This window comes from Rhinolophus ferrumequinum, chromosome X, assembly GCF_004115265.2.
Source record: "Rhinolophus ferrumequinum isolate MPI-CBG mRhiFer1 chromosome X, mRhiFer1_v1.p, whole genome shotgun sequence".
Classification (NCBI taxonomy): domain Eukaryota; kingdom Metazoa; phylum Chordata; class Mammalia; order Chiroptera; family Rhinolophidae; genus Rhinolophus; species Rhinolophus ferrumequinum.
The window spans coordinates 104083850-104228028 of record NC_046284.1 but is presented as its reverse complement, the minus strand read 5'-3'; positions in this window follow the sequence as shown (position 1 = coordinate 104228028).

Here is a 144179-nt window from a genome sequence, read left to right as displayed (position 1 = left end):
ATGCCGTGGTCAGATCCCTAAAGAAACAGATTAAAAGAAGGGCTGAGAAGGCAGCTGAGAGCAAACATGCAGATATCTGGCACGGAGGCAAAGTATGAGGAAGAATATTGTTTCAAATCACTGCAGAGTCAGAATGCAGCTTGTTAAACACTCTTTCTATCGTAATATAAATCCTCTCTAGAATCCACAAGGAAAAAAGCAGTGGAAGCTGATTGGAGTAACTCCAGTGATAGTAATTTACATAGCAATTAATTTAGTAATTTTAGCACTCTCTTTCTAATGGAGGCTCAGATTGTTTTACTAGTGCTAAAATCATAAAAATCATACAACTAATCTGATTATTTCTGCCAATGCTTAAAGGAGCCAATTATAGTAACATGATAAACAGATGGGGTGGTGGGGGAGGGGGAGAGATAGAGAGACAGAGAGACAGAGAGAGAGAGACGTTAAGAATCATGAGTTAACATTTTACTCAGTTCATGGTACATTCATTTGTGCCATGCGAGGACCTAGTTTTGTCTATATTAATTGATTGAGTACTTCAATAATACCCCCTTTCCTCTATATCCTACTCTCACTTTTTGCTTGTTGCCAAGTGATCACCTTTGATCACTTGCCTTTAAATTGTATCTTCACATATGTTCTTGCAAAATGTATATTGTTTTGCGTGCGCACACTTTTAATGCATGTAAAAGCAGTAAGTTTTAGTTCTCATTCTGTTTATTCATTTTTGTCACTGAACTCCATCAATGCTTTTAAGATCTACAAGAGTTGCTCTTTGTACATCTAATCTGGTGCTTCTAACTGCTCATAATATCTCATGCTGCATCTACCATATTTACCTGAACACTCTCTCAGAGACAGACTTGAAGGCGGGCATCCTGCACTTCCCAGGCATACGATCAACACTTCAGGAAACATCCTGTACATGTATCCTTATGCACCTTTATGAAAATTTCCCTGAAATATAAATGCAGTCACAAAATTGCTAAAGCTGAGGTATGGATATATTTAATTTTACTATGTAGTACAGATTGCTCACCTGAATAGCTCCACTGGTTTACAGTTTCAAAAGCAATGATGAAGATTTCTATGTCCCCAAGTCTCCAACTGCACTCAACACAATCCAGCTTTCTAATGATTGCCAGTCTAATAGGTGTAGAGTGATCTTGTTTCCTTTCCATTTCTGTTTTTCTAATTAATATAATTTAGAGCATCTTATCAGATGCTTGACACCTTTTTGGGTTTTTTCTTCAGTAAATTGCTTGTTTAAATCTGGCCCTTTTTTTGTAAACGGAGTTATCTTTTCATTCTTTATTTGCAAGAGATTTTATAGAAAAGATACAACCTTTTTCGATTTTAGATATTACAAATACATTTTTCTATTTTGTTGGCTGTGAATTAAATTTGTCCAGTGTTCTTTGTTGAATAGAAATCCTTAACTTTTATGTAATCAAATTCATACAACTTTTGCCTTACAGTTGGTATTTTTGAAGTTTTAAGGTGTCCTTATCATGAATCATGCCCTTCTACCATTTTTGTCTATTCACATTATTGTTGTACCATTCAAATTTTGATCTTTAATCGAGTTATAATCCACCTTCCAGGTGGCACTAGAAAATAATCTTGTTTTTTTTTACTCCATATACTGATCTGGTTTTCCCAACACCATCTATTAAGCAATCCATTTTTTCCATTGATGTGTGTGTCACACTTGTATCAAGTTTCTGTCTACGTCTGTCTCTGCACGCACTTTGGTGTTTCATTTGCTAAGTTTTTCTTGCTTTGACGGCACACTTTATTTCTGTGCCTTTGTTTTATGCCTTAATAGCTGGTACAGCCACTCCTCCATCTTTACTTTTATTTTTAACGATTTACCTAGTTATTTCTGGAGTTTCATTTATACACACACTTTTTAGAGTAAAAAGCGAGTTTATCAACTTCCTCAAACATCATACTGTAACTTTGATTGGGATATTATTGAATCGATTTGGGGAGAATGGATATCTTTATAATATTATATCATGGAATATTTCGTGTCCTTTATTAGTTTTAAAGTTTCTTTCTAACTATCTCATTGTTCTTGTTCAAACTAATTCCTAAATTATTAACGGCAAGTTGTTCTTTTCTTATATGTTCTGGTCATTTTTATAGGATGATCTTGTTATAGGCAACGCAGCAGCTGAACATTTTTTAAAAAAATCTTAATTCTGATAGTTTGTCTGGAGTCCATTGGTTTTTCTAGGTAAATCATCACTTTATCCACAAAAAAATGTCAATTTTATTGTACTGTATTCCAACCTTCATATTTCTGGTTTTCTTTCTTTAATATTGGCTGTGACTTCCTGTTCTAGATTAAAATGCAGCCGCGATAGTAGACATCCTTGCCTTGTTCCAAATCATAAGGAAAATGCATTAAAGTTACTCCAATAAGTGTAACATTTGCTATAGAGTGTTAGAATACAGATTTACCAAGATAAGGCTGTTCCTTTATGTTATTGGCTTGATAGGAATTTCAATTTTAAATTGACGAAGAACTATAAAACATTTAGTCTATATTGATTCAGATAATTGTATGAATCCTTCTTTAATCTACTTATGTGGAAAACAATATTGATAGATTTTCTGATGTTGGGACACTCTTGCATGTCTGGGATAACTCTACTTGATTATGTTTTATTATTTTTAATATACTATTAGATTTAATATTTTATTTGGGATATTGGCATCTATATAAAAAGGGGAAATTGTTCTTATCTGATTTTGGAATCAAGATTACACTCTCTTCAAAAAATGACCTGGACATAAGTGCTCCTGTTTTTGTATTCTGCTTCAAGAGTCAAAAGAAGAAAGAATTGATCCTTGAACATTTGGTAGAATTCACATGTAAAACCATCCAATCCTGGAGATTTTTGAGAAGCGAGCTTAATAACGATTTTCATTGCTTTGATTCTTTCTTTTTTTTTTTTTCCTGGTGGGAAGACACTATATTGTTCTTGGGGTCTCTGGAGGCCCCTGGCTGGGCTGGGTCACGGCTTCCCATTGATTCTTATTGGCCTGTTGAAGTTCTCTATTTCTTCTTGCACCAACTTGGACATTGTACTTCTTTTTTAAATTAAAGTTTGTTGGGGTGACAATGGTTAGTAAAGTTACATAAACCTCAGGTGCACAATTCTGTATTACATCATCTATATATGTCACATTGTGTGTTTACCACCCAGAGTCAGTTCTGTTTCCATCACCATATATTTGACATTTTACATTTTTCTGGGAGATGATACACCTCAACCATATTTTCAGCTATGTTAGTGTATATTTGTACATGTAGCTATTTTAGAAGTTATTTACTGCATATAGATTTTTCTTTATTCTCATTCTGCATTTTGTTTTTTTTATATCCTCTTTTTTCCTCTTAACTACATTACTAAAGGCCTGCTTACTTTATTATTTTTTTCAAAGTATAACCTTTGATTACGTTACTCTTCTGTATTATTAGTTACTATTTAATTGATTTCTATCATAATCACTTTCTTCTTTTATTTTTTTAAAGTTTTACCTCTAGCTATTTAACAAATTATTTGAAGTTAAATTTTAGCTAACTTATTTTTAACATTTTTAGTTACCAAAAATGAATTTGAAACTATAAAATTTCCTCTAGACACATTTGTTGCTGTGTCCTATCCAGGTATCATTGTGAACATCATTTAGTTCTAAATGTTCCTTATATTTTATAATTTCATTTCATTCAAAATGCTATTTTAGAATATGTTCTAGTATTTTTTAAAACAACTATATATTTAAGCTAAACTTTGGTTACCAATTTCTATTTTTTGGCACTATAATCAGGGAATGATATTCATTTCAAATACTTTGGATTTCATTAAGGCTTTCTAAACTGGTCTATTTTTTGTAATTTGTACAATATTTACTGGAAGAGTTCTAAAAATGAAACTTCATTCTAAAAATGAAACTTTAGTACTTAAATCTTCAAAATCCCTGAATTTCTATGTTTGATCTATTATTTTTTAAGAAGAACGTGTTAATAATTTTCAGGTACATTTGATAATTTCATTTTTCAACCTATTATTTCTCCATTTCGCTCACATGTTGCTTGCCATATTTTGAGGCAGTAGAGTAAGGTGCATATAGGTTTCTGATGATATGTCTTTTTGTTCTTGTTTCCCCCCTTTTTAAAAATGTAGAATTCATTCTTAGGCTCTCACAATATATTTGGCTTAAATATTATTTTGTCCGTAACTAGAATTATTACTTAAGTTGTTTGATCGACATACATCTTTTCCCATTTCAAAAAATATTGAAACTTTCCATGACTTCTTACATTAAGTGTTTCTTCTGTAGATTTTGCTTTTGAATCAGTAACTTTAAAGGATTTACATTATATTGTATATCTTAGGACATATTTATGTCCCTTACGTCATTTTTTTCTTTGACTTTCTTTGTCCTTTACTTTTACCCAGTTTCCTGCTTTCTGTTGGCTAGATCAAGATTTCTTGGTTTAAAATTTAAACATTGTATTTTGAAGAGTTATATGCACTCCCATGTTTATTGCAGCAGCATTTATAATAGCCAAGATATGGAAACAACCTAAATGCCCACCAATGGATGAATAGATAATAAACAGTGGTGTATATACACAATGGGATATTATTCAGCCATGAGAAAGGACAATGTCCTGCCATTTACCAAAACTTGGATGGACCTTGAGCACATTATGCTGAGTGAGAAAAGTCAGACAGAGAAAGACAAGTACTGCATGATTATCACTTGAATATAGCATCTAAAAAAAAAACATAAGTCAAACACATAAAAAGAAACAGTAAAATGGTGGTTATCTGGGAATGGGGCGGGAGATTAGATTGATGTTATTTAAAGGTACAAACTTGCAATGAGTAGTAAATAAACCATAGTGATCTAATGCACAGTATAACGAAGGTAGACAATATTCCACTATAATTATGTAATATGATTAATATAGCTACAAAGGTAATTCTATTGCAATATATAAATGTATCAAAGTAACACATTATACACCTTAAATTTACACAATGTTATATGTCAAATATATACCATGTTTTCCCGAAAATAAGACCTAGCCAGACAATCAGCTCTAATGCGTCTTTTGGAGCAAAAATTAATATAAGACCTGGTCTTATTTTACTATAAGACCTGGTTTTATATACTGTACTATACTATACTATAATATAATATTATATAAGACCGGGTCTTATATTAATTTTTGCTCTAAAAGACACATTAGAGCTGATTGTCCCGGTAGGTCTTATTTTCGGGGAAACAGGATAGTCAATTAAAAATAAAATTTAAACATTCTATTTCACCGTTACATTGTTTGCCCTTAAACTAAGATGCATCCATATATTTATTTAGGCCTATTGATATTTTAAACCATGTAAGTGCATATATTGTCTCTAGAAAAAAACAAAGTATATTAGCTCACATTTATTTTTCTTTGGTTCCCCACCCTAATGTAACAACGTCTAAAATTTTCTTCTCATTGTTTGAGAATTTTTCTTAGATACAACACATTTTTACCAGATATCGGTTTAGCCATGATTAACATACACTTTTCATTTTCGCCTGAATTTATTCAATCACAAAAAGTATTTAAATACTGGCTTGTGCATTTCTCTCAGAATTACCATAATAATTTGGTCAAAACGGATCTAGAGGGTATTATGAAAAGTGAAATAAGTCAGGCAGAGAAAGACAAATACCATATGGTTTCACTTCTATGTGAAATCTAAATAAATAAAACAAAACAAAAACGACTCATAGAAACAGAGACCAAAGGGATGGTTACCAGAAGGGAGGGGGTGGAAGGACAGGTGAAAAGAGAAAGGGGAATATAGTCAATAATATTGTGATTAAGTTTCATAGTGACAGATGATTACTAGAATTAGTGGGGTGACCATATTGTAATATATTAAAATGTCAAATCACTATATTGTACACCTGAAACTAATATAACCAATATAACACTGTATACCAACTATACTTAAATTAAAAAAAAAAAAACAGTTTTAAAAGAAAATACCCTTTCAAGCGAAAAGCAGTACAGAAAACAAAAAAATAAAACTCTTTTTTTTTTGTTGTTCCTAGAATTTCTTACTGTACAAGGGAAGGATGCATTTTTATGCAGCAAATAAAAAGTTAAACTCTCTTCTGAAAGGCATACATTTCAGGTCTTCCTTGATGAATTCAGAATTTGTTTTTTTTCAAAATTAAAAAAAATTCAGTGAACTTTAGGTTGGTACAAAACCAACTGCAGTTAAAAAGGTAAAAAAAAAATTGCAAAAACCGCTTTTACTTTTGCACCAACCTAATATTCTACTATAGTAGTAGATCTTTCAACCAAATATTGAACTGAAACTCTGACTAACTTCATTTAAACATGTGACATAATTTGATATAATACAGGTTTTGAATTGAAGCAGGCAAATCCAAACAGGTAAAGGCATCAGCCATTACCAGTTCAGGATTCTGAAATAATAGTACAGTACAATAAATACATAAGCTTCCTTTAAATTTCAGAAATATATAGGGATACAGCAAGATCACAAGTGAACTGATATAATTACAAACCTTTAAAAAACAATTTAGAACACATACCAATTTTTATAAGTTTCAGAGACAAAGTTGGCTAATAAAATATGTATCAGTGGGGATGGAAAATATATGAGAACTCTGTACTTTCTGCTCAATTTTGCTGTGAACCTAAAATTGCTTTGAAAAAATAAAGTTTATTAATTTAAAAATAATAAATCAGTGACTGGCCTCATCATACCAAATATCGCTACTAAAACTGGAATTAGAAAGATCTTTAAAATAATGGTGTTATCCACTTTGCAAAGAAAAGCAATAGGGTGAAGTGATTTAATAACTCCTTCATTGATCTCCACATACAAGACCAGTCTTCCTTGGAAAAGGATTATTTTAGTGTAGAAATGAGTCTTCCTTTGTTGGGTATGCCCAGATTAATGAATATATGCTCATTTATAAAATATTCCCTAATAATTACATTAAATTACTCTGGGGGATTCTGAGCAAGCTGCAATGGTCATAAAAGATATTTGCGGATGACGTCATAAAAATGGCAGTGTAAGGTGAGCCTCTTGAAATCTCCCCTTGAATTTACAACAAATTGAACAACTATAACTCCACAAAGGACATGCCCCCACATAGGCGGCACCCTGTGACCCAGGCGACCTGCTCACAGAGGAGAAGCCCGCCTTCCAGGGAATACCCCCATTGTGTGACAAGCCAGAATAGTGCAGAGAAAATATAACACTACTGTGTGGAGAGAATAAAAGGCTGCAGTCAGAGATTAAAAAAAAAAAAAATCATCCTTCCAACACCTACTAGAAAACATAAGAAAGACTTCTTTCTATCAACGTCTTGCAGAACCCACTCCTACAGATGTCTAGGAAGAGAAATAACAAATTACTAATTGCCATGAATAACCAAGGTAACAAGACAGCTCAGGAAGAAAATGAAAAGTCTCCAGAAAATGAACTTAAAGACATTGAAATTTGTGGCTTAAATGACAGAGAATTCAAGATTGCAGTTATGAAAAAACTCAACAAGATGCAAGAAAACACAGAAAGGCAGTTTAAGTAACTCAGAAACACAACCAAAGAACAAAATGGCATTTTACCAAGGAGACTGAAATTTTAAAAAAGAACCAAATAGAATTTCTGGAGATTAAGAACTCAATAAGAGAAATGAAGAATGAAATAGGCAGCTTAGGAAGTACTGTTGACCAGATGGAGGAAAGAATCAGTGGCATCGAACGTAGAAATCTGGAAATTACACAGATGGAAAGAAATAAAAGAGACTTAAAAGAAATAAAAGAACTCTACAAGAACTTTCTGACTCCACCAGAAAGAGAAATATAAGAATAATGGGCATATCAGAAGGAGAAGAAAGAGAGAAGGGAACAGAGAGTCTATTTAAACAAATAGTTGACAAGAACTTCCCAAACTTGTGGAAAGAACAGGATCCTCAAATCCAAGAAACAAACAAAACACCTAATTACCTCAACCCCAAAAGGCCTTCCAAGGCACATTGTATTGAAGCTGTCAAAAATCAACGACAAAGAAAAAATCTTCAAGGGAGCCAGGTAAAAGAAGACGGTAACCTACAAGGGAAAGCCCATTAGATTATGATCAGATTTTTCAACAGAAACTCTACAAGCCAGGAGGGAGTGGAATCAAATATTCAAACTATTGAAAGAGAGAAATTATGATCCAAGAATAATATATCCAGCAAAGATATGCTTTAGATATGAAGGAGGAATAAAGACCTTTCCAGACATACAGAGGCTGAGGGAATTTTCTAACTCCCATGACCTGCACTACAAGAAATATACTGAAGGAGGCTATTCGACCAGCGTAAATAGGGATAATTTGTGACAATCAAAACATAAAAGGGGAGAGAGTAAGGCCAGAACCAGAATATGTGAATGGAGAAAGTAAGCGTGCTGAAGAAAATGGAATACTCTAAATATGAAACTTTCTTTTACAAATACTTAATGGTAACACTCAAAAAAAAAAAAAAACAAAACAAAAAACAAAAAAAAAAAAAAACCCAGAACTGAAATACAATAAAAGAGGAAACAGAGGGAAAAAAATCATAGAATTCCACCACACAGAAATAACAGACAACAACAAAAAGGCAAAGAAACAATGGAGACACAGTCTTACCAGAAAACCAAAGATAGAATGATAGGAAATCCTCACATATCAATAATCACGCTAAATGTATGTGGACTGAACACACCAATAAAAAGGTACAAAGTAGTAGATTGGATCCAAAAACTAAACCCAACCATATGCTGCCTCCAAGAGACACGTCTCAGCTACAACGACAAACACAGACTCAAAGTGAAAGGGTGGAAATTGACACTCCAAGCAAACGGAATCCAGAGAAAATCAGGTGTAGCATACTGATATCAGGCGAAATAGACTTCAGGAAAAAAGGTAACAAGAGACAAAGATGGACATTTCATAATGATAAAGGGGACTATGCAACAAGAAGACATAACAGTCGTCAATATTTATGCCCCCAATCAGGGAGCACTGAAATACACCAAGCAACTACTAACAGAACTAAAGGGAGAAATTGAGCAGAACACACTTATAGCAGGAGAACTAAATACATCATCAATAGCTATGGATAGATCATCCAAACAGAAAATAAATAAAGAAATAGCAGCCCTAAATGACACATTAGGTGAAATGGACATAATTATCATTTATAGAGCACTTCATCCTAGAACACTAGGCTACACATTTTTTTTTTAGTGTACCTGGAACATTCTCAAGGATAGACCATATATTGGGACATAAAATCAGCCTCAGCAAATTTAAGAAGATTGAAATCATACCAAGCATATTCTCTGATCACAAGGCTTTGAAATTGGATATCAACTGCAAAAAGAAAGCAGGAAAAGCCACAAATACCTGGAGATTAAACAACATACTTTTAAAGAATGACAGGGTCAAAGAAGAAATTAGAGGAGAGATCAAAAGATACATAGAAACAAATGACAATGAAAATACATCCTACCAAATTTTGGGCATGCAGCGAAAGCAGTTTCAAGAGGGAAATTTGTATCATTACAAGCCTATCTCAAGAAACAAGAAAAATCCAGGATAAATAATCTCACATTACACCTTAAAGAACTAGAAAAAGAAGAACAAATGAAACCCAAGGTCAGCAGAAAAAAGGAAATAACAAAAATCAGAGCAGAACTAAATGAAATAGAGAACAAAAAGACAGTAGAAAACATTAGTGTGACAAAGAGCTGCTTCTTTGAAAAGATTAACAAAATTGACAAACCCTTGGCTAGCCTCACTAAGATAAAAAGAGAAAAGACACTAATAAAGAAAATAAGAAATGAAAGAGGGGAAGTTTTCACGGATGGCACAGAAATACAAAGGATCATCCAAGAATACTATGAAGGACTACATAACATGAAATTCAATAACCTAGAAGAAAAGAACAAGTTCTTAGAAACATAGCCTTCCTAGACTTAATCACAAAGAACTGGAAAATCTGAATAAACTGATCACCAATAAGGAAATTGAATCAGTCATTCAAAACCTTCCCAAAAGCAAAAGTCCGGGGACCACACAGCTTCACTAGTGAATTCTACCAAACCTTCAAAGAGGATTTAATATCTGTCCTACTCAAATTCTTCCAAGAAATTCGAGAAGAGATAATACTCCCCAACTCATTTTATGAGGCCAACATTACCTTGACACCAAAACCTGGTAAGGATAACACAAAAAAAGAAAACTATAGACCAGTATCTCTGATGAATACAGATGCAAAACTCCTAAACAAAATTCTAGCAAATTGAATACCACAATATATTAAAAAGATTATTCATCACAACCAAGTGGGGTTCATCCCCGGAGCAGAAGAATGGTTCAGCATCCGCAAATCCATCAATGTGATACATCACATAAACAAAATAAAGGACAAAAATCATATGATTATATCTATTGATGCAGAAAAAGCATTTGACAAGATACAACATCCATTTATGATTAAAACACTTAATAAAATAGGTATAGAAGGATAATACCTTAACATAATAAAGGCCATTTATGACAAACCCTCAGTTAATATCATAATTAATGGTTAAAAATTGAAGCTCTTTGCTCTACGTTCAGGAACACGACAGGGCTGTCCCCTATCCCCCCTGTTTTTCAACACAGTGTTGGAGGTCCTCGCCAGAACAATCAGGCAAGAGAAAGAAATAAAAGGCATCCAAATTGGGAATGAAGAAGTTAAATTGTCACTCTTCGCAGATCATATGATGCTATATATAGAAAACCCTAAAGACTCCACCAAAAAGCTATTAGAAACAATCAATGAATATAGTAAAGTTGCGGCTACAAAATCAACGTACAAAAGTCCATTGCATTAATATATACTAACAATGAAATCTCAGAAAAAGAAATAAAAAAAAAATTCCTTTTGCAATTGCAACAAAATGAATAAAATAACTAGGAATAAACTTAACCAGGGATTTGAAAGACCTATATGCTGAAAACCATAAGACACTTTTAAAAGAAATTGAAGATGACACAAAGAAATGGAAAGACATTCCATGCTTATGGATTGGAAGAATCAACATAGTTAAAATGGCCATATTACCCAAAGCAATACACAGATTTAATGCAATGCCCATCAAAATCCCAATGGCATTTTTTAAAGAAATAGAACTAAAAAATCATCAGAATTGTATGGGACTACAAAAGACCCCGAATAGTCGAAGCAATCCTAGGAAAAAAGAACAATGATGGAGGTATCACACTCCCTGACTTTAGCTTGTACTAAAGGGCAACAATAATCAAAACAGCATGGTACTGGCAGAAAAACAGACACACAGACCAATGGAATAGAATTGACAACACAGAAATAAATCCACATTAATATGGACAGATAATTTTTGACAAAGAAGCAAAAAACATACAACGGAGAAAAGACAACCTCTTCAATAGATGGTGCTGGGAATATTGGAAAGCCACATGCCAAAGAATGAAACTAGACTTCTGCCTGTCACCATGTACCAAAATTAATTCAAAATGGATCAAAGACCTAAGCATAAGACTTGAAACAATAATCTGCATAGAAGAAAACATAGGTACTAAACTTATGGACCTTGGGTTCAAAGAGCATTTTATGAATTTGACTCCAAAGGCAAGGGAAGTAAAAGTTAAAATAAATGAATGGGATTATATCAAACTTAAAATCTACTGTACAGCAAAAAAAACCATTGACAAAATAAAGAGGCAACCAACTGAATGGGAGAAGATTTTTGCAAACAGTGCTTCCGATAAGGGGCTAATATCCAAAATATACAAGGAACTCATACAACTCAACAACAAAAAAACAAACAACCCAATTGAAAAATGGGCAGACGACCTAAAGAAACATTTCTCCAAAGAGGACATACAAATGGCAAATAGACATGTGAAAAAATGCTCAACATCACTAATCATCAGAGAAATGCAAATAAAAACCACAATGAGATATCACCTCAGCCCAGTCAGAATGGCTATCATCAACAAGACAAATAGTAACAAGTGTTGGAGAGGCTGTGGAGAAAAAGGAACCCTCATACACTGTTGGTGGGAATGCAGACTGGTGCAGCTGCTATGGAAAGCAGTCTGGAGGTTCCTCAAAAAATTACAAATAGAATTACCATATGACCCAGCAATCCCTCTCCTGGGTATCTACCAAAAAAGTCTAAAAACATTTATCCATAAGACATGTGTGCTCCAATGTTCATTGCAGCTTTATTTACGGTGGCCAAGATATGGAAACAACCAAAATATCCTTCCACAGATGAATGGATAAAGAAGTTGTGGTATATATATACAATGGAATAGCATTTGGTGGTAAGATAGATGAAATAGTACCATTTGTGACAACATAGATGGCTCTTGAGATTATAATGTTAAGCGAAATAAGTCAGAAAAGTGGAGAACCATATGATTTCACTGATATGTGGTATATAAAACTGAAAACAACAAAAGAACAAGACAAACAAATGAAGGAAGAAAAACTCACAGACATAGTTTAGTGGTTACCAGAGGGTAAGAGGTGTGGGGGCAGAGTCCCAGAGAGCAGTTTCCAGGCTCTTGGCCTCGAGTGGGGAGGTGCTGGCTCGGGTGGTGAATGGCCATCAACTGTGATTGGTTGGCCATCAGCTGTAACCAGTTAGCCAATTGGCTACTGATGTAACTTCGGGGCTGCGTTGATTGGTTGGTTGGTTGGCAGGCAGAGAAGTAAATGGCGGACTGCGGATCCTATGGCTACTACTGCGTGTGTCTCCACCGGCCACCAGAGAGAATACAGTGGTATGACATCCCTACCTATGGCTCTGTGGATGTTCCTTTTTGGCCTAGCCACATCCTGCATTCTTATGTGGGGAGCGGAAGCTGAGACCCCGCAGGCCCGCCCCTCACAACAAATGGCGCAGCGAGCAGGGTCTCCCCCACGACAGGGGTGAGGGAGGCTCTAGAAGAGAGTAAACTGGGTCTAATATATGGTGATGGAAAGAAAACTAACTCTGGGTGGTAAACACACAATGTGAGATATAGATGATGTATTACAGAATTGTACACTTGAAAACTATGTAACTTTACTAACAATTGTCACTCCCATAAACTTTAATTAAATAAATAAACAAATAAATAGAGATATTTTCAGTCAGTTAAAGCTGTTGGTAAAAATCTAGTGCAGAAGCACCATTATTAATTCAGGACCATTATTACGTATTTCAGCACTTACCGCTTAAGTAAAACTCTGTTAAATTACTTCTACAGATTCAAGTTGTCTTAGTATACAATAGCTTGAATAATCTCACTAGTAGAACCAAAATCCAATATTATTAATCTAGGCCTAAGCAAGTTTAAGCATATGTGATTATATTTATTTTGTCAGTAACCCCTTGGACTCAATGCCCATTACACTATGCATATTCAATATTATAAAAGAGGCTTATCATTTAGCCTAAGGAGAAAGAAATAATGGATTTAAATTCTGTCTCCATGATCTGGACTCTAGGTTTTCTTTTATCATATGGGAGGTTGTTGGTGTCAGGAGTATGTTGCCTGGAGCCATAGCATTTACTTTCAGTGTTACCCAGGAAAAAGTTACTCACCACTCTGATCTTCAATTTCCTTTTCTGTGAATCGTAGCTGACCCTCAAATTGTTCTTTGTATGTGTCAAGAATTCTCATGTATGTATAATTTGACCTTCACAATAAACCCATTCTTAGATCCTATATTTATCCTCATTTTTAGAATAGTGGATTACTGAAACATTGATACCGTGTTTCCCCAAAAATAAGACCGGGTCTTATATTAATTTTTGCTCCAAAAGATGCATTAGGGCTTATGTTCAGGGGATGTCATCCTGAAAAATCATGCTAGGGCTTCTTTTCTGGTTAGGTCTTATTTTGGCGGAAACACGGTACTAAAGCATTGATACCAAGGCAGTCTGACTTCAGAGTCAACTTAACCTCTTCCACAGGGCTGTTGTGAAGATTAAGTGATATAAACTCTGTAAAACATTCATACCAGTTATAGGCATTCAGTAATCACTGACTGCTAACGAATTAATCAAGTATCATGGTATGTGTGTGCAGGAGATGGGGGTGTTAGGCCTCAAGTTTAGACTTTTGATGTAAATCAAAGTTCATTTATTCCTATAGACATATACATTTTTATCTTTCTGTGCTAAATTATTTGTTATACTTGAGAATTAAATTATACTATGGTTTTTGTAATCATTTTTTGACATTTCTTCATTTTTAAAAATTTCAAGTTACATTAAAAAAATGGAGACCCACACACTGAAATACAATTTGGCAATAAAAAGGACACATGCTACAACATGGATGAACCTCAAAAACATTATGCTAAGGGACAGAAGCTGGACACAAAAGCCACACATTGTATGATTTCACTTATATGAAAAACCCCTAAAAGGAAAATGTGGAGAGACAGAAAGTAGATTAGTGGTTGTCTGGAACTGGAAGGTGTGAATGGGAAGGAATGTAAATGGGCACGAAATTTCTTCTGAGGGTGATGGAAATGTTCTAATATTAGATTGTCGCAATGATTGCACAACTCTGTAAATGTATTAAAATTCATTGAATTGTACACTTAAAATAGGTGAGTTTTATGGTATGTATATTATATTCCAATAAAGCTGTTCAAGAATATGGAAGTCACCTACGTCTTTCTCAGCTTCTGTGAGCACCTGTAATTCAATACTTGGGTGCCCTTATTAATCAATTCTCTTCTTCTGTTTCCTCATGCTTTCTATTAGGTTGGTGCAAAAGTAATTGCGGTTGAAAAGGTTAAACACAATTGTAAAAACCGCAATTACTTTTGCACCAACCTAATAGCAGATGACTTCCTTATCTATCTTCCCTTTTTTTTTTTTTTTTACTTTTAACAGGTTTATTGAGGTATAATTGATATATAAAAAACTGCATATATTTCATTTACACAAGTTGATGAGTTGGTACATATGCATACACCCATGAAACCATCAGCACAATCAAGGTAATAAACATATTCATCCACCTCCAAAATTTTTTCCTTCCCTGTTTTTGTATGTGGTAAGAACACTTAATATGAGATCTACCCTCTTAAATTTTTAAGCGCACAATACGGTATTGTTAACTGTAGATACAATGTTATACAGCAGATCTCTAGAACTATTCAACTTGTATAACTGACACTTTATATCCATTGAACAACTACTCTTCATTTTCTCCTCCCTGGCAACCATCATTTTACTCTCTGTTTCTATGAGTCTGACTATTTTAGATTCCTCGTGTAACTGGAAGCATGCCATATTTGTCCTTCCACTTAGGATAATATCCTCCAGGTTCATCCATGCTGTCACATATATCTAGCAGAACTTCCTTCTTTTTAAAGCCTGAAAATAGTCCATTTTATGTGTATACTGCATGTTCTTTATCCACTGATCTGTCAATTGACATTTATTTCTTCATCTAACAGTCCTACCCTTGATGACTGAGGCTATGTCTGTTTTTGCTTGTTATTGTATCTCCATTAGGCACTCTGCAAACTTCTGTTTTAATAAATGAATGAAAGAGGTTACGTTTCTTATAGACATATACTTAATCGTCTCAATGAACCCTGAGATTTGAGCAATCTATCCTCATTTTACACATGTGAAAACCAAGGCTGGGACAGGTTAACTAACTGGTACTAGATCATGTATTAATAGTAAATATTTGGAGGTAGAATTTAGCCTAAGCGTGATCAACTGTGTCTAGATTGTATCTGAACAAAAGCATTATGTGTACCCTTCTTTCAGCCCAGGATTGAACCCTCTATAGGAAAGACATATATCATTTTAGTCTAAACTTGTGAAGACTATTCAATTTGGCTTTAATTTTCTCTGAAATGCAAAAGCCGCTTCTCTGTTACCAGCAATACTATTTTTATAATACAGCAAGTCTGACAGAGGCTTTATTAAACTATGTCTAATCATGAGCCACAGCCAGCATCCTCTAACATCCAAAGTGAATGAAAAGTGACATAAGTTTTGAAAGAGACAAAAAGTTATAAAGTGTACATGTCCTGAAAATATAAATGATGAACATTTCGTTAGTGATTTATTTATTTTGCTCACTTCAATTTTTTATTAAATTTATTGGGGTGACACTGGTGACAATTATATAGGTTTCAAGTGTACAATAGATACATCATCTATCTATTGCATTGCGTGTTTACCACCCAGAATCAGTTTTCTTTCCATCACCACATATTTGATCCCTTTTACCTTCCTCTACCATCCCCCTCCACCCTCACCCTCTGGTAACCACTAAACTGTTGTCTTTGTCTATGAGTTTTTGTTCTTTGTTTGTCTTGTTCATTTATTGCTTTCAGTTTTATATCCCACATATGAGTGAAATCATATGGTTCTCGACTTTTTTTGTCTGACTTATTTCGCTCAGTATGATAATATCAAGACCTACCCACATTGTCACAAAAGCAGTATTTCATCTTTTCTTATAGCAGAATGTCGAGAGCGCCTATAAGGGCAGTACCACATTTCTGTCTCTTCCAGAAAGTCAAGGGGACATTAGGGCCCTACGTCCCTGCATGATACTCGTGAGGTGAGTAGGGAACAGAGTCCCGGCATACAGGTTCAGATACAGTGAGTCACACAGCTTTATTTGGGAGCCAATGTCCCTCCAGAGGCCAATGCTTTGGTAAGCACAGAAGGTTATACAGAATAGAATTTGATAACGAACCAAGTCCCAGAGTCAGTTGAGGTGGTGAAGGTCCCTGGTCCGGGAGAGGTGACTGGGCCCACGAGGGGTCTGAGGCGAGCTGGTCTTGCAAGAAAGAACTTCAGAAAGTCCCCGAGTATGGCGGCTTGCCACTCGCAGACAACTCTGTCAGATAGTGTCTCCCTCAGAGCCATGCAGAGGGTCTTAGCCGAGCGCCCAGTCGGACCACTCACAGAGTTCTGCTCTGGAGTTCTGCTTTTATCCTCTTTTCCTTGGACTTGTTTACTTTTTAGGTGATAACCAGAAGTGGTTTGCCAGGAGTTGTTTACCTCTTAGGTGATAACCAGAAGTTGTTTCGGTGAACATGTTTATCACTCAATTTTGCTATGCTCAGTGTCACACAAAAACATGTTCTTTATTTCACTCTTATCAGTCTCACACATATGTGACCATAGTCCTGTCCCTACTAGTAAACAACTTGTTTTGCAAACCTCAATCCACATATATATTTTATATGCTCTATGCGCAGAGTAATATTCCATTGTATATATGTACCACATCTTTATCCAATTATCTATCGAAGGACATTTAGACTCAAAGGGAAAAGGTTGAAAATGATTCTCCAAGCAAATGGCATCTAGGGAAAAGTGGGTGTATTCATACTTATATCAGACAAAATAGACTTCAAGATAAAAAAAGGTAACAAGAGACAAAGATGGTCATTTCATAATGATACAGGGAACAATATAACAAAAAGACATAACAGTTACCACTAAGTATGCCCCCAATCAGGGAACACCAAAATATATAAAGCAACTACTAACAGAAGAAAAGGGAGATACTGACAAAAACACAATTATAGTAGGGGACCTAAATATGCCAGTGACACCTATGGACAGATCATCCAAACGAAAACAAAATCAATAAGGAAATAATGCTTATCTTTTTAAACAAATAGTTTGAAATAGTTTAGAAATTTTTATGGAAATTATTCTTGCAATAAATGAGCAAAAATCCTTGACAGCTTTGGTTAACAAATTAAACTTCTGTAGAAGGGTAAGAATAAATGTATAAGATAATATAGATATTTCTACTCTAAGGCATAGATGGTATTAACATCACCTGGAATCAATAAAAACAAAAATCATATCTCTGTACATATATACAATTGGGCTTGCCAAAGAAAAAAAACTACAGAGTTTGGATGTGAAAGAAAGTGAGGATTAATATACAATTTAGAATCTACCATTCTATTAGGGACATCTCCAAAAATGAGAATTGCATCTCTATTTAGAAACCTAGCACCACGTGGATTTCTCCATCTCATTGAGTTCATCTCAACCCCCTTGTAAACACATTTAAAAAGGCTAATACCCAGATTAATAAAAGAGATACTAAGACCAATAACATAAAATGGCACTTCCAAAATTCTAAATAATCAAGTAATTCAAATAAGATGGTGTGGATAAGGATAAGAAACAAATTTTCCCTGTATTTAACCTACTATATGAATAAGAAGAGTAGCCTTTACATGTTTAATTAATACCCAGCAATTGGACAAAACACAAAGGTTACATCCTCTTATTCATTACAGGAAACCAGATTTTTTTTGAGGTTTCTTTTTTTGTTAGTTTCAGGTGCACAGCTTAGTGTGTGGACATTTATATAATTTATGCAGTGATCTCCTTGATTAGTCTAGTATCCACCTGGCACTATACACATTTGTTACAATATTATTGACTATATTCCCTATGCTTTACTTTATATCCCTGTGACTATTTCATAACTACCAATTTGTGCTTCTTAATCCCTTCCCCTTTTTCACCCATTCCCAACCTCCCTCCCCTCTGGCAACCATCAGTTTGTTCTCTGTATCTATGAGTCTGTTTCTGTTTTGTTTGTTGATTAATTTTGTTCTTTAGATTCCACATGTAAGTGAGGTCATATGGTATTTGTCTTTGTCAGTCTGACTTATTTCACTTAGCATAGTACCCTCTAGGTCCATCCATGTTGTTGCACAGATATTTTTATTTTTAATCAAACTCTTCTATGTCTACAAAGAAATAAATGATATACATGATTTCAAATAACTGTACATAATACGTGTTGCCCAATGTTCCAGAATTGGCTGGCATAAGATCATAATGCATAACCAAGAATGATATTTTCCTTCTTGCTGTTTCAAGAGTACATACCTCCTGTATCACTTACCACACTGTGTTTGCAGCCATTCTTTATATTGCTGTCTAGTTTTATTATTCGTTTTTGTACAGTAATTTATCATCCATTGTCATGACTTATGCCCAGTCTAGATTGACACTTCTTATGGAAAGGGACTGGGTATTATATTTCTAAGTGTCCTCTACTGCCTCAAAACCAGGTGCTGTATATATGGCAGGCCATCAATACTATTTGTTGAATGATTGCAGGGAGGTTACTTTGCTGAGCATTCCTGTTCAATTGCCTGAGAGACAGCACACTTATGCTGTGTCCCTTTTATAACATGTAAGAAAGATTCTCCATTTGCAGTTGTATGTTCAATAGAAAAGTACATTCTTCATGTTGTTTTTTTTCTTTTTTCTTTATTCTGATGCTGCTCTTGTTTTAAGTCAAAGAAATTTACTATACACATTTGCTGATTTGAAAAAATATTTCTGACACACTGATATGAAAATAACTAAAAAATTCCAATTCCTTTCAAGTCAAATTAGAGAACTGACTGCTTTGTTTTCCTGAGACCTACTTTCACATTTTAATAAAAGTTTATTAAAACTCTTTTTATATCTATAGCATAGAAATTGCGGAATTAAATGCTTTACCTAGCAAGAAATATCAATTGCAGCCAATTGGGGCCTTAGACTTGCATTTTTTGTTGTTGTTGTTTTAGAATGTCTAATTTTAAAGTATTCATGAATGTGAGCTCTAGAAATTAATTATGTTTTCAACAATTACTTTCTTAAAGTTTCTTGTTTTCTGGAATTTGAAAGATGAGTTATTTTTATTCATAAATATATATTTCTGTAAATAAGTTCAATATGAATTTATAAACATCCTAATGGAATGTTTATATTAATATTTTTAAATTAATGTATACCTGAAGTATTTCCAGTTTATACTACCATGCGATTTAGTATATTATCACAAATTTGAATATATCAATAAAAAATATTTTCTACCCCTTAAAAAAATAGATGACTACATCTCTTCTAAATTCCAATTATAAATTACATGTCAAATAAATATAGTACTCCACCCTTATCTGTACTTTCCCTTTCTGCAGTTTCAGTTACCTATGGTTAACCGTAGTCCGAAAATATTAAATGGAAAATTCCAGACATAAACAATTCATAAGTTTTTAAATTGTATGCTGTTCTGAGTAGCGTGTGGAGTTCTCACTCCTTCCCGCTCTGTCCTGTCCTGGATGTGAATTGTCCCTTTGCCCAGTGTATCTGCGTTATATATGCTCTGCACCCATTAGTCACTTAGCCTCCATCTTGGTTATCAGATTGGCTGTTGTGGTATCACAGTGCTTGTGTTCAAGTCACCCTTATTTTACTTATTAATGCCACACTCACATAACTTTTATTACAGTATATTGCTGTAACTGTTCTATTTTATTATTAGCTATTGTTTTTCATCTCTTACTGTGCCTAATCTATACATTAAACTTTATCATAGGTATGCATGTATAGAAAAAACATAGTATATATAGGGTTTGGTACTCTCCATAGTGTCAGGCATTTACTTGGGCTCTCGGAATGTATCCCCTGCAGATAAGGGGGGGACTACTGTAAGCAGTTCTTTCGAATCCAATAGTCCACCTTTGGAAACATTTCAAACATATCTATAAATATGAAAACATATGAAGTTCCTTTTTTTTTCAAGTGAAAACAATCTTTAATTTTTGTGTAAGTCAGGCCCTAAAAAGAGATGAAAATTAGAAAATGGCAGTTTCTGTACCTCATAGTACTAGTCAATTAAATACAATTTTAGTAACTGACAGTTCAATAGATGTATTAAGAAAACATGAAACTTGGCTTACTTCCTCTTTATTTATATTTGTATCTATTTATAATTTTGGAATGCATATGAAATTTAGGTACAGACATTTATTGCCAATACTGAAATATGGTACTTTTACAACTTTGTTATAATAAACATGAGTTAATATTTAAATATTGTCATATTATTATAGTATTTCATTTTTCTCCTTGTTTAACTCAATTACAAATTTGTTGAATGCAAACTCTGTATCTTGTACTTCTCCAGATTTCCCCCCGTTTCTTCCAAGAGCAAATGTTCAATATCGGTTGATCTGATTTTGATCGCAAATCTCAGAAGAAAAAAATTTCTTATTTTGTTTCAAGGAAGAATTAGTAGAAAATGTGTCATTAAGTAAAGAAATAGGTTTTTGTCTTCCCTTTAATTTGCTAAAGTATTCCTCTGAGCATTGTGACAAACTATTGAACAATATAATTATGAGATCTCCATTTAGAATGAGGTGAAATTCTAAACTGAATAAACATATTACTCTGAAAGCATTATGCTTAATTCTAGGTGCCGTAATATATGAAAGATGCCACTCAGATTGACAATGAATCTCCAGGGTTGTTGTGAAAGTAAAGGAAAACAAAGAAATGAAGAATTCCGCATTGTCTGGCATGATGAAAGGCAGCAATATATCCAAGTATTCAGAACAACCAAAACTTGGCACATGAGAATAGCCCTTTAAACCAAGAGTATTAATACCACCACTGGATGTGATTTCTTACCCACCCCCAAGGCCTTTGGCTTTCATCTCTAATCGATTATTATTTAACAGATGAATACACATGTAATAAAGATCACTTTGGAATAATAAGAAACAAAGATTCATGTAGAGAATCAGGATTAAATCACAAATTGGCAATATAGCAGAACCTTTATTTCTGGAATGCTAATATCACATCATTAACTTGTAAACACTGCTAAGTACAATACTTTTAAACTTGCATTTTTGGACACTGTATGCATATTTATTGAATGAATTGGATGTATTAATAGCTTCATTTTTTTCTGTTGGTTTCACACATGAACAAGGATGAAACCATCTCTAACTCATGTGCCTTTCAATGTGTACCATAGGCAATACTTTTCTAATTATAAAATAAATGCTATGTATACATGCATGTCATGTACACACCTTCCCATCATACTTTATAATAATAAATCAATGCTAATGAGACGGGTTAGTTAGCATGTCGTTAGGTAGACAGAATAAGCAAAAGGCAGCCACACCCTGAAACTCCAGGTTCTGGAATGTCTCCTTCACTCTAGGACAGAGACATGAGAATACTCCTTGTGGTTAATAAATAATTTCAAATCCCTTTTCGCTGGACAAAGGAGCAGATCTGATAGATAGGAATGGGTTATTTCGTTAATCCCTTCAGGATGGGCAAACAGGACAAACCTGATAGATAAATTCCATTAGAAGGCTCCAGCCCCCTTCCCCAAGCAGGCAAGGGAAGGTATACAAGTAAGAACTTTTGCCACAGTCACTGGGCACCCCCATTCGGTACCCCCTCCCACTCGGGAGCTCTGACCCTTTGCTTTCAATACACTATCCTCTTTTTAAAACTCTTTGCCTCTCCTGGGTCCGTGTTTCCATTCTTTGGTCTCAAGAGACACGATCCCAGCAGTTACTCACTCAAAAGTCCCCTACATCATCTGGGGACTCACAGAGTCCTACATCATTTGGGGGCTCATCTGGGATTGACATAGAGGTAAATATTATCTGTGCCTTTCTACTTGCCTGCCCTATGGGCCTTCATCATTTTTTTGTCTCTTTCTCCTGTCACACAAACATTGGGCCTCTGTCAGCCAGTTAAAAGCAACTAGCGTGGCTGCCGATCTTAAGCCACAGAGGTGAAAGCTTTGCAGAGGTCTCTGGTTGATCCCCTCCGGCACTGAGCTGGAAGAATGTCGGCCACAGTCCAGCTGCCTTCTCTCTTGCTTTCTCTCTCAGGTGGAGTAAAGCCCAAAGATGGTATGCAATTGAGGTGAATGGCCCTTGGCAGCAATTGCGGGACTCTGGCATAGAGACTCTGCGGTGTGGCCCAAAGGCTCCCTGGGTCTTCCCCCAGCCCGACTGTCTGTAAGGGTGCCGTTCGGAGACTTCCCTCCCCTTCTCTGCTATTTTCTCCTATTCCTTCTGCTGCCTTTTTCCTTTCCACAAGGAGACTGAATACTGGTATGTGGCCAGGACTGTGGGCCTTTGTGGATGACTAAGACCCTGGCTATGGCTACTCTGCGGTGGGCCCCAAAGGTCCCTCTGGTCCCTTCCCAGCCCGACTGGCCATAAGGGTGCCAGCAGGATGACTCCTTTGTCTCTGCTGTCCTTTCGTCCTGTCACTGTCTCTCCCTAGCTCTTGAGACATTGATCTGGGGTTCCCTTCCCTGTGAGACCTCCTCAACACTCTCCAGTAACATATTTTAACAAGCCAGCCAGGAGGTAAGCCCCTTTTAGGGGACCCGAAAACCTCTCACTCACTTTCCTATACCTATTTTGTTTGCCGTCCTTTGTGGGCATGGATCAGACAGATACATGGCCATTAGGGTGTCCGCTGCTTGAAAATTCCTGTGACAGGATAACCCGGTCTTGAAACAGGTCATTTAAGACCAGCCGGTCTCAAGACAAATCCAAACACCAGTAAGGTCTGTGTTTGTATGGCATCATGTCTCTCTGGAGACTTGATTTTCCATCTCCTCTGTTCTGTCGCTGTCCTCCTCTGGGGACTGCTCGGTTTCTCTGCCTCCTTGAGCCGCCCCCCGCGTGGCTCGGCTGCAGCAACTGCCAGGAGGGACTACAAGAGCACGGCTCCTCCAGAGCGCCACCAGCCCGGCCACCACAGCCTGGCCACCGCAGCCACTGCCAGGAGAAGTTTTTAAGGAGGACCAACATATTCCGGATTCGCTTTTCCTTAAGGAAACAGCCTTGTCCGAAGCCTTTGGGGGCTTCAGATATCTCTTTTTGTCCCCGCCTCACATGCTGGGCTTCAGGGCCTCCTTCCCCTTGCTCTCGCCTAGGCCGTATGCCTTCCCTACAAGCTTTAAGTATATACTCCCTCCACTTTAAAGCACCTCATTGTTGGCCACAGCCTTTATTGGCCTGTGAGCCAGCGTCATACATTCAGGCAGGGACACACAGGCACATGGATTTGGGTAGGCGCCCACCGGAGGCACGGGCTGGGCTGCCCGGGTAAACACGACTAATCCTGGCACGCCGTGTGTCCCCACCCGCCTCGGAACTGGTCACGCGGTGTCCATGTCCCACGTTTTCTGGGGGACGCCCTAGAGCAAGTTGTGAGAGATGAATTGCAAAGGGACGCCTTTCTGTTCTTCCTCCCTTTCAGATGGGCAATCAGCCTTCACACACCTTCACCCCCCTGAATTGCATCTTGAAACATTGGGACAAATTTGACCCTCAGACTTTGAAGAAGCGGCGCCTGGTTTTCTTTTATTCAGAGGTTTGGCCTAAATACACGTTGGAAGATGAGGACACTTGGCCTTCTGAGGGAAGTATTAATTATAATACTATCCTGCAGCTAGACCTGTTTTGCAGACAGGAGGGCAAATGGTCAGAAGTTCCATATGTTCAGGCTTTATTCGCCCTGAGGGACAACCCAGATCTCTGTAAGAAATGTACTGTTGACCTGGCTCTTTTGGCTGTGATCTCTTGCTTCCCTCCTCTTAAGGAGACCTCTTCTAAGGGGACTCCTCCTAAGAGGACGCCTCCTAGGGAGACTCCTTCTAAGGAGACTCTCCCTAAGGAGACCCCTCCTAAAGGACTCCTCCAAAGGAACCTCCAGTGGGATCCTCCTCTCCTGAGGAGGACCCTTCAACAAACACCCATCTCCTAATCCACCTAGAAACAGGAATGCCTGAGGTAACTGAAGGAAAAAAGTGGCACTTTTCAAAACCGAGCAGCTAATTCTCAAGCCAGACCCCTCCTGCTTACTCTACTGCTCTAATTCTAAATCCTGCAGGGACCACTCACAGTGGGATTTATTATAAGGGAAATCGTCTTTAGATTGGAGTCCCAGAGTACTAACATTCTAAATAAGCCTACTTTTAAAGTCATGTTATCTCTGTTACAGAATTCGTCAAGAAAATAGCTTAGATTATTTACTTTGGAATCTCATAGAGTTAGGAACTAATAAAATATTAACAGATAAAACTTTTCAGTAATAATATAGTGTGGATGTTTTTACTATACAAGTAAGAGCTTTTGCCTCAGTCACTGGGCACCCCCATTCGGTACCCCCTCCCACTCGGGAGCTCTGACCCTTTGCTTTCAATAAACTATCCTCTTTTTAAAACTCTTTGTCTCTCCTGGGTCTGTGTTTCCATTCTTTGGTCTCAAGAGACACGATCCTGGCACTTACTCACTCAAAAGTCCCCTACATCATTTGGGGACGCCCAGAGAAATATTCCTACATCACTAATAAATACCAGAAATAATCAACATTCAAGAATATTAGGTGTGAAATCTTAGCCTTTCACCATCTGTTAGTAACTTAAAATTTCAGTTTTACTAAGTTGTGTTAAATGATAAAAATTGTTAAATATCCAGGTATTTAAAAATAACAAAATGCTGAGGTATTAATTATTTGGTAAGTTTAAGTTCATCTATTTCTGGCTTCTTGTCACAGGAATGTTACGAGGTAAATTAAGATCTGTTAATAAATATATCTTATATTTTATTACAAAAGCCTATTTTTTGGAAGGTTGCCAAATATATTACTGGATTTGCCAGTGGAAGTGCTAATTGCTTGCTTTTGGTTGTCAGTAAAAATTAAGGTTCTGAAGGTTATGGAATCTAATATGGAAGAAAATGGTGTGTGTTTTCAAGGAAGGTATAAGATATGGAAATACATTTTTGAAGGTACTGAAAGAAAACAGTTTGTCCTAAAGATGGTTATTTCTAAATGAGTGAAAAGAGACAAACTAAGAGGGACTGGGAAAGTTGTAGAATATTTGTGAGAAGTTTTGAGAGTTTTATATATAGTTAAACTAAATGTAATTAAGTAAATTTAAATCTCAAAAGTAAGCTGGTACAAAATAAAAGTCAAGTTTTCTCTCTCTACTAAGATAAAGTTTGTTAGACTATCGTTCTGCTACTGATAAGTCTTCTGCCAAAAAAACAAAAAACAAAAAAACAAACAAACAAAAAACCCAAAGATTATGTTTTATATTTTCTCAATCAGGTCCTTGGTTACTCAAAAAATTAAATCTAAAAACTAAGTTTTGCTAATAGTTAAGTAAACTTCTATATTTTAGAACTGCTAGAGCTTATGTGCCTTCCTCAGTATCAGCTATAGGCCAATATAAGGAAGCTTAGCCTAATATTTTCCCCTAACTGGCAGGGAATTCTAATGGTTCCGGGCCACTGTAAAATCCCTGATTAAGAGGCTCAGATCCTAGAGAAGGCCAGGAATTTGTTTAAATGTCTTTAACAAGCAAGGCAGGAAAACAAGGAATAAAGAAATAGTGAGACCAGAGACGGGCCAGACTTTTGGCCACAGTTACCGATAACCCAGGGCTGAAGCCACCTCAAGGCACCCCAAAAGCCCCAGAGAGAAAACGCCAGATAAAAGAGTTTGCTCTGGATGTGGAAGCCCAGACCACTGGAATAAGGAGTGCCTGAGTCCTCCAAAACAGCCGTGCCCCCTGTACAGACTAAACAGCACTAGAGGAGGGAGTACCCCTTGTTCTGAAGGGAGCAGGGACCAACTCCCTCCCCCAAAATGGCTGTCATCACTGTTGGGCCTGAAGTTCCTGGTGGCTCCCAAGCTGTTCTCATCACAGGGGATAAAACTGAGGGTGACCCTGACGTGGCAGGTAAGCCTATTAATTTCCTAGTTGATATAGAAGCTATTTATTCTGTCTCAACTGCTCACTCTGGATCTTTTTCCTCTGAAAACTGCTTGGTTGTAAAGATAAAGACAGCCCCCAGAGTTGGGCTCATTTTACTCAGCCTGTTTCTTATCATTGGTCTATACCTTAAAGAAAATGTAAAATAAACAAATTAAACTTAAAAAGGATTCTAGAACTATTTAAGTAAGGAATTAGATCTCGTAGCAAGCGGCTGGCCAGCTTGCCTCCGGGCCGTAGCTGCAGCTGCCCTCCTGGTTCCTGAAGCCACCAAGCTCAAGATGGGACAGGACTTAACCATCTTTGTCCCCCATCACTTTCAAAGACTTTTAAAAACTAATAATAGTCACTGGCTCACTGATAGCCTCCTTCTGTAGTATCACGCCCTCTTATTAGAAACCCTGTAATCCAAACACAGACCTGCTCCACCCTTAATCCTGCCGCATTCTTCCCAGAGATAGAGAAAGAATTAACTGCCAATAAGACAAACCTATATTGCTAGAGCAGATTTACAAAAACACCCCTAGGCAACCCAGATTGGATGCTCCTCACTGATGAGGGCTCTTTTATAGAAAATAACGTACAAAAGGCAGGATATGCTGTAGTTACTCTACATACTATTTTAGAAAATACAAGCCTTCCCTCTGGGGCCAGCACACAACTGGCTGAGCTAATAGCTCTCACCCAAATACTAGAACTGAGTAAAGGAAAAAGAGCCGTAACTCTGGCTAATCAATGTGTTAATTTCACTAGGCGCTCCAACCAGTGATTTAATCTTTCAGGCGGTAACAGTTTAAACTGTAGCTCTACCACCTCTATGAATTCTAATGCACATGTCCAATTGCCGGCTAGATGGTTTCTCATTTATGCGAGGATAACTTCCCAGCTTACAGCACCGGGGGACCCTGCTCTTTCAGGAGATTAACTGTCTTCTGACCCCAAAAGCCTCATCAGGTTAAACATCACAATAAACTTACTCTGGACTCCAGCTGTAACAGCGATATACATTTATTCAGCCCCGCTGGGTATGTACCCTTGTCTCTTTTTGTCTTACCTGCTGTAACCATTGCTTTAAATGCAAAGATTAGTCAAATAGCTTGCTCGATGACAAAGGCCCTCAACACTACCTCACAGGCTATCTGTACCATGAGACAAGAGTTAGTGCAGGTCAGAGAAACAGTTCTCAAAAACAGAGCTGCCATAGATGATCTACTTCTCAAACACAATCAAGGATGTAAAAAGTTTAAAGGGTTATGCTGTTTCAATCGCTCTGATAACTCACAGTTAATGAAAGATAAAGTTCAACACATTCATAATACAGTTTCCAATATTAAACTGAAAACAAGATTCTTTGCCTTCCTTACTTCCTGGCTTCCCAGTTTAGCGGGACTTAAGGAAACTTCTCATTTCTCTGTTATGCATTATTATAGGTATTACCTCATGCTGTTGCTTACAATGCGTCTCAGCTTACAGACTACCCACTGGTTGGCTATGATGGCCTACAGGACAACAACATCCTCACCTGGACTTGTTCATCTGCCGGGGACCCTTAGCTAGACCTCTGCACAAGCCCTAGCTGCCGGTCTCTTTCTACACCGCTCCTCAGCCTGAAGTAGCCAGAGCAGTCATCGCCCCTATTCCCTAAAGGCAGTCAGGGTTACGTCTTCAGAGGGGGGAGTGAGACAGGTTAGTTAGCATGTTCTTAGGTAAACAGGGGGGTCCCTGGTAGAAGAAGCAAAAAGCAGCCATATCCTGAAACTCCAGGTTCTGGAATGTCTCCACTCCAGGACAGAGATGTGAGAATATGCCTTGAGGTTAATAAATAATCTCAAATCCCTTTTCACCAGACAAAGGAGCAGATCTGATAGATAGGAATGGGTTATTTCCTTATCCAGTCAGGATGAGCAAACAGGACAAACCTGATAGATGAATTCCATTAGAAGGCTCCAGCCCCCTTCCCCAAGCAGGCAAGGGAAGGTGTAAAAGTAAGAGCTTTTGCCTCAGTCACTGGGCACCCCCACTTGGGACCCCCTCTCACTCGGGAGCTCTGACCCTTTGTTTTCAATAAACTGTCCTCTTTTTTAAAACTCTTTGCCTCTCCTGGGTCCGTGTTTTCATTCTTTGGTCTCAAGAGACACGTTCCCAGCACTCACTCAAAAGTCCCCTACATCATTTGGGGATGCCCAGAGACATATTCCTACATCACTAATAAATACCAACAACAACAGAAATAATCAACATTCAAGAATATTAGGTGTGAAATCTTAGCCTTTCATCTGAAGACAAATATTAACGCATCCACTTAGTTAAAAGCTCATGTTTAACTCATGTGCATCATTTGACAGTCTGTACATCCATTAAAGCTGAAGAGAATTACAAGGTGAAGATATTTCATGATGTACGTGAACTTCTAATAAAAAAAGTTCCAGAGAAAAATTATCCCCCAATATATAACTTTAAATGATATCAATCTGTTTATAACAGCAAATGGGATTTGAGGTACAAATATTTTTCCAGGGATGGGAAAGTTTATTTCATCTTAAATATTTTTATAATATCCAAGTTTCAATTTACAGTTCAAAAAGGAATTTAGCAAGAAATACCAGGGTGTAGTAAAAAATAAAAATAAAAAATCCATACTCATAAGCAAGAGACCTGATTCTCAGTTCCAGCTAGTTATATGATACTGAGCTAATATTCAAACCTGTTAGACCTCATTTGATCACCTGTAAAATAGAGATATTTATAATTTCTATGGCTTCAGCTTGTTCTTAAGCTATATTTGCTAGTTATGGAAATAGATTAAGTTTTCACTAAATAAAAAAGAAGAAAAGATGCTGGTCCCTCAAGGTAACTTTTCTCCATTTTTCTTACACATAATGACACATTTTCATCTAGCTTCCCTTTAAAAAATACTTTATCATAAATGTAACACACATGCAAAAATCTGCACAAAATGTACAGTTCAATTATATATCACAAAGTAAGCATCCATGAATCCATTTGCCAGTCCAAATTTAGAATATTACCGCTACCCAGATGCCCCCCCCTGCTCACATGTCAGTCTGTCTTGCTCACAGGTAACCACTCTCCTTATTCTTTTTACAGGTTAGCAAATAAAAATGCATTCATAGATTTTCCTGTGTTTCAAAATTTACATCCATCTAATTTTCTTATCTGCCTTCTTTTATTCAACATTATATTTGTGTCTCACCTGTGTTGTTGAAGATATCTGTAATTCTCCTCTTCATTACTTTCTAGTGTTCCATTGCATAAACATGCAAAACTTTGGGTTTTTACCCATTCTACTATTGATGTGTGTTTCTGTTGTTTCCAGAAATTGACATAATGAATAATGTGCATGAACATTCGTGTTCATGTGTACTGGGTAGGCACGTGCATACATTTCTATTAGATACATTTCAAGAGAGGAATTGCTGGGTAAAAATACCAAAATATTTTCCAAAACGACAAAGACCAAGATATAAGAATTCCCTTTTTTTCATCATTTTGCTAACATTTTACATTGTCAGTTATTTTATTTTTTTCAGTAATTTTAATATTAGCTATCCCAAGAGTGCAGTAGTATCTTGTTATATTTTAATTTGCATTTCACTCATGACTGAATAAGTTTGGATCTCAGGCTATATGTTTATTGGCTATTTGGATGTCATCTTCGTTGTGGCGGCTCGCTCACGGGTCGTGAAAATATTCACGAGTCAGGTAGAAACACAGCAGGAAGATTTATTAAAGTAAGAGATGGGTTGGCTGGGCAGAGTCTGCTGGAAACCACTGCAGCAAATCTTTGTTTGTCTCAAGCTTTATATTTTCTAACCAGGATGTGAATTGCTTCGGCCTGTAATGGAAATTTCTATTGAGTTCAGCTTTGTCTATTGGGGTGGGGGAAGCAGCTAAACTGGTTATCGCAACATTTGCATGTTATATAGATTTAAGTTGGAGCCAGGAGTGGATCCCATACAGATGCAAAACCTCTCCCGAGTCACAGGGGCTGCACTGGGCTGAAGTCAATAGAAACATTGAAACTGGTCTGCATAGTAAATGTATAGGCAGCAGAATCATTAAGGCCTGGTAGAAAGGAGGCAAAGAAAAGAAAGTCCCAAGCTAAACTGCGCTTGTTAATTTGAATTATACCAGAGATCAAATCTCAAAATAGAAGATTTAGTGCCACCATTACATACCCCCTCTCCCCAGTCTCGTCATTTCCCCATCTCTGATCAGCGGTAAAAAATCTTTGGAAATTGGGACGAGGATCCATCTTCTGCAACTGATGGAGGAATATTTTCCTGTGAGTCCCCAAATGATGTAGATGATGTTGGATCTGCCAGCAGTTTCTGGCTGTAGGCCGGGATCGTGTCTCGTGAGACCAAAGAATGGAAATACGGACCCAGGAGAGGCAAAGAGTTTTAAAAAGAGGACAGTTTATTGAAAGCAAAGAGTCAAAGCTCCCAAGCGGGAGGGGGTCCTGAATGGGGGTGCCCCTGTGACTGAGGCAAAAGCTCTTACTTTTATACCTTCCCTTGCCTGCTTGGGGAAGGGTAACTGTTTGAAGGGAACTGTTTGAAGAAGGGAACTGGCGCCTTCTAATGAAATTCGTCTACCAGGTTTGTTCTGCTTGCCAATCCTAAAGGAATTAGCAAAATAACCTACTCTTATCTATCAGATCTGCTCCATATTTGTCAGGCCAAAAGGAATTTTATGATTAATCTCAAGGCCTTGTTACATTATGTCCTGGAGCAGAAGGAATGATTTCAAAACCTGGAGTTTTAAGATATGGCTGTCTATTGTTTATTCCACCAGGGACCTCCCTGTGTACCTAGGGACATGCTAACTCTCCTGTATCACAACTGCTTCAGAGCTGGGCAGGGGGCATAGAGCTGTTGGGGACCAACACCTTCCCCACAAATGGCTGTGATTGACTAATGGGACTGAAGCTCCCAGCGGCCCCCAAGCTGTTCTCATCACGGGCAAAACTTCGGGTGACCCTTGACGTGGCAGGTAAGCCTGTTAATTAGCCATTTATTTTTTCTTGACCGTTCACTCTGGAACTATTTCCTCTAAAACCTGCTCAGTTGTAAAGATAAATAGGGCCCCTGGATTTGGGCTTATTCTCAGCTTGTTCCTTACCATTGGTCTATACCTTAGAGGAAACTTAAAACAAGAAATTCAGACTTTAAAAAAGGACTCTGGAAAAGCTTTATCAGACTTCTAAGCCCTGGCTCTAGTTGCTGCCCATTGCTTTATGCTTGTAGATTCTGACCTCAATTCTGTTATTTCCTATGTTAACTTGAGAGGTTCAGCAGGCCCTCAGGAAATATAGGGACCGGCACCTCCCCCAGGCCGACCCCTCTACACATTGCAGCCCCCTGAAGTCGGGACCAAGTATTGTTAGAAGCCTAGAGGGGAAGGGGGTCTCTGACAGCCCAGTTAACTCCTAAATAGAAGGGAACTTATGCAGTTCTGAGCACCCCAATTTTCACCAGGCTGCAGAAAGTCAGCAGCTGGGTCCACTTCCCTCGAATCAAACCTGTTTCATTTAAGTCTCAACAGGACTCCCCCAGAAAGGAAGACTGTCACTTCTGTTCCTGTGAACCAACTGAAGACCTTAAGCTCCTCTTCAAACCATCAAACAGGTCGATCTTCCAGGATTGATAACTACTAATAGCTAACCCCAGACTCCTGGAGCTGCTCTTTATTAAATTTATTTTAAGAGTGCTTGTTTTCCTCTTTACTTGCGCCCTACCTGAGATCCTCTTTTTACTCTTGGGGATCCTAGTTATGGTCCCTTCTCTCACCTTTATTAGTTCCCGTCATTATTCTTAGGTTACTTCTATCTGGGCCATGCTTCTTTAACCTTCTGGCTAAATTTGTCTCTTCCAGAATCGAGTTCATTAAATTGCAGATGGCACTTATGCAAGGCTTCCAGCCCATCCCTGTGGATGATCCTGAAATGGCCGTCAGCCCAACAGATCAGAGCTCCAACTCCCAGTCTAGACCCTCTAACTTGATCCGGTTTCTAGATAGAGCCACCAGGATTTTCCGGGGCCCAGTTGTTCCACCATCTTTGATTGGCAGTCTCATAGGCAGGGACAGCTCTACGCCCCTGCCCAGCTCTGAAGCAGTTACAGAAGACAGACTCTTGTCCCAATTTCCAACGATTTTTCATTGCCGATCACAGATGGGGGAATGATGAGACAGGGGGCATTGTAATGGTGGCACTAAATCTAATATTTTGAGATTCGATCTCTGGTAAAATTCAAATTAACAAGTGCAATTTAGCTTGGGACTTTTTCAAGTTTTTTTCTTTCTTTTCTTTGCCTCCTTTCTGCCAGACCTTAATGATTCTGCTGCCTATACATTTACTATGCAGACCAGTTTCAATGTTTCTATTGACTTCAGCCCAGTGTTGGCCCTGTGACTCAGGAGAGGTTTTGCATCTGTATGGGATCCACTCCAGGCTCCAACTTAAATCTATATAACATGCAAAGGTTGTGATAACCAATTTAACTGCTTCCCCCACCCCAACAAACAAAGCCGAACTCACCAGAAATTCCTACTACATGCCGAAGCAATTTACATCCTGGTTAGAAAATATAAAGCTTGAGACAAACAAAGATTTGCTGCAGTGGTTTCCAGCAGACTCTGCCCGGCCAACTCTTCTCTTACTTTAATAAATCTTCCGTCTGTCTACCTAACTCATGAATTCTTTAATGACCCACAAGTGAGCAGCCACAACAATCTTCCATAACATATTTTTCAAAATTTATTTTCTAAAATTGTTTTTAATTTTTGGTCGCAGGGGAATAAAAGATACCAAAAATTCATGTCTCTGCGGCCTCTGTCCTTCACTTCAGTCATATATTTTTGGCCTTCAAGAAGGCAATATTTTTGCCCTGTATTAGTTATTTTCAGTTGGCAGATTAATTTTAATGACCTAGTCCACCATTTCTAGAAGACTTTTGCCTTGTTTTTTATATATCAATAGCACTATAAAGAGCTATTACAGGAACACACACACTTTTCTATCTTATATCACATTAAACCTACTTCCTAGAAGGCCATCCTAGTTGTTCCCAATTTGAAACTCCCTTCTTTCTGTACTCAGTATTATGGTAGCTTCCAGACTTCTGATTCTTACTCAATATTTGATATCCTCTAAGGCCAAACAAAAGGAGAAAAGAGACTAACAGTAGCAAGTTGACTAGAATCAGGCTCTTATCAATACTTCTGTGCTCTGGGTCAGTTGTCTTTCCTTCTCTACACCTGACTCTTGTTGGGTTTTGTTTCTCAAGTTGTAACAGTGACCCTATACCTTCTAATTTGAGATTTAAACCTCTGATACTCGATTTGACAGTGGTTTGGCTTGGGACTTTTTAAAAGGTTTTTTTCCCCTTTCTTTGCTCTCCTTCTCTCCCCCCAAACCTTGATGATTCTGTTTACTGTATATTTATCCTGCATACCCGTTTAATGGCTCTGTTTATTTTGGGCCCATGCCAGGCCCAGTAACTTGGGAAAGGTTTTTGCATCTGTACGGGATTCGTTCCTGACCCTGGGACAGACCATCTTCTAGAAAGTGCCTTTTCTCCGAATTGCCTCGCCAACTCTTTCCTTTATTCTGCCCCTCCTTGCGTGCCTATAAAACCTTTTGGAGGTATTAGGAGTGGGAAGGCAGTCTTTGTAACAAGGAGTCCACTGTCTTCCATTAATGCTTGCATTTTGGAATAAACCTGCTTTTCTTTCCACCAACCTTCGCCTCTGAAGTTTTGGCTTTTCTGCGGCGAGTATCTGGACTTTTTGCACAGTAACAAAATGACCTTACCTTACTCTAATTTGAATGAACCACTCAGCACAGATCTTCAGTTTTTTCCTTCCCCCAAGTATTCACAAAATCCTTGGTACATCTTGTCTCTCAAACATTCCAAATATTTTTATTTTCTAACCCCTCTGGTACATTTCCTTCAGACATACTGATCCATGAGACCAGCTCAGTGAGTTCACTCCATATGTGTCCATGTTCTGACATGACACTTAAACACACACAGTGCTTAAGTTCCCTAATCTTTCATTTTTTTGATAATATATTGCCCTAGTTCCATCCTATTTTTCAGAGTTCTTTCTATTTTTCTCTTTTAATTGTGCTTATTTTTTTCTCATCCCCTAAATGTATGTTTCTGTACACACCACCTCCTTTGAAAAGCCAAAAGGTCACGATTCCAGTAATTCATTTTCTACTGACTACCCAAACCTTTCCCAAAGTTCAGATTTCTACCAGAATTATGGTTCATTAATTCTAATTGCCAATGGGTCACAAAATCCAAAACTGTCATCTTAACATCTCCTGCATTCTCAATTCAGTGTTTTAATGGCATCATTCTTCTCATTGTCCTTCAAGTTAGTAAGCTGAAAATTTTTTCTTAAAATGTCCCTCAGATTTTTCTTTTAATTTCCATGCCCACTGCATGGAGCAGACTGTGTAGACTATGGTATTTTATTCAAGGGTAATAGACATTACCAATACTGAAATATAATGCTTTTACAACTTTGTTATAATAAACATGAGTTAATATTTAAATGCTGTCATTTTATTATAGTATTTAATTTTTCTCTTTATCTAACTGAATTATAAATCTATTGAATACAAACTCTGTATCTTGGAGTACGTGGAAGAAAATCTGTGAATCCACAGAAAATACGCATAATCTTGTATACACCTATGTGAATTTATGAAGAAAGACCATTAGTTCTCATTAGTTTCTTAAAGGACTAAAACCAATGTTCCAGATTCGTATCACCTTATACTAGGATTACTGCAGTGAGTTTTGGGCTTAATAGGCTTACTCTTTAAATTTGGCTGATCCAGGAGATGAATCTGTAAAGCAATATTCTCATCCATCCAACATTCATTTAATAAACATTTATTATTTTCTATGTGCCAAATATCATTCCCGGTTCTGGGGTCACATTGGTGAACAAGACAGAAAAAGTCCCTCTTCCTATAGAGTTTACATTTTAGTGGACAAAGAAAAATCAAATAATCTATCAATAAACAAAGAATGAAGGAAATATCAGTTAGCTGTATTTGCTGTTCGTATAATTAAATGGGGAGATTTCATAGTTAGTGGGTGGCTATTTCAGAAGAGATGGCCATGGAACGCCCCTCTAAGAACATGACAGCTCTAACCAGCCATGTACAACCAGGGAAGAGCATTCCCAACAGAGGTGCACATTAATGCAAAAGCCTAAAGGTTATAATAAGCTTGGTATCTTGTAGGAGCAGAAGAAAACAAAAGGCCAGGTTTACTAAAGTATAGTGAGCAAAAGGGGAAAGTGTGGATGAGGTTAAAGAGATCGCTAGGGGCAGATAATTTCGGACTTTGGAAACTAGAACAGAGAGTTTGGATTAAGTCTAAGCAAAAGAAACTTAAGCAAAAGAAACGGAATCTAGTTTACATTGTGCAAAGAATAAATGCTTCTTGACAAAAGCAGTCAAGAGGCACTTGAAGCAGTCCAGGTGGGAGATTAGGGAGGTCAAGTTGCTTGTCTCTGCAAAACCTACACTACTTTCCTCTTAGGTCCTCAATGTGGTCATGCTGACCTGATGTAAGTGTTGTCTATCACACCTCGCTTTTTCATGCATTACCTCCTTTACACTCATAACAGCTCCGTGATATTAAACTCATTACACAAATACTAAAAATACTGAAAAAGTAACTGAGGATGGTTAAGACTTATCATGAAACAATCAGTTGGCAAATGTAACTGGTTATTATTTACAAGACATAATCTTTAAATTATGTCATAGCTTTACCCTGCTGACAGACCTCTCTGTATTATTTGTACCCACTAGTGTTACTACCATATATATTAAGCACTATGATATAATATTAAGTTCAGGTTTTTGAAGTAGTTTATTTATTAACAAACATGGTCAAAATACTGTTTTATCTTAAAAACGCTAATGTACACATTGTGAAAAGGAAACAGTTTTTAAACAATATTAACGTCTTTTTTAAAAACAATTGTACACTATGAGTCATGATTGTAATTTCATGGAGACTGCCTTTGGCTAATAAACGGGCAGGATTAAAATAAAAATGTTTTGAGTGTCAATCTGATCTACAAGTATCTATTATAACTAATTCATATTCTCATCCTAATTCCTTTCTTAAATACCATCTCTTCTTCAAATTTCTTCTTTATATGCCATCCTATATCCTTTTATTTCAAACATTAGTGCCCAACCTTGACTCTATACATATATTTTTAAAATGATGTTAACGGTTGGCCAAGTTTAAATGTTACTATGTACAATAGCCCAGCTGTGGAAACAGATGAATAGCTTTTTTTTTTTTTTAAAGTTTGCCATATACATACAATGGGATATTATTCAGCCTTAAAATGGAAGAAATTCTAACACATGCTATAACATGAATGAACCTTGAAGACATTATACTACGTAAAATAAATCAGTTACAGAGGGACAAATAATGTATGATTCCACTTATATGAGGTATGGAAAATAGTCAAATTCATGGAATCAAAGAGTGGAATGGTGGTTTCCAGGGGCTATGAGAGAGGGGGAAATGGGGAATTACTAATCAACAGGTATAAAGTCTCAGTTAAGCAAAATGAAGCTCCAGAGATCTGTACAACATAGTGACTGGAGTCAAAAACACCATACTGAACCTTAAAACTTTGTTAAGAGGGTAGATCTCATGTCGTGTTCTCACCACAATACAATTGTTTAAAGTAATAATTAGCCCTATATAAGAACTGATCATTCCCATAATGGCCTTCCTACAGCATACTGCTTACAGCTCTGTTTTTTACTTATTTCATTATAAATGGTTACTAGGTCATAAGCCTGTTTTTCCAATCAGATGAAAGTTTCAGCCATCATGTTTTAACCTAAATCTTCACAACATCCCTGTGAGGCAGAAACAATTGGGATTCCATACTACAGATTAGGAAAGCAAGGCAACTTCATCCAACTACCGTGTTTCCCCGACAATAAGACCTAGCCGGACCATCAGCTCTAATGCATCTTTTGGAGCAAAAATTAATATAAGACCCAGCATTATAATATTATACTATATTATATTATATTGTATTGTATTGCACTGTACTGTATAATTGCATATTATAGTAAAATAAGACCAGGTCTCATTAATTTTTGCTCCAAAAGACGCATTAGAGCTGATGGTCCGGCTAGAACTTATTTTCGGGGAAACACGGTATGAAGAACAGAGCTGGAATATGAATCTACTCTTTCCTACTCCACAGCCATGTTGTATTAATTATTCCATATGCCACCCAGTCCTTGTGCTAAGAACTCTTACCGCAGGTGGAGGGAAAGACTTAAATATTTGCTTAAGAAGTTGCTTAATACCCTAAGCCAGTGGTTTTTGAGGTCATCTTTAGGAGCTGTCTTAAAGTTCAGTGATGGGTCAATTATTATAGTGTTTTATATTGGATTCAGGAAAAGGAGTTAGAAAATTATATGTATGCACCCTCCAGAAACTGTGCCTCATCACCTCCTCAATTATAATCAATTGAAAAAGTTGCTTTAACTACTTTTTGAGATGTACTTGTGATGAGCATATGACAAATGAATTACAAACAGAAAGGTACCTTCTTGAATGAATAAAGACATCCAAACTGAACACCAAAAAATTAAAGTATGTCGATTGATAGGAATATTTCTTTAAAAATTATCATACACTGTAGTAAATTAAAAGTTCAGTTTTTAAGCAACTTCTTTATAAAGATTAACTGTCCCGATAATATTTTTGCCTTAAAAAAATACCAGTACACTCACATATACAAATGTAAAACAGCAATGATTCTTAGATAATATTAATCAGTGTCATTTGTTTTTTAAAAAGCAATTGGTGCACATCATGAGTCATGATTATAAATTTATGCAAACTGCCTTTGGCTAATAAACAATGAGAATTAAAATTAAAATGTACCAAGTGTCAACTGGATCAATGATAACTAATTTGTATAGATTTAAATTATATCTATCTACCTCAGGCAATCACCGATTTCTTTAATAACTGTGTTGGAACATACTTTTGAGCAATTAGAACTCAATTGCTATCAAATAGCTGAGATTTTAAAATGGCATTTAAAAATTACATGCTTGAACATTTAGAAGAAATTAAAATCCTGTTTATTTCTGATTGCTTATTATATAGGTCGCTGAACATCTGAGTTCTATTTCAATAATGTCATATGATATTTTCTAACATTCTTCAAAGGTTTTAAGGATGAGGGTTAAAATAAAAAACACCTTTTTTTGTAAAACCTTATAGGATCTTTAATCTTGTAGATTAAAAAATCTATTTAAATGAGAAAGGTCCAGGTTAACTTTCTTCCTTTAAATTTCTGGGGGGAAAAAATCACAAGAGTATATTCTATGCCATGCATAAGGGAAAAGTTCTTCTATTTTGACTGTCTATGTTCTCTGGTGCAATCAAGTTGATTCCAGAATAAAAAAAAAAAAAAACACAACAACACTTAAATCTATACCATGCACATCCAAGTAGACATCAGGACCTAAACGGCTTAAAAAGTTTAGGCTCTAATATCCCATGAAAACTGTCTTCCTCTGCCTTAAATTTTCTTTTAGGACCGGCATTTTTATTTCTTAATTTGAGAGAATGATTTTTGAGACATGTTCTTCTTCCTTGTAAATCCATCAAGAGATAATGAATCCAGCCCTCTGAAATGTGACCCTTGACAGTGACCTGCAGATCTGTTGTGAGGCCTGACTGAAATTTCATTTGTATTGCAAAGAAATGCTCATTGAAAATTTAAAAACCAATGCTGTTGAGATTTTCACTTTCTGAAATGGCAAACTAGGTAACAAACACCAATTCTCCTCTAGCAAATAACTATAAAAAGTTTTCAAACAGTTTCTCAAAAGCATCAAAGAAACAGTATGATAGTGAAGAATATATAAAAGAAAATGAAAGCCCAGAAACGTTAACTGAGTTCTCAAAGCTAATTTTGCCTTCATCATGTCTAATCTGGAATAAATATCTGAGAAACTAAGCCGCAGTTTTATTAACCTCCTAGGGAAACAGGAAAAGACAATGTCCAGGGCTTTCCTAATGTGGAAATCTGACAATCCACTCTTTGAAGGTGTGTGTGTGTGTGTGTATGTGTGTTTATGTATAAGAAAAATGAATGACAGCAATGATATAAGGGACAGAAGAGAGAAATTAGTATTATTATGTTATGGTAAGATATTCACATTACCCATGAATCTGTGTACTGTTATTTGAAAGTGGACTGGATTGGTTATAAATGTATATTGCAAACTCTAGAACAACAACTTAAAAATGCAAAACAAAAAAAGAATCACAATTGATATGCTATGCTAAGAGAGGAAAGAAAAAGGGATTCATATAATATACTCAATTAAAACCACAGAAGGCAGAAAAAGAGTAGAACACAAAACTAGGAACAAAGAATAAGGAAAACAAATATAGTAACAAATATGGTAGATATTAGTCTAACTATATCCATAATTGCTTTGAATGTCAATGGCTTTGCACCAATCAAAAGAGATCATCAGAGAGGATCAAAAAACAACATTATATGTTGCATACTACAAACCCCCTTTAAATATAAAGATATACATACATTAAATGGGTGAAGAAAAATATGTCATGCTAACACTAATCAAAAGAAAGCAGAAGTAGGTGTACTAATTTCAGAAAGAGCATACTTCAGAGCAAGGAAAGTTATCAGTGATAAAGACGGATATTACATAATGATAAATGGGTCAATTCTCCAACAAGACATAACAATCTTAGCATGTATGTGCCTAACTACAGAGCATCAAAATACATGAGAACAACTCTACATTACAACAAAGTGGAGTTTATCCTAGATATGCAAGGCTGCTTTAACATTTGAAAATCAACTAATATTATTAATTGTGTATCAATAGGCTAAAGAAGAAAAATTACATGATCATATCAATCACTACACAAAAAGAATTTGATAAATATCCAACACCCATCCGTGATTAAAAAAAACTTTCAGTAAACTAGGAATAGAGGAGATCTCCCTCAAGTCAATAAAGATTATCTACAAAAAAAACTATAGCTAACATAACACTTAATGGTAAGAAACTTGAATCTTTCACACTAAGATGAGGAAGGAGGCAAAGATGACCTCTCTCACCACTACTTTTTAACACATTATTCCTAGCTAATGTATTAACACAAGAAAAGTAAACAAAAGGTATACAGATTGGAATAAAGGCATAAAATTCTCTTTGTTTACACACAGATTACATGATTATCTATGTAAACAAATTCAAAAGAATTGACAAAGAAACTCCAGGAAATCATAAGTGATTATAGCAAGCTTGCAGGATACAAGGTTAATATATAAAAGTCAATCTTTTCAAATAAACGAGCAATGAACAAGTGGAATTTGAAATTAAAAACACAGTAGCATTTACATTAGCACCTCAAGACAGGTATACATCTAACAAAATATGTACAAGACCTACATGAGGAAAACTACAAAACTCTGATGAAGAAAATCAGAGAAGAACGAAACAAGTGGAGAGAGATTCCATGTTCATGGATAGAAAGACTCAATATTGTCAACATGTCTGTTCTTTCCAACTTGATCCAAGATTCAAAGCAATCCCAATCAAAATCCCAGTAAGTTACTCTGCGGATATCAACAAACTCTTTCTCAAGTTTGTATGGAGAGACAAAGGACTTAGAACAGCTGATCCAATATTGAATCAACTTCAACAAAGTTGGAGGACTGATGCTACCTGACTTCAAGTCATATTATAAAAATACAGTAATTGAGACAGTGAGGTATTGGTGAAAGAACAGGCAAATCGATCAATGGAACAGAACAGACAGCCCAGAAAAAGACCTACATAAATATGGTCAACTGATCATTGACAAAGGAGCAAAGGCAGCACATCAACAAAGGAGGCTGAAACAACTGAAAATCCACACACAAAATAAAAATGAATCTAGACACAGACCTTACACTTTTCACAAAAATTAACTCAAATGGATCATAGACCTAAATGTAAAACACAAAACTATAAAACTCCTAGAATACAGCATAAAAGAAAACCTAGATGACATGGAGTACGAAAAGGACTTTTTAGATACAACACAAAAGGCATGATCTGTAGAAGAAATAATTGATAAACTAGACTTCATTAAAATTTAAAAAAATTCTGCTCTGTGAAAAATAATGTCAAGAGAATAAAAAGACAATCTACAGACTAGGAGAAAATATTTGCAAAAGACACAACTGATAAAGGACTGTTATCCAAAATATGCAAAGAACTTTTAAAAATCAACAATAGAAAAAAAAAAACAACCCAATTTAAAAATGGGCCAAAAACCTTAACACACCTCTCCAAAGAAGATATACACATGGCAAATAAGCATATGAATAAATGATACACATAATAAGCCATCAGGGAATTGCAAATTAAAACAATGAGATACTACTATACACCTGTTAGAATGACCAAAATCTAGAATATTGACAACAAAAAATGCTAGTGAGGATGTGGAGCAACATGGATTTTCATCCATTGCTGGTAGGAAAGCAAAATGGTACAGCTATTTTGAAAGAGTTTTACAGTTTCTTATAAAATTAAACATACTCTTCTTACCATGCAATCCAGCAACTGTGCTCCTTGGTATTTACCCAAATTAACTGAAAACTTATGTCCATAGAAAAACCTACACATGGGTGTTTATAGCAGTTTTATTCATAATTGCCAAAACTTTGAAGCTACCAAGATGTCCTTCAGTAGGTGAAGGGATCAATAAACTGATACATCCAGACAACGGATATTTTCAGCATTAAAATGAAATGATCTACCCAATTTTCCCACCATCATTTATTGAAGAGGCTTTCTTTTCTCCAATGTACGGTTTTTTTGTTTGTTTCTTTCTTTTGCTTTTATTAAATTTATTGGGGATGACATTAGTTAGTAAAATTATATTGGTTTCAAGTGTACATTTCTATAATACAACATTTATATACTGCATTGTGTGTTCTCCTTCTATCACCATATATTTGACCCCCTTTTCCCTCTTCTACCACCCCATCCCCCCTAACCCTCTGGTTGGATAAATATGGAGATATATATATATATATATATATATATATATATATATATATATACACAATGTAATACTATTCAACCATAAGAAAAGATGAAATACTGCCATTTGTGACAACATGGATGGATCTTGAGATTATCACGCTAAGCAAAATAAGTCAGACAGAGAAAGTTGAGAATTGATTTTACGTTTTTGGTTCCTTTGTCGAAAATTATTTGCCCGTATATATGTGGGTTTATTTCCGGGCTCTCAATTCTGTTCCATTGGTCTGTGTATCTGTTTTTCTGCCAATACCATACTGTTTTGATTACTGTCACTTTGTAGTATAATTTTTAAAAAGTTTTTACTAGCTTTAGTCATACAGAACAACATAGTAATCAGACATTTACATAACTCATACAGTGATGATCCCAACAAGTCTACTACCTACGTGACACTGTAGTTATTAGAACATAATTAACTATACTCCCCATGCTGCAGTACGCATCCCTGTGATTTTTTAAAAATTACAGTTGACATTCAATATTATTTTACATTAGTTGTAGTATAACTTGAAGTCATGGAGTGTGATACCTCCAGCCTTGTTCTTTTTCTCTCAGGATTTCTTTGGCTATTCAGGGTTTTTTTGTGATTCCATACAAATCTGATGATTTTTTGTTCTATTTCTTTTAAAAACGCCATTGGTATTTTGATGGGGATTGCATTAAATCTATATATTGCTTTGGGTAATATGGTCATTTCAACTATGTTGATTTTTCCAATCCATAAACACAGAATATTACCATATGGCCCAGCAATCTTTATTCTGGGTATCTAGCCCCAAAATTTGAAAACATTTCTCCATAAGGATATATGTATCCCTATGTTCACTGCAGCATTATTCACGGTAGCCAAGACATGGAAACAACTGAAGTTCCCTTTGATAAACGATTGGATAAAGAAGATGTGGTACATATATAAAATGGAATATTAGTCGGCCATAAGAAAAAATGAAATACTGCCATTTGCAACAAGATAAATACTGCCATTTATCTTGAGATTATAATGCTAAGCGAGGTAAGTCAGACAAAAAAGTCAAGAACCATATGACTTCACTCATATGTGGGATATAAAACTGAAAGCAACCAATGAACAAGATAAAAACTCATAGACACAAACAACAGTTTAGTGGTTACCAGAGTAAAAAGGGGGCAGGGGGAAGGTAGAAGACAGTAAAGGGGGTCAAATATATATTGGGAGGGAAGGGGATTTGACTGTGGGTGGCAAACACACAATGCAATATACAGATGATGTATTATAGAAATGTACACTTGAAACCCATATATTTTTATTAACCAATGTTGTCCCAATAAGTTTAATTTAAAAACTTATAGTAAAAAAAGAAAAAAGGAATGATCTATCAAGCCATGAAAATATATGGAGGAAACTTTATTGAATATTACTAAGTTTTAAAAAAAAAAAACAGTCTGAAAAGGGTACATGCTGTATAATTCCAACTATATGACATTCTGGAAAATGAAAAACTATGGAGACAGTAAAAAGATTTGTTTTTGTCAGGGGTTGGGGGAGAGATGCATGAATAGGCACAGCATGGAGGGATTTTATTTTATGGCAGTGAAAGTATTCTGTATGATACTGGCATAGTGGAGACACGTCATGTTATATTTATTAAAATCCATAGGATGTACAACACCTAGAGTGAACCCTTATGTAAAGTACAGACTTTGAGTGATAATGATATATCAATGTAGGGTCACTGATTATAACAAATGAATCACTGTGGTGCGGGATGTTGATATGGCGAAGTTGTACATGGGTGAGGACAGAAACTATGTAGGAACTCCCTGTGCTTTCTGCTCAGTTGTGCTGTGAACCGAAAACTATTCTAAAAAATAAAGCTTATTCATTAAAAAAGATTAAACGATAAAAAAGATTATCTGAGAAGAAACATTTATAAAGTTAACTATTTTCTCTGTGCTTAAGAGTAGTTATAGCCAGATAGTGAGTCAATTACTCCCCCCAAAACTGAATGAATAAAACATAGTCACATTAAGGAGGTGGCCGAATGGCTCAGTTGTTTAGAGCGCGAGCTCTCAACCACAAGGTTGCTGGTTCAATTTCCACATGGGATGGTGGGCTGTGCCCCCTGCAACTAAAGATTGAAAACGGCGACTGGACTTGGAGCTGAGCTGCGACCTCCACAACTAGATTGAAGGACAACGACTTGGAGCTGATGGGCCCTGGAGAAACACACTGTTCCTCAATATTCCCCAATTAAAAAAAAAAAAGTTGAATATCTCTCATGGCTCATAGCAAGATACATTCCAAATAGACTAAAAAACAAAACAAACAAGCAAAAAAAAAATGTTCATAGGAATTGATTTTGATGGCTATAGCTGAAGAAATATGCTGTATTTTGATAACATTTACTTATTGTATTTGTGTTGTAATCTCTGGAGATAAGAATGACAAACAGCTTCTCTAAAAAAATCAATGTCTAGATCATACACACATGCAGGAAAATATGACATGACTGAGATTTGCCTCAATCAATAGGGAGCACAAACAAAACCACAACAATTTCAGCTACTGAATTAATTGGTATGCATTATATAACAGCTTCGTATTTGTAACAGAAATGAAATCCAAGCTGGAAAATAAGTATGGAAATGAGGGCATTTGAAAAGTGATGGGGTAATTTTGGAACATAACTAATATTCCAAAATTTTTAAATATAATAAATGAAATAAAAAATTCAGTGGATGGTTTTAACTGTAGATAGATACAATGGAAGACAGAGTTAGGAATTAGAAAAATTATACAGAATTCAGCCCACAAAATATTAATAGGTAGAAAATATGGAAAAGAGGAGAATAGTTACAAGGAGAAAGCCTAACTCACATTTAGTGTCCCACAATGAAAGGAGAGAAATAATGGTGCAAGGAGAACTTTTAGAACATGATGACAAATATCCAAAACTCATTAATGATACTAATCCTCAGCAAGAAATCCACACCTAAATGCTCGTGCATGCGCGTGCACACACACACACACACACACACACACATGTTCTAACAGCTTCAAACAGAAAACACCAACAAATGCCCACCAAAAGTAGAATGTACAAACAAGTTGTGGTATATATATTCAGTGGATACTACAAAGCAATAAAAATGAACAGATTGCTGCCTCATATCACAGCCATTAAGTATCTTGCAAACACAATGCTAAGTAAGAGAAATGAGACATAAAATCATACAGTGTGATGAGATTTATGCCCTTTTACATAAAGTTCAAAAAATCCAAAACAGTTTTAGATATGAGATGGAACTACAAATAAAAGTAAGTAGGTGTTTTAGCCAGCAATGGGAGTTCAAACCCTCCTCTCAGGGCGTTAGTCTGACCTCTTCCCTAGCCACATCTCTGACCTTCTCTTCTGCCAGCCTATTCTACTTTTAAGGACAACTCTGATAACATTGGGCCCACCTGGACAATCCAGGATAATGGTTTTATCTTAAAATCACCTGATTAGAAAATATAATTGCATCTGCAACTTTAATTCTGCTTTGTCATTGTAACATAATACATTCACAGGTTCCGGGGATCAGGATGTGAGTATCTCTGGGAAGGCTGTTATTCTATCTACCAGCCATACTATTTATTTAAGTTTTGAAACACGTTTTTATGTCACTAAGTTTCTTTTCAGCTCACCTAAAGCCACATCTTGAAGTTAAATTCATATTCAAAATTGATGTAAAATGTAATGCCAAATTTCATTACTGTTTCTCCAGTGGTTTTACCCCTTTACTATGCCAACACGCAAATTAAGTTGAATAATCTTCTTTTCCATCTCTAAGCCAAATAGAAAATGAAACTAAATATGTAGCTATTTTGTAAAATCATAATGAAATTCTGAAATAAGTACACTATGTATTCATATTATCATTATTCTTTAATTATCATTAAATTTTGATATAGACAAATCTTTGACCAATTACAGTTACTGTCTAATTCTATACTGAGCAAAAAAATTATTTACAATATACATATTTCATTAAAGAGTTTCACTATGAAAAATGAAAGCAATGGGATATATATTTATACACACACACACAGACACACACAGACATACACACACACACAATAAAATTCATATTAGTCTATAAGTCTCCATACATTTGTTGTTCTGAAACATTTAGCTGAAGTTCTTATATTCCTAGCAAGATGAATTAGAAAGCAACTGCCACAGTATTATTTGAGACTTCCTCAGTTTAGTATCAGTCTCCGACATTTACAACAAATGAAAACTTGTTTATATTTTTCCACACTAACTGGTAGAAGTATTGAAATATTACGGGTTTTTTTGTTTGTTTTGTTAAACCAAAATATTTACTTGATTGAATTGTTTGGACCATCACATTATGGAAGGTATTTCTAAATTTTTAAGAGTTGGAAGTAACCATGTAATAATAACCATTTCATGTTATTTACAAGACAAATGAGACACAGAGAAGTCAAAGAAGAGCTGCTAGTAGAACTGGGATTGAAATTCAGTCAAGAACGTTTAAAGTCACAGAAAACTGTGCTAGAATTTTGGTCAACTGTGCTTCAGCAAAAGGAGGAAATTTTTGCAGAAATGGTCAACATAATTGTCCCCTAAGTGAGGATAACTACTTGCCCATCCATCCTCCTATTGTTCCATCCATCCTTCTTCATTACATAGCCTTATGCATGAACCACAATGAATTGAACTTTGATTTGGCAACATGTACTACAAACTTCTATTAAGATGATAATCAAATATGCTACTTCAAAAATTCTTTTGGAATAAAAACTCAAAATAACTCACCTGTTTGTAGACTTCCAATATTGCTTTCCTTTAATGTCATAAATTACCTTATTTTAACAGATAAACGAACTACTTACCAGTCAGCATCCCAACATGTCAAAGGAAAGATTACTTTAGGAATTTCTCACAGGTTTAAAAATTACATTGTAGGAGTCCCTTTAATACTTCTGACTTACAGGAGGTCTGACAATTAAGTTCGCGAACTTGTTGCACAGCTCTTGCTAACTTTTTTTGATACCAGAGGGATTATTCACTATTAATTTGTACCAACTGAACAAACAGTTAACCAAGCTTACTCTTTGGAAGTGCTGAAAATGCTGTGTGAAAAAGTTAGACGACCTGAACTTTTCGCCAACAATTCGTGGCTCTTGCATCACGACAGTGCACCAGCTCACACGGCACTGTCTGTGAGGGAGTTTTTAGCCAGTAAACAAATAACTGTATTGAAAGACCCTCCTTACTCACCTGATATGGCCCCAGTGACTTCTTTCTTTACCCGAAGATAAAGGAAATATTGAAAGGAAGACATTTTGATGACATTCAGGACATCAAGGGTAATATGATGACAGCTCTGATGGCCATTCCAGAAAAAGAGTTCCAAAATTGCTTTGAAGGGTGGACTAGGTGCTGGCATTGGTGCATAGCTTCCCAAGGGGAGTACTTCACAGGTGACCATAGTGACATTCAGCAATGAGGTATGTAGCACTTTGTCTAGGATGAGTTCGCGAACTTCATTGTCAGACCTCGTACATTCATTCAATAAACACTAATTGGTTGTCTTCTAGATAAAAGTCACTCAAAATCTAAGATTAAAAAATAATAATCATTTCACTAGTATTTAAGAACCCGTCTCTTTTGATAATTCCAGTTAAATATATTTTATCTAAAGCCTTTTTTCATAGTTTATGATTCTTCAGAATAATATGAATCACATCTCTGATTACTAAAGAGACTTATTTGTCTCAAATATTACCCTCAATTTCTACATTAAAAAACTATTAATTACTATAATCCTAAATTTGAAATGCCTGATATCCCCATTTTTGATTAGCATATAATAAATCCCCTATTTTATATGTTTATCCCTCATTTAAAATTTTATCACCTCTCAAATAAAAATCTCAGTTTGCAGTTGACTTAGAATTCCAATTGAGTAATGATTTTCTTCTTGATTATAAACTTAGGCTGAACTTCACATTAAAAGAAAACAATTGCAAAACTCAACTTGGGGTGGCCAGATGGCTTAGTTGGTTAGAGCACGAGCTCTGAACAACAGGGTTGCCGGTTTGATTCCCACATGGGCCAGTGAGCTGCGCCCTCCACAAATAGATTGAAGGACAACGACTTGGAGCTGATGGGCCCTAGAGAAACACACTGTTCCCCAATATTTCCCAATAACATGTAAAAAAAGTTTTATAGAGTTATCTTTAAAAAAAAATAAAATCAGAACTTAATAATTTAAATACATATACTTTTGGTGAAAAGTTATACTTCTAGGGCTTGTACAAGTGTTGTTCATGATTTACTAAGTTATGAACAGAAGACAATAAATAAAGCTATGTATTTTCATGGATGATGGCAACAAGTGCCCCAGGTTCTATTATTTGCAGTCTGGGTCAGTATATTAGTCTGCTTGGGCTGCCATAACAAAATACTGGGTGGCTTAAACAACAGAAATGCATTTACTCACAGTTCTGGAGGCTGGAACTCCAAGACCGAGGTGTTAGCATGACTGGTCTCTGATGAAAGCTCTCTTCCTCTTCCTGGCTTGCAGATGGCTGCCTTTTTGTTCCTTCCACATATGGCCTTTCCTTGGTATCAGCATGGAGACAGAAGAAGAGAAGAAAGGAAGGAGGGAGGGAGAGAGAAAAGAAAGGAAAGAGAGAGGACGAGGAAGAGAGTAAGGAGAGAGAGGGAGAGAGGGGGAGAAAACACGTGAGGTTTCTGTTGACTCTTCTTATAAGAACATTAATCCTATCATATCAGGGCCTCATCATTATGAACTCATTTAATTTTAATTACTTCCTTAGAGGCCCATCTCCAAATACAGCCACATTGAGGGTTAAGGCTTTAGCATATGAATTTGGGGGGACACAACATTCAGGTCATACCAGTTAGTATAAATGGCCATACGTAATGGTAACTCATCTTCCAGCCTAATCTGGGAGTATATGTTAGGAGTGCTTTCCTGGCCAGGAAATGCAGGGGTACAGTAAGCCTTTAGGAATTATGCTTTTCCCAGGATTCTCTTGAAATGGCCCTGGAACACTGATTCATTAAGGCAGTTGTAGGCTTAATTTGTTAGTATAGGATGTCCCAATATAGGCTCTCACTTAGAAATATAGGCTTGTGGATGGCTCAGTTGGTTAGAGCGTGAGCTCTGAACAACAGGGTTGCTGGTTCGATTCCCACATGGACCAGTGAGCTGCGCCCTCCACAACTAGATTGAAGACAACGAACTGCCACTGAGCTGCCGGTGGGGCAGTCGGACGGCTCAGTTGGTTAGAGCACAAGCTCTCAACAACAAGGTTGCCGGTTCAATTCCCGCATGGGATGGTGGGCTGTGCCCCCTGCAACTAAGATTGAAAACGGCGACTGGACTCGGAGCTGAGCTGCACCCTCCACAACTAGAGTGAAGGACAATGACTTGGAGATTATGGGCCCTGGAGAAACACACTGTTCCCCAATATACCTCAATTTAAAAAATAAAAAGAAATATAGGCTTCTGAAAGTGTCTCTCTGGTGGCCATTATTTTCTGGCATGCAATCTACGACAAACACAAGACATCAAAAAGAAGGTGACACATGTCTCTTATGTGGAGAGTTTCCAAGTCTGCCAAATTTGCTCAAGTTGCATTGGCCCGAGTCACAGATTCTATAGCCATTTGTGGTAATATTAGCAAGCTTTTAAGAGGGCTGTGATGCACAGAAATTCTCACTCCAAAAAGGGTAACAACTATTTTCTGGGACTGACAAGTGAAGAAAATAGGCACAGCACAGAGGCCTAAGTCAAAGAGGCTCCGCTGCTGCCATTAGTCCTGAAGGTAAAGACTGAGGTTGGTTAGGGATGAATTTAGGACTGCACTGGATATTAAAAACAGGTCTCCAGATGGGTTTTCTATTGGCTAGACCAAGCCTGTTCTTTTGTGAGGATGTGTGGCATTAGAACTATCATATGTGCAAAGCCCTGGGACTCCATTTGACGTGGAGGTCCCAATGAATTCCTATCACCATGTGTGTGGTTGCTGTGCTTGAGAGTTCAGGCTTCAAGTTCAGAACAGGAAGTGCATCCGCTTAATGGGCTCATAAGCCTCTGCCATGACCTCCATTTCATGGTTGGAGTAAAAATGGCAAGGAGAGAGGAAAACTTGCCCAAATGAATACATTTATTTTTTCCAGAATCCTTACGAGACCTGTGCTATGATCTGTTTTGTCTGCCAATCACAAAAGGCTGAAGACATCCTGTACTGCCTCCACGGGGACCCTAAAGCAAAATGTGCTTTTACATAAGTGTATCGAGAAGAAAAAGGGGATTGAGACCTGTATAGAGCATATAGAATATACTACATATGTGGATTGAGGTTTGCAAAACAAGTTTACTAGTAGGGACAGGACTATGGCCACACATGTGTGAGGCTGATAAGAGTGAAGTAAAAAACATGTTTTTGTGTGAAACAGAGCGTAACAAAATTGAGTGATAAACACATTTACCAAACAACTTCTGGTTATCATCTAAGAGGTAAAAACTCCTGGAAAACCACTTCTGGTTATCACCTAAGAAGTAAACAAGTCCAAGGAAAAGAGGATAAAAGCAGAACTCCAGAGCAGAACTCTGTGAGTGGTCCGACTGGGCGCTCGGCTAAGACCCTCTGCATGGCTCTGAGGGAGACACTATCTGACAGAGTTGTCTGCGAATGGCAAGCCGCCATACTCGGGGACTCTCTGAAGCTCTTCCTTGCAAGACCAGCTCGCCTCAGACCCCTCATGGGCCCAGTCACCTCTCCCGGACCAGGGACCTTCACCACCTCAACTGACTCTGGGACTTGGTTCGTTATCAAATTCTATTCTATTCTGTATAACCTTCTGTGCTTACCAGAACATTGGCCTCTGGAGGGACATTGGCTCCCAAATAAAGTTGCGTTACTCACTGTATCTGAACATGTGTTGGGACTTTGTTCTTCACTTGCGACACGAGTACCACGCAGGGATGTAGGGCCCTGCCGAGGGGTTAATGTCCCCTTGACTTTCAGGAACAGACTGAAATATGGCGACTGACCTTATAGGTGCTCACAACAAGTTCCAAACTCATTGGTTGATATTTCCATGAGCAGTTTTCCTGCCATGGTGAAAACTGAAGGGAATTGGGTTGTCTAGATTCTGAGACTGCTATAGTCAGCCAGCTGCAGTTAGATTTCTTACCATGGGGAGACACTGTTAAGCTGTGGTCTGGAGTCCACTTTTCAAGGATGCTGGAGTAGGAACCTGAGAAATTCTGTGTGGGGAGCCCAGGCAGCAGCACAACAAGAAACTGAGCAAGCTGAGTCCCCAGATAAACAAAAGCCAGCAACAGCTGGGAGACAGGTCCCAGCAGAAGGCCATTGGAATCCTTGTATATTGTCCCACATAAAGTTAATCACTGAACAAATACTCAATAAGCACTAAAAGCTGAGCATCATTCTGAGCACGGGAGGTGTGTCTGAAAAAAATACATCAAAACTCCTGCCCTTGTGAAGCTTCCATTTATCAGAACAAAATTTTGCAGCTAGACCTAGCTTTATGAAAAAAAAATAACAAGCTCATTTTGGAAGCAGTGGATCATCACAGGGCTGAGGTTCAAAAATCAGGATTTAGAAGTGGGTGGCGCTGGGCTATAGCTGTGGTGTATAGAAAAAGAGTACGAAGAACACTGAGTTTGGCTTGGGAAATATCTAGACTCTCAGAAGCATCAAATATTAAGGGATGCACCAATAGGTAAGAACAAGATCAAAAGTGGAGTATGTACACAACAGACACACACAACATGGGCTTAGTGAGAGATACAACAGCAGGCAGAGCCAGGGTAGAGCCTAAGATAAAACATAGGAAAAGAGTGTTTTAGTTAATAGCTATGACATTACCATAGGCAGGGGGATGCTAGCTCATTTACACAAGTACAATATTTGTGAGTAAATTTTATGTTAACACTGAGCAGCAATAGGAAAAAAAAATGACTTAGGATGCCATACTTTGGAATGTTCCCAGAAAGAGTTCTAGCCTTAACGGCTCACTTTTATTTGTTCTATTTTAATTAGATGGCTATATATCGGGGGTGACAAAAAGTGTACACACTTTAAGAGATGTTATCTATGTATTACTTTTCAAAGTTGAATTGAATTACGCTAGCAATGTGTAGTACGTGTATGACGTTCGCTTAAAAGATAGTGTTAATCAAATGAATGCTAGCGTCATTCATTGTATTACAATTTTAATACAGTTTTTTCCTTTCTTAAAATGTATATACATTTTTTTGGCACCCTCTGTAGTCAGCAAGCCCTACCCTTTCCTTGTTATAGGACTTGTCACAGATTATTTTAATTGTCACTCTCCCTTACTGAACTGTAAGTTCTCAAAGAAAAATGACTTTGATGTCATTATCCTCATATTCATGCATAGCACCTACCACACTGCCTGATTTCATATTAGGCAGGGCCACCTTATATAGTTGTGTAGGTTGTACACTGCACAACTCCAAGGGCACCACACTCATAAATATGATGTGAATGCCACCCCTGAAGTCATACAGTGCACAACCTCACAAGCATTTATAGTGGCCCTGGACCTCATCAATGTTTATTAATGAAAATATTTTTACTGCTTATGATTTTGCTGTCAGATGTCAAATAAATATGCCGACTTGTGTCACACATGAGAGTACATGGCAAGGACAGTGGCATGGCATAATAAATAAAATGGATTTCTATTTTAATCTTAGACTAAAAGAGAAGGCTTTGAAAATTTGTGTTGATTACTTACTAAAGAGACAGGAAAAGAGCACTTCATCAAAAAAAATCCTCTACTTTGAGAATAAGTGAATTCCAGTTTTCTATGAAATGTATGATTTTAAAAAGGAAAACTCTTAATATTGTTAAATTAGCAAACTAGAAGATTCACTTACTTGGATAAACAGAAAGCATAGAGAATAAATCTCATATTTCAATAGAATTTGATTTCCCTGAAATAGCCCCACAAATGAATACTACTTAGGTACACTTTGACAACATAGCCACCATTTTTCCACATTATACAGGCTATGAAGATAATGTAAAATACTTCTTTCCCCTAATGAACTTAAAGTCCTCTTTAATAAATATAAAGTAGCAATCAGGACAAAATGATAAATGTCCATATGTCAAGTTACAAACATTAAAGGTAGGTGAAGTGACTGAAAGCTTGGTCATTTCCATTTGTGCAGGAGGTTTTGCAATTTTGGTATCTTAACATTTTTGGCTATGATTTCTTCCTCCTTTGATAAGTTCCAACTTCATGTAAACTGTTAGCGTAGATGTGTGTGTTTGTGTGTGTGTGTCTTTTTAAACAATATTCAGAAGTAGTTTATTAGTTTGTATTCAATAATGCTGTCTACAAAGGTTTAAATCTTTCCAAAACGAACCCTCATGATCTCTTTCAACACTACTTCTAAAATGTACTGTAAACCCTTGCAATTAAAATAAAATGAAGTTATTTATTCATAAATACAATGCCTGTTAAAAGAGCTTAACATGGACAGCACTTGGAATGTGGTATACTCAGCTAGTCTATGTTTGGTGTCAATGAAGATAAGTCAAAATACGGTTGCCCAGTTACAGGGCCACGACACTGCTGAATGAAGCATTTTGCTTAGTTAATAAATAATGAATGGACTGATAACTGCTATGAATCTAGAATTCCATATAAAGCACATACTTTTTCAATATAAGTAGAGAGAAATTTAATTCTAAAGCAACAAAAGTAACTGGTAAAAAACAAACAAACAAAAAGTGTGATCTCAAAGCTAGTTAAAATTTGACTTCTCCAATCAAATCCAAACCAAAATCTCAAGTACGTAGAGCTGCGATGGGAATATGATTATCAGACAAGCTCCCAGGACATTCCTGTACATGCTAAATCCTGAAAACGATTCTCTAATTCAGTGGCTCTTAAGTTTATCTTATAGTTAATTATTATGTTTAGTTCACATGGCCTGGGAAGTTAGGACATCTATCTGCTTTCTAAACATGAAAATATTAAAGAAGCCATGGGTATTTAAAATGACACGCATATTTAGCTTCATTTAACTTATAGTTAGATGTGTTTGCTAAAATGATTGAATTAAATTTCCAAACTAAGAGTCATAGTTTCCAGAACTGGGAAGGATCTGAGATTTTACTCTGCTTGCAAGCTAGCAAGTCAACCTGCCACAGTTTCATGGATGCTGGTACACAGGTGACTACTGGGTCAGAGACCTTGAGATGGGAGGCTACCCTGGATTACCCAGGTGGGCCTGATCTAGTCACACAAATCTTTAAAAGTGGAGAAGCTTTCTGGCTGGGGTCAGATAAAGAGAATTTGAGGCTGGAATCAGGGCCAGAGTGATGCTACCTTGCTGGCTTTGAAGACCCAGGAAGGGGTCCCTGAACTAAGAAATGAAGTCAGCCTTTAGAAGCTGGAAAGAGCGAGGAAATTAATTCTTCCTTAGAGTGTCCAGAAAGCATGCAGACCTACTGACACCTTGAGTTTAGCCCAGTGAGCCCTGTGTCAGTCTTCTGACCTCCAGAGCTGTAAGATAATAAATATGTGTTGATTTAAGCCACTAATATTGTTGTTATTTTTTTATAGCAGCAACAGAAAACTAATACAAGCACTAGCTAGAGTATCAGCATTTTTGTGCCAATTCCCCAAGCCCAAATTTACAAAGGGCAATGCAGAGGCCAGGTGATACATGTACACACAGTAGGTTGCCTTACAGGAAAGGAGTCCTGTTATGGAAGCTGAATTTTTTGTTATGAGAAGTAAACATGCTTGTCCTTTGTTCCAGAAGGATACACTAATCTCTGTCTCCCAAGGTCATTTGCTCTACAAACATCCTTGAAAAGATTGTCTGAAACAAAGGGCAGTCGGTATCTCACTTGCATCTTATGCAGAAACAAAAGAGACCTATAGAGAATTGTCTCCCAATACAAGGTGCCATGCAAATTCATTACTCACATGTTCCTGCAGCATCACGGTTTTCATAACTTAAATTGAGTGACTGTGGTTTGTAGCACAACAATAGGTGATGAAATTGATAAAGGTTGATACAGCTGTATAAGAAATGTCTGCTAATGAGATTTTTAAAAAATAATATCCATTATTATAAAACCAAAATTAATATGAGCCTATGCTGTATTTGTTATCAATATAATGGTAAACACACACACACATACACACAAATATACCTTCATTATTAAAAATTGCTACAGGTAAGGGAATTTCATTATTGCTAGTCTGGAACTTTTGGGGCTGTAAACCGTTTTTCCACTTGAAACAATTGTTTTTATTATGGAATTTTTTAATAATGCGAAGTTTTTTAGTGCTCTATCATATTATAGCAAAAGCAGACTGTGCTTTTTTAGATAAGATTTATCTTTCTATAAAACTTAGAAATAGATTTTTATTGGAATCTTGGTTAAACTGACCAAAGTTGCAAAGGGATGAGTATGAATTGCATTTTCCAGTAAAAACAGCAGAAAATACCACTGTATGATAAACTTTCTTGTCCTTCTCGAGTTGATAGGCTAAATTAAACCCTAATTACTCATTTCACTTATAGTTAGATATACTTTACATATTCTAGATATATTAAATGAAATAGAATCTATAAATGAAGACATATTTTCAGCAGCAGGAGAAAATACACTGGGTCATGCAGTTTGCCTCATAAACATTGTAGTCACCATTATAATCCCTAAATCACAAGGGCCTCCATTCCGCTCAGTTTAGCCAATGTTTGTAAAATCTTTTCCGTGTCTCCTTTTATAAAAATACTCTCCTTATCCACGTCTGCTCCTGAGGTTGCCCAGGAAGCTCCATGTCCTCTTAGAATGTAAGGCAAAACATTCCCTTGCCATTTACCAACTCTGGTGACTAAAATAATACTCAAGACAGCAGTTCAAGAGCTGACCCTTTATCCCAATAGGAGACATTAAAAGGGTTACGCTTCTGAAATTCTAGTTCAGATACATCTCCCCCTCTCCACTATGCTGGTTGTTAGGTTGTTGCCTCTCAACCACAAAAGTACCCCTCTGTGCTCTTCTCTTGTGATGCTCTGGCTGAGACCCCATTTCTACAGTTGTAGCTGCTCTATGCTAAGCATTCCCAATAAAGAGAGTTCTCAGGAGACTGCATGGCTCAAGGTGGAAGGGACAGTTATGTGGGAACCCATCCTCAAGCCTCTAAATTTTAATGTAACCTCTTTCTTTTGTTCCCTAGCCCTAAGGATGGTAACTACTTTCTGCAGTTCCTACCTCTCTGATAGCTCAGCGTCCCTTGTGGCCTTGCCAGTTCTCTAACCATTTAAATATAATGATTATTTTACATTTTTTCTTTTAAAATAATTCGTGTACTTTTGTGTTCTGACTGGACCCTGACTGATCCAACCTCCACCACTTGCATAAAACAACCCAAAGTTAACTCTGGGTGGGAACACATAAAATCTTGGGGGAAATGGATTTCACATCACAGCCCTTGCATAGTACATAGATTGTTTGATGTTTTATACAGAGTCATGTATTCCATGAACAGGAATTGAACACCAACTGTTTCTCAGGCACAATGTTTAATGAGAGGTGAAATTTGTTCTCAAATAAATCATATCCAGGGTAGTGATGGAAGCAATGCCAGAAAGGCTATAAAATAGAGTCATGTTAAGTTGCTGATAAAAGCAAAAGGAGTCGTGATAACAATACAGGAGACACCTAAAATGACAGAAGGGGCCACTGAAGACTTCCCATGGAAGTTTGACCAGGAAGTAATCAGGAAAAGAGGAGTAGAAGCAATTTTAGGAAGAAAGAACAATGTCTGCCCAAACCGGGTAGTTTGCAAAAGCGTGACCATGAGGGAACTGAAAATCATTCCATATAGGTTATGAGCAATAAGAATTTCCTAAAGATGAGGCTGGAGAGGTCGACAGTGACCAGGTCATGAAGAGACTTTTCTGTCTCACTTGGAAGTTTGCCTTCAAATGGACAGAAGAGAACAGCATTTGAAGGCATTCAAGACAACTATGAGTTTGTTTGACAATTAAGTTCACGAGCTCATCCTAAAAAAAGTGCTACATACCTCATTGCTGAATATCACTATGGTCACTTTCAAAATACTCCCCTTGGGAAGCTATACACCGAATCCACCAACTAGTCCACCCTTCAAAGCAATTTTGGACTTCTTTTTCTGGAATGACCATCAGAACTGTCTTTGTATTACCCTTGATGTCCTGAATGTCATCAAAATGTCTTCCTTTCAATATTTCCTTTATCTTTGGGTACAGAAAGAAGTCTTTGGGGGCCAGATCAGGTGAGTAGGGAGGGTGTTCCAATACAGTGATTTGTTTATTGGCTAAAAACTCCCTCACAGACAGTGCTGTGTGAGCTGGTGCACTGTCGTGATGCAAGAGCCATGAATTGTTGGCAAAAAGTTCAGGTTGTCTAACTTTATCACACAGCCTTTTCAGCACTTCCAAATAGTAAACTTGGTTAACTGTTTGTCTAGTTGGTACAAATTCATAATGAATGATCCCTCTGATATCAAAAAAGGTTAGCAACATCGTTGCAACAAGTTCCCAAGCTTGTCAGACCTTGCATTATTCAGAAATAGACATCTAAACATGAAACGTTCTGTTTAGCTTTTTAAGCTACTTATAAGATTTGAACAAATACCTGGAGTGGAATACTGTTAAGTATTGGGGGTCACTGGATTGCCTCCCTTTTCACCAGGATCTCAGCCTGTTAAGTCCTGGCTGCTTTCTCAGTCCCAAACTCCAATCTTTATTTCTCAAGCCCTAAGAAATTGCCAAACTTTCTGTTGGCTTCTCTGCATTTTCTTTTTGGAGGGGTGGAGAGTGTGGCCTACACCTCAGGACTGTTGTTTTACTTTCCCCCAGCTTTAATGACGCATAATTGACAAATAAAATTGCATATATTTTTTTCTGCTTTTTCACTGTAGCCTTCTGACAGAATTCTCGGCCTTTTGCCCAATGTGAAGAAGTGGCTGATGTCAGAAGAGGGAAAGGAGCTTGTAAAATGTTGGCTTACCTCTCTGCGCTTCCCTTTGCTAAGGGATCTGAGCTCCTTAAATGGATAGTTTTAATTTATTTTTCCATTTCTTCTGATTGTATTAATGGTAACATTGGTCTTACACAATTACTCTATCAGAGATAAAAGTGGAAGTTCATATTGCATTTTGAAAGGTCCGCCTAGTGTTAATATGGAGAATGGTTTTGGGGGAGACCAACCTGGAGTAATAGGCAGTAACTGGATGACAACAGAGGATGGACAGAAAGCAACAGGGCTAGAAAAGTTCATTAAAACTATTAATGAATGAGTAGAGCATATGCTTTGCAGGGTTTGGTATGGGCATAAGGGAGAGGAAATGTTGGGGAACTTTGTAGGATGTTTGCATAAACATTGGGGTGTGGGGTAAGGGCTTTCACTGAGGTAAGAATATTTCACATCAGGGAGTGATACACAGAGTTACCGTGTTAAATATGGAACTTGATATGATTGAGTTGTCATTAAGATATCTAGGTGGAGATGTCCAATTACCAGTTGATTGAGAATTCAGAAAAGAAACCTTGAATAGAGATAGAACGATAATTGGGAGACTGCAGTATATCAGAGTCATTTTAACACACAAAGTGGATTAAAATCACCCAAGAAGATCACATAGAGAGAAGAAAACAAATGAGCCATAGACAAAACCAACTTGCTTTGGCACCCCCCTTGGAAGAAAATAAAATGAAATAAAACCATAAGCATCAATTTTATGGTTTTACTTCTCTTAATGTTCTCATATTGCTTTGCTTCTCCAATAGTAGATTTAGATGAATGTTTCCCTAATAGCTGTAGAACATACTTTTCTCAAATGAAAAGAGGGGAAAAAAATCTGAACAGTGATATGATTCAAAGGAAAAGGGAAGAGTTTCCTGTGGTTCTCAATTTTAAACAATATACACTGGCTGAAATAACTTGGATAAACCATTACATGCCCATACTACAAGCCATACTTATGATCTTGATTGACAGGGAAAATCAAACACTCCAGTAAACACACAACTATAATTTCAGTGGATTCATTTCAAAAAATCAAAAGCAAGTTAATAGAAATTTCATGAAATATACAGTAATTGTGGCAAATATATGAAGAATGTATGACATTATAAAAAAAAGTTTATCACTTACAGCTAAAATTTATTTTTGTTTTGAGAAATAACAATGTGGAATGCATTCTTCAGTGTAGCCTACAATCTCAGCCATATGCTTTTAATTGCTTGATGGAAAATACATTAAATTCTATTTTAATTTTCTTTACATTGGGACATAGTAATTCAACATGTCACAAAGACAAAAGAAACTACCATTTCTAAAAGAGGATAACATTATTTAATCAAATTAATATATGATAAATGAAATAACATGAAAATAGATACTGTATCCTGTGGACATCTTTGTTTGTTAACCTGTTAGCCTTTCCTCCGTCTACTGATAACAGCATATTCATTTTCCTTTAGATAACCAAATCTGCCCACATACCTGTTCTGTAGAATGTATTGGACTTATATTAGCTCTAGAGACAAGCGAATGTCCTACACTAGCCTGTTAGTGTATTGCATCTTCCCTGCCACAGGGTTTGGTTCAAGAATGCATAAGTAACCCAAAATGAGAATCAACCACATGGTTTTGCTGGAACATTAGGAAAATAACAGTTCCAGTGAAACTGCAAAGTGGAAATATGTAAGCCTGGAGTTGCTTGTGTTCACTCTGTTATGGCCCCTATACATCCCAAGTACCCAGGATGGTCCTAGCTTACTCCTGGGGTCCCATTGTACTTAGTAATAACATTGTCCTGGTTGGGATAATAAATTATATAGTAACTGTGTTCTTTAAAGGTAACCTACCTGAGAATGAATTTCAAAAGGAAGAAAGCAAATCTGAGAGATGAAAAGCAATTGACAGAGTCGTGACAACATCATTTGACCACCCTGAGCCAAGTGTACCTGAGACCAGGTGCACCCCGGGATTTTTCTATTATGTGTGCATAAATAAATAAATTTTATTTTGTAATCAGGTTTAAACTGGATTTCTGCCACTTACAGTTGAAACAGAACTGTTACTATATGCTATGTTAAAAGCTTGTTTAATGACAAGAAACGGTATACATTGATAAAGAGATGTAGTTACACGTGAATATCTCAAGGATAAGAGTCTGAATCTGTCTTTATTTTATCAAGAACCTAGAGACACTAACCATTCTTCTGATATAAAAATCACTAAATCCAAGTATATACGTGCATTATTTATTTTTATAGATTTGCAGGAATCTTCTGTCTGAAATACCATTCTGCCTTTCTTATTAACAACCTGTACTCCTCTTACAAGGCTTATAAAATAAGCTTTGTCTCCTCAAGGATGCCTAGTTGAATATCCAGGTGAGGGAACAGGAACCCCTCTGTGCCCCCATGCAGCAGAGTTCTATGACTTACATCATAACACTTACCATCTTGCTTTTCAATCAGCTTTGACATATGATTTCCATAAATTAAAATTCACCCATTATAAGCATATAGTTCTGACAATACACATCCAGGTTTGATAAATGCAGTCATGTAACCTCCATAATAAACATATAGACAGTCCCTGATTTATGATGGTTCGACTTGTGATTTTTCAACTTTGCAATGGTGCAAAAGCAGTACGCAACTTTACAATGGTGCAAAATTCGAAACTGCACTTAGAAATTTGAATGATGATCTTTTCCCAGGCTAGCGATTAGCAGTGTGATACTCTGTAGTGAGGCTGGGTGGCAGCAGTGAGCTACAGCTCCCAGCCAGCTAGTCAATCACTAGGGCAAACCACTGATGCCCTGCAGTGTACTATGTTGCCAGCTCTTTTGGATGTTGTGCTTTATGTTTTCACATCCCATCATGTCAATAAACACATCCATCTGTATCTCTTGCTTCTGCTGAGGAGAACAGGTGAATCCTGCTTCTGGTGAGAAGAAGAGGAAGGCAATTACCCTTGAGCTGAAACTAAAGATAATTGCCCAACTGTAGACTAATGTAAGAGTTCTGAGCACCTTTAGGTAAGCTAGGCTAAGCAATGGTTTCAGTAGATTAGGTGTATTAAATGCATTTTTAACTTATGATATTTTCAACTTACAATGGGTTTACCAGGATGTAACCCCATTGTAAGTCAAGGAACATCTGTATAACACATATCCATCCACCCCAAAGTTTCCTCTGGCCCCTTTTCAGACTCCTTTTTCCATCCCAGCTCCTGGCAATCACTGCTTTTCTTTCTGTTTCCATGATTTTTCCTTTACTAGATTTCATATAAATTGGATGAGAAAATATATAGGCTTTTGTGTTCGGATTCTTTCACTTAGCATAATGCTTTTGAGAGTCATCCATGCTGTTAGATGCAGCAATATGTTTCTCTTTCTGAATAATATTCCTTTGCAAGGACATATTGTAATTTGAAGATGGGGTATGTATACACAATGGATACTACTCTGCCATATGAAAAGATTAAATAGGACCATTTGTGACAACATGGATGGATCTTGAGATTACAATGCTAAGCGAAATAAGTCAGACAGAAAAAGTCGAGAACCACATGATTTCACTGATATGTGGGATATAAAACTGAAAACAACAAAGGAACAAGACAAACAAATGAAGAAACAAAACTGATAGATATAGACAATAGTTTAGTGGTTACCAGAGGGTAAAGGGAGAGGGGATAGTAGATGAGGGCAAACGGGATCAAATATATGGTGATGAAAGGAGAAATGACTATGGATGGTGAACACACAATGGGATGTATAGATGATGTAATACAGAACTGTATACCTGAAACCTATGTAACCTTACTAACCATTGTCACCCCAATAAACTTTAATTTCTATACAAAAAATGAAATCATGTATCCTACAGTTTATAAGTGATTTTATTCTTAATCTAGTTCATGCCTTCTGATAGTGTTTTTGGTTTCCTTGTTTTAATATTGTGTAAAATATCAGTTTTATGGTTCAACATTCCTAACACATCTTTGATAATTGCAGTGACATGGATCAACAGTATGCTTGCATAATGGAACAACTGGGCAGTGACATTGACTGAGGGGTAAATCAAATAGGGTTTACTTGTTACAAAAAGAAACCAGTGCAGTCAAAATAAATGGCTAAGTTACCTGAGCCCCAAATCCTTCCCGGGCAGATGCATACTGAGGATAAGAACATGTATGTAAGTGACTGAGGGTCCCTTCAGAGATTATGGGAGCCTAAATATCCTGTTTGTGTCTAGTTTTATATATATAAACTGAATTAAATCTGAATGTAGTTGCATCTAGATATGTAAGATATAAATTCATCTGGATTTGGAGTTCTTTATCAAACTCAGTTATATAATGTACAGCAAGTCTACAGAGGCCACCGCAGTGCAGGACACTTGGAAATAAACATCTCTTATCCTCAGATTCCCAGATTGATTACAGCCATGTCCAAGAACATTCCCGAATTTCGCATGCTATGTAATTAAATCAAGGATCAGGTATTCAGTTACCTTTGGGTGTCAAACCAATCCTCAGAGCACATCCTGAAATACAGTATCTCAGATTTTCCCAAGCTTGTAACAAGAACAATACCTTTAATTCTTCCTACTTCAATCCACAGACTTCTTGTTCTAAGTTATTCCTCCCAATAAAGTTCTTGCTAATAATTCACTTTCTCAATTTTATTACAGTCAAATAGAACTGTGAAAAGTTTCAAGCAAACTGAGATAACCAGTTAACATGAAACATGCAAAGACTTCCAGGAAAAGACAACAAAGAAATGTCAGCTTTCACTTGAGTACTGAAGCTTCAGCTTATGAAAATATTGAAATTTACATCTGGCTTTTCAAACAACTAAGCATAACACAAGGGCCACCATTTTTGCTTTTAGTTCACCCAGGGATACAAGTTCTTCAGATTAGAAACTTCTGCATCAGTTCGCATGGAGGATTATTTAGAAAAAAAAATGTTTTAATCATTACGTTTTAAAATGTTCTGAGAGCATTGTCAGTGAGGTAGAAAGTCTGAGTGAGTAGATGCTGAAATATGTAAATCTGCATAATCAAAGAGCTTTGAATAATTAATTATAGCAGAGCTGGATCACAATGAAATATTTTTCTTTACATAATTCTATCTTCCTGCATGTCATGATTCAGGCCAGAGTTTTGAATGGAAATATACAAAATAAAGAAAGACATTGTACAGAACGTGAAGGTCATTAATTCATGTAAGAGAAACTATATGCAACTTTAACTTATAAATGCAAAAAACAATAACACAGGGATTCATATAAAGGTGTACTTATATCCATAGAAACTCAAAAGATATTTTTATGAGATAGGATTAGCGAATAACATTCCACAGTCTGTTGATTAAATTGACATAATCAGGTTGGGACTATGGAAAAGGAACAGTTGAATCTATTTAAGTCTAATTTGACTACGATGGAAAGAATGTTCTGCACAGTTAAGGACTTTGATTAGAGGAGTTATGAGGATAAAGTGTTTGAGAAATTCATTTTAGAAGCAATGTTTTTACTAATTAGTGAGAAGTAGAGAGGTCAACAAGAAAAGAGCTACACATGATCCAAACCCTTGTCTATCTTGTCTTGAAGACCAAGAGGTGACAAGCATTAGGAAAAACATAGATAAAAGAGGGAGCACTTTCGGAAGGGTACACAGAAAACATGAAAAATTTTAAGATCCTGCCAAGGTTGCCTGGAAACAGACAATACTGCGGCCACAGTGTCAGTGAAAATGTATAGGAAATAAAATGTATCTGTTGAAATGTTAAAAGTGCCACCTCAAATTACCTCAAAGTAGATTTGGGGGTTGTTGGTTTGGGGGTTTTTTATTGTTGTGTTTTTTTTGCCTCATTCTAAGTATTATATAGGTCTTGATATTTTTATATTTTGTCATTGGGGCTTGTGTATACTTTCTTCAGTCAAGTGAACATTATATTAGACAAGTTAATTATGAAAGAACTAAAATGCTTCTTCCCTGAAACTTACATTTATTAGAGCTTTGAAATAATTGAGAAGAATGTCTTCAATATCAATGACATTTCCTTATAAAAACTTATATTTGCTATATGGTGATGAAAGGAGAGCTGACTCTGGGTGGTGAACACACAATGTAATATATAGACGATGTATTACAGAATTGTACACTTGAAACCTATGTAATTTTACTAACCATTGGTTTTGGGTTTTAATTAAAAGAACAAAACAACAACCAAAAAACACCTGTATTTGCAAATCAGGTTGCAAAAGCCTGAAAAGGACCCAATAGACAAAGAGCGTAAATGATTTGGTCAAATTAAGCTCCTGGCTGTTTCTAAGATGTTATTAAATTAGTCTACGGAAAGAACAAACGTCAAATCCAATTAAATCAGCAAATATTTCTTAAATGTGTATTATGTACCAGACACTATACAACAGTACTAAGCTCTAGTAACTTCTACCATGTTGAACGTTCAGACAGGAATAAATTGTGTTAAATCAATATTCTGCAAACTGTGTTAACAAGTGTGCTGTTTGGGGGCCTCAGGTTAACAACTGCGTTACAAGGTGGGGTCTAGAGCTCCAAATCTAATATTTGGAGTGTGCCCATCTCCCCACCCAATTAAACTATGCTGAGCACCTAAGTGACTTATAAGACACTGCTGGCACATACCATAGTTCACTTCATTAATTTTTACTCTGACCAAATAAAAGAAATATTACTTTTCCCAATGTTTAAAAAGAGTCTGAACATAAAGATGAATGATTTTTAAATAACTTGCCCATGTAATAGTATAGGCTTAACATTGGCTGGGAACTCCAGACTTGGTTTGTTACAGTCACTGGTTTTTCCAATCTATCATGCTATCTTTCTGACGATACTGAGTGCTTAATAAACATATGTCACTTCATTAATGAATCAGGAGCTATTTAATATCATGAAAGAGGTATACTTAAGATATATCTTCAGTTCTCACCTATTATTTTTCTCTTTATCAAAGATTCTTTAGCTCTTCTTCACTAGTTTCATAAATGCTTTGCAATGGGATATTTACTTTTATGAATATTATAAAATATGCAAAAAAATTGCACTTTCTGCAAATGCTATTTTTCATGTTGACTTTTAAAATAAAATGATAATCAATGATATATTTAATGAGGTGTTGCATCTTTCCAATATGCTTTGTACAATCCTTTCTCTAGTTCTCCATGACCATGACCATGGAGTCACCCTACAAATACTATAATGCAGTTGCTATGCTTTGTGTTGGATTCTCATCTGCTTATGGAATATGTTTTGTGCATTCTAATCAAGATGTTTTCATGTGTTTTTCTTATACTCAAATTTTGGGGATAAAGTTTAAACAGCAGACTGTATCCTGGCTTAAAAAGATGCAGTCATGTGCAGAAACATGCATTTTATGATACTTCTGCATACCACGATTAAATATCCCCTCTGGCTATCATAGCTTGGGTAGTTCTCTATTTTTCCATTTCACTTCCAATATCATGTGAGCCTCGCTACTTCAAAAAAGGAACCCACATACCTCTAGGTGATAGGACCAAGTATGTGCATTTATCTCTGTTCCTTCCTGAAACTCCACTAAAATGACAGAGAGGAATTGAAAAATTTGTAAACCCAGAAAGAAATTGAGAATGTAAGAGGGAAGAAGGATGGACAAGATATGTCATCCAATTTTTGAAAGAGGAAAGGCAGATCGAAGTTATACCTCATTAAGGGAAGGGAAGGAAGCTAAAAACGTAAGTGTGATAGAGAGAGATACTGAGGAGTAACAAGCATATTTGCAGATCGCTGGAGGGCATAGGGCTTGGCGGTAACAACTAGTGTGGAAGAGTGAGGAGAAGCAGTCAAGTGAATATCCTAATTGCAAAACTTGCAGATGCTAGAAGCTTTGCTTGCAGAAAACAAACATCAGAGAATCTAGATTTTTGGAGGATAGGAGAAGGATATAACCTAAAAGTGGGAGTTGCCTGCAGATTGAATATTGAAAAATACAGCTGCCTCTACCAATGTCTCAACATACCAATCAAATATCCTCAGACAGGAAATTAGAGTTTTCTTTTCTGGAGAAATTGAATATCGATAAGGAAACACATTTCCTCATCTAATTACACTAGAACTTTGTCCTGTAGGCCAAATCTGGCCTGTAGCCTGTTTTTGTATATAATCTTTGATTGGAAATTAATCAGGCCCATTTGTTTGCAATTGTCGACATTTGCAATTGTCTATGGCTGTTCTCACACTACAACAGCAGAGTGGAATTGTTGTAACAGAGAACAAGTGGCCCATGAGGCCTAAAATATTACCGTGTTTCCCTGAAAATAAGACCTAGCTGGACAATCAGCTCTAATGTGTCTTTTGGAGAAAAAATTAATATAAGACCCGACATTATATTATATTATATTATATTATATTATATTATATTACATTACATTATAGACTGGGTCTTATATTATTTTTTGCTCTAAAAGATGCATTAGAGCTGATTGTCCAGCTAGGTCTTATTTTCGGGGAAACACGGTACTTTCTGGCCCTGCTCAGAAAAAGTCTGCCAACTGCTCTAGAGAAAACCTCTATCAACAATTCCCATTATACTGAGATAACAATTGATTGTTTAGTGCCGTAAATATAATATAAAGAGATCAACAAGGATCACCATACATTGGAGGCAATTTTCTAATGCAGAGGACACAGAATAAAAACAAACTACCCAGAGGAAAAAGAAAAACTTATAGCAAAAAGAAAATATGTAAGATTTACAAGAGCAAAATGAAAATAAAAATCCAATCAATATAACAATACACTAAATTAAGAAGTGGCATTTTATAGGCTAAATAAGAATAGAAATATCAAAAAGATTATCAGAAAACAAGAAGGAGCTAGAAGAAGCTACAGTTTTGAGAGCTAAAAGAAGGTAATAGAACTTGTAGTAGGAACTTATTTTCTTTTCCAAGTCTCTTTTTCCTATACTTTCTCTTTTGCTATTTAGACTGAGATATAGGCATGCCTCCATAGAAACATAGAGGTAAATTCCAGAGAAAACATGGAAAGAAATTGCTTCTGGGGAGTGTGACTGGATGAGAGGTGCATAAGGACATGAGGAGTGAGAAAAATGAGAATGCATTTTTCATTAAAAACATATATTTCATTTCAATGATATGTGTGCATTAGCTAGGTAAAAATAAAAATAAATTTGGGATTTTTTTAAATTTAAAATTTACAAGGTTCTATATACAGATGATGTATTACAGAATTATACACCTGAAACTAATGTAACTTTACTAACAACTGTCACCCCAATAAACTTTAATTAAAAAAAAAAAAAAACTTACAAGGTTCTAAGGAAGTACATCTGTAATTATCTGTGATCGTCCAATATGGAAAGTTTTCTATTTTTTCCCCAGAGAAATTAAATTAAAATACTACCATTAGTAGAGTACTCAAGGAATTTACTTTATACCAATGACATCCAATTGTTTCATGCTGTAAAGCTCTATAGCTATTCATTTAAGATTACCACATAATTAGTTGGCAAAAGCGCATAATCAGATTATTTATTTTTGTATTAGATTTGCAAGCAAATTTTTTGGAATTTCGGTGTCTCAAATTTATACCTGGATACAATAATTAATTATATCTCACTTGGAATTTTATAGTTTTCAAGCTCTTTTAAATGCATTGTCTAATTGGATTCTTTCACCAAACACAGGAAGACAGTATAACAATACTGTTTACGTATGCAAGGGCACACAGCAGTTATGCGCAGCAAACATACGACAAATAGTATCAAAGAAACTTTTCAAAAATTTGGTAAAGAATGTAGTACATACAACTGATACATGAGGAAACTAAGTCTCTGAAACTGTAGTTTGTCCATCCAAATAATCTCCCATGGCTAATGAAAAGCCAAGGTGTTTTTACTCTTATTGAAAAAAACGTATTGAGAGAGAATAATGCTTCTGAGCTGAAGGATTATCACCTATCCACTGCTGTACAGGGTCAGGGTTGCCATGACATTGTTGACTTGCCACAAGGTAACAGAACCAATGCAACTAATAGCTGTAGCTTAAAAGGCAAAGAAGCACCTAAAATAACTACATATGAAAAAAAAATCCAACTGTTACACAGAGTCCTGTTTTTCCTGGACTCTTTCTTGTAGTTATGCCCAAATAAAAGAACTGAAAATGCTTTCAAGTTCCCCACGCCTTTCTGAATAAAAAGCCTGAAGACAACTGTATTGTTGCTTTTGAAAAAATAAATTAACTTTTTATTTTTAATGTCCACCCAGAAGAGATACATCTGATGACAGAGTAGAAAAAAGATTATCAGGAAATATTCCCCCTCTTATTAGCAAAATATGCCCATAAAGGTTTCTTTTAGTGCATCTGTGTTCATATACGTAGTCTATTTTAATAAGAATATGAGGAGCCCACATTTGCATTCGTAACACTGTCACTAAACAGCTATGGGATGGCAGGCATCCCTGGGAATTCCTAGATTTCAGGTGTTTCTTCTTTAAACACTAGTTGACCATGATACCTCTTGGATTCTGTCCATCTGTAAAGGTCAACAATTCTCGCTACTATTAAAGAGCCACTGACATAATCCAGAAGATAAAATAATTTTTATTTGAGGTTATAATTAGCTGATGAGGACTCTGGAAGACTAAGGAGGATATTATTAAAGACTTATTTTAATCGTTAAAAGTACGAATGAATTGAAGTATAAAAGACACTCAGTTGCCCCCCCCACATCTCCTCCACTGACCTGGAGATCGCCTGCATCTTTGGTTGACAGTTCCTGCACATGCTTATGGCTTCCTACCTCAAGCACTTGGGTCTCTATGATCAAGGGCTTTTTCTGGACACTGGAGCATGCCAGCCAGAGGTGACGGGATAATGAATGAACTCAGAGATACAGAGATGGACAATAAATATGCCAACATCGTCAGTCAGTGGTGAGACAATTCTATACAGGCTCTTAGAGGGTCCCAGGGAATTTAAACACTACTTTTCCAAAAGAGTACCCTGCTCATTAATACATCCTGCACTGGATTTCCTCCTTTGCTTGACTCCGTTTCTCATTCCTCTGTAACACCTGGAATCACATCCCATATGAATTATTTTCACCCACATCTTTATCTCAGGATCCGCTTTGGGAGCAACCTCATCTAAGATACATGGTCTGAAGGGCAGCCATGAATTCCTTAAAAGGTTGGGCAATGTGGAAATAAAGGTAATTTCTTTTTTATCTTTTAGATTCAAGGCAAGAGTCATCCATTGTGCTAAAACTACTGTGTGAGTATTTGATGAGAGACAAAATATTTCCATTGTCTCAAACTATCTCCCACAATACAATTATCAAATACGAAAAGGAAAGTAGTAACTTGACAGTAAAGAAGTGTGGCAAACACCACCTACAACGGTAGGCATAACAATTCCCACCACCCCCACCTCCAAGGATGTCCATGTTCTAATTCTCAGAACCTGTGTCTGTTCCTTACAGGAAAAAAGGGACTTTGCAGAGGTAATTAAGATTAAGGACCTAGAAATCGGAGATTCTCTTGGATTATTCAAGTATGCCCAGTCTAATTATATGAATCCTTAAAAGAGGCAAATTCTTCCCAACTGTGGTCAGAGGAGAGATGTGAGTACAGAAATAAAGGTCAGGGAGACGCATGCAATGTTGTGGGCTTTAAAGGTGGAGGAAGTGACCATGAGCCAAAGAAAGTTTGCAGCCTCTAGAAGCTGGAAAAGGCCAGGAAATGATTCGCCCCTCAAGCCTCCAGAGGGAAAAGAGAGCCCTACTGACACTGTGATTTTAGCCCACTGATACCTGAATCTGACTTCTGACATAGGACACTATAATATAAATTTGTGTTGTTTGAAGCCCCTGAGTTTGTGGTAATTCATTACAGCAGCAAGAGGAAACTAATACGTTTCCCAAGTGACCAAAGTTAACAAAAGGAGTGATGAGGAAAATCAACATGTGAACCCTTAGGTGATGCACTAAGAAGAATATCACATCTATGGCATTTCTGCCATAAAATGCACAAGCTGAATCTACTCAAAAACAAACTCAAACTGAGGGACTTTCTATAAAATAGCTGACCTGTACTTATAAAAAAAAAATCAAGTCATAAAAGACAAGGAAAGACTGAAACTCTTCCAGATTATAGGAGATAAACCTTTGTGGAACCATGATCTAGGAGTTTATTTTTCTATACAGAATATTATAGGGACAATTGGTAAAATTTTAATAAGGTCTTCAGATGAACCAATATTATTGTATCAGTGGTAATTTACTTTTTGGTAATTACATGGTGGTTATGATTGTCCTTTACCCCTAAATATTTTTGTATTTATATGCATTATATGAATACAGAGAAAGTGGCATACCAATATTTGCAGAATCTGAATAAAGACTACATAGGAAGTCTCTGTACTATTCTTGCAATGTGTTTGTATGTCTGAATCTATGTAAAAAATTTTTAAAATAACCTTTTAAATATATTGAAGATAAAAATACATGAGATAACATGGAAATATCAGGATAATCAAGATGTGTTCTAACCTTAAAAGACAGTAATCATCTCTTTTTTCATTTTTTTTAAAATTTATTGGGGTGACATTGGTTAGTAAAATTATATAGGTTCCAAGTGCACAATTCTGTATTACATCTTCTATATAGTGCACTGTGTGTTCCCCACCCAAAGTCAGTTCTCCTTCCGTCACCATATATTTGACCCCTTTTACGCTCATCTACCCCCCCACCCCTTACGCTCTGGTAACCACTAAACTGTTGTCTGTGTCTATGAGTTTTTGCTTGTTTGTCTTATTCATTTGTTGCTTTCAGTTTTATATCCCACATATGAGAGAAATCATATGGTTCTTGACTTTTTCTGTCTGACTTATTTCGCTTAGCATGATAATCTCCAGATCCATCCATGTTGTCACAAATGGCAGTATTTCATCATTTCTTATGGCAGAGTAGTATTCCATTGATTATATATACCACATCTTCTTTATCCAATCATCTATCAAAGGATAGTTTGGTTGTTTCACTGTCTTTAATTCCTTCAACAAATATTTATTTAGTACCTACCATGTGCCACATCTATTTCTATGTTAGAAATAAAACTCTGAAAAAGTACCCAAAATTCCAGCCTATATGAAACTTGCATTTTGTGAGAGCTTGGAGAGTATGGTGTCAGTTACCTGGGCAAGACATTTGTCTCAGTGAATCATTCTCAGGTTCTTAATCACCTTTTCAGTGTTTGAAATATTCTTTCAGTGAAAATAACTCGAATACTTGCTTTGGCCTGAATATTGTCCACAACAAAATTCCTACAGCTATGACCTATATTTACATCCTTCAAAAGGTTTCTGTAAATCTAAATTTTGATTATTTTCTTCGAGTTGATTAACAAGAGTATATGCTTTATCATGGTTATTTCTGACGTGTCAGATTGCTAACCTCCAAATGCATTGTTTCTAATTCTACAATGTATTTTATGTATCCAGGATTTTAAAAACGATTATTACTAGTTTAACAATATTATTGTTATTTTTATTATTATTGCTATCTTCATTGTGAAAAAATCTTCTCACCTATCACATATAATGTGAATATTACTCACTTAGCTAAGAAAAATAAAACTCCATGCAAATGTAATTTTAAAAAATGTTTTGGGGAAAGAGTAATTGCTAGGTATAGGAGAAGAGTCCACAACAGAAACCAGTGGTAAAGATAGCTCTGGAAAAGAAAGTGTGAAACTATTTATGGAAATTATAAGAACAGATTTTTTTTAAAGGCCAAGCATATCACAGAAGAATCAACTGGATGAAGCATGAAATCACAGACAGAAGAAAGGAACATGGCTCTTTAGGAAACAAGAGATGCTTATGCCTTCCCTGTCAGATTACTGCTGAGAGCTTTGGTGCCTATTTTGGATTATAGACGGAGGAGCTGAAGCTATTACACTTAAATCCCAGATACCAAGCACCTACTATCTTCACTGACAGAATGGGTATGAACGTGCATTTAGAGGTCATTGTGGTGGGGTACTGATTAAGCTCTAGAAATAAATATGTAACTTTCCAGGATCCAAATATAGACACCCAAGAGATATAAATAAATAGAAGCATGTCTTCTCATACACTACATTTCAATATCACTGCATTCTGAGGGTACTATAGGAAAAAACCAAGAGAAGCTCTGAGCCATTGATCTGGAGCTGTGGTGTACCAAGCCTTGAGTCAGCCCTACCTGCGAGCTTCATGTTATGAGAGAGAATACATTTGCTAATTTGTCTTCCTTTATTTGCATTTAATGCAAGGTTGTTTTTCACTTGCAGCTGAAGAAAATTCCTCTTCTTAGATTTCCCTTTTCATACTTCCTTGCCTTCCCTTGTCTTCTCTTTTGCATAGCTGAAAATATAGGTCTGGTTTGGACATCTAGTTTGGGTTACCGAGAAGAATAATTTTGGTTCTTTCTCCTCGTGCCTCAACTCCCTGGAGTATTAATAGTATACATTCATATTTTATGCCATTGAAATGTTCTTCACTTATTATGGACACTGTCTACTTTTATCCCCATTTGCAATCTCTGCTCTGCTCTCTATAATACCATGTGCACAGTTTGCTTTAAAAATTATCATTATTCCTCTTCTGTTTTATTCCCTACAACACTATAAGATTTTACAGTGTTTTATCATTCTACTAGCAAATTTTGAAAACTGAGAAACTCTTTAGAGTAAAAGTGTATAAAGTTTTAATGCTTTTAAAATTTTCATTTTATTTTGATTTCTTGGCTGACATCTCACTGGGTTTTATTATACATGTTAGTCTTATTCAGTAATGACATACATTTCAGTGTAGAAACTTTTCATTGCAAAATCCTAGTTAGCAACACAAACTCACCATAAATTTAATTAAAGGATTGCAAAAATTTGCATACTTCATATGGGTCACTAACTTTTTCAGTTTTCCTCATAAACACATAAAATGTTTATAGACGGATCTTTCAAAGAAGGATTCTGGTATGGGGGAGAATTTTTTTCCCTAAATTTTCACAGCATCTTATAAACATATAATTTTCTAAGTTTGGCAGAATAGAAATTTGTGGCTTATTATGCAAATAGCAATGTCAAGCCAGATGATTATGTAACTTTCAAAGCAAAATCACACTACCTATCTACTGCTAACGCCTTATAAATAAAGTAATACCTTTTCATAGTAAGCATTCAAAAAACACTGAAAATTGATATCAAGTTATTTATGAAGAAGGGTATGCATTGATAACTTAAACCCTGAGTGATCAGATGGCAATTTTAAAAAAAATGCAACCTTTAAAATAGTCTCTGTTTTTGAAATTTCATTTCGACAAAGATAATAATTGGCCTAATTCTTCTCTTGCAAAGTGAATTCTAAGAGCACAATTGTTATACAGTGAGGTTATACCAGCTATTTGAAATGCTAAGCTCAAGATCCAAATAGTATTTTAAAGAATTATTTTATTGTGTGCCTAGACAAAAGGGTATTTACTATTTCTTGCCTGATTTTTAAATGACTGCAGTCTTTCTGATCTCCCTATGAGGGTTTAAAACATTCAGAAGAATGAGAGATGATGAGTCAGGGTTCCTCAGTTCTTCCCAGCACAGTGTGATCTAAGCCAGTGGTTTTCAAAGTGTGGTCCCCAGACAGCATCATCAGCATTTCCTGGAAATGATAGAAGTGGAAATTCTCTGACCCCATCTCAGACCTACGGAATTAGAAACTCTGGGGGATGGAGCACAGCAACCTGTATTTTAACAAGCCCTCCGGGGAGGATTATGAGGTGCCTTCAAGTTTGCAAACCTCTGATAATAGACAACTTAATCAGTCGTTGTCTGTTGTCTTGACTGCCCGATCTATTTAACTCCAAAAAGCTGTTAGAAATCTGCAGTCTGTGCTCAACTTGAGGTTTTGCTGACTAGATTTCGATTATACCATGTTTCCCCGAAAATAAGACCTAGCCGGACAATCAGCTCTAATGCATCTTTTGGAGGAAAAATTAATGTAAAACCCGGTTTTATTTTACTATAAGACCCTGTATAATATAACATAATATGATATGATATGATATGATATGATATGATATGATATGATATGATATGATATAATATAATACTGGGTATAATATAATACAATATAATACTGGGTCTTATATTAATTTTTGCTCCAAAAGACACATTAGAGCTGATTGTCCGGCTAGGTCTTATTTTTGGGGAAACACAGTAGTTTATTGTTTTAGAGTTTTCTTAGTAAATGCCATCTCAATCCTTAATTACTAGTATTATTTAATTACTTTGTATAACTGTCAGCAAGAATCAAGTTCAAAATTTTCTTCTAGAACCTTTAAAGTATCCATGTCACACATTTCGCTTGTGCTTCTAAATAAATGGAATATGCACACAATCGATCAATCTGCTTTTTCTCCCTGTTGTCTATTTATTAAAGTCAAGTTTGTTTGCCATTTTTCAACAAGAAATAGCTCAGAACTGCATTGCATTACAAAAGTTACTTTTATCTTGCTTCTCACCATCTTTCTAATACCCCAACAGTACGAGGTTTGGAGTGATGATACTGCCTTCTGAACCTCTGCCAGTCTGCCCACTTGAGCTTTGAGCAGTGAATTCTTTTTATCAGCTTTTGCTTCTTGATTTCATTCTACAGTGTGCTACATCCTGAGAGCCCCACATACTCTCATTGAATTACCAGTTTTAACATTATATAGGCATTGATTTTACTTTTCACAGAATGATTTGATCATAGTAACAATTTATGAGTGTAAAATTGAGGAGAAATAGCTTCTCAAAGCAGAAAATTAATAGTCATACCTATTACATTTAGGCATGTTTATTTTTTAAGAGAACTCAAAATTAAGTATGTATAGATTCACTAGGTCAATTTACTTTACTTCCTATTGCATAAATGGTTACATACTAGGAAGGGTGCCATGTGTTTTAAAATCAGACTTTATGTATTTTCTTTCCTCTTCATATCCTGAATAAAAGAGGAGTCAAAAGAGTACTGGACTCTAGGTGGTGAACACACAATGTGATATATAGCTGATGTATCACAGAACTGTACACCTGAAACCTATGTAATTTTACTAACCATTGTCAACACAATAAATTTTAATTAAAAAAAATATAATTCAAAAAAGTTAAAAAACAAAAGAAAAGAGTACTGGACTTGGAATCCAAATATCTGATTGTTACTTCTGTATTATAAAGATAGATAGGATAGATAGATAGATAGATAGATAGATAGATAGATAGATAGATAGATAGATAGATAGATACACACAAACCTGGTGGTCATTGCTGTTACCATTCTACAAATGAGAAAAACAAAAGCTCAGAGAGAAAGTGATAGCCCAAGGTCATAGCGAATATTTGATTTTAAAAGGTGATTTGTTTTCCTCAAAATTACCTGTCAAAAATATGGGATAGCTTTATATTCTAGATTAAGAATCAGCAAATTTTTTCCATAAAGGTCTAGATAGTAAATATTTTAGGCCCATATGGTCTCTGTCACAGCTATTCACCTCTACCACTGTGGTGTGAAAGTAGCCATAGACCACATATAAATTAATGGAGGTGGCTGTGTACCAATAAAACTTTATTTATAATAGCAGATGGTAGACCAAGTTTGACCTGTGGGTCAGTAGTTTGCCTACTACTGTCTTAGACCCCTTGCTTCTCAATCTCTAATGTGCATACAAATCTCTCTAGGAATCATGTTCCAATGCATATTCTGATTCAGTAGGTCTGGGTTAAGGTCCTAAAATCTGCTCCCAGCTCCTGCTGGACACTGCTAGTCCATGAAGCCATTATTTGACCAGTGAAGCTGACTTTAGAAAGCCTTTCATATTTTTGGGCACTGTCTCAACTAGTTCCTTTAAAACAATATAGTCATGTTTGAGGAAGACAGAATAGCCCAAAAGCACCTTGGTCACAACTCCTTTGAGATATTAAAACTTTTTAAAATAGGTTTAAAAATGATTGGGGTATAACAGAGGCAGTTGTTGAATATCTTTGTAAATAAAGATTTTATAACTCACTTTTAAAAGCCCTACAATAAGAGCCTGTGTTGTGAAGATCACAAGTATAGATTTACAGGATAAACTGAAACTCGATTAATATTGTGGGAATGGGTTCTTAGGACACGGACTAAAATTTTGGTGACCATATAAAACTCAAACTCAAAAGCTTAGAAGTAAGCAAAGATGATATGAAATGGAAGACTGTTAGATGACTCAAAACTGGTCACAGTCAAGTTGTAGATAACATTTCAGTTATCTACTGAAAAACAAACCATCTCAAAATTCAGCAGGTTGACACATAACCTTTTCTTTGCTCGGATTTGCAATTTGGGCCAGGCTTGTTGGGTATGGTGTCTCTGCTCCATGTGATGTTGCTTGGACTCACCCAGCACCTGGAAGTTTGGCTGAGGCTCTTATGTCTAAGATGGTCTCTCATCATTATCATTAAATAGTCTAGTTCAAGCTTTATTACAACATGGCATCTGGCTTCAAAGAGTGAGCAGTCACTAGGACACACCCAAATATCCAAGGGTTTATCAAACCTTTACTTGCTCCATAAGCCAAAGTAAGTCACAAGGCCAAGCTCAGAAGGAAAGGATACTACACAAGAGCAGGTGGCACTGTACAGAGGGTGCCAAAAAAATGTACACACATTTTAAGAAAGGAAAAAGCTATTAAAATTGTAATGCTCAATATATTCCAATAACAAAAGATGAATACAAGTCATGTTTGGCTTCTGCAGTGACAAGAGATGCTCGAAGTGGTTACCAGCAGTGTCAAGACACTTCTGATTACGGCAAACTACTGTTTGAGCAACATTGACCAAAGTGTCCATTTGTATTCATTTTTTTGGTACCCCCGGTATATCGGGGGTCACAAATGTAACAGTCTACCAGTGATGTCAAAGATGTATGTGAATAGTTGATATAAACTTCTTTTCATTCATGTAATGTGAATAAGAAAAAAAAACAGTATCTAAATAAGTAATATTTATAAAACATGTATTTAAATATATAGTTATTTAAATATGTCAGGTAGAGACTTCACAATTTTAACTACAAACTAGTATATTCACTTTTTTTCAAACTTTGAAAACATCTTCTCATTGGAAAACATAGGAGACTGACTTATATTTAAGGTTCTTTTATAGACTTAGCTGTGTTATCTAAGACAAGCTACTGAGCTTGTGTTGCCTCATTTCTAGGACGGGGATTATATTGGCTTTGAGATGGTGGTGGGGATTAGGAGAAAGCAGGTATAGGAACTAATTTTGGAGTGAGACCAAGATACAGAGAAGCAGCTCTGTGTAGTAGGAAAATAAAAGGTATTATTGTTTTTTGTTTTTTTTTAACTTTGTGTTTCCACATCTCCATGCTACAAACAGGCAAATTCTTTGAGTCTGGATGATTGTAATAATAAATGGGATAATATTTGTAAATGTTATTTATTATTTCAAAGGGCTGTGTAAAAGTAAAGCATTATCATGTAATTTGGGGGAAAGGCTTAGAACACCTTTGTTGTAGCCTTGAGCGCAATCACACTGTTATTTTAGGGCGGCAATGGTCACATTCATCTCTTCCTTAATAAAAGCATCTGCCAGAGCGTGTAATAAATATATATTCACCGGCTAGGCTGAAAGTAGATATCATACTTAAATTATTATAAATTCATTTTCCTATTGTTAGAAAACAGGAAGCACTGATAATTTTTGTGCTCTCATTGAAGTATAATTTACAACTACATATACACACACACTCAAAGAAAATTTTGAAGAATATTTCTATCTTGGAATTTCCTTTAAATGCCTAGTCACTTATGTTAATTCATTGCTTATAAAAGAATTCAATTAACCAAATAATATATAAATGTAAGTACTGACAAGAGAATCAGGACACTGATATAGTCTGTAAGGATTTTTTGTTTTAGATTTACCTTCAAAGGACTTTTGCATTTCTTGGTCACATAAAGCAGAGGGTTGCTGTCAAATAAACTTGTTAGGAGTCATTCAATTAACTTACACTTAACTCAATTATACCTGCATTATTACTGAGTACTGAAATGACCTCTATTGCTGTTGGTAAGAAAAGAGAGGAAGCTTTCAGTTTGAAATATAATGGAGTTGACTTTTCAAGAGCAGGTAAATACGCTTATGTATTAAATTTTGTAAAGTGACATGCCCATGTGAATTAGATATATTCCATATCAAAGACCTGAAATTTTGGAGCAGAAGGTCCTTTTATATTTTTTTCAGCTTGTTTTCCAGCACTGTTTACATTCCCCGAACATATTTATCCTTACACATCAACTTATCTCTTATTTGATTCTCTCACACGACATTTATTATTGATCCTTAAAACTTGCACATGAATTCCATGTGTAGTTTTAAGTAGTCAATGCTATTTAAAAGTAGAATAAAACAGGAAACAATATCACTTCCGGCAGATTAAATCAATGAAAACAGTCAAGAACAACCGTTTAGTAATGTCCTAATTGAATGAACATGACACTCTTTTCTATTTTATTCTTAAATTTCTTTTAAATTAAAGGAAAAGTAAATAATACAAAAGAAACCTGCTTCACGTCAAACAATTATGTTTTATAGAAGTTATCATATCCTAAAAGAATCTTCTAAACTTAATAGCTTATGGAAAACAGTTAAGAGGCTGGAGTAATTACACACACACACACATGCACACACACACACACACACATTTGAAGGCGGACAAGTTCTCCAACTCATCCTAGAAAAAGTGCTACATACCTCATGGCTGAATATCACTATGGTCACCTTCGAAGTACTCCCCTTGGGAAGCTAAGCACCGACACAAGTGCCTAGTCCACCCTTCAATGCAATTTTGGAACTCTTTTTCTGGAATGGTCATCAGAGCTGTCATCGTATTACTCTTGATGTCCTGAATGTCATCAAAATGTCTTCCTTTTAATATTTCCTTTATCTTTAGGTTAAGAAAGAAGTCATTGGGGGTCAGATCAGGTGAGTAGGGAGGGTGTTCCAATACAGTGATTTGTTTACCGGCTAAAAACTCCCTTATAGACAGTGCCCTGTGAGCTGGTGCATTGTTGTGATCCAAGAGCCATGAATTGTTGGCGAAAAGTTCAGGTCATCTAATTTTTTCATGCAGCCTTTTCAGCACTTCTAAATAGTAAACTTGGTTAACTGTCCAGCTGGTACAAATTCATACTGAATAATCCCTCTGATATCAAAAAAGGTTAGCAACATCGTTGCAACAAGTTCGCTAACTTAATTGTCTGACCTCATATATTTTAATCATATTTCAATTAAGATTCTATGGATCAACTCCCTGCTATGAAAGATGAGACTATTAGTGCTCACTTTCTCCTACACATCCTTCAACCTCTTATACACTAAAAAGATTTATAAATTTTACATTCTATTCCGTAACTATAAATTCCACAATTATTTACTATTAATTCTATTACAAAGTGATTTGATCATTGTATTTATTTTATCCATTCCTTTACAGGGATCTTCATTTTAATTTTTTCAAATGTCTGGATTTCAATCATTGTAATGAGATGTAAATTAATCCCCCTTCCCCCCAACACAACTCAAAACAAAACAAAGGTTTATGGGTATTCTACTCCCTTTGTTGTTTTATGATAATAACAGCTGCTTGATACTGCAATGGTCCCTTACAGCCAATGTATTTTTCAGGTAAATTTTCTATCAGAATTGTGTGGCCATTGGTCTGGATTTTTCTTCTTCGAAGTGATTTAATTTTTCTGCATGGATGACTAAAGAATTTTTATGCTTCCATTTTAATAATGTAACCAGACTATCTACGTCACAGTGTTTTCTGGAATACGGTGCTTTTCTAAATTTAGGATTATTCTTCCATTTCAGGAAAAAAAATTTTATATGCTTAAATCCTTGTTAATTTGGATTCTTTACTTCAGTACACAAATTAGTTTTATTTTTAATCACAGTTGTCTACCCTCTACAGGTATTAGTTTAATTGTTTTAATCCCTTTAGTTTTAGTTTTATCTGCATTGACTGTAATTGTATCAAACATCCCTCTATGTTACTAATCCCATTTTTAGTCATTTTGATTCTGTCCCTTATAGGATATTTATTCTTATTTGTTCTGAATGGTATTTGTTTGGTCCACAATATAGTATTTCTGAAGATCTGCAATCTCCATTTTAATCTCATATTATTTAATCTTCTCATCTTTGAGCTCTAGTTTTGTTGAATACATATGTTATTTTATAGTGTAAAGCACAAGTGGGGAATTACCTTCTCTCTCGGGTTGTTTTATTCTAAGTTGAGTAATTTACCTTTTGCATCATCCCCACCCCTTCTTTCTCCCTTCCTTTTCTTTCCTTCTTTTTTCTATAGTTATCATATTGTTTCTTTTCACCTCCTTGATTGTTTCTGTTCACCTCTCTCTAGATTTGTTGGTTTTTGTTTTTTTCTGATATTGTGTCAGATGATTTCTTCACTCCATTCTCACCATACCAGAGACATGCTTGTTTCACTCTGAGTTGCAGTTTGAAGAAAGGTTATATATTGCTTCCCATTTCACCCCACCCTTCACCCCTCCTGCTCCCATAACTGAGATTATAGAAGGGGAAGAAAAGTGCAGTGCAGGCAGTGATTTGTCTTTGTCAAAATTTTTTAGACTCAGCTCACTCTTGTGCATTGTTAAATGCGTTGTTAGAGTTCACTCCTCCTATTTGGAGAGTACTATATGCATGAGGTCTGACAATTAGGTTCATGAAGTTGTTGCAATGACGTTGCTAACCGTTTTTGATATCACAGGGGTTATTCATTATAAATTTGTACCAATTGGACAAACAGTTAACCAAGTTTACTATTTGGAAGTGCTGAAAAGGCTGCGTGAAAAAATTAGGTGACCTGAACTTTTCGCCAACAATTCCTGGCTCTTGCATCACGACAATGCACCAGCTCACACGGCACTGTCTGTGAGGGAGTTTTTATCTGGTAGACAAATACAGTGGTACCTCGGTTTTTGAACGTAATCCATGAGCTCTGAATCGTTGGAAAACAGCCGACAGCTAGGCCTCAGGATCTTGCACTCAGCTGAAGCCACGTGACATATTCAACTTCTGAGTCGTGTTCGAAAACCGAAGCATTTACTTCCAGGTTTACGGCATTCATAAACCAAAATGTTCATCAATGGAGACGTTCGAAAACTGAGGTACCACTGTAACTGTATTGGAACACCCTTCCTACTTACCTGATCTGGCCCCCAATGACTTCTTGCTTTACCTGAAGATAAAGGAAATATTGAAAGGAAGACATTTTGATGACATTCAGGACATTAAGGGTAATACGACGACAGCTCTGATGGCCATTCCAGAAAAAGAGTTCCAAAATTGCTTTGAAGGGTGGACTAGTTGGTGGATTCGGTGTATAGCTTCCCAAGGGGAGTACTTTGAAGGTGACCATAGTGATATTCAGCTGTGAGGTACGTAGCACTTTTTCTAGGATGAGTTCATGAAACTTATTGTCCGACCTGGTATATCACTATAATAAAGGAATAAGCCTGTCAAACATAAACAAAGCTGGACCTGCATTAAAGCAGTAAAAACCTATTTTATTTAGTAACTGACAGTAGGGGAAAGAGCTGAGCTCAATACTGATTTGCACAGAGGTGACTGGGTGTTTCAAAGGGAGAATGAGGGAGGGGAAGGGGGAGCAAACTGGGCAGAGGTGGCTCAAGTAGAATCAGGGAAGTGAAAAATTACAAAGGGTTGGTCAGTGTCTGCAAGCTAGCAATTATCAAAGTTAGGCTTCTATCCTCCCACAGAGACTGGAGACAGAGGCTTATCCTGCCTGATAGTTACATTTCAAAGGAATGGCTTTCAGGTTCTTGAGAAAGGCACATCTGAGTTATGTAGGAGAAACACACACATCTCAAAGGGATAGAGGAAGGATTCACAATTGCAAGCCCTTTTTAATAAAAGCTTTAAACAAAGTAGGTCAGGGGCCTATCTTTAGTGTTGGCTAGAACAAACTGGAAATTCTTTTGACAGCCCTGAGAGTTCTCAGACAGGAACTCAAAAGGAGGTTGGGTCATCCTAGGGACCACCTTAGGCTGCTAGAAGCCATGCTAGAGTTGGTCAAGTCTTTTAGTGTGGGATTTGAATGGAGTGCTTGAGCTCTGAATTCTTGCAGTTCTCAAACGTCAGAATTTCTATTGCTCTCAATTTGGTGAGTCCTGGAAATTTCATTCCCATCAAAAAGGGTCAGTTCTGTGTTCCCCTTTCTTCTCCCCAGTGAGCCTGTTTTCTAAGTCCACAGTCAGAAGACGGAAAAGATAAGAATACTCACTTCCCTATTTCTAAATTTGGGTGTTTGGTGAGAATTCTCAGAATATTTGTCAATTTACCAGGATATATAGTTCCTTGGGGGTGGGGTGGGGAGTGCAGTATATGTCATGCCCCTCAGAGCTGATCTAGAATTCTCATTCTCTTTCTTTGGCCATCACCTTGGAATGCGACCCTGACAATATTGGACTTGATCTGATCCCTGTGCTCCAAGAAAACCATGATTAAGAAATCCTCCCACGCTTTTGTGATCACAGAAATGGCTAACTGCAAAGGACCAAACTGCCGTTATATATTCTAAGACAAGACTCACATCCACTTTTCCTTAATAACTCCTTTGTTTTCTAAAACCCCAGGTTTTCTCCCATTTTTTGGAGAAGTTCCTCTTCAACAAATATTCTCCCTACTTCAATAGCCTGACTACAATCACACATTGTGCATCTTGTCTTTTCCATCCCTTACCTTACATGTAGTATTACTCATGACTTTTTGCTTTTAGTTTTTGTTTTATTTCCTTAGAAACTGGGGAGAGAGATTATGTGATAAAGTATCTTTCTACCAGCTTAAATGAAAAATCAAGTTGTCACATTTAAATCTTTATGTTCTAAACCTTTATGTTGGCAAACCACATTGGAGGATGTAAGGCAAACCAGCCAGGCAACACAAAGTGCTAGTCTGCACCTTGTGCTACTCATATGTACTTAAGTCTTGTGAATGATGAGCCACTCGGGCATTCAACAGTTATAGATACAAATACAAAGATTTAATGCAATGAGTCTCAAAAATGGAGAGGCCGGAGGACTTGGGGAGAAAGCAATGAATATCACCACAGATTTTTTTTTCATATATTAGGGAAAACAAGATTCATATTCATCTACTCTCCTCTTCACCCAGCTTATCCCGCCCCTACTACAATGGCTTGCTTATGGTTTCAAAAATATCACAAGCACATTCCCACCTCACAGACTTTGCACTTTGTTGTGGACTGAATGTTTGGGTCCCCACCCAAATTCATGTTGGAATCCCAACCCCCAACGTAACGGTGTTAGAAGGTGGGGCCTTTAGAAAATGATTAGGTCATGACGGGGGAGACCTTATAAATGAGATTCGTGCCCTTTAAAAGAGGGACGCAGGAATAAGAGGGCCGTCTATAAAGTACAGAGCTCTCACCAGACACGAATCTGCTGGTGCCTTGATCTTAGACTCTGCAGCCTCCAGAACTATGAGAAATAAATGTCTGTGTTTAAGCCACCCGGTCTGCGTTATTTTTGTGAACATAGCCCAAATGAACTACAACACACTTGCCCTTTCCTCTCCTGGAATGCTCTTCCACTTGATATTGTCAATATTGACTTTGGTAAGGACAGACTTTGAACTTTGACCCACACCCTTAGCCTGAATCAGCACACAGCCCCTTCTTAATGTCCCCTGTTTCTTCTCTCCCTCTAGCTTATCTTGCCCCTACTACCGTGTTTCCCCGAAAACAAGACCTAGCCAGACCATCAGCTCTAATGCGTCTTTTGGAGCAAAAATTAATATAAGACCCGTCTCATAGCAAAATAAGACTATATATATATAAGATATATATATATATACACACATATATATGTTATATATATATATATATATATAACATATATATATGTATACATATATACGTTATATATATATATGTTATATATATATATAATTATATAGTAATATAATACAATATAAGACCAGGTCTTATATTAATTTTTGCTCCAAAAGATTCATTAGAGCTGATGGTCTGGCTAGGTCTTGTTTTCGGGGAAACAGGGTACCAAGGCCTTCTTATGGTAAATATCACAAGCACATCCCCACCTCAGAAACTTTGCACTTGGGTTTCTACTGCTGGAATGCTCTCCCCCTTGGTATCTACATAGCTTGCTCTCCCTCTTAATTTCTATGCTCAAATTTTACCACTTTAAAAGACATTTCTGGGGGTGACCAGTTAGCTCAGTTGGTTAGAGTGTGGTGCTCTTAAGAAGGTTGCTGGTTGGATCCCCACATGGGCCACTGTGAGCTGCGCCCTCCACGACTAGATTGAGACAACTACTTGATTTAGAGCTGATGGGTCCTGGAAAAACACACTAAAATAAATAAAAGTAAAAAAAAAAAAGACATTTCCTTTGGCACACATAAAACAATGACATTTCCCCACAATGAAAATCCCCTTCTCGTTTATCCTGACTTTTTATCAAATACAAACGTAGTAGGCACTAAATGAATGTTTGTTGAATGAATACATCTTTGTGAGTCAAACAAAGGATATTGGGATGATTATGCGTTTAAATTGGAGTAGTATATCCTTACCCCATAAGTCTAATTAAAAGTAAAACTCTATTAATAGAAACTATAAATGATACATAGTAAGGATTTGTCCTTAATGATGATTTAAAGCAGGGGTGTCCAAACTTTTTTCAACGGTTTTCACCAAGGGCCATATGCCGTAAAATACACAAACAGCCGGGCCACTCACTCGAGGTGAAGTACGTACTGCCTCACCTGGTTTATTTAAGTAAACTAAATATATTTTTGGAATTTACTGCGGGCCAATAAAAAATGGATTGCGGGCCACAGTTGGCCCGTGGGCCGCAGTTTGGACACCCCTGATTTAAAGCTTACAGCCAATATCTAATTTTAACCATGTACAACTTTTATAAACAACAGAAAGTCTGTGTTTGTAGCAGAGTATTCAGATAGTCAAAAATGTGAGAAAGGGTTCTAGTCAGTCTGGATTTCTTTATTCAATATAAATATTTTTCCTTCTGAAATTACTGATAGTTAAAGATAATTTTTTCTAAATCTGGAAAAGTCATAGTGAATGAAAACTTTTTTTGAGAAAAGAAAAAGCAAGTGGCATATTTTTCTTTCTTCAAAGAAATAAAGACATGGCTACTCATGTTAAGCATAATGCATTGCTAATTACAGCTTTCCTTGAAGAATACTTTTCATCTGCATTTTTGAAGTCTTTTTTCACTTCATAGTAAGTTTTACACATTTTATGATTAGTAAATACATCATTTAAAAAGTTGTAGTAATGTAACACTTGCCAACCTAAAATTGTTGAGTAATTCCTTGTAATCTCTAGGTTGATACCAGTATCAACTCAACTCCTGAAACCTAAGAAGCAACAAGATTTTGAAATAATTGTGTACCTGTTTGTAAGGACATCGTTTATTTTTCTCTGAACAAGCCTACTGTAGGAATTAATGAGGACATTTGTAGTGCAATTTGTTCTTCCTCAGAGAGGCTATTATTTCTTAAAGGAGCAAGAAATAGTTCTCACAAAAATTGTGAGAAGAACTTTCCGAACAAGGTCTGACTGCAGAAAGAACACTAAATGGACAAGAGATTTATATCCCAAAATGATTGAGGATATAATATGGGCTATCCCTTAATAGGAGTTGCCATTCGGGAATATAAACTTTATACAAATATGAACTAACTAAAACCTTCAAACTACTGTTAAGAAATCCTCACATGCTTTGGCCTTTGTTTAAAGCTATGCAAACTAATGATCTTAACAGAAAAATCCATGGCCGCTTACTATACAGCCATTGAAACCGATCTCCATTGTGTTTTAACAGCTTTAAGGAGATATAGCTTACATACTATAAAAAATTCACTCATTTTATGTGTATGATTCAATGATTTTAGTAAATTCACAGTGCTGTATAACTATCTTTACAATCCAGTATTAGAAATACCCACCATTCCAAAGTTTTTCTTGTTCTGATTTGCAGATAAACCCCACTCCCACCCCCAATCCTAGGTAACCATTGATCTGTGTTCTCTCTATATAAATTTGCTTTTCTAAACATTTTATATAAATGAAATCATACAGTATGTAGTCTTTGGCATCTGCTTTTTCATTGGGTGTGATGTCTCAGTCTCATTCATGTTGCAGCATGTACCAATAGTTTGTTAATTTTGATTGTTGAGTAATATTCCATTATATGAATATACTACATTTTCTTTGTTCATTCACCAGTTGATGGACATTTGGATTATTTCAAGTTTTTGCTGTTATGTTTAAGACTGCTATGAGCACCTACTTACATGTTCTTTTTGTAGACCTGTGTTTTCATTTTTCTTGGGTAGATTCTCAGTAATGCAATTGCTGGGTTGTATGGTAAGTTTATGTTTAACTTTTTAAGAAAGTGAATTGCTTTCTAAAAAATGGAAACCATCACTGCATGAGGGTTTCAGTTTCTGTATGTCTTTGTTATCATTTAGTATTTTCTGTCTTTGCACTATAAACATTCTAGTAGGTGTAAAATGGTACTTCATTGTGGTTTTCATTTTTATTTCCCTAATAAGTAGTGATAATAAGCATCTTTTCTTTTTTTAAGATTTTATTGGGAAATATTAGAGGACAGTGTGTTTCTCCAGGGCCCATCAGCCCCAAGTCATAGTCCTTCAATCTAGTTATGGAAGGCGCAGCTCATCTCCAAGTTCTGTCACCGTTTTCAATCTTAGTTGCAGGGGGCACAGCCCACCATCCAATGGGGAAACTGAACAGGCAACCTTCTTGTTGAGAGCTCGTGGTTTAACCAACTGAACCATCCGGCCGCCCCTCCAGCTCAGCGGCAGCTCATTGTCTTCAATCTAGTTGTGGAGGGCACAGCTCACTGGCCCATGTGGGAATCGAACCGGCAACCCTGTTGTTCAGAGCTCACACTCTAACCAACTGAGACATCCGGCCGCCCAATAAGCATCTTTTCATCCACCTATTAGGTATTCATATATCTTCTTTGGTGAAATGTCTATATAATATTTTGTCCATTTTTAAAGTGGTTGTCTTATTATTCAGTTGTAAGTATATATTATACATATAATATATAATATATAATGATACATAATATATAATATATAACGTATATATCCTTTATTAGATACATGATTGCAAAGATTTTTCTCCCAGCCTATAGCTTGTCTTTTCGTTTTCTCAATGTGCTCTTTTAAAGCACAAAAGTTTTGAGTTTTATTAAGACCAATTTATGATTTATTTTTCTTTTACGGATCGTGGCTTTTTTGTCATAGCTCAGAACTCTGCCTAATTCAAGGTCAAAATTTTTCTCCTATGTTTGTTCTAGAAGTTTAGTAATTTTAGCTGTAAAATTTAGACCTATGTTTCATCTTGAATGAATTTTTATGTATGGTGTGAAGTGAAGGTCTAAGTTCATTTTTTTGCATGTGGATATTCAATTATACCAGCCCCATTTGTTGAAAATATTCCTTCCTCAGTGAATTGTCTTGATATCTTTGTCAAAAATCAATTGGCCCAGGGCAGCCAGATAGGTCAGTTGGTTAAAGCACAAGCTCTGAACAACAGGGTTGCCGGTTCGATTCCCACATGGGCCAGTGAGCTGTGCCCTCCACAACTAGATTGAAGGACAACAATTTGGAGATGATGGGCCCTGGAGAAACACACTGTCCCTCAACATTCCCCAATAAAATTTATTTTAAAAAAATCAATTGGCCATAAATGTTAGAATTTACTTCTGGACTTTCAGTTACATTCGCATGGTTCACATATCTAGCCTTAGTTAACATATCTAGCTCTGTAGTTAAGTTTTGAAATAGGGAAGTGTGAATCTTCCAATTTTGCTCTTCTATTTCAACATTGCTTTGGTTACTCAGGGTCTCTTGCGCTTACAAATGAATTTTAGAATCAGCTTGTCAATTTCTACAATGATTCTTGCTGGGATAGTGATAAGGGTTTCATTGAATTTATAGATAAGTTTGTAAAGAATTGCCATCTTCATGATAGTGAGTATTCTTGTCCTTGCACGTGAACTGTCTCTCCATTGATTTAGACATTCTTTAATTCTCTCAGCAATGTTTTATAGTTTTCAGGATACAAGTCTTATACTTATTTTGTTAATTTCTATATATTTTATGCACTTTGATAATACTGTGATTGTAATTGTTCTCTTAATTTCATTTTTGGATCGTTAGTTGCTAGTATAAAGAAATACAAGGCAAATATATGGTGATGGAAGGAGAACTGACTCTGGGTGGTGAACACACAATGGAATTTATAGATGATGTAATACAGAATTGTACACCTGAAATCTATGTAATTTTACTAACAATTGTCATCCCCAATAAACTTTAAAAAAGAAAATAAAAGAAGAAATACAAGGGATGTTTGTATTTAATTTTATATTCTGCCATCTTGCTATTCTCATTTCTGAGTTCTAGAAGTTTTTTGTTGATTCCTTTTGGGTTCTCTAGAGAAAATATTTCTACATAAATAATTATGTTATCTGTGAATAAACACAGCTTTACAGCTTGACTTTTGTTCTGATTTGGATTTTTTATTTGGTTTTGTTACACCTTATTGTACAAGCTAGAACCTCTAGTGCAATGTTGAATGGAAGTGATGAGAGCAAGCATCCTTGTCTTGTCTCTGATCTGAGGGAGATGGCATTCTATTTTTTCACAATTACATATGATATTAGCTGTGGGGTGTTCATGGATGCCTTTTATCTCCATTATTATTTGAAGCTGCCATGACATAAAATATGTATTCTTGTCTCAAGTCACTTTTCTCTCGTCTTTAAAATTATCTGTCAATGTCAACTCAGGCAGTCATCATGGAATTATTTTAAAGATGGGTAGAAATTTGATGAGAGGGAAAATGGATGCTGTTACAAGGCCAATGGAACAATATTACTAAAGCCCAAATGCTTCTTATATATTTGGGTATATTTCACTGTAACAACTTGCTCTATCGCAAAATTTGAGTGACTTTTAAGTTACTTGGGACTTTTTAGAATACTACACATAACACTGTATTTAGTCATGTACCCCAACTTTTCACTGAATATTATATAAGCTAGATTTATTTAGTCTTTTCAAAATTTGTAATTATAAATATTATTTAAAATATATAAAATGTCTGTTGTGTTTAAAGCTGATAACAAGGCAGGTATGCACAAAATCAAACACGGTTTCATTTATTGTTATAAAACTAGGACCTTAATATACACATACAGAATATCTATAATAACTCTATCTGTTATTTTTTATATCTATGTTTAAAACATATAATTTATTCTAAATGACTTGACACACTTTTCTTTTAAATCAAACATTATGTAAGTACATACGGTGAATAACAAGTAGACAGACAATGCTAGTTGTATAACATTTACTCGCATGCTTTTCTTATGAAGACAAAATCTTTTATTCAGGATACCCATGTGCACCTTAAGAATACATACTTCCCTGGGCTCCTTTGCAGCTAAATGTGGCCTTGTACCTTAAATCTCACAAACAAGACAAAAGCAAAAGTTACTAGGTGGGTTTGAGGAAATTACGTTCCTGTTAAAAAGGAAGAGTCTTGGGTGGCAGGCAAACTTGCTCTACAATTTTTTTTATTTTCTTGCTGCCTGGAATGTAGATGCTGAACAGGGAGGGAAAAGCATTTCAGTTCCTTGAGTAGGTGTACTGGCTCTTGCTTGCCCATTCATTGATCCCTTGTTTTGTGAAAACAAACAAACTTACTTCATATTTGGCTAAAGCACCTTAGTCAGATTCTGTTAGATGCTCTTTAATGCATTCCTTAAATAAGACACCTTCCCACAACTGGCCCTCAGTGCCCCAAACTCCCTTCCTAGAGGTAACTGCAACTACCTGTTTTTATTGTAGTCTTCCAAGAAAATTTTACGCATTTGACTCCATTTTAAAGAGTGGGTAAGAATTTTATTTATTTCTTCAAATTCATGATACATTTTGAAGAGACTGGATATCTCCCAGAAATGTTTAATATAACTTAAATCTTATTTACTTTTTCTATATAATTTTAAATGGAAAGTATATCAAGCAATTATACCCTGATTTGGAATATGATCAATGAGTTTTCTAGTGTTATTTTTTAATCTAAAAGGAAGACCCAGTGAACAATGAGAAAATAGTTGAAAACCCAGAAAACATTTTTCAAGACCACATCTTTGGGAAGAAAATCTAGCACTGACCAAGAACTTGACAAAATACACACACACACACACACACACACACACACACACGCACACATACATGAGATCTGACAATTACGTCCGCCAGCTTGCCGCCTCGCACTTACATTGGCAGCACTGTACAAACAGCTCGGTAAAGTTTCATAACCTTGGTATGTCAGTGTCTCACAGCTGTGTTCACGTCCACGTGTGGCGGTGTCTTGCTGAGTGGCATTCACTATTGTTATTGCGTGTTTTTGTGTGCCGTTGTGAGAATGTCTGAGCTTAAATTAGAGCAATGAACAAACATTAAATTTCTTGTTAAACTTGGCAAGAGTGGAAGTAAAATCAGGGACATGTTAGTCCAAGTTTATGGGGATAATGCCATGAAGAAAACGGCAGTTTACAAACGGATTAAATGTTTTTCTGAGGGGAGAGAAAGCATCACTGATGAAAAGAGGTCAGGGTGGCCAGTAATGAGCAGAACTGACAAAAACATTGCAAAAATTCATCAAATTTTGCATCAGAATCACACCGTGGAGACAGTCTCAACAGGTCCCTCCCCTCTGGGAGATGCTTCAAGATTAGTAAAGGAAACTCCCTGAAATAAAGTTTAGGTACTTTTCAAACTGCTGCATTTGCACTGGGTCCCAAGGTGAGTGAGTCTGCGTGCTAGCCCTTCAAGAGCAGAATCGCTGTTCCCTACAATCCTATGTGTCTCCTGGATAATTTCTCCAGTGTAGGTCCCAAGTGTTGGGGTGATTGTTGGGGAGCACAAACCCCTTGCTCCTCAGGAAGTAGCTATGTATTTTGACTGTGAGAAGCATAGCAGACCTAGTAAACATCTATAAGAAAATCTTAATTGAAAATGTTGGGGTTAGAAAGGTGTGTGCAAAAATGGCCCTGAAGTAGCTCACCAATGAACAACCTTTTGGAGAGGCAAACAATGTTTTGGGCTGTGTTATCACTGGTGATGTAACATGGGTGTACCAATACGACCCTGAAACAAAGCGTCAAAGAGCTCAGTGGAAGCCAGCCAATTCTCCACAACCGAAAAATTTCTGTCAGTCCAAATCAAGAGTAAAAAATGATGTTAACTTTTTTTATATCAGAGGGATTATTCATTATGAATTTGCATCAACTGGACAAACAGTTAATCAAGTTTACTATTCGGAAGTGCTGAAAAGGCTTCATGAAAAAGTTAGATGAAAACGACCTGAACTTTTTGCCAAAAATTCATGGATCTTGCATCACGACAATGCACCAGCTAACACAGCCCTTACTGTCTGTGAGGGAGTTTTCAGCCAGTAAACAAATAACTGTATTGGAACATCGTCACCTGATCTGGACGCCAATGACTTCTTTCTTTCCCCAAAGATAAAGGAAATATTGAAAGGAAGTCATTTTGATGACATTCAGGACATCAAGGGTAATACGATGACAGCTTTGGTGGCCATTCCAGAGAAAGTGTTCCTAAATTGCTTTGAAGGGTGGACTAGTCACTGGCGTCGGTATATATATGTATATATACTGTGTATGAGTTTAAAACATTCTAGAGACAAAAATTTCTGTACTGCCTATGAAAAAAGTAGCCTGTTTCAGACTAATCTTCCTACAGAGACAAATTATAGAGCCTAAATAAAATATAGAAAACAACTTTATGAAAGCACCAAAGTATGACAAAGATGGACAGAGTGACAGAAACCAAGATTCAGAAAAGAAGAGACATAAAACGAGACTGGACATACATTTGCTAAAAGTTTTCCTCTAGAGGCATTTGCTTATTTTCATTAAGTTTAGACGCCTGACCAAACACAGTATCCTACAGCTTGCAGTAGTCTCACCAGGATGGAGAAGATACATTGAAGTTCAGAAATACAAAGGCAATTAATACCTCAGATATCAAGACCCCAGAATCTGAGAATATCAAAGAACTCTGACCTGCCTGCAGAGTTGTTTATCTGCACCCAATATACCCTTAAGAAATGAAAGAAGTGAGAGGCCAAGAAACCAAGCAGCTGCTAATAGTCTACAATGTAAAGCAGATATTTGGGCGGTCTTGCAGTGCTGGGGAAAACAAATATTGGGGTCCAGGGCCTCTGAAAGGATATTCTCTAAAAATAAGGGAAACAAATATAAATCAAAACTTCCAAACCTTGAAACACAGCCTTGACTGATATCAATATATGATGAGACTGAGATGATCTACTTTGATTCTAATTATATGTCAAAAGAAAATTAAATTCACTCAGTGGCTGGCATTTCACCAAAAATTATAATTCACTTCAGGAAATAAGACAAAAATGACCAAAAGCCAAGAAACAAAAATTATGTAAAAATGAAACAAATAAAACCAATATTGGTTTTAGCAGACAACGACTTTTTAAAAACTGATTGAGAGACTGTTCAAGATGGCAACAGAAGAAGATCCTGAACTCATCTCCTTCCACAGACACACCAAACCTACAGCTACACATGGAAAAATTACCTCTGAAACAGACCTGAAAACTAACTGAACACCTCCACGAGAAGGGATAGAAAGACCACATCAAGACGGGTAGGAGAGGCAGAGACACGTTTTTGCCAAAAATCCCACCTCTGGTGAAGCAACCCACAATTGGGAGGGATCTCACAAATACATAGCTACTTCCTGAGGAGTAAGGGGTTTCTGCCCCCCACCTCCCAGCAAGCATCAAAAAGGTATTTCATAAAAATGGAAATTAAAAACAAAAGAAAAGCTGGGATAGCAATATTTGTACCAAACACAAAAGACTTTAAAACAAAGGCTATAACAATAGACAAAGAAGGACCCTATCCAAAGAAGGACTTCTGGATATTTATCCAAAGAAACCCAAAATTCTACTTGCTACTTCGAGGGGACATGTGCATACTTATATTCATTGCAACATTGTTTACAATGGACAAGATGTGTAAGCAGCCTGGGTATCTGTTGATGGAAGAATGGATAAAGAGGAGATGGTACATACAGTGGGTGCCAAAAAAAATGTATACACATTTTAAGAAAGGAAAAAATTGTATTAAAATTGTAATACTCAACATATACCGATAACAAAAGATGAATACATGTTATGTTTATACATTTTTTGGCACTCCCAGTATATACAATAGAATACTCCTTGGCCATCAATGAGAATGGGTTCTTGCCCTCTGAGGTAGCATGGATGGACACGGAGGGCCTTGTGCTAAGTAGAGTATGTCAGACAGAGAAAGACAGATGCAATATGATTTTGCTTTTATGTGGAATCTAAAGAACAAAATAAATGAACAGACAAAACAGAAACAAACAAAAAGAATATTCTGACAAAGGTATCATTCAAAATTGAAGGAGAGATAAAGAGTTTTTCAGATAGGAGTTAAGGAGTTCATCATCACTAAACCAGCCTTATAAGAAAGTAAAGGGACTTATTTAAGCTGAAAAGACAGGGCACTAATTAGTAACATGAAAACACATAAAAGTAAAAATACCACTGGAAAGGCAAACACATAGTAAAGATAGTGGATTAATCACATATACAGTTAGTAGGAAGATTAAAAGACAAAAATAGTAAAAATAACTGTAAATACCACAATTAGTTGAGGAATACTCAGACACAAAATAAAAAGATGTAAAATGTAACATCAAAAACATAAATCATACCTATCAACAATTACTTTAAAAATAAATGGACTAAATTCTCCAATCAAAAGACACACAGTGGCTGAGCAAATAAAAAAGCAAGATCCATCTATACACTGCCTACAAAAGACTGATTTTAGATGTGAGGATACTCACAGACTGAAAGTGAAAGAATGAAAAAGAGATGTTTAATGCAAATGGAAACCAGAGAAAGCTGGAGTTGATGTACTTATATCAGACAAAATAGACTTTAAAACAAAGACTGTAATAAAATACAAAGATGGGCATTACATAAAATCAAAAGTGTCGATGCAGCAAAGACATAACATTTGTAAATATTTATGAATCCAGTATAGGAGCACCTAAATAAAGCAAATATTAACAGAACTAAAGGGAGAAATAGACAGCAATACTGTAACAGAATGGGACTTTAATATCCCATTTATATCAATGAACAGATCAGCCAGACAAAAATCAATGAGTCAACATTAGCCTTAAATGACACATTAGACCAGAAGAACCCAACAGATATAAACAGAACATCCCAATCAAAAGCAAAAGAAGTAACATTCTTCTCAAGCACACACATGGAACATTCTCCAAGATAGATCATATACTGGGCTGCAACACAAGTCTCAATAAATTTAAGATTAAAATCATATCAAGCATCTCTCCTGACCTTGGTTATTATGAAACTAGAAATCAATTACAAAAAGAAAACTGGAAAAAAATCACAAACGTATGGAGATTAAAGAACATCCTACTGAATAATCAAGAGGTCAATGAGGAAATCAAAGGAGAAAAAAATACCTTGTGACAGATGAAAATGGAAATATACCAAAAGATATGGAATGCAGCAAAAGCCGTTCTAAGAGGGAAGTTCGTAGTGACACAGAAATAAGAAACATCTATATCAAGAAATAAGAAACATCTCAAATAAACAACAAAACATTACACCTCAAGGAACTAGAAAAAGAACAGAGAAAGCCCAAAGTTAGTAAGAAGGAAGGAAATAGTAAAGATTAGAGCAGAAATAGTGAAATAGATACTAAAAAGATATTAGAAAATAGTAATAAAATAAGAGCTGGCTCTTTGAAAAGGTAAACAAAAATGACAAACCTTTATCTAGACTCACTAAGAAAAAAACTAAAGAGGGCTCAAAAGAAATCAGAAATGAAAGATACAACTGATACTTCAGAAATACAGAGGATCATAAGAGATTACTATGAACAATTATACACCAACAAATTAGACAACCCAGAAGAAATGGATGCGTTTCTAGAAACACACAACCTACCAACGCTGAATCATGAAAAAATAGAAAATCTGAATTGTCTGATTACTACTAAGGAGATTGAATCAGTAATCAAAAACTTCCTAGTAAACAAAAGTCCAAGACCACATTGTTTCCGTGGTGAATTCTACCAAACAACTAAAGAAAAATTAATACCAATCCTTCTTAAACTTTTCCAAAAGTTGAAGAGGAGGGAACTCTTCCAAACTCATTTTACAAGGTCAGCATTACCCTGATATCAAAACCAGACAAAGGTACCCTGAAAACAGAAATTAAAGGCCAATATCCCTGATGAATATAGATGCAAAAATTCTCAACAAAATATTAGTAAATCAAATTCCACAATACATTGAAAGGATCACATACCATGATCAAATGGGATTTACTCCAGGGATGCAAAGATGGTTCAACATGCACGAATCAATCAATGTGATACAAGACATTAATAAAATGAAAAACATATGATCACCTCAATAGATGTAGAAAAAGCATTTGACAAAATTCAACATCCATTTATTATAAAAACTCTCAACAAAGAGGGAACATAGCTCAACATAATAAAGGCTATACATGACAAGCCCAAAGCTGACATCATACTCAATAGTGAAAAGCTGTAAGTTTTCCCTTTAAGACAAGGAAGAAGAAAAGGATGCCCACCCTTGCCACTTTTATTCAACATAATACTGGAAGTTTTAGCCAGAGCAATTAGGCAAGAAAAAGAGATAAAAGACATACAAATTGAAAAGGAAGAAGTAAAACTGTCACTATTTGCAGATGACATGATTTTCTATATAGAAAACCCTAAAGTCTCCACCAAAAAGCTGTTTAGAACTAACAAAAGCATTCAGTTAGTTGCAGGGTACAAAATCAATATACAAAAAATGATTGTATTTCTATGTACTAACAATAAACTATTAGAAAGAGAAATAAAGAAAACAATGCAATTTACAATTGTATCAAAAAGACTAAATACCTAGGAATAAATTTAACCAAGGAAGTGAAAGACATATACACTGAAAACTATAAGAAATTGATGAAAGAGACTGAAGAGGACACAAATAAATGGAAAAATATTTCATGCTCATGGATTAGAAGAATTAGTATTGCTAAAATGTCCATATTACCCAAAGAAATCTACAGATTCCACGCAGTTCCTATTAAAATTCCAATGGCATTTTTCACAGAAATAGAAAAAAACAATCCTAAAATTTGTATGGAATCACAAAAGACCCTGAATGACCAAACAATTTTGAGAAAGAATAACAAAGCTGCAGATATCATGATCCCTGATTTTAAACTATATTACAAAGCTGTAATAATCAAAAGAGTATACTAACTGGCATAAAAACAGACACGTAAATCAATGGAACAGAATAGAGATCCCAGAAATAAATAAATAAATAAATAAATAAATAAATAAATAAATAGTCATTTAATTTATGATAAAGAAGGCAAGACTATACAGTGGGGAAAGCATGGTCTCTTTAATAAATGGTGCTGGAAAAACTGAACAGCCACATGCAAAAAAATGAAACTAAGCCACTATCTTATACCATACACAAAAGCTAACTAAAAATGGATTAAATACTTGAATGTAGGACCTGAAACCATAACATACAAAGTCAGACAATTAGGTTTGTGAACTTGTTGCAATGATGCTGCTAACTTTTTCTGATATCAGAGGGATTATTTGTTATGAATTTGTACCAACTAGACAAACAGTTAACCAAGTTTACTATTTGGAAGTGCTGAAAAGGCTGTGTGAAAAAGTTAGACGACCTGAACTTTTTGCCAACGATTCATGGCTCTTGCATCACAACAATGCACCAGCTCACACGGCACTGTCCGTGAGGGAGTTTTTAGCCAGTAAACAAATAATTGTATTGGAACACCCTCCCTACTCACCTGATCTGACCCCAGTGACTTCTTTCTTTACCCAAAGGTGGACTAGGCGCTGGCATCGGTGCATAGCTTCCCAAGGGGAGTACTTCAAATGTGACTGTAGTGATATTCAGCAATGAGGTATGTAGCACTTTTTCTAGGATGAGTTTGCCAACTTAACTGTCAGACCTCGTACATAGAACAAAACATAGGTGGTAAGCTCCTTGACGTTAGTCTTAGCAATGTTTCTTGGAATACAACTCCAATGGCAAGGGAAACAAAAGCAAAATGAACAAATGGAACTACATCAAACTAAAAGGCTTCTTCACAAGTAACAATTAACAAAATGAAAAGGCTATCTACTGAATGGGAAAAAATGTTTGCAAATGATATATCCAATAAAGGGTTAATATCCAAAATATATAAAGAACTCATACAACTAAAAAGCAAAAGAACAAAGTATCTAATTAAAAAATGGGAAGAGGATCTAAACAGACACTTTGCCAAATAAGACATACACATGGCCAACAGGTACGTGAAAAGATACTCAAGTTCACTAATTATCAGGGAAATGCAAATCAAAACCACGATGAGATACCACTTCACACCTGTCAGAATGGCTATTACCAAAAAGACAAGAAATAAGATCTATGGCAAGGATGTGGAGAAAAGGGAATCTCTGTGTACTGTTGGTGGGAATGTAAACTTGTGCAGCCACTATGGAAAATAGTATGGAGATGTGTCAAAAAATTAAAAATAGAATTATACCTCTGTTCATTGCAGCACTATTTACAATAGTCAAGACATGGAAGCAACCATGGCCTATTAAGAGGGGTCTCCCCTTTATTAGTAATTTAGCCCTGAAAAACCACGTCATCATCGAATGTCTTCAGTTTGCTTTAATCTAGTTTTTCCCAAGCTTGTTTGAACTCAAATTCAACCCCTACCCCCACACATACTTTTAGGGGCATAAATCCAATAACTAAATATTATATTATGAAAATTGTAGGTTTAGTTTTTAATATACCTGGAGATCTTCCTCCTTAACAGCAAACTCTTTCCCAGTGTAACTCTTGTTATTTTACTTCAGAGAAAGACTCTCCAAACTTTTCCAGTGAAGAAATTTTTTATTTTCCCAAATATTATGATCTCTTGGAGTTTAACAGAATGATGGGAAGGAGGGAAGAGAATAATATTGACTTTAAAAGCTGCTTAGGCAAAGGCTGGTGGCTTTATGACTCTCTCCACTGAGAGTCTTGATGGCTGGTAAGAAAAGATAGTGGACATTTTAAAAGTCTAGTGTCAAATTAGACTAATGGATTGCAATTAACTTGAGAGTCATGTTTTTGTCAGTCTTCAAACTGCCCGTTATTACTCTCCTGCCTATGTCTCAGTCGCACCCTCAGTCTTCAATTGTAACTTTGCATAACCGTTACCTCTTCTGGAAAATTAAACCTGAATAATAGAGATGATCTGAAGATGTTTCTGTATTCATACTACCTCTCTACACAAACGTACACCCAGCCTTGGGATCCTCTTTTAACTGATTAGTTTCACAGAGGAAGAAATTATTGTAAAATCTTGATCATGTGTCAGAAGTTTTTAAATTAAAAAAAAAATAAACAATTTTTTCAATAAAGTTATCGTTTAAGGAAAACTTACATTTTTAAATTCAAATACTGTAAAACCATCCACAGCTTCAAATGAGAGTCATGAAAGAGACAATACAGTATTGCCAAAGTGAGTCTACAATAGATACAAATGCAGATTTCAAATGTCTAAATGAAAACCTTCCTAGACAAGAAAAATGTGCATATTCAAAGTCAAAAAAGCAGTCTTCCCCCAAATACATTTTTAAAAATTTATGTCAGAAAAAGTCAAATCCAGAAAATAGCTTCAAAAGCTTTGTAATAAACAGAAAAATCATGAGCAGAATCGTTCAAATCGACTCCTAGCTTTCAACTCATAAGACAAAATAATTATTAGTGATGAATAGTCTGAGTCACGTATTCTCCTAAATTAAACACAATGGCCTACTTAAGCTATATATAAGGTACACACACACACACACACACACACACACACACACACTGGCTGATAGCTTTGCAATTTTGATCCACCATTGACAGTACTGGTGAGGAAGATGGTTTATCATTAACTGTTTAGAAAATTCAATGAACCATGTCATGATTTTTGATAATGAAATTTCTCTGCATTTCATTCTTTCAAATTGATTATGTGCACTTTCTCAATAAATGCTCGTTTATGCACGTCTAGGAAACAAACACTTCTCAAACTATAGGGATTCTATACTGAACTTTCTTTGCATCTTTGTTAAACGCAATCCATTCAATAATATTTAGAAAGAGCTGTTGTTTCCAGCCCCGTGCTATTACGGGATACAAAGGAAAAAGAAGACACGGCTGCTGCCAACAAGCAGTCACAATCTACTGAAATCCAGTGAGTTCATCTTAATTGGAACTGAGCTCACACTGCATTAGAAAATGTTTCAATAGGATTTTAAAGTACAAAAGGAAACCTTCACTTTGGGAAATCTTTTGGGTTTCATAAACAGTGTGTCACAATTTTTTTTAACAGAGATATTCTTGGGCTTTCAAAGTATGAGTTGGTCCAAGTATTTAGTTTATTTTGTAATCTGAATTGCAGAGGAATATTTGATTCTTCCTTTTTTTCAATCTGTCATGATGGTAAAAGGCACTGGAAGGCAAATGACTTGCATCATGAATAAACTCAATTGTTCAGCAGACAGCTCTTTAATGATAAATCTTCAGATGTTTGGGAGGAGTGCATTTTACTTGAGTTCCTTTCCCACAATGACAAATTGTGAAAATACGACATTTGTATTCTATAATTAGGAGAAGACATTGCTAAAGAAGGCCAGATGGCAAATTCTTTCTTTTAAAGTGCACATAATGGTACATGTTTACATGTTGTTTTTTTCATAACATTTAAAATCATATTCATGCAGTGAAGATGGCCAAGTATCTGGCTATTTAAATAGATATTCTTTCTGCACTTTAACAAAGTAATGCTGGATATGTTTCAAGTCAGTAACTCTACTGGCATTCTTCAATTTCTCATATTACCAAGCCCTCAGAACAAAAGTGCCACTATCAATAGGGTGCAGATTTTCTCACTAACTCATTTTGATTTCCATTGAAACCTTTTCTTTATACTACTTACATGGACTCTCTAAAAAGTCTTCAAGCTTTTTAAATATTGGATGTGAAGCCTAACGCCAGAAGCTATTTATTTGGGAAATGGACTATCCTAATCTCTTGCAGCCATTTCCACACTATAAAAATGTAGAGAAGAAAGGAAGAATAACAATGGGAGGGACAAAAGAGCAACCACAAAACGGAAGCCCAGTTTGAAGGAGATAGTTTTAGATGTCCAAATGAGGATTTAATGGTAAAATTTAGGAGTGTTCAAAACTAGGTCTCTCACATGTATTTGTTAAAATGTAATGGATTCGCCTTGTAAAATTGGCTTAGGAATGTGTAATATCAAAGTCTTCACAACTCAAACCTATACAGGGAACACACACATATTTCTAATCAAAGTATCAAGTGCATTCCTCAGACCTCTCAAAATACATCAACATACTTAGCAGCGTGTTAGGTTAGTGGTTGTTAAACTTTTGCTTGCCTCAGAATCCCCTGGAGGGCTTATTACAACACAGATGAAGTTTTAGGCTGGGTTTCAACCCTAGAACTTCTTGTCTAGGGCCCAGGAATTTGCTTTTCTAACAAGTTCCCAGGTGTATTCGTCTGCTTGGGCTGCCATAAAAAAACACCAATGACTGGGTGTCTTAAACCACAGAAATTTATTTCTCACAGCTCTAGAGGCTGGGAAGTCTAAATCAAGGTGCCAGCAGGGTAGGTTTCATTCTAAGACCTCTTTTCTTGGCTTGTAGACAGCCACCATCTTACTGTGTGCTCACATGACTACTTTGTGCACATTCGGAGATCTCTCATTGGTTCCTCTTCTGATAAGGACACCAGTTCTATCAGATCAAGGTCTGACCTTCACAATCTTCTGTAACCTTAACTACCACTCTAAAAGTCCTATCTCAAATACATTAGGGGTTAGGGCTTTAAGACATGAATCTGGAGGGAACATAATTCAGTCTATAACACCAGGTAATACTGCTGCTATGATTTTAGAAACCACACTGCCATGGTTTTAGAAACCACACTTTGAGAACTAGTATGTTAGGTACTGTGATGAATGTAAAAGTATATTTGCAGAGACTACTGCCCTCAATAAGTTCCCACTGTTTTAGGGAGAAAAGTCTAAACAACATAAAATATTTAGAGAGCAAAACAAGACCACATAAAAATAAACACTTAATTTTATGTCTGTGTCAAAATATCAAGTATATATATGAAAAAAATCAGGCGGTTACGTTCCTGAGAACACATCACACAGAGTTAGAAAAATATTACTTAGTGCTATAAGAATTGGTAAGATTTGGAGGAGTGACTATGGAAAATTATGTTCTAGGTATAAGGAATGAGGGAAGCAAAGACATAGAGTTTTGAATAAGTAGAGAACATCTGGGTGGGGGGTAAAGGTGATTTTTGCCTGAAGAAATTTGTGTGAAATGTGGTGGGAGATAAGGTTGGTAAATTGGGCCAGATTATGGAAAGAATTATAAGCTCTGAAAGTTCCAAAGAAAAAGAAAACATATTTAAATCAGAAGAAACAGTGAATGTTGAACAAAAATAACATCTAGATGGCTCAGGGGAGTATCTAAATTTTACAAACCCTCCACTTTTTTTTTTTTTTTGAGGTTTCAGGATTTTTGTAACGCTTTTTTTAGAGCAGTTTAGGATCACATCAACATTGAGGAGGAAGACACAGAGATTTCCCATATACCCCCTGTCCTAACACATACACAGCCTCCCCCATTACCAACATCTCCCACCAGAAGAAGGCATTTGTTATAAACGATTAACCTACACTGACACATCATAATCACCCGAAGTCCATAGTTTATGTTCACTTTTGGTGTTGTACATTCTATGTGTTTGGACAAATGTATAACAACATATATCCATCATAATATCATACAGAGTATTTTCACTACCCTGAAAATCCTCTGTTCTCTGTGTATTCATCTCTCCACTCCCCACCCTCTGGCAATCACTGATCTTTTTATTGTCTCCACAGTTTTGCCTTTTCCAAAATGTCATATAGTTGGACTCCTACAGTATGTAGCCTTTTCAGATTGGTTTCTTTCACTTAGTAATATGCATTTAAGGGTCCTCCATGTCTTTTTATGACTCGATAGCTCATTTCATTTTAGCACTGAATAATATTTCGTTGTCTAGATGTACCACCATTTATTCATTCACTCACCTACTAAACAACATCGTGGTTGCTTCCAAGCTTTCGCAATTCTGAATAATATTGCTATAAACACCCATGAGCAGGTTTTTATGTGGACATAAGTTTTCAACTCTTTTGGGTAAATGCGAAGGAGTGTAATTGCTAGGTCATATGGTAAGAGTACAGCAGTCCCCCCTTATCCATGGGGAATACTTTCAAAGACTCCAAGATGCGTGAAACTGCAGATAGTACTGAATCCTATATATACTGTTTTTCCCATATATAACTATGATAAAGTTTAACTTATAAATTAGGGACAATAAGACCTTAACAACAACTAATAATAAAATAGAACAGTTATAACAATATACTGTAATAAAAGTTATGTGAATGTGCTTTTTCTCTCTCAAAATATCTTATTGTACTGTACTCACCCTTCTTGTGATGGCGTGAAGTGATAAAATACCTTATTGACAGTGCTCACCTTTTCACTTAAAGGAAACACTTGACGGCTTCTCTTTGGCTTATCTGAATTGCCCGCATCACTACTTTTGTGCTTGGGGTTATTATTAAGCAAAATAAGGGTGATGTAACACAAGCACTGTGATACTAGACAGTCCATCTGATAACCAATGGTACTAAGTGACTAAGTGGTGGGGAGCGTCTACAGCATAGAGACACTGGACAAAGGGATGATTCACATCCCAGGTGGGACAAAGCAGGACAGCATAAAACTTCATCCCGCTGCTCAGAACAGCAAGCAATTTAAACCTGATGATTTCTAGAATTTTCCATTTAATACTTTGACTGTGGTTGACCACAGGTAACAGAAAGAACAGGAAGTGAAACCACAAAGGGGGACTACTATATGTTTAGTTTTATAAGAAACTGCAAAACTGTCTTCCTAAGTAATTGTACCATTTTTACATTTCCACCAGCAATGAATAAGAGTTCCCATTGCTCCACATCCTCAGCAGCATTTCATGTTGTCAGTGTTCTGGATTTTGGCCATTCTGATAGGTGTATAGTAGCATCTCATTGCTGTCTTAATTTGCATTTCTCTGGTGACATATGATGTGGAGCATATTTTCATATGCTTATTTTCCATCTATATATCTTCTTTGGTGAGGGGTCTGTTAAGGCCTTTGGCCCATTTTAAATTGGGTTGTTTGTTTTCTTATTGAGTTTTAAAAGTTCTTTGTATATTTTGGATAATAGTCCTTTACGCAATATGTCGTTTGCAAATACCTTCTCCTACTCTGTCGGAATAGGAATGTCTTCTCATTCTCTTGACATTACGTTTCACAGAGTAGAAAATTTTAATTTTAAAGAAATCCAGCTTATCAATTCTTTCTTTCATGGATCGTGCCTTTGGTGTTATATCTAAAAAGTCATCACCATACCCAAGGTCATCTAGGTTTTCTCCTATGTTAGATCTGCCGTGTTTCCCTGAAAAGAAGACCTAACTGGAAAATAAGCCCTAGCATGATTTTTCAGGATGACATCCCCTGAACATAAGCCCTAATGTGTCTTTTGGAGCAAAATTTAATATAAGACCCGGTCTTATTTTCGGGGAAACACAGTAGGTGTTTCAAAGTTTTGCATTTTACATTTAGGTCTATGATTCAGTTTGAGTTCACTTTGCGGAAGGTGGAAGGTCTAGATTCATTTTTTTACATGTGGATGTCCAGTTGTTCTAGACCATTTTTTGAAGACGATCATTGTTCCACTGTATTGTCTTTGTTCCTTTGCCAAACACCAATTAACTATATATACATGGGCCTATTTCTGAGCTCTCTATTCTGTTCCATTGATCTATTGTCTATTCTTTCACTAATACCACACTGTCTGGATTACTGTAACTTTACACTAAGTCTTTAAGATGGATAGTATCAGTATTCCAATTTTATTCCTCCCCTTCAGTAGTGTGTTGGTTGTTCTGGGTCTTTCACTTCTCCATATAAATTTTAGAATCAGGTTGTTGATATCCATAAAATAACTTACTGGGATTTTGATTGGGATTGCATTAAATGTATAGATCAAATTGGGAAGAACTTACATCTTGGCAATAATGATTCTTCCTATCCACGAACATGGGATATTTCTCCATTTATTTAATTCTTCTTTGATTTTGTTCATCAGAGTTTTATTGTGTCCTCATATAGCTCTTATACATACTTTGTTAGATTTATATGTAAATATTTTACCTTTGGAGTGCTAACGCAAATGGTATTGTATTTTTAATTTTAACTTCCACTTGCTCATTGGTGTTTTTGCAGGATTTTTTTAATTGAAAAATATTTGGGACCACTGACATTGTTTCTTAGAACCCTAATGCATGAAAATCTTTAATCCTCAGCTTAAAAAAAGAATCATCCTCCATATTATAAATTAGATAGTGCCAAAAAAGCAAAGCTCAAACTAATTATGGACAGAATTTTGTCTATTTCTGTCATATATTCTGTAGGCTTATTTAACATAAAGAAATCACTTGTCAGAATTTGGCAGACACTTTAGAAATGATATATAATTTAACTTGTATAATTAGTATTTCTAATATACATAAATATGCTACTATAACTTGTTTCCCCTTTGTTCATTTTTAGTAGAAAGAACACATTTTCCCTATGGTATTATTTTTAATGGAATGCATGATATTTATGATTTTATAGTTATTCTGTATATATTTTGAATCACTGTTTTGTTTTGTTAGGTAAACCTAGAGAGGAAAAATAAATATACTAATATGCCTCAAGGATTATATCAGTAAACTCTACTTTGCCGCCTTTGTTCATTTGGATTAATTAAAATATGTATGTCTCATTACCTGGAATAAGATTTTTATTGATATATCCCCTCAGGCAAGGGAAGTAAGAGAAGAAATAAACATGTGGGATTACATCAAACTAAAAAATTTTTTCACAGCAAAGGAAGCCATCAAAAAAATAAAAAGGGATCCTACTGAATGGGAGAAGATATTTGCCAATGATACATCCAATAAGGGGTTAATATCCAAAATTTATTTTAAAAACTCACTCAACTCAACTCCAAAAAAACAAACAACCCAATTAAAAAATGGGCAGAAGACGTGAAGAGACATTTTTCTACAGAGGACATACAGATGGCAAACAGACATATGAAAAAATGCTCAACCTCACTAATCATCAGAGAAATGCAAATGAAAACCACAGTGAGATACCACCTCACCTAGTCAAAATGGCTATCATCAAAAAATTAACAAATAGCAAGTGCTGGTGAGGATGTGGAGAAAAGGGAACCCTTGTTGGTGGGACTGCAGATTGGTGCAGCCAATATGGAAAACAGTATAGAGGTATCTCAAAAATGTGAAAATGGAACTACCTTATAACTCAGCAATTCCACTCCTAGGAATCTACCCAGAGAAATCCAAAACTCTCATTTGAAAAAATTTGTGCACCCCTATGTTTATTGCAGCACTATACACAATAGCCAAGAAATGGAAACAACCAAAATGCCCATCGGTAGACGACTGGATTAAGAAACTATGGTACATGTATACAATGGAGTATTACGCAGCCATAAAGAAGAATGAAATATTTCCACTTGCAGCAATATGGATGGACCTAGAGAACATTATGTTAAGTGAAATAAGTCAGACAGAGAAAGACAAATATCATATGATCTCACTTATATGTGGAATCTAAAGAAAAGAATAAATGAATGAACTAATCAGAAACAGTCTCACAGACATAGAGAAAAAACTGAGGGTTGCTACATGGGGGGGCGGTGGGGATAAGGGGAAAGGGGAGGGGATTAGAAAGCACAGTCGGTAACCACAAGATGGCCACGGGGATATGAAAGTCAATTTGGGGAATGTAATCAATAATGTTGTAAAGATTTTATAGGGTATCCGATGGACACTTGTCTCATTAGAGAGACCACCTCAGGGATGATGTAGATGCCTGATCACTGCACTGTACACCTGAAGCTGAAGCTGAACAATAATGAATGTCAACTACAAGTTTATATATATATATATATATATATATATATATATATATATATATATATATTTATTTATTTATTTATATTTATATACATATATATGTATATACTTACAAGAAGCGGAGTACAGCATTAGGAATAGAGACAGTGGAAATGTAATAGCTGTGTGCGATGCCAGAGAAATGGTGAATGGGGGGAGGGGAGTTATCACTGTGTGAAGGATGTAAATGATAAATGTCTAACTACTACATTGTTTTGTGCACCTGAAACTAATAAAAAAAATGTTTAAAATAATAGTATTGACTTCAAAGCTTGATTGTAAGAATGAGAAAATACATTTTAATGTCATTAGCACAATGCCTGACACATAGAAAGATCCAGCATAAATAAAAATTCTTATTTTGTGATGAAAAAAAAAGTATGTATGCCTTAATTATTCTACTTTGTAATAAAAAAAGAAAAACCCAGCTCCCAAATGAAACTCGAGACATTTATGGGGGGAAGAAGAGGATAATTTCACTGTTAATCCATATGCTCAGAAAAAAAAACACAACTCATTTTAATGGAAACAATTTCATAATGCATGAAAAATAATCTGTGCTTCTTGGAGTTCCTCTTGTAATATATTTCCTAGGGCAGTTAACATCTACAAACAGAACTTTCTAGTGAAGGTGCTGTCATAAACAATGTTTGTGAAGGGAGCCACAATGGAATGAAAGTGTATAGATGTTTATACAATGTGGGGATACAACTGATCAGATTATTTCCAGGAAAAAGCATAGGGACTAACATGTTTGCCCACCAGTACTGACTCAGCTCGTTCACTGGAAAGGCACATCATCATGATAGAGTGGGAGGTCTATGACACACAATAGGAAGTGTCTCTTCTTGCTTTCTGCTGTGAGATTGTTAGAATCCCACAAGAAGTATCAGGTTTTTAAAGGCTGGGGAGAATTCACCCTTGGATATCCGTCCAATAAATTTTCCATGGGGGTAATTCTTAGAAATCTCACTGAATTTCTTCTATAATCTAGAATTCTGGATTCTGCCATCTTATTCAGTTTTATTAATTTATATTTCCTTAGAAAACCTTTATTGCTTGGAAGAGGAATTCACATTTATGGCTGTACAATTGCTTTTTATACAGAGGGTGCCAAAAAAGTGTATACACATTTTAATAAAGGAAAAACTGTATTAAAATTACATTGATGGGAACCACTTTGAGCACCTCTTGTAATTGCAGAAGTCAAATGTGACTTGTATTCATCTTTTGTTATCGGTATATATTATTGCAATTTTAATACAGTTTTTTCCTTTCTTAAAATGTGTATACATTTTTCTGAACTCCTTCGTATATATGTGGCCATATATGTGGCCAAACATTTTCCTCACTCATAATCTCATGTGCCTTGTCTTTAGCTCTTTATTCTAGGTCTGCATTGGCAGAGTTTTGCATAATTATTGTTCTTTTAAAGTTCTAAGTTGTATTAATTTCCTGTTTTCCAATTTAATCATATCTTCTGCTCTTTTTTAAAATTTTACTAGTCTTCTTAGTAATGTATATTTTAATCTACTTTAAAAAATTTTAGAACGAATAATTTTTATATAGGTCAAAAATTAAAATTTATATGTAGAAAAAAATGTAACAAGGTGTGATCAAAATGTATAGTGTTTAAATAAAAAAATATTACAGTAAAAGATACATTGCCATTAATTCCCCTCAGAATACTCCCCCTCACTTTGAACACACTTATCCACGTTGTTCTTGCCACTTTCTGAAGCAGTTCTGGAAGTCTTCTTTCATGAGTGTCTTTACTCACGCTGTCTTGGCTGCCTCGATGTCCTGAATTGATTCAAAACGTTTACCTTTCATGGTCATTTTGACTTTGGAGAAGAGCCAGATGTTGTACAGTGCCAGATCTGTTGAATAAGGTGGATGAGGACACACCGTAATGGTTTTATTTGACAGAAATTGCTGTACACCAGAAGCAATGTGTGACACGGAGCGTTGTCATGATGGAGGATGCAGTAAAGACACTCACGAAACAGGACTTCCAGAACTGCTTCAGGAAGTGGCAATGATGGGATTAGTGTGTTTGAAGCGGGGGGAGGGGGTGTTTTTAGGGGGATTAATGGCAATGTATCTTTTACTGTAATAATTTTTTTTATTTAAACATTCACTGCATCTTTTGATCATACCTCATACAGTGAAAAAGCTTCTTCCTTCCCATCTGGTTCACAACCACTTTCTCTCTGAGTAGCCACTATTAATTTCTGTGTATCCTTCCAAAGATTTAAAGGCAAATACCAGCAAATATGAAAATATATTATCCCCTCCCTTTTCTAACAAAAAAACTTCAATATACTGTTTTTCAGTTTGCTTTTGTTTAATATTATTTCTTAAGATCTTTCTATATCAATATATACAGAGTTTTTTATTCCTTTATCCAGCTTTATTTTATTTTGGACTAGCCATGATTAATTTAAGCAGTATTTTTTTTTAATTAAAGTTTATTGGGGTGACAATTGTTAGTAAAGTTACATAGATTTCAGTGTACAATTCTGTATTACATCATCTATAAATCCCATTGTGTGTTTACCACCCAGAGTCAGTTCTCCTTCCATCACCATATATTTGATCCCCTTTACCTTCATCTACCTCCCCTCTCCCTGCTTACCCTCTGGTAACCACTAAACTATTGTCTGTGTCTATGAGTTTTGGTTTCTAATTTGTTTGTCTTGTTCTTTTGTTGTTTTTGGTTTATATACCACATATCAGTGAAATCATATGGTTCTCTGCTTTTTCTATCTGACTTATTTCGCTTAGCATTATACTCTCAAGATCCATTCATGTTGTCACAAATGGTCCTATTTCACCTTTTCTTACCGCCGAATAGTATTCCATTGTGTATATATACCACAACTTCTTTATCCATTCATCTATCGAAGGACATTTTGGTTGTTTCTATGTCTTGGCCACCGTAAATAAAGCTGCAATAAACATTGGAGAACACGTGTCTTTATGTATAAATGTTTTCAGATTTTTTTGGTAGATACCCAGGAGAGGGATTGCTGGGTCATATGGTAATTCTATTCGTAATTTTTTGAGGAACCTCCACACTGCCTTCCATAGTGGCTGCACCAGTCTGCATTCCCACCAACAGTGTATGAGGGTTCCTTTTTCTCCACAGACTCTCCAACACTTGTTACTGTTTGTCTTGTTGATGATAGCCATTCTGACTGGGGTGAGGTGATATCTCATTGTGGTTTTTATTTGCATTTCTCTGATGATTAGTGATGTTGAGCAGTTTTCATATGTCTATTTGTCATTTGTATCTCCTCTTCAGAGAAATGTCTCTTCAGGTCCTCTGCCCATTTTTCAATTGTGTTGTTTGTTTTTTTGTTGTTGAGCTGCATGAGTTCCTTGTATATTTTGGATATTAGCCCCTTATCGGAGGCACTGTTTGTAAAAACCTTCTCCCATTCAGTTGGTTGCCTCTTTATTTTGTCGATGATTTCTTTTGCAGTGCAGAAGCTTTTAAGTTTCATATAGTCCCATTCATTTATTTTAGCTTTTACTTCCCTTGCCTTTGGAGTCAAATTCATAAAATGCTCTTTGAACGCAAGGTCCATAAGTTTAGTACCTATGTTTTCTTTTATGCAGTTTATTGTGTCAGGTCTTATGCTTAAGTCTTTGATCCATTTTGAATTAATTTTGGTATATGGTGACAGCTAGCAGTCCAGTTTCATTCTTTTGCATGTGGCTTTCCAATTCTCCCAGCACCATTTATTGAAGAGGATGTTTTTTTTCTCCATTGTATGCTTTTTGCTTCTTTGTCAAAAAAATTATCTGTCCATATTTATGTGGTTTTATTTCTGGGTTCTCAATTCTATTCCATTGGTCTACATGTCTGTTTTTCTGCCAATACCATGCTGTTTTGATTATTGTAGCTCTGTAGTACAAGCTAAAGTCAGGGAGTGTGATACCTCCAGCATTGTTCTTTTTCTTAATATTGCTTTGGCTATTCGCGGTCTTTTGTGGTTCCAAACAAATCTGATGATTTTTTTTTCTATTTATTTAAAAAATGCCATTGGGATTTTGATGGGGATCACATTAAATCTGTATATCATCTAAGCAGTATTTTACGACAGATATTCAGGTTTGTGGGGTTTTTTTTGTTTGTTTGTTTTAGACTTTTTTTATTGGGGAAGGGGAATAGGACTTTATTGGGGAACAGTGTGTACTTCCAGGACTTTTTTCCAAGTCAAGTTGTTGTCATTTCAATCTTAGTTGTGGAGGGTGCTGTTCAGCTTCAAGTTGTTGTCCTTTCAGTCTTAGTTGTGGAGGGCGCAGCTCAGCTCCAGTCCAGTTGCCGTTGCTAGTTGCAGGGTGCACAGCCCACCATCCCTTGCGGGATTCGAGGAATCGAACTGGCAACCATGTGGTTGAGAGGATGCACTCCACCCAACTGAGCCATTCGGGAGCTCAGCTCAAGGTGCTGTGTTCAATCTTAGTTGCAGGGGCGGAGCCCACCATCCCTTGCAGGAGTCGAAGAGTTGAACCGGCAACCTTGTGGTTGAGAGCCCACTGGCCCATGTGGGAATCGAACCAGCAGCCTTCAGAGTTAGGAGAATGGAGCTCTAACCGCCTGAACCACTGGGTCAGCCCCAGGTTTGTGTTTTTAACTACTTATTATAAACAACAAATGAACAAAGCACTTTCACATAGTGAGTATATCTGTAGGATAAATTCCAGAAAATGAAATTGCTCGAGTAGAGGGTGTAATTCTGATAGACGTTGCCAAATTGCCCTCCATAGAGTTGTATAAATTATCATTCAAACCAGAAATGAATGAGAATGCATATTTCTCCATAAGCTTGCCAACAGTCTGTATTGTTGATTTTTATTAATTTTCTGAACCAGAGGTAAAAAATATTATCTTAGTGCATTTAGGTTTGCATCTCCTTTTATCACTAAAAAAGAGAGTATGTTTCTATAAATTTAAGATCCATTTTATTCTCGATGAATCATCTGTTTATGTTCATTAACCATTTGGCTAGTATTCAGATATTAGGGAGAATATCCTTTTACTTGTGATGTGAGTTACAAAAATTTTTACATAGTCTGATGTCTTTTACTTTGTTTATGGTATTTTTTGCTATGCAATTTTTTAATGGTGTGTAATTGAATTATCAGTCTTTCATATATGGCGTCTAAATTTTGTCCAAATTTGAAAGATCTTCCCCAATTCCTGGCTGTTAAAAGGATTGCCCCATGTGTTTGTTGAGTTAGGTTTTGGTTACATTTTGCATATTTAATTTTTTTTCTTTTGGGAGCTGGTATATACTGTGTTCCCCCGAAAATAAGCCCTAGCATGATTTTTCAGGATGACATCCCCTGAATATAAGCCCTAATGTGTCTTTTGGAGCAAAAATTAATATAAGACCTGGTCTTATTTTCAGGGAAGCATGGTAGTATGAGTTACAGTTATTTCTTCCCCTACAAAATTACAAAACATTATTTTCACTTCTTTTATTTTATACCAAATCTCTTCTGGCATTTTTGCCCTCTTCCCCATTTCCATGCTGTATCTGGTTCCTCTGGTAATCGGGGGAGGGGGGCAAGAGTAGTAAGAGGTACAGAAAGGCTTCACTTGACTGGTACCCATGTGTCATTGTTTTCCTCTGACTGTGGCAAGTACTTAAGTCTGACTTTATCTAGGAGGTATTTTTTGTGGTTCTTCTCTCAGGGAGTTACCAACAATTCCCTTGAAATTGTTGAATGCTTCTCCACACCTATCAACTTAATATCCTTTCTATCCTCCTACACCATATTTCTCCTGAGGTTTTCTTGCCTGTCCAGAATGCTCTTTAAATTCAGAAATTCTCTTCTCTTTATGTTGCCCATATCTGTTCCTCTGATAAAGCACAATGATTCAAAAGCAAAATATCAACAATTATTTTTTAAAAATCCTCTCTTGAGTATTCAAATTTTCTTTTTACTTACTAAGTGAAAGTCTACAAGTAACACAAATGATTATTTTTAAGTTTCTTCCTTTTCAACCCTGTATGACCATTTTGTAATTCACCTTGGGTATAATTGGCACTGAGATTAGACTAGTTCCTTTTAACATCTGGTTGGATAAACTATTATGTTATTTCTTTATTACTCAGTCTTTCAAAACTTATTGATATGTTTTAAATATTTTACCATGACTGTGGTCTTCTTCATTTTATATTCTATTTCTCTACCAGTTTCCTATTGCTACTGTAACAAATCACCACAAACTTAGTGGCTTAAAACAATATAATTTTATATTCTTGAGTAAAGACTCAAACTGTAGCAATTATCATTTACAATTTCCTATTCTCAGAAGACCTCTTCCATTTGAAGTTCAATTCTTTCTTATGTTCATGACACTTTCTTCACTTTATACTTTCTTTTGGTTTGCTTTATTTCTCTCTTTATAGAATTCTTATTATACATATTGGATTTCCTGGATCTGTCTTCCAGGTCTCTTATCTTTTCACTCATCATCTTCATTTCATTAACCTTTTCCTCTGACTTCTGAGAAAATGTCTCAGGTCCATCTTTTAAATTAATTATATGGACTTCTGCAATACTGAATTTGTTTTTTGTCTCTTGAATTTTTAAATTTGATCAGCGTATCTACTGATTTATAATGGCTGAAAGAAGCATGTTAAAATCTCTCACTGTGATTGTGGTTTTGTCAATTGCTTTTGAAACTACTCATTTTGGATTTCTGAGTGATTACTTTGCATAGTTAGAATAATAACATGGTTCATTTTAAAGCTAAAAGTTAAAGATTTTTTAAAATGTTTCTTCCGCTTTTTCATAGCACAATATTTACTTGGAGTCATCAACACGATGTAATATTTAAACTTTTCCTTTTCTCCTTGCTCCTTGCTCTTTTTTCTCCTTGCTCATTCTTCAAATTACAGATAGATTTTATAAGAAATCTTAAGTATCTATATTCAAATGTACTAGACAAGGCAGAAAAGAAAATTCATATGTTATTTGTTTTTATTCTGCAAAAGTGACTTTGAAAGCAGCCTAATGCAAATAATTTTATTATATTGCTGTGCAGTTGATTTGTAGTCACCACGGGATGAAATTCCCTAAATCTTCTGGGATCGAGATTTCCTCTTTGCCAACTGTTCCAGGCGAAACTTTTCCTCTTGGCTCAATGAGTGTGAAGTTGGGAGGCCTGTATTTGGGCAGAGCTTCAATGTCCTTTAGAAATATGGAGGTAGCTACCACACGGGGGCAGTATCTTTCACTTTTCTCCAGTGTGTGTGTGTGTGTGTGTGTGTGTGTGTGTGTGTAGGTTTGCTATAGAAGTCTGATCTTGACATAGTCTGGGTTGCTACAAATAGTATCTGAGTGCACAACCATCATTTTGGGAAGGGAAGCCAACAATGGCATTCTCGTTATCATGTGAACTTGAGAATACTCCCCACTCTTTTTGTGTGGTACCTAAAGTCATTCCTGGAGTGTTTCCTTAGTCCAAACTAATGGTTGGAAGCTAGTTCCTGCTGCTCTATTGACTTCATTATGGAATCCTGCTCACTTTATTATACTGGAAACACTTTGCTTATACTGAAATTTTAATTGGTTGATAACTCGGCAGCATCAAATCTTCGGAAATAACTGAAAGTTTCTGACCTTTGAATAGTACCATTTGCTGTTTTCATATTTCTTTGATAATTTAAATGGAATTTGAGGAGGGAAGGGAAGTAAACACAGCCTCAAAATGTATCTTGAATCCTAAACTAACTTGTTTTATTCATTTAAAAGTATATCACAAGTGTGTTTTCATGGCAATAAATATTTATGTATTCTATTATTTTAAAGGCTTAAAGAGAACTTAATTTGTCATTTAAAAAAAATCCAGGCTAATGAGTTATTATTTTTACAAATTTCCAACAAGCTGAGAAGGACTTGGGTAGTTATAAACAATACATCATCTCTCCACAACAGTGTCAGCAGAATAAAACTGTGACCCACACTGTTTCTTCCACAACAAATTTCATTCTCTTCCTAAGCAACTGTAACCGTGACTAAAGCTATAGGAAAGAATAAAGGTTTTATTGGCTCTTATTTTTTAAATGCTTTTCAATTGGAGAAATTCTAACTCATCATCATGAATAACACGAAGCAGTTATTGCCCCAGCTATCCTGGATGTACCACTAAGGCCAATGGAATGGATTTGGATAAATTGACTTGTTAGCAGTAAATTTGTGGAGAGCATGACGCATTAGTCCAAACTTTCTATGACAGCTTTAAAAAGGTATATGCCAAGTAAATTATCTCCCCAAAGCCTTCTATATTTTAAAAAGGTATAGCAATCGAGGTATTTGGAATAAACAATGCACACCGGGATTGCAGCAATGTGACTGGAAAGAGGAGATTTTAGACTGTGTAGAACAGTGGGGCTGAAGAAAGTGGCCTGTGGGTAGATACTTATGAAGACCTGAAATTGTGTTCACATTATAAAGGGACAAGTACAGAACAGCTTGGAAAACTGTTGTGTGTGTATGTTACCCATGTGTGTATGCATACGATGTCAGTCACCAGGCCTATGTTGGAAAAAAAAGGAGGGAGAGAAGGAGGAAGTGAAGGAGGGGAAAGAAAAGGAGATGGGAGGGGAGGGAAGAGGGAACACATATCCCTTTTTCACATTTAAAAGCATATTTTACTATTTCAAATGATTACTATATTTTCAATGTATTTCTAATATTACTGACCAATTCCATTTTTTATTATACTTAAACTTGAAACAAGAAACAACCTCCCATCAAAACAGAGCTTGCATTGGAGAATTTGAAATAGGTATTTCTTGTAGTATCTGGTCCGGCTTCCAATGACTTCCCTTTTTCTAAAACCTGCCTGGTGGCTGGGAACCTTACCCATATTTTGTGACTCTAGCTCTTTAGTTAGACCTGAATGATCTTGGGGTGGAATCAGGATCAAAAGTAGCTCAAGCAGATCCTTTTTCCCTGGTACATTCAAGAAGGAAACAAGGTAGGAATTAGTCAATTGAGTTACGCCAACTGAAGTTCTCATATCAGTCAGGTCACTGAACTCTTCCTGCAGAGGTCCATTGGATGCCTTGATTTTCCTCAAAGCTCTTTCTGCTTTTACTGGTGATGCTGCCAGTTACTTTGTTACTTTCAACCAAAAAATTCAGATTTTGATTCACTTTATATCACTGATGCTAAGAACATTTTGTGGCAAAACTGGAGACTGTGCATAATTTCAAATTATAAAATGACAAAAATACCAAATGGTGAGATTTGGTTCAAAGAAAATGCATAAACTCTAGCACCTACCACTAAACTGTAAGCACTTTCAAGAACATCAAACTTGCTGTTTTGGGGGCGGCTGAATATCTCAGTTCATTACAGCACGAGCTCTTAACAAGAAGGTTGCTGGTACATGGGATGGTGGGCTGCGCCCCCTGCAATTAGATTGAAAATGGTGACTGGACTTGGAGCTGAGGTGCACCCTCCACAACTAGACTGAAGGACCACAACTGGACTTGGAGCTGATGGGCCCTGGGAAAACATAATGTTCCCCAGTAGTCCCCGATAAAAATTAAAAAACAAACAAACATGCTGTTTTGTTGTCTTTGAAGGTTCAATATTTACATATAAGAGAAACCAATGATTGCTTGGAAGCCAGTCAAAATTTATTTCAAATATACTATAATTGGATTTTTTAGAACAAAGAAGAAATCCATCCATTTTGTAATATTAGGGCATCGGGATACATTTTTATATTACTTCATATTTTCAAAACCCTTAACCATAACTTACAAATTAATCCCAACCATGCTGGTTAATAGTTTCAAATAAGTTATTTCATACAAGGAAACTCAAGCACAGAGAAGTGCCTTAACTCAGGCTTTTAATCAAGATTATTACTGAGCCAAGAGAACTCCCCAGCATGCAACTTCTAGGCCTGTGAAATTGAATCTAAATTATAACAGCTTCCTTAAAACTTGACAAATGCCCTCGATTAAAATGCAAGGGCATGTAATACCATGGGACTTACTTGTCCGAGTGTATTTTAACATGACCCAACACACAAGTTGTTCTCTGAAGAACATGGGAATCATGAGTCGAGAACAGATCTCATATGTAAGAATTATAAGCACTGCTATGTCTCCAGCACTGACTTGTTCTCACATTGAGAAAGATACTCACAGACTCTGCATATCCACCATGACACTGAGGGAGTTACCGCAGAGCTCTCTAAAAGAATTTGCTTCCTTTGTGATTTGGTTTTATGGGTTTTGAAACCAGAAAGATAGATAGATCTAGCTATTTTATTAAATACTTGGACATAGGCACAGATATAGCAAGGCCATTGCCCTATATTTTACCATATGTAACTACTTCCACTTTTCTCAGCTTGTGAAGAAAACATCACTTATGTGACAAGTCCAAGTTCTAACTCTAACCATCTTATGCGATGGTTGGTTTGACTGTGGGAATTGCAGGATTGTTCTTAGGCTGACACTTCTCACTCTCCCTATATTGTACAAAAGCTTTTGCTATGATAATTCTCTATAATCTTCAACTCCAAGATCTCACAAGAAATGTTTATTTCCTGATCTTGGCTCTGTAGATTAGCTGCAATTCCAGGCAATGTTCAGGTTCAAGTGTCTTCTTCTTCTGGGGCCCAGTGTAAAGGAACATCTCCCGTCTATAATGAAGCATTCTTGTGCAAAGGTAGGAGTATAACAGGGCTGACAGGAACCTACAATGCCTCTTAGAGCTTTCCTTCAGGACTGCTTCCACTTAAAACTGGCACACTGTCACTTCCCATAACATCCCATTGGTTCCTTGGTCAAAGTAAGTGACACGATAAGTCTGTCATCAATAGGGTAGAGAAAGGAGTGAAGATTTTCTAAACAAGAATGCAGTCTATTATGTATTTTCTGCCCTAAGACACTCCAGAAACTTAATACTCTCCTGGATTTTCAGGTGAGGACTGGGAACCACAGACAATTGGCAGATTTGAAATGATACTTTCCACCAAAGGAAAATGACAAGAGACTTTGGCAAGCTGTGTCAGCTTTGGTGAGATTATGAAATGTCAAAAGTTGAAGTGATCAGTGTATATGTAAATGACTAAAACCGAGTCTTAGTCTGCTATCTTGATCTATTATCTCCACTCAATTTAATGTTTATTTTTTTCAGTACGTATCAGTGGTGTGGTGTGTTTCTATTATCCTAAGGAACAACGCAACCGTAATTATTTTTGAACTTGAAGTTTAAATAAAAAAAATGACTTGTATTCAGTACTTTATCATGCTTTCTCTCTAAAAGATAAAATTAACATGGAATTCACTTCCTCAAAAGGTGACGCTCTTGTCCCAGGCATCTTTCTCAGAAGTATGTCAGTTGATAGGACATGCATACAGAGCTGGAGTTTAGTATGCTGTTTATTGCCATTTTTTTATGTTTCCCTGCTTTAATTAAAGCTTTCATTGATGGTGAAATTATTGGTCCTGGAATGATCCTTGACAATATCTGAAAAGAACACTTAAACTCACTGTTATATGGTGCTTCTGAACTAGCTAGCAAGAAAATAGCTATTACATTGCACATGACAACTAAATTTTTATTTGGTAACTGCCTCAAGAAAATTAACTCAGAAGATACTAAAATGTCTGTAGAGTCCTAGTTTGCTGACAATTTATCTTTTGCTGTTTTTTTTAAAGCAACTACATCTATCACTTCATTATATATATTTATATCTATGGAAAATAAACAATATTATACATTACCTCAATTTTCTTAGAATTTTTAGAGTTATTTTTACTTAAACAACAAGGCAGTGTTATTAAATTGTACTTTTTGTCAACATGCCATGTTTTAGTTTTCAAGCGAGACAAGTCCTTCAATAGAGATGTTTTCTTGTTTATTAGTTTGGCTGGTTGTTGTTTTTTAAATGTTGTTTTGGCCACTCCACATCAGGGTGTTAATTTCTCCTTTGGTGAGCTTAATAGATATTTCTCGGCTCAGGTTTAAATTTAAAACACCATCTATCTTCCAATTCCATGTATATTATTATTAAATATTTCAGTAGATTTCTCTGAACTCTACATATTGTCTCTTGAGAATGGAACATTCAAAGCAAAATTAGAGTTTGCTATTGGATTGTAGCAATGCAAAGCAGAATGACTATGGTTTAAAAAGATACATGGAACACCACCAAATTATAAGTGTGAAGCTGCCAACCTCCTGCTCTCCTTTTCAGAAGTATTTGCCGCAGGATTAGATAAGCTACTATCACCTGAGTGGTTTCTTCTCATTAAGGCAGAAGCCCCACAAGGCCACACATGACCATTTCTGTTAGGAAAACAGAAACAGAAAAGGTCCATCATATCTATCTTCAGAATAGTGACTTCCTGTGTGTTCCACTAAATTTATTTGAAATCCCAGTTTTGGAGCTTGGCATGACCAGATAGCTTGCCTGACAAGCCTACCCCTTGCTCAGACTGCCTTGGCTAGTTTTCCTAACATATCTTTAGTCAAAAAGAAAGGCAAGAATGCAAAGGATCAAGTCAGGAGTTCAGGCTGAGATCCTGACATTTTCACTTTGCATATCCCTTTTTAGCAAACAAGTTGGGGCATGGTTCACAGCTGCAGAATCCAAATGTCTGCCTCGAACGGCTGTTTAACGTATGGGGTATAGAGAACAGATTCTAAGTTTGACTCTTAACTCTGCCAATGTATGATCTTTATCATATTACTTATCTGTGCCTCCGAGTCCATGTTAATAGAAGCAATGTATTAATATTATCCACTTTAGAGAGCTGTGATGAGGATTCCGTGAAATGATTCAGAAAGCATTTCACATAGCATTCGAGTCACAGTAAGCAGTCAATAAATGATAACTTAGAAAGAGTAAGTGCAATTTTAACCCATCCAGGAAAAAAACAGAAAACACAATAAACATTTATTCCCTCTTTGAAATGTGACATGTATTTTCTACTTACAGCACATCTCTACTCTGACCAACCAGCCACATTGCAAGTGCTCAATAGCCATATATGGCTAATGGCTACTGTATTGGACAGTGAAGGAGTGGAAGATGGGTAAGATGAGGAAGAAGAGTTGGAATGAGAATTGGGATATGAGGCTGTCCAGTGGTATTCATGTAAATTCTGTGACCAAATACTTTGTTTGCAGGATGCTGATATCAGAGAAACATTTTCGAGACTGCAATAAACCATATTAAGCAAAGATGTAGGTATGTTTACTAAGAAAACTTGACCATCTTATTAAGACATTGACCAGGCAGGAGGCAGTATTGAGAATATCTTTTGTTGCCACCTTAATAAAATTATAAGAGGTATAAGATCTTGAAACTGCTCATTTTTACCATGAAGGGTCTAATAAAAAAGCAAGACAGTTCCTTCAATACAGTTTATTAAAACTCTATTGTATTCTCTCCTAGCCTTATCTTAGCTTTCTATTCAAAACATATCACCGAGGATGGGTCTGTAACTGTAACTATGTACAGTGTGCTGCATATAGGAATATCAATCAGTTTTATCTTAGTCTCTTAAGAATTCCACCTCTTATTGTACTAATGCTTCTTACAGTAACTATCGTATTAAATCAGAACTTTAACATTATGATTCATAAATAGCATGAAACTTGGCACCCATAAATCATAGCACTAAATTGGAAGTTTTAAAAGTTAAGATTTATAAACTAAGATACTAAATCACAACTTTAAAATTTAGGATTCATTAATAAGAACTTTTATATGCATGACGTATAAATCAAAGCACTGTACCTGATTCTTGGAAGTTAATGCATGTAAATCAGAATTCTGCAAGTTCATATTAATACATCAAGGAAATGCATTTTACTTGGTAAATTTCTTTTTTAATGGAATAGTTCCTACATTACATAATGGATACTATCTTCTGAAAAATATGAATCTCAACACTTCCTTTGATAGCCATTTCTAAAACATCTTTCTGATTTTATTCAAGCCCATTCCTCTTATGAGAGCATGGAAATATCTGATATACATCTTGTTTGGACAAAGTCTCATATTCTTGAAAACAGTAATTAAGTCACTCTACAGGTTTTCCATTTCTAGGCTAAAAATACCCACCAAACTTCGCCTTCCTCCTTAGGAGTTATTTTCTGCACCTTTGATCATTTTTAACAAGTGTCTACAAGTCCTTTTGAAGGTGATGTGAGCAAACCTGGACAAAATTGTTCTTACATGGGTCCTATTAACACAGAATGTAGTGGATGAATTATTTCTGGACCCTCATATGTCCTTTCTGTTTGTAACAGTCTGTTTATATCTCACAGTCAAAACAACAGCAGCAGCTTGAATCTCCCATAGTAACGTGTTATTGTGAGCTCTGAGGGAGAATTGCTTCAGTCTTATGCTTAAATCCCTGGGCTTCTGAGGAGCCCAAAGCAATCTGAATTGTCTTTTCCACTCTATTAAAACAGCTCTTATTAAAGTTACTAAGGAACTCCATGCTGCCAAAGACCAAACACCATGTTGAGTTCTTATCTTACATGAATATTCATCAACATTTGGCACTGTTGTTCCCTATGTCATCAGAATCTGTGGCATTTCCTTCCTCCGACCTTTCTAGCAATTATTTCTAGTCTCCATTATGGCACCCCATCCTAAGACCTCTTAACTTAAATTTTAAGTGTTTCACATGACTCCCTCCTTAAATATCCCATTTTCTCACTCTATACATTTTTTCACCTTTCCCATAAGATCCACTACCACTTAAATATTGATTATTTACAGAGCTCTTTTCTGGGATCTAGAAATATTTATTAGGTATTTCTTCCTTGAGGTACTTACTACCAGCCCGTCTAAATCTATCATACATGCTCAAAAATGGGATTTCTTATTTATTTTGCCAAAGCAATTTCTTTTTTTTCAATTCCTACTTCTAGCCCCCAACTCTAATCAGCTAAGATTTTTCTCAGATTTCTTCCATCCATCCCATTCCTGCAGCCACTGTTTTAGTTTGGGCCCCCATTAATTCTTTCTTGGACTATTCTATAGTTTCCTAACTGTGACTCAGCATTCCAGAATGGAAATCTGATCATGTAACTCCCTTACTGAGACATTTGCATTTATATTCCATATTTCTTGTATAGATGACTCTAAAGACCCATCTGCTTCTACCTTCTGAGCTCTATCTCTGTCTCCCATTATATCCTACACTTTAACTGAGTCGTTCTCAATCTGGGGGATTTTGCTTCCCAGGGAACATTCAGCAAAGTCTGAAGACATTTTTGGTTGTCATGAGTAGAAGTAATGCTGCTACTGGCATTTAGTAGATAGAGGCCATGGATGTTGCTAAACATCCTTCAATGTACAGGACAGACCCCCACAACAAATAATTGTTCAGTCCCAAATGTCAACATTGCAGAGGTTCAAAAACTCTGCTGTAGAAAAACTAAGTGCACATATTTCACAAAGAGAATGGAACTGCTGTGTGGAGCTGAGCCTTTGAATATGCCATACATATGCTATGCTTTTTGCCTGAAATGCCCTTTTTTCATTTCTACGCAGGCCCAGTAATCTTCATCATGCAAGCCCCAGTTCAATGTCTCCACCTAGGTGAAGAAGTTCGTTCATCCTTCCAGGCAGGCATCACTGACCTACCGAAATGGTTTTGTGGAAACCTGCATGAGGTTCAGTCAGAGTGACATTGGTTTGAGATCTGAATCCAGCTCACTAGTGGTGTGTACTTGGGCAAATCAACCTCTTTGAATCCCATTCCTCCTTCTGAGAATTGTGAGTAGAAAATACCAAACCAACAAGTTTCTCATTAGGATTTTATCAGGGATCGATGCAAGGTAAATCTAGCTCCACATTGTAACCCCACTGACCACTAATATTAACTTGGATGGTTTTACAGGTCCTCACACAGTAAGTGAAAAGGAAGGATCCTCTCACATAGAGAATACACATTCTTTTATAATAGGGAATACAATTAACTGGCCCCCCAACTAGACCCTCTGAAGATACTTTTAAGGTCCTCTTGCAGATGAATATAAAACAAAAGAACTAATAGTAAAATGTCATGAGCTACACTTGGATAATTGGGCTGTTCCAGCAAGGGAACTGTATGGTACCTGGTACATCTACTTTTACAAATGTCCAAGTTTATGTGGATTATATAATGAAACATAAGAATTTGCAGTTTAGTTGGAAACCCAGAGCTAGACTTCCAAATTAAGGAGTAAAAGAACACTACAGCTTATAATCAACTAGTAAAATGATGGCACAGAAAATTACTATATACTTTTCTATACAATTTTTTAAGTAGTTAAAAGGTAATACTTGCAACTAATATTTGAAATGGAAGATAGTGTAGCCATCACCGTGTGTGTGTTTGTTTGTGTGTGTGTGTGTGTTTTCACTCTCCAACAGATTTTTTTTAACTAATTTTGTAGCATGGGAGATGCAGTATGCACACTCTAGAGCATTCTTATTTATCAGGGTTACAAACATAAACCGATCGAGTGATGTAAAATTATAAGGAAGACGTGGACAAATCTACTTAAAATGCTTCTCAAAAATGTGATCGTGATTAATTATTTCACTGAAGCTCCCACAACAAATGTTTACTTGAGAATTTTTTTAAGATTTTTTTGAAAAAACTTGTGATGAATTCAACATTACAGTAAGCAGAGCCATCCTGTCTGCAGTAATGCTCTTGCATCATCCAAGCTATTCCCAGAGGAAATAATGGCTGAAAGGAAAACCAAGTAAAAGTAACGTTTATCAGATCTACTGTAAAAAGCTTTTCTGACATCAAGGGCATATGCAGATTTCCTTGATAGCCTGACGCCATGTGATTTAGTTTTAGTAATTTTCTTACTTCCCATCGCTTATTTTCTCTAAGTAACCTGACATCTGAATAAATACCTTTATGCATAAAATTACACATATTATGAGGGAATACAGCATTGATATCACTTTGAACATGTCACAAGGCATGCCTCTTGAGAGTTTAATAACATATGTGTGATTCTGAATTGTTTGTTATAAAATTTGAAAATGATTAGTTCTCATATTTAGCTACATTTTACATTGATTAAATAATGAAATTCTGAAACATGTATGTTGTTATGTGAAATTGTTTGAAGTTATCAGACATTTACCTTTAAATGGCATTTCTTATTATCAAATGGGAAAAATATTTCCCCCCTGGAGATTTAGGTTCCTTAATAGAATCATACAGTTCAGAAAGAATCTCAAAATATAAATATGGTTCAATATAAAGTTATAAAAAGCCTGTATGCCAAAAATTATTTTTAAATGAAAGATGCATTATAATCTAGGAGGAAAAAAAAAATTAAACACTAGGACAAAGGGTTACTAGTTTAATACATAAAAGTTCTCACGAACAAAAATGGGGGAAAACCACATTTGCAGAAATATTGTAAGGGGATGTAAGTAGGTAATTAAAAGAGAAAAATCCAGACGGTCAATAATGTAAAAATAGTCTTAAGTTTACCAGTTATCGAATAAATTGCAGTCGAAGCAATGAGATTATTTATTTACCTTCCATATGGTTTCTTTCTTTTTTTTTTTTTAAAGATTTTATTGGGGAAGGGGTACAGGACTTTATTGGGGAACAGTGTGGACTTCCAGGCCTTTTTTCCAAGTCAAGTTGTTGTCCTTTCAGTCTTATTTGTGGAGGGCGCAGCTCAGCTCCAGGTCCAGTTGCCGTTGCTAGTTGCAGGGGGCGCAGCTCACCATCCCTTGCGGGAGTCGAACCGGCCACCTTGTGGTTGAGAGCCCACTGGCCCATGTGGGAATCGAACCGGCAGCCTTCGGAGTTAGGAGCATGGAGCTCTAACCGCCTGAGCCACCGGGCCGGCCTTGGTTTCTTTTTTTTAATGTAATGCTATTACCCAGCATTGATGGGCATGTGAATAAAAGGGAATAATTTTATATATTTCTGCTAACCATATATATTAGAATAACTTTCTAGGGAGAACATTGTCTTTAAAATGGTAATATCTTTGAACATAGAAAGTTCCTAAGAATTTATCCTAAGGAAATAACTACAGCCACAAGATATTCACTACAGCATTAATCAGTATTCACAGCCAGAAACCACCTAAATATCCAAGAAAAATAATGTTAATAGACTATGGTATACCTATGAGAAAAACTATGAAACCATGAAAAAGATATTCTAGAAATATATTTACTGGCATAAGATGTTTATAATTCATGGTTGTATGGAACAAAAAAAAAAAAAAGCAGCTTCCAAAATATGCTCACCATGATCCTGTGTTAAAGTATCTTAGACATAAGAATTACTTAAATTTACATAGGTAATAAAATTTTATTATAATATATGTCCAGTGAAATGAGGAGACACAGAAAACCCTTCGCAACAGTTTTCCATTCAGGACTCACGAATAAATAAGACAACAGTCCTCAAAGACTCAGGAGAGGAAAGCAGTTCTGAGGAATCAGCTATCACGTGATCCCTCCAGGAGTAGGCACCTATTGTTCTCAATGATTCTGCCTTTCTTGCTTTCTCTCTCTCTTCTTATTTCTATGTCTTATTATTTCTGTTTTTTTTTTTCTATGTCCTCTGCTTCTACTCTTATTACTGCTTTTGTTTCTTTGCGTGTCTCTAAGTGTGTATACCGGGGGTGCCAAAAACAAATGTCTACAAGTGGACACTTTGGTCCACGTCACTCAAGCAGTAGTTCGCCGTAATCAGAAGTGTCTGGATGCTGATGGTAACTTCTCTGAGCACCTCTTGTCATTGCAGAAGTCAAACCTGACTTGTATTCATCTTTCGTTGTTGGTATGTATTACAATTTTAATAGATTTTTCCTTTCCTAAAATGTGTATACATTTTTTAATAGATTTTTCCCCTATATTTGTGTGTCATAAACAAAACTCCCTAAGTGAGAGGGTTCTATTGAGTCTGGTAGTTAGCATCCAGTATGGCTTGCCCACACTGGATAGAGTTCTTAAGGCAAGCTACTTATTTAGCTCCTGGTCCAGCTGGTTACCTTTGGTTTCAGCACCTCTCAATTCCAGTCAATTTTGTCTGGGACAGTAGTCATATGACGGAAAATATGATGACTTATGCAGAGAAAGCTACTCTCTTGTGCTTTCCTCAAAAGGGAATTATAGACCCGGAGGACACTTAAGAGTTACCTTTCTGTGATGAAATTATAGAATCTATAACATAGAATGCATAACATAGATCATTTTATTTTGTTCTTATTAATGTTTGGCTGTTTATATTAAACATTTTCCTTGCCTGCCTATAAAGAAAAACATCAGTAAAAGTAAGTTTTGTTTTAGATTTGAAATCACTTGATCCGGTCTCCTGCCTAAAGGTTATTATATCTCTGCCAGTGATTATTTGTAAACATTAGCTTCCTCAGAAAACATCCATTCTGTCTCATCCATCATCCCATCTGCTATTATTTTTCCCTTTTCCATCCTGAGTCCTGTAAGAACCTTGTAATTAATGCTTAATAATGTCAACAACTTCTGAATTCTAAAATACTTCCTTTATCCACTTACATCATGTTTCATCTCATCTTTCTCTTAAAAAAAAAACAAGTATGTCGATATTGTAGCTAAGTGAATACTTAGATTATATACAATATCTTATAAAACTCAGTTTTGAGGACAAATGAGTCAAGAGTATTTTGCCTTTCCAAAACTTGGTAGGGCTTTCCTATCTTAACTATTTCTTTTTTTTTTTTTTTTAAGATTTTTATTGGGGAAGGGGAACAGGACTTTATTGAGGCACAGTGTGTACTTCCAGGCCTGTTTTCCAAGTCAAGTTGTTGTCCTTTCAATCTTAGTTGTGGAGGGTGCCATTCAGCTTCAAGTTGTTGTCCTTTCAGTCTTAGTTGTGGAGGGCGCAGCTCAGCTCCAGGTCCAGTTGCCATTGCTAGTTGCAGGGGGCACAGCCCACCATCCCTTGTGGGAGTCGAACCGGCAACCTTGTGGTTGAGAGGATGTACTCCAACCAACTGAGCCATCCGGGAGCTCAGCTGCAGCTCAGCTCAAGGTGCTGTGTTCAATCTTAGTTGTAGGGGGCGGAGCCCACCATCCCTTGAGGGAGTCGAGGAATCGAACTGGCAACCTTGTGGTTGAGAGCCCGTGCTCCAACCAACTGAGCCATCCGGGAGGCAGCTCAGCTCAAGGTGCCGTGTTCAATCTTAGTTGCAGGGGGCAGAGCCCACCCTCCCTTGAGGGAGTCGAGGAATCCAACTGGCAACCTTGTGGTTGAGAGCCCACTGGCCCATGTGGGAATCGAACCGGCAGCCTTCAGAGTTAGGAGCATGGAGTTCTAACCGCCTGAGCCACCGGGCCGGCCTCTTAACTATTCTTTGTTCTCAAAACTTTGGTCTTTCCAACTTGCTTCTTTCCTGGCTTTAAAAATAATTCTCTAAAAAATTTCCTTCTCTGTAGGGATATTATTTAATGACTTACTTATTAATGTCACCCTAGTCTATCTATTTTCATTTCTTAAGCTTGCTGTTATGGTTCATGTTCTTTCTGCTCTAGCAAAAAGTGAGTAGTGGTTTTTGTTTGTTTGTTTGACCTTTTTATTCTATCATCAATTTGATCCTGGTCTTCATAAACTTTCCACAATTCAAGTCATGTATATTAGTATCCATTCTTTGCAAGACTTTGTACTAGAAACTCAGAGGCATACATGTCCCAGTCCTTGGTGGAGGAAAGGAATGTAGATCATTATAATATGGGGAATGGAGATAAAGAAAAGAACAGATAGATAAGGACTGTATTGGAAATATCAGGAGAAAGTAGAAGAATTAGTGAGGGAGGGAGGCAGCACAAGAAGAATCTGAGGGGTACAGAAATCATTGATAAGGGGTATTACATTTTTTCTTTATATCTCATGCACATAAGATAGGTATTAAATCATTTTGAATTGAAATTCATTGAACCAGAAAAATGTAGTATCAGGATGTCAGTATGGGGAGGGGCTGTAGAAAGTTTTTCAGAATGGAATGAGGCATGGCCAAATGCAGCAGAAATGAAGACTAAGTAAGGAATGTTCCTAAGAGAAGCCATTAAGAAGAAACTTCAGGAATGCCCATTCAGTAGAATGCAGATGTACAAATGCCATGTTGCAAATTGAATGTTGGAAGGATAGTTACCCAAGCATCTGAGCATTTTGATAGAGAAAAGAGACAAAAAACCATAGAGGAAGGAGTAGCTAAACAGCAGGAGAATGCTCTAAGAATAAAAATAATGAACAGCAGGGTGAGCAGTACCTCTGAGAACTCAAAGGATGAACTGAAATTTGAAAAACAAAACAAAACAAAAGCAACTATCAACACCAACAACTTTGCTTAGGCAATATTCAAAATGTTTACATTAAACATTTTCATTACCTGCCTATAAAGAAAAACATCAGTAAAAGTAAGTTTTGCTTTAGATTTGAAAACACTTGATTTTGTTTCCTGCCTAAAGGTTATTATATCCCTGCCAGTGATTATCTGTAAACATTTGCTTCTTCAAAAACATCCATTCTGTCTCATGCATCATCCCATGAGCTATTTCCACTCCCCTTTCCATGCTGATTCCTTATATAAATATTTAAGAAACCAAATATTAATAAAGAAAATAACAAAGAGAGAACTATTTCCAAAACCTTCACATTTATTGTAAAATAAAATTAAAAACTCAATCATGGAGAAAGGACATCTTTTAACATATGTTATTGGGAACACTGGATATTCACATGCAAAAGAATGAACTTGGACCTTACGACATACACAAAAATTAACTCAAAATGGATCAAAGACTTAAAAATAAGAGCTAAAATTATAAATCTCTTAAATGAAAACACAGGAGAAAAACTTCATGACAATGGGTTTAGCAATGATTTCTTGGATATTGACACCAAAAGCACAGGCAACAAAAGAATAAAATGGGCTATGCCAAAATTAAAAACTTTTCTGTTTCAAAGGACACAATCAACAGATTGAAAAAAGCAACCCAAGGAATAGGAGAAAATAAATTGCAAATCATATATTAGATAAGGAATTAATATCCAGAATATATAAAGAACTCCTACAATGCAAAAAGAAAACCATGGAAAAAAAAAGACAATGACTTGAATAGACATTTTTACCAGAAGACATACAAATGGCCAATAAGCACATGAAAAAAAAAAATCAACATTACTAATCATTAGGGAAATGCAAATCAAAGCACATTGAAAACCGCCTTACATTCATTACGATGGCTATTATTAAAAAAAAAAAAAAAATTGAAAAAAACCCATGTTGGCAAGGAGGTGGAGAAATTGGAAACTTATACATCACAGATGAGAATATAAAATGGTGTGGATGTTATTGAAAACAGTATGATGTTTCCTCAAAAAATTAAAAACAGAATTACCATATGGTCCAGTTATTCCACTTCTATGTATATATTCAAAAGGTATGGAGAAACTGGAGCTTTTGTGCACTATGGATTGGCATGTAAAATAGTGCAGCCATTTTCCATACTAGAAAACATTATGGCAGTTCTTAAAACAATTAAACATAGAATTACCATATAATCAAGCTATTCACTTCTGGATATATACCCAAAATAACTGAAAACAGTCTCAAAGTATCCATCCACTGATGAATAGATAAGCAAAATGTGGTATATGCATGCAGTGAAATATTATTCAGCCTTAAAAAGGAAGGACATTTTGACACATCTTACAACATGGATGAACTTTAAGGACATTATGCTAAGTGAAATAAACCAGTCACAAAAGAATATGATACCACTTACGTGATTATGTAGAGTACTCAAATTCATAGAGACAGAAAGTAAAATGATGGTTGCCAGGGGCTGGGGGGAGAGGAAATGGGGAGTTGTTTTTAATGGGTATAGAGTTTCAGTTGGGGAAGATGGAAGATGAAAAAGTTTTAGAGATTAATTATATAATAACACATATGTATTTAACACTACTAAACTGTACACTTAAAAGTGATTAAGAGGTAAATTTTATATGTATTTTACATTTGAAAAAAATTTAAATATAAAAAATTATTAGGGTGATAAATTTCACGTTATGTGTATTTTATCACAAATAAACAGAACTCTTCATGTCCTAGAAAAGTCTTTCCACCCTCCCTTAGCCACAGGTCTTTTTACAATCCCCTGAAACTTCCAGGATATTTCTCATATCCAACATTTGCACTTGTTCTCTTGCCCTGCAACCTTCTTCTCTCAGTTCATCCCCTAGCTATCTTTAAAGCTTTTGGTTCATGTTACTTTTTCAGAAGAAAAATTTTTTTGACCATCCAAATCAAAATTATGTTCTCATGTTTTGATGTTTTATATTACCTCCTACTTTTCCCTACAATCATTTTAAGTATACATTATTTCTTAGAGCCTATCTTCCCTGACAGACTGTAAATTCCATGAGGACAGCGACCATAGTCTATTCAATACACAACTGTATCCTCAACAGTTGGAAACTGGCCCAGCACACAGTTTTCAATATATACATATATAATGAGTACAAGAAGCCAGTTGCTCATAAAACATATCTAGGTTAAATATACTTACATAATTTATTGTCAAGGCTAATGGAATTCTAGAAAAGTGTTAGCAACATTTGAGGAATAAAAGTGAGATTAATACAATGGCTTGGTAGTTGTCATGTATTCCCACCTCCTTCTATATACTTCATATACCACAATGTAGAAAGCTAAAATTACGTTCTCATTTACTTCTCGAGCTAGGTCTCTGAATGGGAATGAGATTCCTCCAGTGAGACCCACTCTGAGGGTCAAATGGCTTGGAGGCCATGTTCCTGCTGTGGCGGCTGTCACTGCTTGAAAAGTTTTCATAAAGACATGCCTGTTTATGGCCTGACTCAAGGCGCCACTGACAAGTCGTTAACTTGGGTATGTGAAGCAGATGTGACACAGCAGGGATAACGCAAACAGCATCTTCCTCATCTTTGAATCTCAGCTATGGTGAGTCCGATGGCAGGCTGCTGACTCCATTTTTAAATGTCATCCCTCCATTTTTAAACATCTAAGCCCCTATATTAAATCCCCTTCTGCTTGAAATACTTAAAACTGTAAGTTCACTGCATTGAACTTAGAAAGATACACACGATGTTTTTAAAAGGCTAGAACTGGAAAAGTGGTCAGTTTTCCTATTAGTGACATATAGCTTTAAACTCAAGCCATGGCAAAATTCTGGAACAATAACTACCGTGGTTCCCCGAAAATAAGACCGGGTCTTATATTAATTTTTGCTCCAAAAGGGCTTATGCATTAGGGCTTATGTTCAGGGGATGTCACCCTGAAAAAGCATGTTAGGGCATATTTTCTGGTTAGGTCTTATTTTCGGGGAAACATGGTAAATGAAGAAGTTGTGATCATTTAAAATAAAACAAAAGTGATTGTACAAAGCTAGCATAATCATTAGGTGAATGTCATGGCAAACTAACATGAATTGTTTCTTAATGGAGAATTTACACTAGATAACCAGTACAATCCCATACTCATAGTGTATTTGAATCTCAGCAAGCATTTAACAAAAAAACCCTCATGTAACCTCCTTGGAGAATCCCGTTCTGGATCACTCAAGTATACTTGATAACTGTTCTCTCTGTCCCTGTATCATTTTGTTTATTCTTATGTAATCATTATCACATTAGTTTACAGTTACATTTTCACATATCTGTCCCTCATCCTCCTACATTTGGAGCTTCTGAATATCAATAAACATATTATTTTTCCATATAACTCTAAGAGCTAGTACAATGCTTGTCATAATGTAAGTGTGCTCAATAAAATCAAATATTTGATATTGAATTATGACATAGTAGGTAAACTCAGAAATGATTGAAAAATATTAACCTTAAATGTACTGATTCATGTATCTATATTAATATCTATCTATAGTAATGTATCTATATGAAATGTATCAATTAGAATCCCCCCAAGTTTTTTCACTCTGAGTAATTTTTTAATCCTAGAAAGAAGTGTTGCCTTATCTTGTGCCAGTGTGTCATAGTGGATTAAATCGGTATAGTATCATATTTTATTCTGCTTTGCAATTGAGGTCATCGTTTTATTTGGATGCTGTTCAGCCTCAGCAACTAGACTTATAAATTTCTTAAAGGTTCAAGTTTTATCTCCCTTTTTCCCTCTGCCCACGTCATTAACCTTAGTGATATGCCCAGAGAGGGTGTGCAGTGGTCCCTGTTATGGGACCATTTCCTTGTAACCGGTTCCCTCCCTCTTAACTGATTCTTCTGCTGGCCTCCAAGCCTCTCTGGCAAGTTTTTTTCAATTGGAGAATTAGTAGGGGGTCAAAAGAAGCTATTGTGTGTTGCCTCTCATTTCATCATTTAGAATAAACTGACTCTTTTTTTTTTCTTTTGGACAACACCCATATACTTAAGACGCCCACATATTTGGAGTAAATCACTGTAAATAGGCGATCAGCAGAAAACAACAGCCTGTAGAACACATTACCAAGGAGAAGCAAGCAGCCAAGTTTTCCGTAACTGGGCTACTAGCCACCAATTTTAAAGCTTTCATTTGAACACGCTTTCACCACACAGAAGTCTGTTTTTCTATACAACATAAATGGAAGGGGACAAAACACTGCTGCTCTAAGTTATATTCAATTGATATTTTTTTAAAAACAATTCTGGCTTTGAGTTGGTAAACATGTTTTGGAAAACACATAGCCAAAAAAATGAAGGATGCTAAAAATAAGACAATGTATGTAAATATCCATGAAAAGGGTCTTTTTTTTTTTTTTTTTTTTTTTTTTTGTAAATTACTTCCACCACCATGTCATCCCCCTACCTCTTAGCACAAGGTTAGTTGCAAGGAATTGGCTCTGGAAGTATTAGAGTTAGTCCTTACATAACGCCAGTAAATGTTCTCTCTTTTGTTTAGTCTCTAACAACACTATCTGCCAAAGGGAAGGCAAACAACTACATTCTACTTCATTTGAATGCCGGAGAGCCTTTTTAAATTTTGATATTTTCAATTCCATACTGAAAATAAGCATTTTCCAAGAAAAAATTACTTTAGAGGTGAGTTATTGAGAGTGTTCCTTTCAACAAATGATACTTTACCATAGAGCAATGAATTTGAATTATAATCATAAAAATACTTGATGCCTTTTTATCCATAATATCCTAGAGCATTAAAGGAAATTAAAATGCCATCCATTTACATAGTACTTCTGATAGAGAATAAAACAGGCAAAACATTGTTTAAGGAGTCTCCGTGCAATTCATAGTATCAAAATCATTGATGAGAACATTTCTGATTTCCTGTCACTAAGTCTAACCAAACATGTCATTTTCTATTGAAATCTTACGTGCAACCTAAAACCTATATTCTGACATTAGTTGTCAGCTCACTATGTCCACTTTGCTACTTAAGAAAAATCCTTTGTAAATACCATTTCCTTCTCACCCTTTTTACAATCCCACTGCTCCCAGAAATTCAAAACCTTCTGAGATGTACCTTCATTGGGCTTTATATACAAAACCTTGGGAGATTTCAAAGAAGCACTCAACCCATTCCATGTTCTCCTCACGCACAAAGAAAATCTTTTCAAATTAACGAAAAAATTTCCTTAGTTGGAGAGGAGAGTGACATAATAAATAGCAACTGACTAGCCCAAATGAAGGTTAACGCTATGGTCTGGGAGCCAGGCGACCCTGGTCCCAAGAGACTTGCTTTTTGTTGCGTTTTGTTTCCAGCCCCTCAATCCACAGAAAAGAATTAGAAAACCCCCTTCTCCCAAACAGGATACATTCCGGTTACCGGTACTGCCGGGAGCCGGTAGACTTGCAAAACACCAAGGCCGGAGAAAACCGCCAGCTATTACTTTGCCTTAAGAATAGCTCTGAAGATTCAAGGGCCAATTATGAAGCCCTATCAATCCCCTCATTGAGTCCAGTTGTTCCCTTCAGCTCTTTTCTAGGCCCTTCTACTCAAAGTGTTGCTCAGCATTGGTATCACCTGGGAGCTTATTAGAACGGGCCCAACCTCTGATCTCTAAATTAGAAACTTCATTTTAGCAAGATCCCCAAATGTGCCAAATTCACACTAAAGTTGGAACAGCACTGGTCTCAAAGTGTGTTCAGCTTCTGACTACAAGATTTGGCAAGATGGCAAAAGAAAATAAAAATACTTAGAATAAATTTAACCAAAGAAGTAAACAACCCATACTCAGAAAATTATAAGACACTGAAGAGAGAAATTTAAGAAGATACAAATAAATGGAAACATATACCACATCCATGGATAGGAAGAATTAATATCGTGAAAATGTCCATACTACTCAAAGCAATCTATAGATTCAGTGCAATACCCATCAAAATACCAATGGCATTTTTCACAGAACTAGAACAAATAATCCTAAAATTTATATGAAACCATAAAAGATCTGACTAGCCACGGCAAGCTTGAGAAAGAGAACACAGCTGGAGGTATCACACTACCTGATATCAAATTATATTACAAGGCCATAGTAATTAAAACAGCTTGGTATTGGCATAAAAGCAGACACATAAATCAATGGAACAGAATTGAAAGCCCAGAAATAAATTCATGCCTATATGGTCATTTAATCTACGCCAATGGAAGCAAGAATTTACATTGAGGTAAAGACAGTCTATTTAATAAATGATGCCAGGAAAACTGGACAGATACATGCCAAAAAAACGAAACTGGACTACCTTCGTACATCATATACAAGAATATACTCAAAATTGATTAAAGACTTAAATGTTAGACCAAAATCATAAAACTCCTAGGGGAAAATATAGGAAGTAAACTCTCAGACATTACCCATAGTAATATTTTTTACTGCTATATCTCCTTGAGTAAGGGAAACAAAAGAAAAAAAACAAACAAATGGGACTATATCAAACTAAAAAGTTTTTTCACAGGAAAGGAAACCATCAACAAAACAAAAAGACATCCTACTAAATGGGAGAAGATATTTGCCAATGATACATCTGATGAGGGGTTAATATCCAAAATCTACTAAAAAAAAAAAAAAAAAGCTCATACAATTCAACACCAAAAAAACAAACAACCCAATTAAAAAAATGGGCATAGGACCTGAATAGATATTTCTTCAAAGAGGACATCCAGGTGGCCAGCAGACATCTGAAAAGATGCTCAACGTCACTAATCATCAGAGAAATGCAAACAAAAACCACAATGAGATACCATCTCACTCCTGTCAGAATACCTATCATCAATAAATCAACAAACAACAGATGTTGGCGAGAATGTGGAGAAAAGGGAACCCTCATGCACTGTTGGTGGGATTGCAAATTGGTGCAGCCACTATGGAAAACAATGTGGAGGTACTGCAAAAAGTTAAAAATAGAACTACCTTATGACCCAGCAATTCCACTCCTGGGTATTTATCCAAAGAAATCCAGAACACTAATTTGAAAAAATATATGCACCTCTATGTTTACTGCAGCACTGTTCACAATAGCCAAGATATGGAAACAACTGAAATGCCCATCAATAGACGATTGAATAAAGAAACTGTGGTACATTTATACAATGGCGTATCACTCTGACATAAAAAAGAATGAAATCTTACCATTTGCAACAGCATGAATGGACCTAGAGGATATTATGCTAAGTGAAATAAAAGTCAGACTGAGAAAGACAAAGACCATATGATCTCACTTACATGTGGAATCTAAACAACATAATAAATGAACAAACAAAACAGAAATAAACTCATAGATACAGGGAACAAACTGATGGTTGCCAGATGGGCAAGGTGTTGGGGGATGGGTGAGGAAGGTGAAGGGATTAGGAAGTACAAATTGGTAGTCACAAAATAGTCATGGGGATGTGAAATACAGTATGGGTAATATAATTAATAATGTTGTAAAGACTAGGTATGATGTCAGATGGGTACTAGACTTATTGGGGGAATCACTTCTTAAATTATATAAATGCCTAATCACTGCACTGTACATCTGAAAATAATATAAAATAATATTGAATGTCAATGATAATTTAAAAATGCACATACAGTCACAGGATGTATAGTACAGCATAGGGAATACAGTCAGTGGAACTGTAACAGCTATATACGAATGTCAGGGGGGTAGCAGATTGGGGGGGTTATCACTTTGTGAGGAGTGTAAATGTCTAATCGTTATGTTGTTTTGTGCAGCTGAAACTAATAATAAAGTAAAATTTTAAAAATTAAAAAAGAAAATTTGGCAAGATGGTCCTTAAACCAGAAGATATTTGAATAATTTTTCAACTCTGAGAGATTTTGACTATATATTCAAGCCTTACATTGTGGCAAAGCTCTATAATGCTTAAAAAGTTTTGTCTTCTCAATTCTAGACATAGAGATTTTCATTTTTGTTCTTTTTCCTTATTTCTTTTCTTTTGACAAAATGTCACTTTTATTACTGATAAGTCTTTAGCCAATGAGGCTGAAGTGTGAGGGTCCAGGGGGCTTGAGATGTCTTCCTGGCCCTGTTTCTAACTCCCTCCTCCCTAGTTCAGACTTTTGGACAATATTTTTGAGGAAAAAATTCAGAGCAAACACATCAAGGCAGACAGCCTCATGTGAATGAAGGAAAAAGGACAGAATGCCTAGTCCTTACAGGAACCTAGTCAATTACCTCAATTGATTTCAAAAAACATGGAGTAAAAGTGCGATCCTCAAGTGAGGAGAAATGGGTGTGGGGCATGAGGCCAGAAGCATTACCCTGGAAAAGCCCTTCCAAGTGAGATTCCTGATATCTTTTAGGGTACCTTCCCCCTTTTTTAAATCCTCTGTACATGCGAATGTACAAAATCCAATTTCTACCAATTTCTACATTTCAATCCAATTTCTAAAGTGATTGTACAATCACTTTCATTTAGAAATATGTCAAGAACACACACCTCAATGTTCTAGAGTTTGAAACATCTTTACAGAGGACAAAATACATATTTTTGTATTAAGTAGGTAATAAATATTTCTTGAACTATCATATGAGTAGTAAAACAGAAACTTAAAATATGTTAATATATCTGGATTTAGAGGTTTAAGATAAAGAGTTCCAGATTGTGTTGGGAAGGTCACAAGAATGGAGTTCAAGTACAAAGGATCATTATGATTTCTAAACATCTAAGTTGGGTCTTTATCTCGTGCATCAAAAGAATGATGGATTGGGTATGCAGACAATTCCTATTCCACCTTTATTGCTCACTGTCTGACCTCATCACGTCTGCTGTTTTCCCATCGGTGTCTGAAGAAGGTGGAGTGGTTTAGGAGAACTTTCACATCCCAGCCTGCTTTACAATTCTGTTTCCAGTGGCTTAGAAGCCTTACATATCATCAGCTTTATTGTACATAAAAGGGTAATCATTTTGATTAGTCATTTTCTTTTGGCTGCTTTGTTTGTTCAGTTGTTTTTAATTTTGCAGAACTAGCAACTGACACTAAGTTAGCATTATGGAAGGGGACATTTAGATGATGGTTCCACCTTATTAAAAATTCTAGCAAAGCTTTAAAACCACATTTCCCAAGAAGTTTTCCTTAAAATTGTAATAAGTGCTATGTGTTAAAAATTGATTCCACTGTCAAATGATTTGAGAAATACTGGGCTAAACCCGTGAAAAAGAGCTATCTTTATGCATTGCTCATTGGGGCTTTAGCATGTTCATGAAATTGAGACTCTATGAGAACTGAGGTGTGATACAGTTGCAAAATTACCCAGATTTATTTGGCCATAGAATATGTTTGGGGTGAAATATCCCAAGGGACTGGTGTTCAGGTGAGGTACCTAACAAAACAGGAGGGGGAAAGCTGCCATAATTTAAACTCACTTATGCCTGGAGAAGATTTCTTGCCCATGTTAGAAAACCTGACCTCTCCCAACGCGAAGAAAGGGATGACCATGGGGAATTTCTTGCATACATAAAGGGACACACTGCAGAGGATTTATTCCCTAGTGGCTAAACCAACACCATTCCCATATATAAGAAGAAGAATGACCTGCAGATGTGGTACCTTAATGGTGGAGATATTTTTAGATATAATTCAATACTTGAATTAAACGCAAAACATAGCTGACTATATGGAAGTGTTGAAAGCTCAGCATTTATACTCAAGCAAGCAAATTGCAGCATTCTGCACCAGCGTGAAATTCTGAATGCTCTTCACCTAGATATCCTTCTGCAATTCAGCTTAAATAGTAGAAAATTATATGTTACATCTTCCCAAATAAAGGTGGATGCATAAGAAGGCAAGAATGCCAAAGAGATTATCGGAAACCCATCATGACCAATAGGTCAAATTATTCCAAAACTTTTATTTCCCAATAGAGCATATTTTAGATCAATCAATATTCATGGCATGCTAAACATTTATGCACTCTTTTAGAAAGTGAAGAGTTTGTTTACAAGAAAACCTTCTGAAATGGAATCATATGTTTTGATCTTTGCAGGGTAAAAAAATAAAAAAACAAATGAAAATTTGCCTTCAGGCCCTAAAGACAGCCATATGCTTTTGCATACATTTTCACAACTCAGCAGCTGCTCACTGAACCTCTTTCATTTCAAGTTTTCCTGTTGACCACTCTCTTTTGCAAGGTTGCTGTGACTGCCGGATGAAAATATTTATGAAAACACTGGGGCATCCAGGATCGTCCAAGTGTTTTCAAAATGTTTGCTTGGCAAAGTGTTGCTGGAAGGCAAAATGTGCTCCTACAAGGGTTTCAGTATGTGCTTATGTCTCCTCAGTGTATTCCATTTGCAAATGTGGGCAGAGCCCTAAACCGCGATCTCTAGAAGCTGTAAATGAAAAAGCCAAAATTCACTTCGCGTGAGAGAGGTTTCACACCTGCCAATACCTCTTCCAAATCATTTTAATAGATTCTTAAGCAGCCTCCTTTTTAAACCACGTCTATAATCACAGATGCAAACTGAGAAACTTGAGGCTCCCCATGAACTCCCTAAAAGAAATCAGTGAATTTGTTTCCGAAGAGTTGTTTCTTGAATGCTTGACTTAGAACTTTAAGTGCTAAGAAGTACAACGAAGTGGATGGGGAGATGTAGGGGGTTTCAGACAAGAGGGAAAGATATAGAAGAACTGGAGAGGATGATGCATTCAAGGAACTGTAATAATATGGTGATGACTAGTAGAACATTGGTCATCACATGGATGAGGCAGGGGATTAGGCTGGAGAAGTACGCAAGACTCATGTCATAAAGAGCTTTCTAAATCATATGCAGGAATTTGCAGAATCACTGAAGTAAGCAAAAGGGTCTTAAATTACATTAGGAACTGGAGCAACACTGGATTTGAACCAAATGCAAAGGGATAGGAAAGCTCGAGCAAAGACTGATAATGTTACGTAAATAAAATCATACTACATGCAACCTTGGGATTAGCCTGTTTTATTCAGCATAATAGTGTGAGATTCATCCAAGTTGTTGCTTGTATCAGTAGTCTCATCCTTTTTACTACAGAGTAGTATTTCATAGTATAGATGTATCACAATTTATCTATCAAAGGGCATTTGGGTTGCTTCCCATTTTTGGAGATTATGAATAGAGCTGCTTTAAATATTCATACATGGATGGAACTGTTCTGTTTTCTGACGTATGGTGGTAGTTACATAAACCTATATGTGAGTTAAAATTTGTAGAACTATAGACCATAAATGTTCCTTTTGGGGCGGCCGGATGGCTCCGTTGGTTACAGCACGAGCTCTTAACAATAAGGTTGCTGGTTTGATTCCCACATGGGCCAGTGAACTGTGCCCTCCACAACTAGATTGAAAACAACAACTTGACTTGGAGCTGAGCTGCGCCTCCCTAACTAGACTGAAAAATGACTTGACATCCAGTGTGGGGAAAACCACACTGTTCCCCAATATTCCCCAATTTAATAAATAAATAAATGTTCCTTTTACTATATGTGAATTTAAATATAACTTTTTTTTAATGATAATGAACTGAACTAAGACAGTGGCAATGAGACTAGAGGAGAAAGATTTGAGATTATTTCAAGGTTGATTCAACATATTATATAAATTGTACTAGGAGACACAGAAATTTCAAGGGAGTAGATTTCAGCAATTATAGGACAATAGTGAGCTTCATCCATTTACTCACTGTTCATTTTCTGGATTTGATGAGATTTTAGAAGACCAACAATAAAAAATAAATTTTAAAAAACTAACCTAGAGGGCCTTAAAGAGTTGGTGGTGTTGTCAAGGAGAAACACCTTCGCAGCTGATGGAGTCACAGCTGCCATACCAGCCAATCTGGAATCTGGAACTTTCATGACACAGGCCCAATAAACTTGTTTTACTCCGATGGGCATCCACATATGCGCCTACACCATTGCCACTGCTGTGACTGCTATTGTTGTTTCAAGTCACACCTGGATAAAGAAACAGAAAGAAAGATCTTATGTAGAAAAAGCAGCATGCAGCACATGGTCTTTTTGTGTCCCAAGCTAAGCTGTGTTAGAAAGAATCCAGAAATGTCTAGAGATAACACCTGATTAGTAATTCCCCATTGGTGAGGCTTGTTGAACCTGGAATCACATATTCAAAAGCTTATCAGCCTTTTTTTTTTTTTTTAACATTACAAGAAGCTTGTCAGCATGTGGGTATTATACAGAAAGAGGAAATTATGAGAGGTTGAGGGGATGGCCAAATGCAGGAGCTGGGAAATCAGGTGAAAACCAAGATACATGGCTTTCCAAGAGTGGCTGTGTGGTACATTGATTGCATAAATATCTCCAATTCTCTACTTCTCTCTATTTCCACACCCTTTACAGTATGACTTTGCAGCTTCTCCCATTAACAGGTGAAATCTATTTCACCAACCACTAAAACCTGGGCTAACCTTTGTGACCTGCTTTGGCCAGCAGAATGTGGTGTACATGACACTGTCAATCCTGAGCGTAAGTCTCAAGAGGTCAAGGATCCTTCCTTGTTCTTTCTCTGGAAAATCTGTCTACCCTCCATGTGAGCAAGCTTGGGAGAGCAATTTTGGGGACCATGTGTAACAGAGAAGAATCTCCCCTCCCCAGTGAAGGTCTCCTTAGACCATCCAGCACACAGCAGATCTGGCAGTGTGACCTGAGATGCACGAGTAAGTCCATCGGAGATCAGCTAATCACAGACCAGACCAGCATAACCCTACAGGTGATCCAAAGCCTTGTGAGCTAAATAAATGCTTGTTTTTTTAATTTGCTGTGATTTAGGGGTGTTTACTACATAAGGTCAGTGTGGGGACAGAGCCAGGAGTGCAGTTTCCAGGCACTCGCCCTCACGTGGAAAGGTGCTCACTCGGGTAGTAAATGGCCATCAACTGTGATTGGATGGCCATCAGCTGTGGCTAGTTGGCCGTCAGCTGTAACCAGTGAGCCATTGGCCACGAATATAACTGCCGTGGCTACGCTAGCAGAAAATGGGGGCTAGCAAGAAGATGGTGGCTGAGCTAGCAAGAGCGGATTGCAGTTAGCACGGCGGATTGCAGCTAGCAAGTGAGGGAGGTTGGTTGGCAGAGAAAAGCGGAAGGCGGGTTGCAGATCCTGTGGCTCCTGCTTCCTGTGTCTCCAACCCAGCCGCCAGCAAGACTATAGTGGTATGACTCCCCCATCTGTGGCTCCGTGGGTGTTCCTTTTTGGCCTCACCATATCCTATGTTCTTATATGGGGAGCAGGACCAGAGACCCTGCATGACACCCTGCATGACAGTCAGCTAACAGATACAGTCCTCAAATGACTTCACCTCCCCCTGGATGAGTTTCTAGTTGCCTCTGTAACAAATTGCCACAAATTTAGTGGTTTAAAAGAATACAAAATTATTCTCTTACAGTTTTGTAGGTGAGAAGTCTGAAATCAGGTGTTGGCAGGGCTGGTCCCTTTTGGAGGCTCTAGGAGAGAATATTTTCTTGCCTTTTTCAGGTTCTGGTGGCTGCCTGTATGCATTGGCTTGTGACCCCTTCTTCCAATCTTTGCTTCCATCATCACATCCCTTTGTTCTCTGAATCTGACTCCTTTGTCCAGCTGATAAGTACGCATGTGAGTACATCAGACCCACCTGGATACTTTAGGATAATTTCCCCTTCTCAAAGCCCTTGACGTAATCAGATCTGGAAAATCCCTTTTGCCACTTAAGGGAACATATTCAGGTTCTGGAGATTAGGACAGGGGCATATTTGAGGACCATCATTCAGGCTCCATACTACTTTTTCTTTAAAGCCACTAGAGCCACATTCTTTTCCTCTTTTAAATTAGCAATAGAACATTGATACATGGGAAGAAAAATGAATACCAAGTTCAGTTAATTATATAGCAATATGGGGGAAAAGGAAGGATTGTAACATTAGATTTTGTTGGAAGAAAAGTCAACTTAGTACCAATAATAACTACTATTTATTGACCTCCTACTATGAGCTGGAAATGTAATAGGAATTTTACATTTAATTGTCATAATTATTAGAGTCTTTCAAATTAGTTCCTTACCTACCGGAGTCTAAGGCTGAGAGATTTAAATAACTTGTCTACAGCTACTAAGTGGCTGAGCTGGGATGTCACCCCAGATCTTTCTGCCTTTAAAGTACATTATCCACATAGCTTAATTAAAATCTCTCTTACTCCTTGATACTGGTCCATCAACTTACAAATCTGATAGTCTACAGGCAAGATTTTTACAACAGAAATCTCTCAAGGAAAGGATGAGAAACATTCTCTAGTTCGAGGATAGTGAGGTTCCACTATAGCTTAATGTAATCAGAAGTAAAATGCTTCTTAAGTGAAATTTCAATGTTTCTGGATTTTAGCTTAATTATCTATTGGGAACTAAAAGTTCTTTTGATATTTTTGAACAAATTTTCAAATTTTGACCCATGGCATACTTGTTTTAATTGTCCTGTGAATCGTATTTGTCATTACTATAAAAGTGTGCTCAGCTTAATTTATTTTTACTTTGGCCTAATTTTTGTTCAGATAACAAACTTCTAGCTTTGGGTTACTTTACAATTTCTCTAAAATTTTTACTTTGAGAAGTAAATTTGAAAAGTCTTTTCGTTAATGAGGAAAAACTGCTGCTTCACTGAAAAACGTTTCATTTGTAACTACTGTGTTTCCCTGAAAATAAGACCTAACCGGAAAATGAGCTCTAGCATGATTTTTTCAGGAGGACATCCCCTGAACATAAGCCCTAATGCATCTTTTGGAACAAAAATTAATATAAGACCTGGTCTTATTTTCGGGGAAACACGGTAAAAATTTAAAAGCTTTACTGACTAGGTATGTGTCAGTGGCAAGGAACATCAAGTTCAAATGCATGGTTAAATGAAAATAATTTAAATATGTGCATACTAAATGCACCCTTATTTGACATATTTCTTAATAAAATATTTATGTACAGTTGCTGCCAAATACCTGGCTT